Raw genomic sequence first — 144,179 nt, forward strand, 5'->3', positions numbered from 1 at the left:
GAGGTCGGGGTGGAACGGTTTTGTCCCAGGAAGCAAATGGGGAGGAACATCCAGTCCTATATCTGAGTAAGAAACTCTCATCCTCTGAGAAAAACTATGGAATTACAGAAAAAGAGTGCTTGGCCATCCAATGGGCAATCGACACCCTGAGGTACTACCTGTTAGGCCAGAAGTTCAGGTTACTATCAGATCATGCACCCCTGAGATGGATTAGAGAAAGGAAAGGTAAGAATGCCTGGGTGACTAGATGGTTTCTAGGGCTACATGACTTCACCTTTCATGGGCAGCACAGGCCAGGGAAACTTCACGGTAATGCAGATGTCTATCTAGACACTCCTGTTTAGTGAGTGAAGGTGCCAAAACCCTTGGTAAAGTACTGGAAGGAAGTCATGTGTCACTCAGGATGTTTACCTCAGTGATATGGACCCGGAAAAATGCTCCAGCACATTAAGCGCTATGAGCAGTTAATCGGCTATGTTTTGGGCTAGGATGACTGAACGGCTGTAGAGTGGGTGGAAGGCTGTTCACCATATCTCCACCACATGGTGGGGCCCAGAGGATAAATACACAGTCTTCTGGCATTAGTGTTGGGTGTTTCTGGAGCTTCAGAACTGTGTGTGCAGATGAAGGAAAGTTGGACCTTTTTTTCACATGTTTGTTTCTTGAGTGGGCGATCCCCCACAGCAACCCGGCTGTGTCATTTGTTTTGTTTTTTCTGTTACTGCTTATATTTTGCTAACCCTGCCCTGGTTTATGCTGTACCTAAATAAACCAAGTGAGCTGATCTACCATAATAAAGCTCCAGGACGATTATAATCAGAGGCTCGGTAAGACAGTTCTTTATTGATCACTATCAGTTGCATCACTTTCTACACATCGATGTTTCGCCTTCGGACACACTTTGCACTTTGATGTTAGTTTTCTCATTTCTTCCACTTCTGTTACATTATTCCATGATTTCCTCCAGTGGCCGCCACATTATGTGCAGAGCGCGATGAGCGCAGAGCAGAGGAGGGCAATGATCAGCGCGGAGCTTGTGGTCACTCTCGGTGCCACAGAGGTGTTTACCGTCCTCTTGGTGTAGATATACGGCTGAGCCTGGAATAAAGAGGAGAGTATCAGCGACAAACGCAGCAGAGGATGCATATGGCGGCAAAGTCTGGTGCAGCGCTATCAATTCTTCCATGTAAATAACTGCTCACATCAGCTACATGATAGCCACACCATAATCTGCTGCCACAGGTTAGAGCCCAACACTAAAATACTTTATATAATGGAGTACAGCAGCAGCTGACTGGATGAACTACAAGTACCAGGAGGAAAAATATTAACTACAGTACAGCCACCATCACGTTACCTGGGAAGGACATAGCAGCTCCACGTCTTCAGAGAACGTCCGCAGACGAGACTTGTTTCCTTCTGTCTGAAGCTGCAAAAATGGAGAAAAGTGAAAATGTCGTCAGAGATGATGAGAGACTGATATCAGGGGCCTGTACCTTTAAGGCCAGATTTCCACTTTCATCACATAACTGGGTGTGGCCTAAAGCAAATAAAGAGTCCAGTGAGCATGTATCAAATGGTCAGCCCCCTAGTTGCCGGTTATCTCCATACCCCATTATCTCCACTGCCCTCCGATGAATGTAGGATTACAGCTCCCAGCATGACTGCACCTGTGCATGCTGCCAAGGCTTGGACCCTTGGTACGTGCAGGACATGACGGCAGCACAGTGCATTTACCATATTGTTCCACAGTCCTTTCGCCATCGGTTAACGACGCGATACCCACGGAAGAGTCATCCGTAACCTACTCTTCTTTTGACAGGGCTGTCGAGCTCGTGCGCGCAGCTGGCCCCGGTGCCCTGCTGGCGAAATCCGACATAGAGTCAGCCTTCCGCCTTTTGCCCGTTCACCCGGAAGGTCATGAACAAATGTTTTCATTTATTAGGTTGTGAGGTGGACAGGCTATTTTACTTCGATATGTGCCTACCAATGGGCTTCTCCATTTCCTGTCATTACTTCGAGCTTTTCAGCACCTTCCTAGACTGGGTTTTACGATACGAAACCGCTAGCAACTCAACGATTCACTACCTCGACGATTTTTTGTTCGTCGGTCCCGGGGACTCCAGACTCTGCTCCTTCCTTCTCCAAAAGTTTAAGTTTTTAGCCGGAAAATTCGGAGTACCACTCTCACCGGATAAAACAGTCGGCCCCTGTAACGTTTTGCCTTTTCTCGGTATTGAAATAGACACCAATGCAATGGTGTTTCGATTACCAGCTGATAAACTGCAAAAAACTCTGCAAATGGTTAAAAATTGCTACGAAGTAAAAAAAGTCACCCTGCAGCAGATGCAGTCCCTGCTAGGATTGCTCAACTTTGCCTGTCGCATAATGCCAGCGGGCAGAGCCTTTTCACGCCGACTATCACTGGCAACCAAGGGCATAGCCCATCCGAGCCACAGAATTAGGCTAAACCGCTCCCTGAAGGCAGACTTGCTGGTCTGGAAAACATTCCTGGAGTCCTACAATGGGCATACATGCGTTATGGCGCAGGAGACGCCAAGCAACGATTTAGGCCTAGTTGTCGGTGGAAATATTACAGATGGTTTTGCGGCAATCTACAAAGACCAGTGGTGCAAAGGCCAATGGCCTAAACTATGGACCACGGCCGCATGGGGCCGTGACCCATCACTGGTGGAAATTCTGGCAATAGTAACATCAGTCGAGCTATGGGGTGCCCAATTGGAAAATACGAACATCAGATTTACAACAAAACAGCTGAGAACAGCAAAAGCCCTAAACAGCATGTCCTCTTCTTCTCAGCCAGCACTCGCGCTGTTGCGCCGCCTAGCACTATTATGCCTGAAGCACAACATCTGGTGCCGGGCCAGATTTACTGCGACTGTAGATGACAAAATTGTTAACTCTTTGTTATCTTCCGATGCGCCTTTTGGGTAGGAAAGGTGATGTATTAGCCGATATTTTCCTGGCTCTTTTTTGGGAACAATACCTAAAGGCGAGATTCTGAGATTCTGAAATGGCAAGGATCTAAAAGGTCCCGCCATCCTGCCCAGTTCAACTTCTTTTTGGATTTTCTGCTGTAGAATATCGGGGAATTCGCGTGCCGATTTTAAATTATTTGCAGTAGTTGGCTGGGTTTGAAAGGGATATAAAAACCATGTTTAAAACCGAAATATAGTTGTTCCGCCGCTTCTTTATTGGGGTAAAGGCTTAGCCATGGGCCCATTGTGGTTACGTTCACCGGGGTTAAACCTCGCAGGTGCTCTATTTGACTGGCGGGTACATCTGGCCGCAGGGTGTCCACCTCCGCAGGAGGAGCATTCGTGTCTATATTTACAGGACCCTTGGAAACGGCAGTATCCATCGTTAAACAGTAAGCAGGCCCCGGGTCCGCGTACGACCACTGTATTCTGGCCTGCTGCTGTTGAGTGATAAGTGGTCGCTGCCGAAAAGGGGGGCTGTTTTTGGGACAACATCAGTCGTAACCAAACGTCCGTCGCTTTTACCCCCCAGCCCAAATCCGGTTGCATGGCCAGCCGCCTGCGGAACTCGTCGTACCGTTTCCACGCCGACCCGCTGTGACACTTATATGAATTATATATTAGATCTTGCCAAACTCAGGACGGTTGAACCAATTTTGGCTTCCCGAATTTGGAAGTCAACTGGAGAGGCATCAGAGGGCTTCGGTGGCGTCAGATCTTCCCGGAGTTGGTCGACATCGCTAAGAAGGCCAAGGGGCCGGTGGTTCTGGTGCTACATGCCGGAGGCAATGATTTGGGCAAGCGGAAAGGGGCCGAGTTGTACACAGTAATGTCAACAGACATCGATCGGTTTGTTTGTTTATTACCAGATATGGTGGTGGTGTGGTCCGAGATAATACCTCGAGCGGTCTGGCACGGAGCTAAGGACGTAAAAGCCATCGAAAACGCAAGAAAAAGGATTAACACGAAGATGTCGAAGTTTGTGAGAGAAAAGTACGGCATTGTGGTTCGACACCAAGAGTTAGAAGGGAACAATTTTGCTTTGCTGAGACCGGATGGCATCCACCTCACGGACATCGGGCTCGACATATTTTTGGAGGGTTTGCGGGATGGTGTTGAACAGGCTCTAATGATGTTGTGTGGGGGTCGGAGTCTTGTGTAGGTCATACACATGATCCTCCGTGGCGGTAGGTAGAGGGGGGCAAAGGTTCGTAACCTCTCATCGGCTTGCTGGCCCAGCAGTCGTCGGCTGGGGCCTTCAGCAATGAGTGCGTCGCGATGTGTAATTGCCCTTCTCTACTTTGCAAATAATAAACTGTGACCGACCTGTTCAACCCATCCAGGATTGTTGGTGTCTTTTATTACGGAGTGGTGGGACGGGGGAAGGCACTGGTTACGACACACGGGTCTCTGCAGTCTGGTAGGCACGGTACTGTATAAGGTGCATGCCTCTGACTGCAGAGCCCCTAAGGGATAGCTAGAGGGGAAATCAGTGCAGTGCCCAATTCCCCCCTCCCACTACCTCCCCAGGTGAGGTCATGATTGGGACGCCCAGCGGACCAACCGGGGAGAAGAGGTGAGTCAGGCCACACCCTCAGGGGTTAAATTCTAGTGACTGGGCCAGGTTCTCCCTCTTTCCCCCCGGCTGACCCTTGGAAGCTTTTGGGCTATATAGGAGAATAAGTGAGTCTCTGAATTTAGAAATGACAGGCTTTGTAGCAAATTCAGTTGTTATCTTGATAGTGTTTAAGAAGTTTATGAGGTTATACTCTGTTAGGATATATGATGCGCAACTGCGCCGATATTTAGGTATTTTGTAATTTAAGCCCCCGGCGAACTGTCTGAGGTTTAGATTGGCACAGAGATATATAGAGGATAATGAGATTGATCATGAACCTTCATGACCCCATTTGTTATTAGGGGACTGCTATATATTCAAGCTAATTAAGGCTGTACTGGGTTATACAAGTGCCATATGTCTAACAGTGTGGTAACAGCACCTATACTTTTGTAACATCAATATCCAATAATTTGTATGTCCAACAGTGTGATAGTAGCATCTATACATGAGTAACATTAACATCCATTTATCTGGTCATTAGGGTGTTTGAGATAACGTTAGTGCAGAAGACAGAGTATATATGGCACGCAGGGGGATTGGCGCATGCGTGTAAGCCCACGCCTGCGCGATGACCCCTTTAGCTAGTGGGTTCACTGCGCAGCCTGATTGTCACACAGGATGGCATCCCGAACGGGCATCTATATTTCAGTGATGATTGCGCCTGCGCGAATCGCTGAGCGTAGCACAGGATGGTTCCCGGAATGGATATCTACATTGCAGGAATTCTGCACGTGCGTAAATCCTCGTGCCTGCGCAGATGCAATATAGGGTGCGCCTGCTAGTGATGTAGATCATATGAAGACTGGGCATGCGCAAATCTTTGCATCTGCGCACTAGCAATACTGGGAGCGCTCTATTGCAAGGTATATCACGTGACGCGCCAGGGATGCTGGGTGATAACCGGAAGCATGTGGGGCTGGAACGCACGCCAGCTAATCACGTGATACCAATAAGTAAGGAATAGTCCATAAAACGCACAGACTCTAGCACTTGTCTGTAAGCACTATGTGGATAGGGGACTGGCCCGGTGGTGCTGCGGACTATATTGCTTAAATACGCCAAATCTGACAAAGCTAAGTAACCCTTTGTTATCTATTTCACTCCTGATGAACCTCTTAGAATTGGAAGAGGGGAAACGTGTTGAGTTATGAAGGGATGCATTTGGATGACATCGAGTAATATGATTTGATGTTTTGATATATCCGAAAAAAAGGGGGTGTACCTGTGCAATACCCATTGATGGCATTAACTGTTATACTGACATTTGTCATTGGTTTTGGAGTGGACATAGAGTCCTGACTGAGATATTGATTTTCTGATTTTTTTCATCTGCCCTGATGAACACATTCATCTAAAAAATCATGTGGTATATTATCTGATGGTTGTATGAAGTATGACTGATTATCACAGCAAGGGATCCTCCTATTGATAAAAGTACCCTATGGATATATACTTTTTGACACTTTAAAGCACTATAGCACCTTTACCCATTTTTCTGGGCCTCATCTGTCTAATAAGGGTCAGATTAGAGGACAGTCGTCGTGGAGCAGGGGCGCCATTTGCGTACTACAATAGGGTGCCAACCCCTGCTGACAGGAAGGAACAGACAGTCATTAGTATAGGTCTGCCAACTTACCTATGTTGACTTAAGACACTCTCAGTGGGGCACTGTATGTATGATTTATGTTCTCTATTCCCCATCCCAGCAGGGCCCAGTAAGGGTAGCAGGGAGAGTCGACCAGGAGCGGGGGCGTCAATGCGCAGGTGATAGGGTGCCAACCTCCGCTGATAGGTAGGGAGCGTATAGTGTATTGCAGGGCCTGGCACCACCCTGGCCTTTCCTATAGTATGCTGTTGTTGTGGTGATGGTTTAAGTAGTGAACATATGTGGTCGTTTTATAAATTGGATTAATAAAAGTTAATTTTTATCTTTGGAATTTTGGGGATTCTTCTGTGAATTTACAACTGAGGGGTCAGTGTCTTTCTTTCCACAAGTTCAAATTCACCTCTGTGCATGAATCCCGGAAGGAGATCTCATCGCCCTGTCCTCCTCACCTGGTTCACGGCAGGTTCAATGTCCTGCAGAAATGGCTGCAGCACCACCGCAAAGTCCTTCTTCCCATCGTATCTTCCTGACGTCTGTACGCGCTGCTGCAACTGCTCCTGGAGGTGGAGGAGACAAGATGGTGAACAACAAGGACCAGAGATCAATGAACCAGACAATGGTCCGAATACAGGACGGGGCGATACTGAGCTGGAGGAAGGACCCATAGAACGGCCGCATATCTATACGACCTGGAGATAAGAGGACAAGAGGCCGTGTCGCTAATAATATGGGCCTGAGCGCATGTCTAGAAGGATCGGTCTCTGATGTGATCTATGGGAAGGATACAATGCAGGACCCCCCACCAGGAGCTGAGCACACGTCTAGAAGGATCAGTCACCGCTATGATCTATGGGAAGTATATGACGCAGGGCCCCCCACCAGGAGCTGAGCACACGTCTAGAAGGATCGGTCACCGCTATGATCTATGGGAAGTATATGACGCAGAGCCCCCCACCAGGAGCTGAGCACACGCCTAGAAGGATCGGTCACCGCTATGATCTATGGGAAGGATACAATGCAGGATCCCCCACCAGGAGCTGAGCACACGCCTAGAAGGATCGGTCTCTGCTGTGATCTATGGGAAGGATACAATGCAGGATCCCCCACCAGGAGCTGAGCACACGCCTAGAAGGATCGGTCACCGCTATGATCTATGGGGAGTATATGACGCAGGACCCCACCAGGAGCTGAGCACACGTCTAGAAGGATCGGTCACCGCTATGATCTATGGGAAGTATATGACGCAGGGCCCCCCACCAGGAGCTGAGCACACGTCTAGAAGGATCGGTCACAGCTATGATCTATGGGAAGTATATGACGCAGGGCCCCCCACCAGGAGCTGAGCACACGCCTAGAAGGATCGGTCACCGCTATAATCTATGGGAAGTATATGACGCAGGGCCCCCCACCAGGAGCTGAGCACACACCTAGAAGGATCGGTCACCGCTATGATCTATGGGAAGTATATGACGCAGGGCCCCCCACCAGGAGCTGAGCACACGCCTATAAGGATCGGTCACCGCTATGATCTATGGGAAGTATATGACGCAGGGCCCCCCACCAGGAGCTGAGCACACGTCTAGAAGGATCGGTCTCTGCTGTGATCTATGGGAAGGATACAATGCAGAATCCCCCACCAGGAGCTGAGCACACGTCTAGAAGGATCGGTCACCGCTATGATCTATGGGAAGTATATGACGCTGGACCCCCCACCAGGAGCTGAGTACACGTCTAGTTGGATTGGTCACCGCTGTGTTCTATTGGAAGGGTGCGCATGTCCGGATGAGGAGCTGACTGAGCGGTCGTAGGCAGCGCTAGCCCCATGCTCACAAAGATGACCAGCGGCTCAAAGCAGCATATTACGGGCAGGAAACCTGCAAAAAACGCCAACCGCCGCCTCAGACACACTGGTCGTCGATGGGGCGCATTACCAAAACCAGGGGAGCTGCGCCAGGCAGGATCGCAGTCTTTGTACCGGTACCTGGGAAAAATCAAGATGGCTGCCGCAGCACTAACCATTTGGCCGCCGGCACTGTGGAGTGCTCTGGGGGGTCTGATCTCCTGACACTGGGTCAGACTTCCCCCTCGAGAGGCCATGACTGCTGCAGAAGTGGTCGCTTGTGACTGTGGACGATGAGACCAGCTCCCCACTAAAGAAACCGCCCACCCTGATGAAGGAGTGGACATGAACAAGAAAGAAGAATACAAGACTATCTTTTACAATGGTCTGCGGAGGCAGGAGGAGAATTTTTGTTTCCCCAATACCCTCCCACTTGTATACTGGATAGTGGAGCATATCCAGGAGGGACAAGGGTCACTTAGAACCCAACTCTATTTTTGAAACGGTTACAGTTTTTCACAAATCTAAGATTTGGTTTTTGTTATTCCCCCATTTTTGTCTAGTGGTGACATACAGATTTTATCTGTAATTTGTATATGGTTCTTCACATCCCCAGCATTAATGTAAAAGGGCAGAATAGTCCGTTCAAAAAATCCCTTCTATGGAAAGAGGCCCAATCCCTAAAAGCCGACGTATTATGCGTTCAGGAAACCCACCTAAATAGCACTGACGCCCACAGACTGCAGAATAGAAACTTCCCAAATGTATTTCACTCCCATGCAATTGACAAAAAAAAAAAGAGTAATAATTGCAATAAATACACAGTCACCTTCCAGCTAATCACCAGCATGGCGGATGATGAGGGCAGATACGTCATCCTAGTCTGCAGCATAAATAACAAGACCTACACAATTGTCTCTATTTACGCCCATAATTCCAAGCAGGTTCTATTTCTTAAAGACACCCTGGCAAGGTTAAAAAAGGCGCCCTTTTAGTCTGTGGGGACTTTAATTTCGCCCCTTGCTCCAACATTGACAAATCGGTACACCCTCGAAAGAAAATACCCAATCACTCTCTCAGACCCTCCTAGCGGAAGAACTCTGATGTCTGGCGGGTTCTGCAGCCTCCTACTCACACTCACATAGAGGCTACTCCAGAACTGATCTAATGGTCACAGATAAATGGTTATTACAGGATATCCAGACGGCCTCGATAGGGAACATCACCTGGTTGGATCACCCAACCATCTCATGCCAAATTACAGAGTGGTACAACTACCCGACATATTCTCCATGGAGAGTAAATAATAATTTAATCACATCCCATAAATTAGGCCCCAATTACAGGAGGTACTAATAGAATATTTCACAACTAATAACACATGATGTCTCCTCAACAACAGTACGGTGCGCTCACAAGGCCTACATCCGGGGTAAATTATTCCAAATAGCGTCCCAAAATAAAAAAGCCGGATTACTCACCGGTAATACTCTTTTAGTGAGTCCACGACAGCACCCCACTGGAGAGAGGGATCCGCCCCGCAGGAACAGGAAACCTACCGAGAAATAAAAGGGGGCTGTCCGCCTCTCCTCCTCAGTTTTGATTTCAGAGTACCCGGAGGACCGCCAGTATTAGGCAAATATCATTTATTCCATTTTCAAACTTATTTGCTCATATAGGATTAAAATAATTTTACTCAATAGTAAATATAGGGATGGATGTAAGAGGGTGCTGTCGTGGACTCACTAAAAGAGTATTACCGGTGAGTAATCTGGCTTTTTCCCTTTCGCCACGACAGCACCCCACTGGAGATCTTACAGAGACCATCACCTAGGGGGGGACCACCGTGCTGAGGACAGTCCTGCCAAAGTCTAGGTCAGAAGTTGACGATAGATCAAGCCTATAGTGATTATAGAATGTAGAGGGATTTGACCAAGTTGCCGCCTTACATATAGTCTCAATTGGGACCTCTCCCCTTTCTGCCCAGGAGGATGCCATAGCTCTGGTAGAGTGCGCTGTTATGCCTTCCGGAGGGTTTTCTTTACTCGCGGAATAGGCCAGTCTGATAGAGTCTCTGATCCACCGGGATAACGTGCTTTTTGTTATTCCATGACCCTTCTTGTGACCCTGGAAGGAAATAAACAGAGCCCTACACTGTCGCCAGCTACAGGTTCTTTCAATGTACTTTAACACTACTCTTTTAACATCTAGAGTGTGGTACTTTTGTTCTTCAGGAGTGGAAGGATTACTGAAGAAAGTGGGCAAGATTATTTCCTGAGACCTATGGAATGTCTTAGCTACTTTGGGAAGGTAGGAAGGGTCTGGTTTAAGGACCAACTTATCCTGAAAAGTTAGCAGGAAAGGTGGATCTATAGAGAGTGCTTGGATGTCACTGATTCTCCTGGCTGAAGTCAGTGCTACCAAGAGGGCCGTTTTTAGCCATAGGATCTTGATTGGTATTGAATCTATTGGTTCGAATGGAGAGTCTGTTAGGGCTTGTAAAACTAAGTTTAGATCCCAGGGAGGAACTCTAGGTATAATAACTGGATTTATCCGTTCACAGGCTGTAATAAATCGGGATACCCATCTATTCCCCGCAATGTTATGGCCATAGAGAGCTCCTAGTGCTGAAACATGAACTTTTAAGGTGTTTGCAGTTAAACCTAGTTCTCTCCCTTTTTGAAGAAATTCCAGGATAGACTGTATCGGAATTTCTGACGTGTTTGAAGATGTATGGAATTGTAGGAATTTCTTCCATATTTTTGTGTAAATTTTTGTAGTGGAAGGTTTTCTACTCTGGAGGAGTGCGTTTATCAATCCCTCAGAGAACCCCCTTGATTTTAGCATCTGTCTCTCAAATTCCAGGCTGTGAGATGTAGACTGTCCACTTGAGGGTGGAAAAACGGACCCTGGAAGAGAAGATTGGGTGTTGAGGGGAGGACCCAAGGATCTGAGACCGACATGGTTTGCAGCCACGAGAACCAAGGCCTCTTCGGCCAGAATGGAGCTATTAGTATCACCCTCGCTCCTTCGATTCTGATTTTGCGAATGACTTTGGGTAATAGTATGATCGGCGGAAAAGCATATGCTAGACTGAACTGCCAAGGGGCTTGGAGAGCGTCCAGAATGTCCGGATGATCCGCTAGAGATAGGGAGGCAAATTTCCGGACTTTTTTGTTTTTCCTTGTGGCGAAGAGATCTACTTGAGGTTGACCCCATAGGGATACTATATCTTGAAAAATCTGCTGGTTTAGGCACCACTCTCCTTGTTTCAAGGTGTGTCGACTTAAGAAGTCTGCCTGCTGGTTGTTTTCCCCGCTTATGTGCAGTGCAGTAAGGGATGTTAGGTGACTTTCTGCTAGATTCAGGATTTCTGTAGCAGAAGACATCAGAGTCTCTGATCGCGTGCCTCCTTGCCTGTTTAGATACGCCACTGTGGTGGTGTTGTCGGAAAGGATTCTGACGTCTTTCCCTCGTAGCTGTGGGAGAAAATGGCATAAGGCGTATTTTACTGCATTTAATTCTTTAACATTAGAGGAGTAGCAGCTTTCCTCCATGTTCCATAACCCTTGGCAAACATCATTCCCCATATGAGCGCCCCATCCATGAGGACTGGTGTCCGTGGTTATGGTATGAGATGGCGTTATCCATGGAACACCACTCATTAAATGGTCTGAATTCAGCCACCACGTTAAGGAAGTTAAAACTTCCTGAGATAAGGTTATTTTCACATTTAGGTGACCAGATAACCGTCTATCTTCTTGTAAAATCTGGTGTTGCAGTGTACGGGTATGATGTTGAGCCCATTTTACTGCAGGTATACAAGAGATAAGGGATCCTAGTAAGGACATAGCTTGTCTTAGGGATATACGTGGATTGTTTATCGCAACTAGGACTTTGCGTTTGACCAGTAGTATTTTTAACTGAGGCAGGAGACACTTTTGAGATACGGAGTCTAGATGGAACCCCAAGAACGCCTGACAGGATAGCGGAGTGAGTCTGGATTTGTTGGTATTGATTATCCAGCCTAGATCCTGTAGAGAGGAAATTGCATGAGCCAAACGATCAGCACATTGAGTAACTGAATTTCCAATGACCAAAAAGTCATCCAGATAGGGAACAATTAAGGTTTCTTTTTGGCGAAGGTAGGCCATCACCTCTAGCATTATCTTGGTGAAGATCCTCGGTGCTATTGAAAGGCCGAAGGGCATGGCTGTATATTGGAAATGATGAATCTCGCCGTTGATTGTCACTGCTACTCTGAGGTACTTTTGGTATCTGTCATGGATAGGGAGATGATAATAAGCATCTTTCAAATCAATGCCCCCCATCATACAGTTTGGAAAGAGGAGTTTTATAGTGGATCTAATGGATTCCATCTTAAATGTATGGTTTTTAACAAATGAATTGAGTTTTTTAAGGTTTATGATGGTCCTGAAAGAACCGTCGGGTTTAGAAATCAGGAATAAGGGAGAGTAGAATCCTCTGCCTTCCTGTCCCTCGGGGACTTGGACTAAAACCCGCTTTGATAATAGGGTTTGAATTTCTAGCTCTAGAGCCTGCCGTTGTGCGGGCGAGCTGAGGGATGTTATAATATATGACTCGTGGGGAACACAAGAGAATTGTAGTTTAATTCCATCTCGGATGATGTTTAAAACCCACGAGCTAGATGTTACTTTTTCCCATTGGGTGGCGAAAAATTTCAGTCTGCCCCCTACTGGTATATCCTCAGAATTTATTGTCTTTTGGGGGGTTGGGTCTTCTAAACATGGTACCTCTTTGCCTGTCCTCTTTAGCAGTCCATGTTGTAGACCTATCCGTTTGCCTCCTTTTACCAAACGGTCTCCTCTTAAAGGCTCTCCTGTAAAAGGGAATAGAGGAATCAGGAAAAGCTTTCTTCCTGTCCTTTGCCTTCTTGAGTATCTCATCTAAGGTTTTACCAAAGAGGTACTCACCCTCGCATGGGATTGCGCATATTTTAGATTTAGACTGCGCGTCCCCTTTCCAACTTTTCATCCAAAGTGCGCGTCTTGCATTGTTCACAAGACCTGCGGATCTCGCTGCTAACCGAAGAGAGTCGGCAGATGCGTCCGCCATAAAAGCTGCTGCTCCACGTATTAAGGGGATGGCCGCTCGTAGTTTCTCTCTTGAAACTTTATTTTCGATCTGCTGGTCCAACTGATCAATCCAAATGATCATTGACTGGGCAGCGCAGGTGCTGGCTACTGCAGGTTTAAAAATTCCTGTAGCCGCTTCCCAAGATCGTTTAAGGGATGATTCAGCTTTACGATCTAATGGATCGACCAGAAGTCCCGCATCCTCCACAGGCAGAGTGGATTGCTTGGAGGTAGAAGCTACGGCTGCATCGACCTTAGGAACTTTGGTCCATGTAAGGAGCTCCTCATCACTAAACGGATATTTACGTTTAGACGCGGAGGGCAAAAAGCTTCTTTGATCCTGCTTCTCCCACTCTCTTTTAATTAATGCTTTCACCGCTGGTATAACCGGAAAACATCTCCTCTTTCTCTCTGCCAAACCCGCAAACATAATTTCCTGCGTGGTTTGCGCACCCTTTACCTCCTCACACCCCATGGTATTGCGGATTGACTTTACCAAGTTGTCCAAACTGTCTAAGGGGAAACATGAACGCCCCTCAATTTCTGATGAGGAAGATGATGATGATAGGGAGGCTTCTGACAGTACAGTCTGGTCACTTTCGGAGTCTGACATAAGTGTTGGTGTTTTGGACTTAGCTTTACGCGGTTTTTCCTGGGTCATATTTTTTAGCTCCTCCCTAATAATGGCCCGTAAGTCCGTAACGGACACTGTCGCTCCCTGAGTTGTTTCCTTAAAACAGTCCTTGCACAGTTTTTTGGGGTATGAGTCCGGAAGGGGCTGGCTACACAAGGCACATTCCTTATGCTTGGACTTTTGTCGTTTTTTAGACTGGGCGTAATAAGTAGCGAGAGAGAGAGAAAAGAGAGAGAAATAGGGAGACAACATCAGCTTAATAGGCAGAGTTTTAACACTCACCCAGTGAAGCGAATATTACCAGATCAGAAGGCCGAGATCCTGTTCTGGAACCGTCACTCTTACGAGCGGACTCCGAGGATCCTTTGGTGTGATCTTTGGTGGGGGGCACTGGATCTCCAGCTGTGCGGTCCATGGCACCTGGGGATGACATCTCTGCATCGCCGCATTATTGTTTCTGGGCGTTTTAAATAGTGCGCCCTTTTTTCTTTTTTTCTTTCTCTCCCCGCTGCGCAATGCGCATGCGCGGATCGTCGCTGGCTCCCCCGCCCAAGATCCGGCCTAGGCGCCCCGGAAGTGACTCCTTCAGTTCCGGGGTAGCCAGTATTGCGGCAGTCGGCGCATGCGCGGCCCGGGGTTCAACGCCGGACCACAATGGAGATTATCTTACCCGGCTCCTGCCCGCACCGCACGCAGGAGAAGACGCCGGGCGGCCCTCCCCGGACCCGGCCGTCTGCTCGATCCACCAGCCGAGGAGGGAGCCGTCTAACGGAACTCCCCCGACGCCGCTTCTGAGCTGCAGCCCCTGCCGTTCTCACGGACACCGCACAGGCGGCATGCTAGCCCAGGTATGTCCATGTAGTCGTCCTGTCATTCCCGCAGGAACAGGAAACCTAAACTGAGGAGGAGAGGCGGACCGCCCCCTTTTATTTCTCGGTAGGTTTCCTGTTCCTGCGGGGCGGATCCCTCTCTCCAGGGGGGTGCTGTCGTGGCGAAAAAGCGAGATTACGCCAAATAGAGGAAATCAAAACAGACGCACTACAACAAATGCACAAACATAGCCCCACAAACATAATTCTCCAAAAAATTACAGAAACTTAGGTATGAATTATACCATCTGCTTCAACACAAATACAAGCACAATCTATGGAAAAGCAAAGCCAAACATTACTGGCAGGGAAACAAAGCAGGCAAAATATTAGCCAACAAAATCAAAGCCAAAATGACCAAACAAAGGTTATCCCACATACAGAACGATCCAAAGAATATGGTGGGTGCGGAAAGTATTCAGACCCCTTTACATTTTTCACTCTGTTTCATTGCAGCCATCTGGTAAATTCTAAAAAGTTCATTTTTTCTCATTAATATACACTCTGCACCCCATCATGACTGAAAAAAACAAATGTAGAAATGTTTGCAAATTAATAAAGAAAAACTGAAATATCAGATGGTCATAAGTATTCAGACCCTTTTGCTCAGTATCGAGTAGAAGCACCCTTTTGAGCTAGTACAGCCATGAGTCTTCTTGGGAAAGATGCAACAAATTTATCACACCTGGATTTGGGGATCCTCGGCCATTCTTCCTTGGAGATCCTCTCCAGTTCCGTCAAGTTGGATGGTGAACGTTGGTGGCCAGCCATTTTCAGGTCTCTCCAGAGATGCTCAATTGGGTTTAGGTCAGGACTCTGGCTGGGCCAGTCAAGAATGGTCACAGAGTTCTTCTGAAGCCACTCCTTTGTTATTTTACTCCCATAGCATGACACAGCCACCACGTTTCACTGTTGGGATTGTATTGGGCAGGTGATGAGCAATGCCTGGTTTTCTCCACACATACCGCTTAGAATTATCACCAAAAGGTGTCTTTGTCTCATCAGACCAGAGAATCTTATTTCTCATAGTCTGGGAGTCCTTCATGTGTTTTTTTTAGCAAACTATGTAGGCTTTCATATGTCTTGCCCTGAGGAGAGGCTTCCGTTGGGCCACTCTGCCATAAAGGACAGACTGGTGGAGGGTTACATTGATAGGTGACTTTGTGGAACTATCTCCCATCTCCCTACTGCATCTCTGGAGCTCAGCCACAATGATCTTGGGGTTCTTCTTTACCTCTCTCACCAATGCTCTTCTCCCACGATTGCTCCTTTTGGCTGGGCGGCCAGGTCTAGGAAGACTTCTGGTGGTCCCAAACTTCTTCCATTTAAGGATTATGGAGGCCACTGTGCTCTTAGGAACCTTGAGTACTGCAGAAATTCTGATGTAACCTTGGCCAGATCTGTGCCTTGCCACAATTCTGTCTCTGAGCTCCTTGGCCAGTTCCTTTGACCTCATGATTCTCATTTGGTCTGACATGCACTGTGAGCTGTGAGGTCTTATATAGACAGGTGTGTGCCTTTCCAAATCAAGTCCCATAAGTTTAATAAAACACAGCTGGACTCCAATGAAGGAGTAGAACAATGTCAAGGAGGATCACAAGGAAATGGACAGCATGTGTCTGAGCAAAGGGTTGGAATATTTATGACCATGTGATAATTCAGTTTTTCTCTTAATAAATTTACAAAAATTCTACATTTCTGATTTTTTTGTCAGTCAAGATGGGGTGCAGAGTGTACATTAATGAGAAAAAAATGAACTTTTTTGAATTTACCAAATGGCTGCAATGAAACAAATAGTGAAAAATTTAAAGGGGTCTGAATACTTTCCATACCCACTGTATATAGCCCTAACAAAATTGCCAATGTCTTCTCAAACTACTAATAATCCCTCTACAACCTACAGGAAAATACCACAATACCACAACCCACCCCCCAAAGGATCTAAGAAATAACCCAGCCTTAGTGCATAAAGATCAAGTGGGTTTTGTTAAATCTAGACAGACCTTGGATGGCACGAGGAGGAAGATTGATATCATCCATATAACCGGGGGGAGGCGGACCCCCTCTATGCTTCTCTCCTTGGATGCTGAAAAGGCATTTAATCGGGTGTATTGGGGGTTTCTGTTTGAAGTACTCTCCAGATTTGGATTTGGCGTTAACATACTCCAAGCAATCGTCCCTCTAATATCTCACCACTGAGGTCTCTGACATCATAGGACAGCCATATTATACAACCCAATAAAAGGAGGACTGTGCTGCCCCACAGTGGTGAGATACTATAGAGCAGCCATTTTAAACATCTCAAAAAAAGGAGGGCTGTGCTGCCCCTCAGTGGTGGGATACTATAGAGCAGCCATAATATACATTCCAATAAAAGAAGGAGGGATGGGCTGCCCTCAGTGATGGGATACTATAGAGCAGCCATATTATCCATCCCTATAAAAGGAGGACTGGGCTGCCCCTCAGTGGTGAGATACTAAAGTGTAGCGATATTATCCATCCCTATAAAAGAAGGAGGGATGGGCTGCCCCTCAGTAGTGGGATACTATAGAGCAGCCGTATTACACACCTCAATAAGAGAAGGAGGACTGTGCTGCCCCTCAGTGGTGAGATAGTATAGATAGTATAAAAAAAAAAAAAAAGCATTTGCACTACTAAAGCAGGATGGCACCATTGAAGCTCTAAAAAACTATAGGGAGAAAAATACTTCATCTAAAAAACTAATTAAAGCTGCCAAAAAGGAAACAGAGAAGCACATTGCTAAGGAGAGTAAAACTAATCCCAAACTGTTCTTCAACTATATCAATAGTAAAAGAATAAAAACTGAAAATGTAGGCCCCTTAAAAAATAGTGAGGAAAGAATGGTTGTGGATGACGAGGAAAAAGCTAACATATTAAACACCTTCTTCTCCACAGTATTCACGGAGGAAAATGAAATGCTAGGTGAAATCCCAAGAAACAATGAAAACCCTATATTAAGGGTCACCAATCTAACCCAAGAAGAGGTGCGAAACCGGCTAAATAAGATTAAAATAGATAAATCTCCGGGTCCGGATGGCATACACCCACGAGTACTAAGAACTAAGTAATGTAATAGATAAACCATTATTTCTTATTTTTAGGGACTCTATAGCGACGGGGTCTGTTCCGCAGGACTGGCGCATAGCAAATGTGGTGCCAATATTCAAAAAGGGCTCTAAAAGTGAACCTGGAAATTATAGGCCAGTAAGTCTAGCCTCTATTGTTGGTAAAATATTTGAAGGGTTTCTGAGGGATGTTATTCTGGATTATCTCAATGAGAATAACTGTTTAACTCCATATCAGCATGGGTTTATGAGAAATCGCTCCTGTCAAACCAATCTAATCAGTTTTTATGAAGAGGTAAGCTATAGGCTGGACCACGGTGAGTCATTGGACGTGGTATATCTCGATTTTTCCAAAGCGTTTGATACCGTGCCGCACAAGAGGTTGGTACACAAAATGGGAATGCTTGGTCTGGGGGAAAATGTGTGTAAATGGGTTAGTAACTGGCTTAGTGATAGAAAGCAGAGGGTGGTTATAAATGGTATAGTCTCTAACTGGGTCGCTGTGACCAGTGGGGTACCGCAGGGGTCAGTATTGGGACCTGTTCTCTTCAACATATTCATTAATGATCTGGTAGAAGGTTTACACAGTAAAATATCGATATTTGCAGATGATACAAAACTATGTAAAGCAGTTAATACAAGAGAAGATAATATTCTGCTACAGATGGATCTGGATAAGTTGGAAACTTGGGCTGAAAGGTGGCAGATGAGGTTTAACAATGATAAATGTAAGGTTATACACATGGGAAGAAGGAATCAATATCACCATTACACACTGAACGGGAAACCACTGGGTAAATCTGACAGGGAGAAGGACTTGGGGATCCTAGTTAATGATAAACTTACCTGGAGCAGCCAGTGCCAGGCAGCAGCTGCCAAGGCAAACAGGATCATGGGGTGCATTAAGAGAGGTCTGGATACAGATGATGAGAGCATTATACTGCCTCTGTACAAATCCCTAGTTAGACCGCACATGGAGTACTGTGTCCAGTTTTGGGCACCGGTGCTCAGGAAGGATATAATGGAACTAGAGAGAGTACAAAGGAGGGCAACAAAATTAATAAAGGGGATGGGAGAACTACAATACCCAGATAGATTAGCGAAATTAGGATTATTTAGTCTAGAAAAAAGACGACTGAGGGGCGATCTAATAACCATGTATAAGTATATAAGGGGACAATACAAATATCTCGCTGAGGATCTGTTTATACCAAGGAAAGTGACGGGCACAAGAGGGCATTCTTTGCGTCTGGAGGAGAGAAGGTTTTTCCACCAACATAGAAGAGGATTCTTTACTGTTAGGGCAGTGAGAATCTGGAATTGCTTGCCTGAGGAGGTGGTGATGGCGAACTCAGTCGAGGGGTTCAAGAGAGGCCTGGATGTCTTCCTGGAGCAGAACAATATTGTATCATACAATTATTAGGTTCTGTAGAAGGACGTAGATCTGGGGATTTATTATGATGGAATATAGGCTGAACTGGATGGACAAATGTCTTTTTTCGGCCTTACTAACTATGTTACTATGTTAGCCATATTCAAGATTCAAGGAAGCTTTATTGGCAGGACCAAATACACATCAGTTTTGCCAAAGCAAGTGTATAAAGGCAATAGGGATAGGGACTGTGGGGATGTTGGGTAGGAGCTGTAGGGAAGGTGGATGGGGGCAGATCCATTGTGGGGGCTATAGTCCATGGCATCATAGTTCTCTTTCTAGCAGTCTATGACATTCGCTCACATACCGCGCTGCTATCTCCACTGCTCTCTCTTCTTCTCCCAGCAGGATATATGTTCTCTCTTCCTCCTTCATGGTGATGAAGTCTGGGAAGAGATGTGAGAGTCTCCTGAAGTGAGTGTCCCTCACTGCTGAGTATTTGGAGCAGTGTATTAGGAAGTGGGTTTCGTCCTCTATGGCCTCCTGGTCACAGTGTTGGCACAGTCTTTCCTCCCTGGGCTTGTAGCTCTGCCTGTGTCGGCCACATTCGATGGCCAGACTGTGGGCACTGAGTCTATATCGGCTCAGGATCTTGAGATCTCTGGGGTCCGGGAGTTTCTCCAGATATGGCGCCAGTCTGTAGTCTCTCTGTAGGCTCCGGTACATGGTCAGTTTCTGTGAGCTGATGATATCATTCTTCCAGTCACTGACATACCTCTCCTGACCTTCGTCTGCCATCTTCCTGATTCCGGCTTTTGTCAGGTTGTTGTGATTGGTGTTCTGGTCCGGTTGGGTTTGGCTGGGCTGTTCCGAGGGTTCTGGTTTTTCTGTTTCACCTACATGTATCAGGGCTTTATGGTGATGGGAGCTTGGATTGCTCCTATGCAGGTGAGCCCGGAATGACAGCGCCCTCTTTAGAACGGTTAGGTGTAGAGGGAATCTGCACAGCTCGGCCCGACAAGCACTGTTGGAGGTGCTCCGATGGACCTGGAGAAGGTGCTTGCAGAATTCCAGGTGGAATATTTCTGTTGGACTGGAATCCCACTTTGACCAGTCTGGGTAGGTGTGAGGACCCCAGACTTCGCTGCCATACAGGAGGATTGGGGCGATGATGGAGTCGAAGATTTTTAGCCAGACCCTCACTGGTGGCTTCAGATGGTAGAGTTTCCTTCGGATGGCATAGAAGGTTTTGCAGGCCTTGTCTTTCAGGGTCTCTATGGCTTGTTTGAAGCTCCCTGACCGGTGAATCACTAGGCCCAGGTAGGTATATTTGTCTGTTCCTGTGAGGTCGCAGTTGTTGAGGATAAATGATGGGTGCTGGTCTGATCTTCTCTTTCTCCTCTGGAACACCATGGTGTTGGTTTTCTTTAGGTTGACCGGTAGAGCCCAGGTGGAGCTGAAGTTCTCTAGGATTTTCAGGTTGTCCTGGAGGCCTTTCTCGGTTGGTGACAGCAGCAGCAGGTCATCTGCATATAGCAGGAATTTCACCTGAGCGTCGTGGAGGGTGAGACCTGGTGCTGAGGAGGATTCCAGGGTGGTAGCCAGCTCGTTGATGTAGATGTTGAAGAGCGTTGGACTTAGGCTGCAGCCTTGTCTGACTCCGCGGCTCTGCTGGAAATAAGCAGTTCTTTTGCCGTTCACACTCACGCTGCAGCGGTTCTCGGTGTAGGAGCTTTTGATGACATCGTAGGTCTTTCCTCCTATTCCACTCTCCAGCAGTTTCAGGAATAAGCCCGGGTGCCACACTGAATCAAAGGCCTTTTTAAAGTCCACAAAGCAGGCGTATATCTTCCCATTCTTTGTATTGTAGACGTGTCTCTGAATGAGGCTGTGCAGAGTATAGATGTTGTCAGTGGTGCAGTGGTTCGGCATGAACCCTGCTTGGCTCTTGCTGAGGACGTTGTGCTCGGTGAGGAAGGTGAGGATCCTCTTGTTCAGGATACTGCTGAACAGTTTTCCCAGGTTGCTGCTGACGCATATGCCTCTGTAGTTGGCTGGGTCATACCTGTCCCCACTCTTGTGGATGGGTGTGATGAGGCCTTGGTTCCAGGTACGAGGGAAGTAGCCGGCACTCAGTACAATATTGAAGAATTTAACCATTGCAGCCTGTATTTCTGGTGGGCTGTACTTCAGCATTTCTGGTAGGATTCCATCCAGGCCACCGGCTTTTCTACCTCTTATGGAGGAGAGTCTCTTGGTTACTTCCTGTAGTGTTATAGGTGTATCCACCGGGTTTTGGAAGTTTTTGATCCTCCATTGCTTTTAGTTTTGCCATTATGTTTTCCTGTTCTTGGCTTAGTCCTTCCTTTGGAATGTCCTTATAGAGGTCTCTGAAGTATTGGAGCCAGAGGTTGCCATTTTGGATATGGTTGTTGTTTTTCTTGTCTTTGGTGCCCATGTGATTCCATAGTTCCCAGAAGGAGTTGTCTTGGAGGGCGTCTTGGAGTTGGTTAAGCTTGGTAGAGATGTAACTCTGCTTCTTCCTCCTGAGGATGGTTTTGTACTGCTTTTGTATGGAGTCATAGGCTTCCCTCAGACCCAGGTGGTTGGGGTCTCTGTTTCTTGTTGGAGGCTGTTCTCAGGGTCTTCCGTACAGCTTTACATTCTCTGTCAAACCAGCCATTGACCTGTGTTTCTTTTGGTCTCTTGTAGTCGACTTTTTTAAGGTCGGACAGTCTGGCCATTGCGTAGAATATATTGTTGAGGTCCTTTGCTGCTTGGCTCACTCCCTCTGGGTTTGGCATGTACTCGAGGTTGTAGAAGTGGTGGAGCATCCGACATTTTGGGCCATTTATAGGATGGAGGCCGGGTGAAGAGGCCGCTCTGCTGTGGCTTCTGAGTGAATGGTTTCTCTGTAGATTTCATGTACAGAAGAAGTTGGCTGTGGTCTGACAGGTGCGTTTGTGGGGTGACTATGAAGGCGCTGACATCTGCCAGGTTCAGGTCTGTAATGGCGTAATCAACTACACTCCTCCCTACATGGGAGTTTAGTGTATACCTTCCTAGGGAGTCACCCTTGCTTCGTCCATTAAGGATATGAAGTCCTAAACTTTTACATACGTTCAGGAGCTTTCTGCCACTTTTGTTGACTGTACTGTCATAGCTGTTTCTCTCAGTGTATTGGGATATTATCCATCCCAATAAAAGGAGGACTCTGCTGCCCCTCAGTGGTGGGATACTAAAAGGGCAGCCATATTATCAATCCCTATAAAAGAAGGAGGACTCTGCTGCCACTCAGTGATGGGATACTATAGAGCAGCCATATTATCCATCCCAGTAAAAGGAGGACTGTGCTGCCCCTCAGTGGTGAGATACTATAGAACAGCCATATTATACAGCCCAATAAAAGGAGGGATGGGCTGCCCCTCAGTGGTGGGAAACTATAGAGCAGCCATATTATACAGCCCAATAAAAGTAGGACTGTGCTGCCCCTCAGTGGTGAGATACTATAGAGCAGCCATATTATACATCCCAATAAAAGGAGGAGGACTGGGCTGCCCCTCATTGGTGGGATACTATAGAGCAGCCATATTATACATCCCAATATAAGGAGGACTGTGCTGCCCCTCAGTGGTGGGATTCTATAGAGCAGCCATATTACACACCCCAATAAAAGGAGGACTGTGCTGCCCCTCAGTGGTGAGATACTATAGAGCAGCCATTTTATACATCCCAATAAAAGGAGGACTCTGCTGCCACTCAGTGATGAGATACTATAGAGCAGCAATATTATCCATCCCTATAAAAGAAGGAGGACTGGGCTGCCCCTCAGTGGTGGGATAATATAGAGCAGCCATTTTATACATCCCAATAAAAGAAGGAGGACTGGGCTGCACGTCAGTGGTGGGATACTATAGGGCAGCCATATTATCCATCCCAATAAAAGAACGTGGACTGTGCTGCCCCTCAGTGGTGGGATACTATAGAGCAGCCATATTATCCATCCCAATAAAAGGAGGACTGTGCTGCCCCTCAGTGGTGGGATACTATAGGGCAGCCATATTATCCATCCCAATAAAAGAACGTGGACTGTGCTGCCCCTCAGTGGTGGGATACTATAGAGCAGCCATATTATCCATCCCAATAAAAGGAGGACTGTGCTGCCCCTCAGTGGTGAGATACTATAGAGCAGCCATATTATACAGCCCGATAAAAGGAGGACTGGGCTGCCCCTTACTGGTGAGATACAACAGAGCAGCCAAATTTTCCATCCGAATAAAAGGACTGTGCTGCCCCTCAGTGGTGAGATACTATAGGGCAGCCATATTATCCATCCCAATAAAAGGAGGACTGTGCTGCCCCTCAGTGGTGGGATACTATAGAGCAGCCATATTATACATCCCAATAAAAGGAGGACTGTGCTGCCCCTCAGTGGTGGGATACTATAGGGCAGCCATATTATATATCTCAATAAAAGGAGGACTAGGCTGCTCCTCAATGGTGAAATATTATAGAGCAGCCATATTATACATCCCAATAAAAGGAGGACTCTGCTGCCCCTCAGTGGTGAGATACTATAGTGCAGCCATATTTTCCATCCCAATAAAAGGAGGGATGGGCTGCGCCTCAGTGGTGGGATACTATAGGGCAGCCATATTATATATCTCAATAAAAGGAGGACTGTGCTGCCCCTCAGTGGTGAGATACTATAGAGCAGCTATATTATCCATCCCTATAAAAGAAGGACTGTGCTGCCCCCCAGTGGTGGGATTCTATAGAGCAGCCATATTATCCATCCCAATAAAAGAAGGAGGGCTGGGCTGCCCCTCAGTGGTGGGATACTATAGAGCAGCCATATTATACATCCCAATAACAGGAGGACTGTGCTGCCCCTCAGTGGTGGGATACTATAGAGCAGCCATATTATACATCCCAATAACAGGAGGACTCTGCTGCCCCTCAGTGGTGAGATACTATAGAGCAGCCATATTATACATCCCAATAAGAGGACTGTGCTGCCCCGCAGTGGTGGGATACTGTAGAGCTGCCATATTATACATCCCAATAACAGGAGGAGGACTCTGCTGCCCCTCAGTGGTGAGATACTATAGAGCAGCCATATTATACATCCCAATAACAGGAGGAGGACTGGGCTGCCCCTCAGTGGTGAGATACTATAGAGCAGCCATATTATACATCCCAATAAGAGGACTGTGCTGCCCCGCAGTGGTGGGATACTGTAGAGCTGCCATATTATACATCCCAATAACAGGAGGAGGACTCTGCTGCCCCTCAGTGGTGAGATACTATAGAGCAGCCATATTATACATCCCAATAACAGGAGGAGGACTGGGCTGCCCCTCAGTGGTGGGATACTATAGAGCAGCCATATTATACATCCCAATAACAGGAGGACTGTGCTGCTCCTCAGTGGTGGGATACTATAGAGCAGCCATATTATACATCCCAATAACAGGAGGAGGACTGTGCTGCTCCTCGGTGGTGGGATACTATAGAGCAGCCATATTATACATCCCAATAACAGGAGGAGGACTGTGCTGCTCCTCAGTGGTGGGATACTATAGAGCAGCCATATTATACATCCCAATAACAGGAAGAGGACTGTGCTGCTCCTCAGTGGTGGGATACTATAGAGCAGCCATATTATACATCCCAATAACAGGAGGAGGACTGTGCTGCTCCTCAGTGGTGAGATACTATAGAGCAGCCATATTATACAGCCCAATAACAGGAGGAGGACTGTGCTGCTCCTCAGTGGTGGGATACTATAGAGCAGCCATATTATACATCCCAATAAAAGGAGGACTGTGCTGCCCCTCAGTGGTGAGATACTATAGAGCAGCCATATTATGCATCCCAATAAAAGGAGGACTGTGCTGCCCCTCAGTGGTGAGATACTATAGAGCAGCCATATTATACATCCCAATAAAAGGAGGACTGTGCTGCCCCTCAGTGGTGAGATACTATAGAGCAGCCATATTATACATCCCAATAAAAGGAGGACTGTGCTGCCCCTCAGTGGTGAGATACTATAGAGCAGCCATATTATACATCCCAATAAAAGGAGGACTGTGCTGCCCCTCAGTGGTGAGATACTATAGAGCAGCCATATTATACATCCCAATAAAAGGAGGACTGTGCTGCAACGTTAAGGAAGACAGGCATTGGATAGAAATCGAGAAACATCTCAAAGTCCCCCAATGCTGCATCGCTTTGATATTCAGATATCATTACCGGGCCTAACCCTGGCGATGATAGGAAAGAGTGTCTGCCACCAACGGTGGAAGCAGCGCTGGGAGTGTGGAGCATACTGATCAATAAAGTGCACACTATCAAATTGGTGGTCTCTAAAGCCCCCATAGAGAATTTTGAGCAGTGTATTCCGGACCTCCAGATCCAAAACTGGAAATCCCTGGGAGTCCTACTGTTTGGGGACATGTACAAGGAAGTAATACTGTCCTCTTTCTCTATGATCTGAGAGATACCACCTTCCACATAAAGATAATTATAAATATTTCCAAATAAGACATTTCCTACAGGGCAAAAAAGAAACAATATTCTCACAACCTTCCAAACTATATACAATGCTCCTCACCCCAGTGCGGCAGATAAAGCGCTATCCATAAGCTACAACCATATTCTGGAGGAGACATTCCCCTCTTTGGACACGTAGCTCCCAATGAAAATTAGGAAATAGCAGGCGCTTCTGGCCATTGACCTGGATTTAATCCCGCACAAGTTCCGGACAGTGATTGCATGCATCCTCATAGCTACTAGAATTAAGATCGCAGGATATTGGAAAAACTCCAAATGTCCGTCATTAACTGAAATTGTGGCATTGGTAAATGACAATTGTTTATCAGAGAACATAATTGCTTCATCCACCAATAATGAAACATTATATCTCAGGAAATGGGATAGCTGGCTATCATTCAGACTAAGCACTGTGGTCAGAGATGTAGTAAGGCTATTAATGGTAATATACAGGTATAATAATCTGATGTCATCACCCCTTCCCTTCTCTTTCCCACAATATTTAATTAGGCTTTTAATTAATATTATGTTTAGCTGATAAATGATTGTACATCATTGCAATAGATTTCTCAATGATTGAAGGCTATATTGTTGTAAAGTATGACTTTATAAAACAATAAAAAGTTAATGGTTAGAAAAAAAAGGATATATGGGAAGGATACGACGCAGGACCCCCACCTGGAGCTGAGCCCACATCTATAAGGATCTGTCACCGCTGTGATCTATGGGAAGGATACGACACAGGACCCCCACCTGGAGCTGAGCCCACGTCTATAAGGATCGGTCACCGCTGTGATCTAAGGGAATAATAATCTTTATTTTTAATAATCTTTATTTTTATATAGCGCTAACATATTCCGCAGCGCTTTACATTTTGCACACATTATCATCACTGTCCCCGTTGGGGCTCACAATCTAAATTCCCTATCAGTATGTCTTTGGAATGTGGGAGGAAACCGGAGTACCCGGAGGAAACCCACGCAAACACGGAGAGAACATACAAACTCTTTGCAAATGTTGTCCTTGATGGGGTGCTAACCACTGCGCCACCTTGCTGCCCGTGCTGGGAAGGATACGACACAGGACCCCTCACCTGGAGGTGAGTACACTTCTATAAGGATCGTCACCGCTGTGATCTATGGGAAGGATACGACGCAGGACCCCCACCTGGAGGTGAGTACACGTCGATAAGGATCGGTCACCGCTGTCATCTATGGGAAGGATACGACACAGGACCCCCACCTGGAGGTGAGTACACTTCTATAAGGATCGTCACCGCTGTGATCTATGGGAAGGATACGACGCAGGACCCCCACCTGGAGGTGAGTACACTTCTATAAGGATCGGTCACTGCTGTGATCTATGGGAAGTATATGACACAGGACCCCCACCTGGAGGTGAGTACACGTCGATAAGGATCGGTCACCGCTGTCATCTATGGGAAGGATACGACACAGGACCCCCCCACCTGGAGGTGAGTACACTTCTATAAGGATCGGTCACCGCTGTCATCTATGGGAAGTATATGACACAGGACCCCTCACCTGGAGGTGAGCACACGTCTATAAGGATCGGTCACCGCTGTGATCTATGGGAACGAAAAGACGCAGGACCCCCCCCCCCCCTGGAGGTGAGTACACTTCTATAAGGATCGGTCACCGCTGTGATCTATGGGAAGTATATGACACAGGACTCCCACCTGGAGGTGAGCACACGTCTATAAGGATCGGTCACCGCTGTGATCTATGGGAAGTATATGACACAGGACTCCCACCTGGAGGTGAGCACACGTCTATAAGGATCGGTAACCGCTATGATCTATAGGAAGGATAAGACGCAGGACTGCCCACCTGGAGGGGAGTACACTTCTATAAGGATCGGTTACAGCTATGATCTATGGGAAGTATATGACACAGGACCCCTCACCTGGAGGTGAGCACACGTCTATAAGGATCGGTCACCGCTGTCATCTATGGTAAGTATATGACACAGGACCACTCACCTGGAGGTGAGCACACGACTATAAGGATCGTCACCGCTGTGATCTATGGGAAGGATACAACGCAGGACCCCCACCTGGAGGGGAGTACACGCCTATAAGGATCGGTCACGGCTGTGATCTATGGGAAGTATATGACACAGGACCCCCACCTGGAGGCGAGTACAATTCTATAAGGATCGGTCACCGCTGTGATCTATGGGAAGTATATGACACGGGACCCCCACCTGGAGGTGAGTACAATTCTACAAGGATCGGTCACTGCTGTGATCTATGGGAAGTATATGACACAGGACCCCCACCTGGAGGTGAGCACACGTCTGTAAGGATCGTCACCGCTGTGATCTATGGGAACGAAAAGATGCAGGACCCCCCACATGGAGGGGAGTACACTTCTATAAGGATCGGTAACCGCTATGATCTATAGGAAGGATAAGACGCAGGACTGCCCACCTGGAGGGGAGTACACTTCTATAAGGATTGGTTACAGCTATGATCTATGGGAAGGATACGACACAGGACCCCTCACCTGGAGGTGAGCACACGTCTATAAGGATCGGTCACCGCTGTCATCTATGGTAAGTATATGACACAGGACCCCTCACCTGGAGGTGAGCACACGACTATAAGGATCGTCACCGCTGTGATCTATGGGAAGGATACAACGCAGGACCCCCACCTGGAGGTGAGTACACTTCTATAAGGATCGGTCACCGCTGTGATCTATGGGAAGGATACAACGCAGGACCCCCACCTGGAGGTGAGTACACTTCTATAAGGATCGGTCACTGCTGTGATCTATGGGAAGTGTATGACACAGGACCCCCACCTGGAGGTGAGTACACGCCTATAAGGATCGGTCACTGCTGTGATCTATGGGAAGTATATGACACAGGACCCCCCACCTGGAGGTGAGCACACGTCTATAAGGATCGGTCACCGCTGTGATCTATGGGAACGAAAAGATGCAGGACCCCCCACCTGGAGGTGAGTACACTACTATAAGGATCGGTCACCGCTGTGATCTATGGGAAGTATATGACACAGGACCTCCACCTGGAGGTGAGTACAATTCTACAAGGATCGGTCACTGCTGTGATCTATGGGAAGTATATGACACAGGACCCCCACCTGGAGGTGAGCACAATTCTACAAGGATCGGTCACTGCTGTGATCTATGGGAAGTATATGACACAGGACCCCCACCTGGAGGTGAGTACAATTCTACAAGGATCGGTCACTGCTGTGATCTATGGGAAGTATATGACACAGGACCCCCACCTGGAGGTGAGCACACGTCTATAAGGATCGGTCACCGCTGTGATCTATGGGAACGAAAAGATGCAGGACCCCCCACCTGGAGGTGAGTACACTACTATAAGGATCGGTCACCGCTGTGATCTATGGGAAGTATATGACACAGGACCTCCACCTGGAGGTGAGTACAATTCTACAAGGATCGGTCACTGCTGTGATCTATGGGAAGTATATGACACAGGACCCCCACCTGGAGGTGAGTACAATTCTACAAGGATCGGTCACTGCTGTGATCTATGGGAAGTATATGACACAGGACCCCCACCTGGAGGTGAGCACACGTCTATAAGGATTGGTCACCGCTGTGATCTATGGGAACGAAAAGATGCAGGACCCCCCACCTGGAGGTGAGTACACTACTATAAGGATCGGTCACCGCTGTGATCTATGGGAACGAAAAGATGCAGGACCCCCCACCTGGAGGTGAGTACACTACTATAAGGATCGGTCACCGCTGTGATCTATGGGAAGTATATGACACAGGACCTCCACCTGGAGGTGAGTACAATTCTACAAGGATCGGTCACTGCTGTGATCTATGGGAAGTATATGACACAGGACCCCCACCTGGAGGTGAGTACAATTCTACAAGGATCGGTCACCGCTGTGATCTATGGGAAGTATATGACACAGGACCCCCACCTGGAGGTGAGTACAATTCTACAAGGATCGGTCACTGCTGTGATCTATAGGAAGGATAAGACGCAGGACTCCCCACCTGGAGATGAGTACACTTCTATAAGGATCGGTCACTGCTATGATCTATAGGAAGGATAAGACGCAGGACTCCCCACCTGGAGGTGAGTACACTTCTATAAGGATCGGTAACCGCTATGATCTATAGGAAGGATAAGACGCAGGACTCCCCACCTGGAGGTGAGTACACTTCTATAAGGATCAGTTACAGCTATGATCTATGGGAACGAAAAGACGCAGGACCCCCCACCTGGAGGTGAGCACACGTCTATAAGGATCGGTCACCGCTGTGACCAGTGGCGTATCTAAGGGGGGCAGCTGGGGCATGTGCCCCGGGCGCAGTCGGCAGGGAGGCGCAGTCGGGCCGCCTAAAGCGGCGGTCTGCAGTGTCTCCCCTGGCGGCTGCATTCTGCCGCCCCCCGCACTTGGAGTCAGCTGTTCTCTGTGCTGACTGTCAAGCTGACAGCCGGCACAGAGAAGCTGCAGCGTGCCGGCTCCCAGTGTTCAATTGTGCTGCATCGGAGATGCGAGTACAATTGAAGCTCTGACTGCCGAGTCAGAGCGACGCCAGCTGCGTGGATCAGGTCATGTGATCACGCTGCTGACGTCACTCGCTCGCGCTGCAGTGCAGAGGCACTGAGACGCAGATTGGTGGTAAGTGCTCCAGTGGAGCTGAAGACACCAAAGGTGCAGGGGGGATTTAATGTGAGTGGGAATGGGGGGGATTTATTATTGGTTGGGGGACATTTAATGAGTGTAGATGGGGGGATTTATTGTGGGGGGGGAGAATTGGAGTGGAGATGGGTGATTGAATGTGTGTGGGGGGAGATTTGTCATGGGGATGGGGGATTTAATGTGTGGGGTGATATTTGGAGTGAGGAATGGGGGATTTAATGTGTGGGGGAGATTTGAGGACACAAAATGAAGAGCAAAGGGGGAGATGGGGGGCATGTATGAGGAAACAATACCGGGGAATGGGGGGCATATATGAGGAAACAGTATGGGGGATGGGTGCAGACAGTTTGGGGAGCAAACGGGGAAATGTATGCAGACACAGTATGAGTAACATAGTAACATAGTTAGTAAGGCCGAAAAAAGACATTTGTCCATCCAGTTCAGCCTATATTCCATCATAATAAATCCCCAGATCTACGTCCTTCTACAGAACCTAATAATTGTATGATACAATATTGTTCTGCTCCAGGAAGACATCTAGGCCTCTCTTGAACCCCTCGACTGAGTTCGCCATCATCACCTCCTCAGGCAAGCAATTCCAGATTCTTACCGCCCTAACAGTAAAGAATCCTCATCTATGTTGGTGGAAAAACCTTCTCTCCTCCAGACGCAAAGAATGCCCCCTTGTGCCCGTCACCTTCTTTGGTATAAACAGATCCTCAGCGAGATATTTGTATTGTCCCCTTATATACTTATACATGGTTATTAGATCGCCCCTCAGTTTTCTTTTTTCTAGACTAAATAATCCTAATTTCGCTAATCTCTCTGGGTATTGTAGTTCTCCCATCCCCTTTATTAATTTTGTTGCCCTCCTTTGTACTCTCTCTAGTTCCATTATATCCTTCCTGAGCACCGGTGCCCAAAACTGGACACAGTACTCCATGTGCGGTCTAACTAGGGATTTGTACAGAGGCAGTATAATGCTCTCATCATGTGTATCCAGACCTCAGTAGCGATGTGAAAAACGTATGTGGACAGAGTACGGGGAGTGAGGGTGTTGGGATGTGTGCATGCGTAGCATGGGGGGACAGTGTAAGCAGAAACCACATAGAAAAAAGACATGTTGTAAAGGAGATCAACAGGACTAAATGGTAAGCGAAAATATCAAAAAGTTTTTATTGCACAACATGATAAGCAAACAACACCGTTAAAAACAATTAAAAACTACCCGTGATAACAGGAATGCAAAACATATCCCACAGACTAAAGTGTAGTAATATCGATTGGCACCGGAGAGGTAAAGGACACAATTATTGGCAACAGGACATCTACATAATAATAATAATAATAAATCAGTTTGTACCAGATTGCTTATACATATATACAATGAAATGACAATATGGAATGCCTGTGCAAGCTAATGCCTACCAAACATAATGCATGAAAGAAGTGGAGGATATGGACCACATACAGGTCTATGCACTCTCTAACGTAAGACTCCTACCATAAATATAATGAGGACATATCTGCCCGACTACCATGCCGCCATGGTGACCACTGCATTTTGAGTAAAATAACCCAAGCAGGAAAGTGCAAAGAAGGCAGTCTAAATCACAGGAGTATCACGCACATGCATACCAACAGAGTGCATTACGCTCAAAGCCTATTCAGAGCAATGACAAATAAGTCATAAGGTCCAGTCCGTCCTGTCAGTCAGGGTGCCTAAGACAGTCCGTGGGGCTATGTATTTCTTATGTTATATACGCATGGGGGGACAGTGTAAGGGCACAGCCAGGAGGGGACAGTATACCAAGGAGGGGGAGTGTGATGAGAGTACAGTATAAATACTAAACACTATAGGGGGGACACAGTGTGAGAGGACAGTGTGAAAATGGGGGCCGGTATGGAAAGGAGAGGTCAGTGTGAAGAGCATGTACCATAAGAGGGACCATGTGGGGGTCATATTTTGTGCAGACAATATAGTGAGGGGCAATTATTCATTCAGGAGCATTATAATGACACATATCTTTAAGGGCATCATGTGGAGATTTTCTGCAAAAGAGCGGAGAAGATGGAGGTCTGCAGAGATGGCTGTGGATGAGAAAACTCATCATGGGGTCTGGACAAGATGAAGAAAAGGAGAACGACTCCAGAGTCAACGCCATCTATAAGGTACCTGGATGTAAATGTTATTTGTGATACTGACTAACTCACATGTTTTTATTTATGTTAGGAGCATTAAAGGGGATGTCCAGGTTTGTGATGAGTCTGCAGTCATTCTTTGTGACTACAGACCTCTGAGTTCTCACAGTGCACACTGCACACTGTCAGGATTCTCTCATGCTGGCGAATTACATACATGTGGTCACATGCTGACTAGACGTGTGTGGCCTCCATCAATGAAAATGAACTGAGTGAGGCTGGGCACGTCTAGTCGGAATGTGGTCAGAAGTATACAAATCACATGCTTGTGCTGACATGACTGTCCACCGGCAAGGGAGAATCCTAAAAGTGTGCAGTGCATGAGTTGTGAGATTTCAGAAGCTGCGATGTCAGGATTCAGCTCTGCAGGTTCCAGTAGGCGTCACATGGACACGTCACTCATATATGACTTTCATACTTATGGTCCTGTGACAACGAGCTTCTCTTCTGCTTCTCTCAGTTTTTCACTGAATATTGAGAGCATTAGGGAGAGCGGCTCGTCGGTACATGACTAAGTGTGCAAATCACATACGTTCTGGGTGGGGGGGGGGAGGGGGGGGAGCAAACAATTCTTGCCCCGGGTGCCAGAAACCCTAGATACACCTCTGGCTGTGATCTATGGGAAGGACAAGACGCAGGACCCCCCACCTGGAGCTGAGCCCACGTCTATAAGGATCGGTCACCGCTGTGATCTATGGGAAGTATACGACTCAGGACCCATCACCTGGAATTGCCGGTTCACCTTCAGGAGCTCCAGCAGCTCTGGGGAATCATCTTTCGGTTGCACCACACAAGGGCAGAAGAACCTGGAGAAGAAAGCAGCAAACAGAGCATGAGGGACAATGGAGAGTGACACAGACTACAACTCCCATCATCAGCACAGACAGAATACGATGCTCTGAGGAAACCTGCTCTAGCATCAGGGAACTAAAAGTCTCAGCATGGTCGGGGGATGGGGGGGGTTTTCAGTCAATGATCCTGCCCTATAGACCAGGTATAATGAATTAGGGGAGTAATCACCTCTGCAGAACGCAGCCCAGACGCGGATCCTTCACCTGCCGCAAGCGATCAATGCGGAACAGCTGCACCACATTCACGATGCATCTAGGCAACTGAGAAGACACAGATGAGATAACGCATCAATAGTGTATCCAAGCTGCAAGATGTATCACACAGGATAGGATTAGATACACGGCTCAGCAGACAGTATCACACAGGATAGGATTAGATACACAGCTCAGCAGACAGTATCACACAGGATAGGATTAGATACACGGCTCAGCACACAGTATCACACAGGATAGGATTAGATACACGGCTCAGCACACAGTATCACACAGGATAGGATTAGATACACGGCTCAGCAGACAGCATCACACAGGATAGGATTAGATACACGGCTCAGCAGACAGTATCACACAGGATAGGATTAGATACACTGTTCAGCAGACAGTATCACACAGGATAGGATTAGATACACTGTTCAGCAGACAGTATCACACAGGATAGGATTAGATACACAGCTCAGCAGACAGTATCACACAGGATAGGATTAGATACACAGCTCAGCAGACAGTATCATACAGGATAGGTTTAGATACACTGTTCAGCAGACAGTATTACACAGGATAGGATTAGATACACGGCTCAGCAGACAGTATCACACAGGATAGGATTAGATACATGGCTCAGCAGACAGTATCACACAGGATAGGATTAGATACACAGCTCAGCAGACAGTACCACACAGGATAGGTTTAGATACACTGTTCAGCAGACAGTACCACACAGGATAGGATTAGATACACGGCTCAGCAGACAGTATCACACAGGATAGGATTAGATACACAGCTCAGCAGACAGTATCACACAGGATAGGTTTAGATACACTGTTCAGCAGACAGTATCACACAGGATAGGTTTAGATACACTGTTCAGCAGACAGTACCACACATGTTAGGATTAGATAAAGCGCGGTAGCGGGCGTGCTGAGTGACCCGCAGACTTTGCACCTCCGCCTGCAGCAGATCCAGGGATTCGCTCATGTATTGGATGAAACTTTCTGCAGAGAACAGCACCTGGAGAGAACGGAGGACAGGACATTACTAACTGTGCACCATGCAAATAGTGATCACACCAGGATCCAGCACATCAGATCTCTGCCGTCAGCAGAACCCATCCTGACTTTGGTCACAATAGACGAGGAACAGCCATCGATATCAGACAACAGTCTACGGAGTATGGCGGCATCATCTGCAGGGGATCCTGGAGGAGCGAGAGGAGGAGGACAGGGGAGCCTGGAGGAGCAAGAGGAGGAGGACAGGGGAGCCTGGAGGAGCGAGAGGAGGAGGACAGGGGAGCCTGGAGGAGCGAGAGGAGGAGGACAGGGGAGCCTGGAGGAGGGAGAGGAGGACAGGGGAGCCTGGAGGAGCAAGAGGAGGACAGGGGAGCCTGGAGGAGGGAGAGGAGGACAGGGGAGCCTGGAGGAGGGAGAGGAGGACAGGGGAGCCTGGAGGAGCAAGAGGAGGACAGGGGAGCCTGGAGGAGGGAGAGGAGGACTGGGGAGCCTGGAGGAGCGAGAGGAGGAGGACAGGGGAGCCTGGAGGAGCGAGAGGAGGACAGGGGAGCCTGGAGGAGGGAGAGGAGGACAGGGGAGCCTGGAGGAGCAAGAGGAGGACTGGGGAGCCTGGAGGAGGGAGAGGAGGACTGGGGAGCCTGGAGGAGCGAGAGGAGGAGGACAGGGGAGCCTGGAGGAGCGAGAGGAGGAGGACAGGGGAGCCTGGAGGAGGGAGAGGAGGACAGGGGAGCCTGGAGGAGCGAGAGGAGGAGGACAGGGGAGCCTGGAGGAGCGAGAGGAGGACAGGGGAGCCTGGAGGAGGGAGAGGAGGACTGGGGAGCCTGGAGGAGCGAGAGGAGGAGGACAGAGGAGCCTGGAGGAGCGAGAGGAGGAGGACAGGGGAGCCTGGAGGAGGGAGAGGAGGACAGGGGAGCCTGGAGGAGCGAGAGGAGGACAGGGGAGCCTGGAGGAGCGAGAGGAGGAGGACAGGGGAGCCTGGAGGAGCGAGAGGAGGAGGACAGGGGAGCCTGGAGGAGCGAGAGGAGGAGGACAGGGGAGCCTGGAGGAGGGAGAGGAGGAGGACAGAGGAGCCTGGAGGAGGGAGAGGACAGGGGAGCCTGGAGGAGGACGACAGGGGAGCCTGGAGGAGCGAGAGGAGGAGGACAGAGGAGCCTGGAGGATGGGGACAGAGGCGCCTGGAGGAGGGGGACAGAGGCGCCTGGAGGAGGGGGACAGAGGCGCCAGGAAGATTGGGACAGAGGAGCCTGGAGAGTGACAGAAGAGACTGGAGGAGGGGGACTGAGGAATCTGCCAGCAGCTCTCTCAGAGAATACGGGTATGTACACATGTTGCGGATTTGTCTGTGGAATTTTCTGTGCAGATTCTGCATTTCTTGGCAGAAAACGCAGGTCGGAATCTGTGCGTTTTTTGTGCAGATTTTGTGTGTTTTTTTTGCGGATTGTGTGTGGATTTCATGCGTTTTTTACCCCTGCAGATTTCTTTCATGGAATGGGTGCAGAAACGCTGCAGATCCGTAAAAAGAAGTGACATGCTCTTTTTTCAATCCGCTACATTTTCCGTGCGGATATTTCCGCACCATTAGCACAGCATTTTTTTTTCCATTGATTTATATTGTACTGTAAATCACTTGCGGATCTGCAGCGTTTCTACACAGAAATCTGCCATGTGTGCACATACCCTACAGGTGCGCACTTGGTGGTGCTGAACATTCCTGTGTACAGAGGGGTTGGGGGCAGGCGTAAGGCCGAACAATTGTTTTGCTGAACTACTTAATGTGTATGAGGGACCATTAGTCATCATCACACAGCTGAGGTTTTGTTACAATTAGTGCAGGCAATTTTCTGTGAGTCAACTGGACCAGCACAAATCTCTCTACTGTTCTGAAGGGTTGTTACAAAATGTCCTATCACTTATCACTTTTGGACTCAATATTTCCATTCAGTGTTTCCTTGCACAAGCCCATCAGCTGTGTGAGCAGGACTAAGCCAGGACAGGATATCACCAAGTACTAACAGCAAACAGAGATCTTGATTATGGTTAAAAGCGTGAAATGTGCAGAACTTATCACGATACGGTGACAGGGATCCAGAAGGTGATGATCTGTGAGGAAGGAGCACAGAGCGGTGGGTGGTGAGGGGTTAATCCGCTGCGCACCTTGTCATTGCAGTAGTCGCACAGATCGTTAGAGCCGATGAATATGGTGACTATTTTCCAGTCTTCCTGGAAGTTGATTTGCTGGGAAGACACAGTGAGAGGTTGTGAGCAGCGCCCCGTCCTGTCCCTGGCAGAATCGCTGGAGGAGACAGACGTACCGGCAGAATCTGCAGGGTGGCGATCAGACGCCGCACCTGTTCTGGGAGCAAACTAAAAGAAAGCAGAAGATAAAACTACTGACACAGCTGAGGGTTTGTTACAATGTGTCCAGGCCCAGCAGCAGAACAGTTTATTATTACGGATCACACTGAAGTTTACAGATGATTGTGTACACCGATACAAAGTAACAAAGCTTGAGGTGTGAAAAGTAACAGGTCAGATATTTAGTCACTGGGTATAAACAGAACTAATTATAACCGAGAACAGGAAGACCCGCAGCTGCCCACCATGACAGAAATTCCCAGAAGATACCTTCACCCACCCCTCGAGGAATACAGTGCCCCCTCCTGTCAGGATGCGGCTCCCCCCTAGGTCCTCACAGTACACGGTGCCCCCTCCTGCCCCTCGCGGTGTGCAGCACCCCTTTCACTTTGTATACGTCCCCCTCAAGCTCCTCTCTATATATATATATATATATGGCCCCTTTCTGCTCCTCGCGGTGCCCCCTCCTCTCTTTATACGGCCCCCCTGCTCTTCGTGGTACCCCCTCCTCTCTATATATGGCCCCCCTGCTCCTCATGGTACCCCCTCCTCTCTATATATATGCCCCCCCTGCTCCTTGCCGTACCCCCTCCTCTCTATATATGGCCCCCTCCTGTTCCTCGCGGTAGCTCCTCCTCTCTATATATGGCTCCCTCCTGTTCCTCGCGGTAGCTCCTCCTATCTATATATGGCCCCCTCCTGCTCCTTGTGGTACCCCCTCCTCTCTATATATGGCTCTCTCCTGCTCCTCGTGGTAGCTCCTCCTCTCTATATATGGCCCCCTCCTGCTCCTCGTGGTAGCTCCTCCTCTCTATATATGGCCCCCTCCTGCTCCTTGCAGTAGCACCTCCTCTCTATGTATGGCTCCCTCCTGCTCCTCGTGGTACTCCCTCCTCTCTATGTATGGCTCCCTCCTGCTCCTCTTGGTACTCCCTCCTCTCTATGTATGGCTCCCTCCTGCTCCTCGTGGTACTCCCTCCTCTCTATATATGGCCCCCTCCTGCTCCTCGTGGTATCCCATCCGCTCTATATATGGCCCCCTGCTGCTCCTTGCAGTAGCACCTCCTCTCTATGTATGGCTCCCTCCTGCTCCTCCCTCCTCTCTATGTATGGCCCCCTCCTGCTCCTCGTGGTACTCCCTCCTCTCTATGTATGGCCCCCTCCTGCTCCTCGTGGTACTCCCTCCTCTCTATGTATGGCTCCCTCCTGCTCCTCGTGGTACTCCCTCCTCTCTATGTATGGCCCCCTCCTGCTCCTCGTGGTATCCCATCCGCTCTATATATGGCTCCCTCCTGCTCCTCTTGGTACCCCCTCCTGCTCCTTGTGGTACACAGTGCCCCCTCCACTTCGTATATGCCCCCATCCTGCTCCTAGCAGTACCCCTTCCCCTCTATTTATGGCCCCCTTCTTGTTCCTCACGGTACGTGGCACCTCCCTCCAGCCCCACATGGTATTTAGCACCCTCTAATATGCGGCGCCCTTCCTGCTCCTTGCAGTGCACAGCGCCCCCTACTCTCCATACACGATGTACCCTCCTGCAACTCACGGTATGTGGCACCCCCTCCTCCCAAATCTACAGCCTCCCGCGGTATGCGGCCTCTCCTCCTGCACTTACAGGGTGTTGGCTCCGGTCACAGCGAGGTTCAGTCCCGCGTCCTCCAGGGCGGCCGGTCTGTAGCTCACGGTGCTCCTTTTCCCATATCCCACAAGATGGGGGTTAAAAATTTTGAGAATATCTAGAAAATAAAGAAACCGTCATGAGGATGATTGGGAGCCACTGAACAAAGCTGGTAAAGCTCGAGGGAACGCAGCGGAAGAACGCGGTGAATGTACTCACTGGGCAGCGTTATGGTGTCGGACAGGTTGCTGTAGCCCCCGATACTGCAGGAGAGACATCAGTTACTATGATGACACGCCACCTGACATCTTACACCATGGTCCCCCCCTCTTATTGTACTATAGGGGGGCACAGGGAGCAGCCACCCCCAGGTCCTGAGAACTGAAGGACCCTCTGCTACATAACAGCATTACACCCGGCCCCGATCTGGCATCAGGGGACAGGAGCTCCACCAGCGGCATATGGCACCCGGCCTCATCTTACCTCCAGGACAGTTGGCGAAACTCCGTTGGGAGGTCTAATATGTTTGTCGCATTTGCACCAATTGCTGCCTGTAACAAAAGAGAGATCAGGAAAGTTCCGGACGGAAGACCCCATATACCCCGTACAGTCATACTGTCAAGGAGTCACCCAGGGCCGCCACAATCTTCACGTCTCCCGGTCTCACGCGGTCAGCTGCGGAGAAAGAACCAGACATCATTTTCCACGGAGGATCCCTGGGCGCCTCGAGACGATGCAGGCTACTCCCACCTCAGTATATGGGGGTCTCACTAACCTGTGGTGGGGGGTTTAGGGGAGGGCGAGGTGGCTGGACAATTAAACCCTCTGCCGTCATGGCTCCAATATGTGGATTTCTCAGGAAATTCCTGCAAATTGTAAGAAAAAGGAGAAATTGCTGACGGCCGGATTCTGGCGACAAATTACTGCATCTAAAAGGGCCAGAAGGACGGAAAAGTGGAGGGAGAAGTCGTCACCAATACAGGCGATGAACAGATCACGGGATCATTACCTGCAGCCCGAACTCAGACACTTGATGCTTCATTCCGTCCATGTAACTCGCCATCCAGTCCAAACCTGCAGAGCATGGACAACCAGGTCACAGGGCTGGGTGCAATAATCTGCAGAATACATCCCTATGTCAGGAAGTGGAGGAGCAATGTTCTGCAGATCTGTAGAGGTCAGTGGTGTAATAATCTGCAGGATATATCAATATGTATCTGTCAGGAGGTGGAGGAGCGATGCTCTGCGGATCTGTAGAGGTCAGTGGTGTAATAATCTGCAGGATATATCACTATGTATCAGTCAGGAGGTGGAGGAGCAATCTTCTGAAGATCTATAGAGGTCAGTGGTGTAATCTGCAGGTTATATCACTATGTCAGGAGGTGGAGGAGCGATGTTCTGCAGATCGGTAGAGGTCAGTGGTGGAATAATCTTCAGGATATATCACTATGTATCTGTCAGGAGGTGGAGGAGCGATGTTCTGCAGATCTGTAGAGGTCAGTGGTGTAATAATCTGCAGGATATATCACTATGTATCAGTCAGGAGGTGGAGGAGCAATCTTCTGAAGATCTATAGAGGTCAGTGGTGTAATAATCTGCAGGATAGATCACCATGTATCTGGAGGAGCGATGTTCTGCAGATCTGTAGAGGTCAGTGGTGTAATAATCTGCAGGATATATCACTATACATCTGTCAGGAGGTGGAGGAGCAATGTTCTGCAGATCTATAGACGTCAGTGGTGTAATAATCTGCAGGATAGATCACCATGTATCTGGAGGTGCAATGCTCTGCAGATCTGTAGAGGTCAGTGGTGCAATAATCTGCAGGATACATCACTATGTATCAGTCAGGATATGGAGGAACGATGTTCTTCAGATCTGTAGAGGTCAGTGGTGCAATAATCTGCAGAAAACATCCCTATGATCTGTCAGGAGGTGGAAGAGCGATGTTCTGCAGACACTTACCACACACGTGGTGCAGGTACACGCAGCAGACGATCACCTGTGTCGCCCTCATCTTCTTCCTTACCTGGCAAGTGCAGTTCTGGGCGGCAGGTGATGGCCGCTCATTCGCTATATATATATATATATATATATATATATATATATATATATATATATATATATATATATATATATATATATATATATATATATATATATATATATATATATATATATATATATATATATCAGGACCAGGAACCAATACTGCGGCATCAGCACAACCCACATAACTGCAGGACAGAAAACTCCAGGAGGGGGCACAGCACACAATGGAAGCCCCTCAAACCCCACCAGAAGCCCCAGAGTCCTGCAGCGTCCATGCACACGGCTGTATCACCGGTCTGTAGCCAGGCGGTCACACACCTCCCCGTCCGCCCAAAACATGGCGGCGTGGATCAGACGACACATAAGAAAGCATTACTTCTAATGCAGCTACGCACACCGACACTGCACAGCGCCCGGTAAGGCTTCATTCACATGTCTGTCTTTCCAGTGCGTGGCATACGTTCTTTTTTTCAGATCTCACATGTACTCATAACCTAGGGGGCTGTTCACATGTCTGCTGCTTACCGGCATCACGGATGACAACGGCCAATACCAGTCTATAGGGTTACAGCCCCTGCACATGGTAGAAGAGGCCCCGACATATCAAAGCATCGCATGACCTCAAAATCTCCGGACGGTGGAGGGTCCCGGGAGGGAGGACAGACTGGTCGGGTAAACCAGTCAGGGTGTACAATACATGCATTGCAGAAAACTGCTCAGTGTAAACTGGCTCTTGCCCCGGGATGACTCTCTTATCAGCACCTTTTCCTGGATGGAAAACACAAAACACCCATGTTCCTTTTTTTGATTTTATTACTTAAATAAAACTCACAAGCCAAAGTGAACGATGACACCGTGAACTACAGACCACCGCTCATCCCACTGGAGAGTTCAATATATTCATCTGGGAGGGCGGCAGTTACAGAGAATCCTCCAGCTGCTCCTCATGGCAGAGGACATGGAGGATAGACAAGTCCTTGATGCATTACAACACAGGAGGCAGAGGAACGTGGTGTTCATCATTCCCGGAGCCGCTCACTGCTGCGATCATACGGCGGCACTGACCCGCAATATGTCGGGAGCCCATAGGGAGCAGCAGTCGGAGCCCCTCACTATACAGACTATGGGGTACCACCATAATGACCCTCAGCTAGTGCTGCCTGGCACAATGCGGATCTCAGGACTGGGAGTAAAAAACTCTGGGGGTGTTGGGCACCGAGTCTAAGGCAAAAGGGGAGTTTTTGCTCCACTGCATCCCAAAAAAACGAAGGGAAGAAAAAGGGGCGATGTGAATTCTTAGTGCACAATCTAGAAAAATAATTATTTAGAAATGGTGGTTGATGAATACAGAGAGGTCCGCCATATAGAGGGGTGCAGCGTACACAGGGTTCCGCCACTACCCATAGTCAGATAAACAGCCTGCGAGCAGATCGGGACACCTTGGTGAGCGGACCCTCCAGTAGTGGCGTCAGCGGGACGCCGGGGGAGCAGTGGCTGAACAGTCACCAGCTGCAGATATTGGGGGGGCTTTATAAAAGCTCAGGTTTTGGCCCAATAATAAAAATAATCTCTCAGCACAGTCCGGTGATGATCCGACGAGTCCTGCAGACAGAGTCAGTAATAAATAGTGGAATTCCTCTCAGACTATCATTCGTTGAGTGAAACATTTGTACACAGCGAAGAAGACGGGGAGAACGGCAATAATCCTTGCCTGGTGTCACTCGGAGTGGCCACGTGGTGGCACGTGTCCTGAGTGGACGCTGGAGTCCGCAGCTCTCCTGGAAGCCATGGTGTGTCTTTCTTCGCAGGCTGAGGTGATGTCACTGAGGCGGCGGCTGCTCCTGCACTTCCTGTGGCGGCTGCTCTTGTTGTGGAGGGTCCTGTGGCGCTGCTCTTGGGGCTGGTGTCGGAGGTCTCGGAATGACCTGGGGTTGCCTTTGCCGATAAGCAATGACCGTCCCGAGCAGCAGTGCTATGATGGTCATGAGGTAGAGGTCCCACTCAGGTCCCAGCAGCTGATCCATGTCCAACTGCGACATCATCTCCTTCACCTGATCGGGGGAGGCGACAGACAAATGATCACAAGAAGAGTCCACAGGACCCGATGCTGAGCTATGGGGGAAAACCACCCCGGGGCGAGGGTCTGACACCTCAGAGACAAACGTGTCAGCAAATCAGGTGTGGGGCTGCATACAGTGAGCGCACACAGCCAGTGTTCTGACAGCTGGGCAGCATACAGTGAGCGCACACAGGCGGTATTCTGAAAGCAGGGCAGCATACAGTGAGCGCACACAGGCGGAATTCTGAAAGCAGGGCAGCATACAGTGAGCGCACACAGGCGGTATTCTGAAAGCAGGGCAGCATACAGTGAGCGCACACAGGCGGAATTCTGAAAGCAGGGCAGCATACAGTGAGCGCACACAGGCGGTATTCTGAAAGCAGGGCAGCATACAGTGAGCGCACACAGGCGGTATTCTGAAAGCAGGGCAGCATACAGTGAGCGCACACAGGCGGAATTCTGAAAGCAAAGCAGCATACAGTGAGCGCACACAGGCGGAATTCTGAAAGCAGGGCAGCATACAGTGAGCGCACACAGGCGGTATTCTGAAAGCAGGGCAGCATACAGTGAGCGCACACAGGCGGTATTCTGAAAGCAGGGCAGCATACAGTGAGCGCACACAGGCGGAATTCTGAAAGCAAAGCAGCATACAGTGAGCGCACACAGGCGGTATTCTGAAAGCAGGGCAGCATACAGTGAGTGCACACAGGCGGTATTCTGAAAGCAGGGCAGCATACAGTGAGCGCACACAGGCGGTATTCTGAAAGCAGGGCAGCATACAGTGAGCGCACACAGGCGGAATTCTGAAAGCAAAGCAGCATACAGTGAGCGCACACAGGCGGTATTCTGAAAGCAGGGCAGCATGCAGTGAGCGCACACAGGCGGTATTCTGAAAGCAGGGCAGCATGCAGTGAGCGCACAGGCGGTATTCTGAAAGCAGGGCAGCATACAGTGAGTGCACACAGGCGGTATTCTGAAAGCAGGGCAGCATACAGTGAGTGCACACAGGCGGTATTCTGAAAGCAGCGCAGCATACAGTGAGCGCACACAAGCAATATTCTTAAAGCAGGGCAGCATACAGTGAGTGCAGCATACAGTGAGCGCACACAAGCAATATTCTGAAAGCAGGGAACCATGCAGTGAGCGCACACAAGCAATATTCTAAAAGCAGGGCAGCATACAGTGAGCGCACACAGGCGGTATTCTGAAAGCAGGGCAGCATACAGTGAGCGCACACAGGCAGTATTCTGAAAGCGGGGAACCATACAGTGAGCGCACACAAGTGATATTCTTAAAGCAGGGCAGCATACAGTGAGTGCAGCATACAGCGAGCGCACACAAGCAATATTCTGAAAGCAGGGCAGCATACAGTGAGCACACACAGGCCGTATTCTGAAAGCAGGGAACCATACAGTGAGCGCACACAGGCGGTATTCTAAATGCATCTCAGCACGGGTCTCTGCCGGTATCAGACTTTGCAGGGAATGAAACCAGACGCTGGTTACGGCACATCCCCGGCGGGTATTTTACCCCATGTATTGGGGGAGACACAGGTTGTAATAAAGCATCCAAACCATACAAAGACCTTACATACAGCAGAAGATTTCAGCAGGTGAGCCGCTGTGAACAGGGGGAGGTCAGAATGGATCGGAGCCGTTCATCACTGCTACATATACAGAATATGACACCACATATTATTCGCTCTGCACTTACATTCAGCTCCTGCAGGAACTGCAGCGAATACAGCAAGCCAAGCTTACAAAGTGCGAGGAAGACCGGGACCTGGGCATCGGCACTGGCCTCAGCCGCCATGTCATAAAATCGCTTAGCGAGGTGGATGTCCTGTGCAAGAGACGAACACACGAGACTGAAGAAAACATAAATCCTACAGATCACATAATCTACACCAGGGACACCTAATCAAACATTACCGATCCAGAACTGCACTCACTTTTCTGCTGTGCAGTCACTGTATACATACATTACTGATCCTGAGTTACCTCCTGCATTATACCCCAGAGCTGCACGCACTATTCTGCTGGTGCAGTCACTGTATATATATATTACATTACTGATCATGTACTGATCCTGAGTTACATCCTGTAATGTCCTGGATTGTTAAGGTACTGTCACACTAGACGATATCGCTAGCGATCCGTGACGTTGCAGCGTCCTCGCTAGCGATATCGTCCAGTGTGACAGGCAGCAGCGATCAGGCCCCTGCTGTGCTGTCGCTGGTCGGGGAAGAAAGTCCAGAACTTTATTTGGTCGCTGGACTCCCCGCAGACATCGCTGAATCGGCGTGTGTGACACCGATCCAGCGATGTCTTCACTGGTAACCAGGGTAAACATCGGGTAACTAAGCGCAGGGCCGCGCTTAGTAACCCGATGTTTACCCTGGTTACCATCCTAAAAGTAAAAAAAACAAACAGTACATACTTACCTACAGCCGTCTGTCCTCCAGCGCTGTGCTCTGCACTCCTCCTGTACTGTCTGTGTGAGCACAGCGGCCGGAAAGCAGAGCGGTGACGTCACCGCTCTGCTTTCCGGCCACTGTGCTCACACAGACAGTACAGGAGGAGTGCAGAGCACAGCGCTGGAGGACAGACGGCTGTAGGTAAGTATGTACTGTTTGTTTTTTTTACTTTTAGGATGGTAACCAGGGTAAACATCGGGTTACTAAGCGCGGCCCTGCGCTTAGTTACCCGATGTTTACCCTGGTTACCGGCATCGTTGGTCGCTGGAGAGCTGTCTGTGTGACAGCTCTCCAGCGACCAAACAGCGACGCTGCAGCGATCCGGATCGTTGTCGGTATCGCTGCAGCGTCGCTAAGTGTGACGGTACCTTTAGAGTTGGAAGGGACCTCCAGGGTCATCGTGTCCAACCCCCTGCTCAGATGTCTGTCCAGCCTCTGTTTGAAGACTTCCATTGAAAGAGAACTCACCAGCTCTCGTGGCCGCCTGTTTTCAATAAGAATAGTAGGAGATACTTTTTCAAATGCTTTGCTGAAGTCGAAATACACTATATCTACCGCATTTCCCTGATCCACCCAGTCAGTGATTCCATCATATAAGGAAATTAGATTAGTCTGGCATGACTTGCTGGCTACAAATCCATGCTGGCTCTGGTTAATTACTGTATTCTTATCCAAGTACTTACATTCATCCTGTTTAATAATTTGTTCACCGATATTTCCTGGTATAGAAGTAAGGTTACCTGGCCTGTCATTTCCTGGTTCCATCTCATTTCCATTATTGAAGGATGGGGACAACATTTGCCCTTCTCCAATCTTATGGGACTTCTCTTGTTCTCCAGGATTTTTCAAAGATTCTGGCTAGTGGTTCTGGAATTTCCTCTGCTAACTCTTTCAGTACCCTGGGGTGTAATTCATCTGGACACTCATATACATTAGTTAAGTGTTCCCTCTTCATCTCTCTGTTTATAGATAGTGAGGGTTCTTTTATTCCTTCGATGGCACCGTGACAATCAGTTGATGTTACAAGTGCTTTCTTAAGAGTTAATTCAAGATTAGTAATGTAATGCAAGTACACAGCGACTGCACCAGCAGAATAGTGAGCACAGCTCTGAAGTATAATACAGGATGTACTCTGGACCAGTACAGGATACCGTATATACTTGAATATAAGACGAGGCACCTAATTTTACCACTAAAAAAAATGGCAAAACTTATTGACTCGAGTCAATAAGCCGCGTATGCATGCCCCCCTCATCCCCATCCTGGTCTGCATGGCCCCCTCATCCCCATCCTGGTGTGCATGGCCCCCTCATCTCCATCCTGGTCTGCATGGTCCCCTCATCCCCATCCTGGTCTGCATGGCTCTTCATCCCCATCCTTGCCTGGACGGCTCTTCATCCCCATCCTTGCCTGGACGGCTCTTCATCCCCATCCTTGCCTGCATGGCTCTTCATCCCCATCCTTGCCTGCATGGCTCTTCATCCCCATCCTGGCCTGCAAGGCTCTTCATCCCCATCCTGGCCTGCAAGGCTCTTCATCCCCATCCTGGCCTGCAAGGCTCTTCATCCCCATCCTGGCCTGAATGGAAAAAAAAGGAAAAAAAAAAACATCCTACTTACCTTCCCTGTGCTCCCTCGCAGCATCTTGTTCTGATGCCAGCAGCTGATTTATGTTTGTAAGTAGCACATGCCAGTGACACTATGCACTGCTTACAAGCAGAGGAAAGCTGCCAGAATACTAACTGCTCCCCACGCCGAAACTATATGCGTGAAAAGCAGTGAGTATTCATTGCTATTTAGTAGTGTGCAGTTGCAGCAGCTGGCTTCCTGCAGCAGACGGGCGATCACGTGTGCCCGCTACTTAAGGGAATGAATATTCACTGCCCTCCACGCCAATGGGAGTGGAAAGAAATGAATATTAATTTCTCTTAAGTAGAGGGCACAGGTGATCGCCCGGTCACTGCAGGAAGTTGGCTGCTGCGACTACTGTGTCGGATATTACAGATTGTCTTTTCAGAGAGGAAGAGGACTATTTGCATATTTCCCAGAAGAGCATTGCGGCTTTAAGTCTCCTCATCTCGGCATGCTTAGCATGTCCATCTCCGTAAGGATAAACTATACTTCTTGGCTATTACAGAGAAATGAATATTCACTGCCAGTGTATCTACACAGTGAGTGCACCAGCAGAATAGCGAGTGCAGCTCTGGAGTATAATACAGAAGGTAACTCAGGATCAGTACAGGATCAGTAATGTATGTACACAGTGAGTGCACCAGCAGAATAGTGAGTGCAGCTCTGGAGTATAATACAGAAGGTAACTCAGGATCAGTACAGGATCAGTAATGTAATGTATGTACACAATGACTGCACAAGCCGAATACTGAGTGCAGCTTTGGAGTATAATACAGGAGGTAATTTGAGATCAGTACCTTTTTTGCAGAGTGAACATGATCTCAGCACTCACTTGTTTGATGCCCAGGCCTTTTTCATGCATGTAACCCAGATTAAACATGGCTTGTGCGCTGTGCTGCTGCTCGGATGCCAGGCGGTAATGGATAAAAGCCGTTTCGTAATCTATCTCGGTTCCGTAGCCATAGAAATGGTAATCGCCAAGCTTCAGCCGAGCCATAGTGTAACCTAAAGACATTGGGAGGAAAACAGGACATAGCAGTACTTAATGCCATCATGACCCCATAGAACTGCTATGATTCACATATACAGGTCTCCCCAAGAACGTGGCCGATGTGGGAGTTGCAGCTGCTGTCTGCAGTTATCAGCACATTATGGCTGAGGCTGTAGGGATCCTTCTCCATAATACAAGTCACACATGGCCAAAGACTAAAATGGAGCGGAGGCTGCCGCCTGGATTTTCTAGGCGACACCATAAGAGTACCAACCTTGTGCAGCTGCCCGGTTCCAGTGCAGGAGCGCTCTCGGGTAAGTCTCATTCTCACCAAATAGATTGGCTTCTTCTGGAAAAGGGATAACAATATAAGCTCAGAAAATATGCAGAGTATGGTCCCTCTAGGAGACACACGCCGACGGTGGGCGGCACACGCCGGAGGGGGGGTCCTTAATTTCACCACTATTTACTGCAGACCGATGACTAATTGGGAATCTTGTACTCTCTTCATCCTCATAAAGCGGTATTAAGCATTACATAAATGGAGGCAGCAGCATGTCCGATTAACCCTCTCACTGCCCCCCCTCATGGGCAGTCACTCACTTTGGTCGAGGATGAAGGCAGCGTTACTTTGAGCCACCTCGTATCCCTGCTCGGCCAGTAACAAATACTGGACCACAGCGGCGTTGGAGTTTCCGCTCTTGTAGCCGTTGTACGCAGTCATCAGCCTCTCGGACCATCGACCACGTTCACACACGTTCTTAAAGAGCTGGAAAAGAGATATTGTTCTTCTGAAGGTTCACGCTCAGAGCTCGCTGCACATTTTACATTATGCAGCAATTAGGGGTTCACTTACTTCCACTGCAGTCTGGCAGGATCGCAGCACTCCGGTGCCGGTGGCATGCATCTGAGCCAGGTTGTAGAAAGCCAAGATGTGCCCGCCCTGAGATGCCAGGTTGAAATACTTCAGGGCCTGTTTGTAGTCTTTCTTCACTCCAACACCACCTGCAAGAAGATGGCGGACTTAAGTAATCTGTGCCACCACCTGCCATATGTTGTGCCGCTGCCCGTTTCTGCCATCACCTCCCGTATGTTGTGCCGCTGCCCGTCTCTGCCATCACCTCCGGTATGTTGTGCCACTGCCCATCTCTGCCATCACCTCCCATATGTTGTGCTACTTCCCGTCTCAGCCAGCACCTCCCTTATGTTGTGCCGCTGCCAGTCTCAGCCAGCATCTCCCGTATGTTGTGCTTCTTCCCGTCTCAGCCAGCACCTCCCTTATGTTGTGCCGCTGTCCAGCAGATGTCAGACAAAAAACGCCATCTGACCGTAAATCACTGGATTGTATATATCTGGAGAGCTCACAGGTCGAGTGTGGGTGAATGGCGTAGGAGGAGCTGATCCTGCGCCATACATCGCGGGCACTGTCTGGGTTATACCACCATCACCTACGTCTGACACCAGAGACTGGTCCAGTCACTGCCGATAATCACTTACACACTGCGCTCAATCTCTGACATACAGTTTCTCTGCTCCGGCGCTCCACGATACAAGTCTTAGATTTACTAGTTTTATGCAAAGTTTGTTGAAGCGGCAGCGACCAATAAAGGGGTTAATAGATGTCAGAAACCTGCGCCACAGCGGCTGCACCTGCACTTACTGTAGTACATGGACCCGAGCTGCAGCTGCCCGTCCACCCAGCCCTGCTCCGCTGCTTTCTGGAAATACTTCAGAGCCAGATCGTAATTCTACAAAAGGAGGCAGAAGGTGAGGGGCCAGAGCAGAGGCAGACCACCACATAATGTGCGTGCACTCACCACAGGAACGCCCCTGCCATACAAATAAGCCATCCCCAAACCGCTTTGTCCAACCGGGTTCCCCTGGTAGCGGAAAATAAGAAAGAATTAGATTGTGTAAGTTATCCTCACACCTCCACCTGGTGGCCGCAGGCAACCCTGCCACACCGCCACCTCCGCCTGGTGGCCGCAGGCAACACTGTCACACCTCCACCTGGTGGCCGCAGGCAACCCTGCCACACCGCCACCTCCGCCTGGTGGCCGCAGGCAACACTGTCACACCGCCACCTGGTGGCCGCAGGCAACACTGTCACACCGCCACCTGGTGGCCGCAGGCAACCCTGTCACACCGCCACCTGGTGGCCGCAGGCAACCCTGCCACACCGCCACCTGGTGGCCGCAGGCAACACTGCCACACCGCCACCTGGTGGCCGCAGGCAACACTGCCACACCGCCACCTGGTGGCCGCAGGCAACACTGCCACACCGCCACCTGGTGGCCGCAGGCAACACTGTCACACCGCCACCTGGTGGCCGCAGGCAACACTGTCACACCGCCACCTGGTGGCCGCAGGCAACACTGTCACACCGCCACCTGGTGGCCGCAGGCAACACTGTCACACCGCCACCTGGTGGCCGCAAGCAACACTGTCACACCCCCACCTGGTGGCCGCAAGCAACACTGTCACACCTCTACCTGGTGGCAGCAGGCAACACTGTCACACCTCCACCTCTACTTGGTGGCCGCAGGCAATCATGTCACACTGCCACCTCCACCACCTGGTGGCCTCAGGCAACACTGGTGGCCGCAGGCAACCCTGTCACACCGCCACCTCCACCTGGTGGCTGCAGGCAACACTGTCACACCGCCACCTGGTGGCCGCAGGCAAAACTGTCACACCGCCACCTGGTGGTCGCAGGCAACCCTGTCACACCGCCACCTCCACCTGGTGGCCGCAGGCAACACTGTCACACCTCCACCTGGTGGCCGCAGGCAACCCTGTCACACCGCCACCTCCACCTGGTGGCCGCAGGCAACACTGTCACACCTCCACCTGGTGGCCGCAGGCAAGCCTGTCACACCGCCACATCCACCTGGTGGCCGCAGGAAACATTGTCACACTGCCACCTCCACCTGGTGGTCGCAGGCAACACTGTCACACCTCCACCTGGTGGCCGCAGGCAAGCCTGTCACACCGCCTCCTCCAGCTGGTGGCCTCAGGCAACACACTCACACCTCCACTTGGTGGCCGCAGGCAACACACTCACACCTCCACCTGGTGGCTGCAGGCAACATTGTCACACCGCCACCTCCACCTGGTGGCCGCAGGGAATACTGTCACACCGCCACATGGTGGCCGCAGGCAACACTGTCACACCTCCACCTGGTGGCCGCAGCCAACCCTGTCACACCGCCACCTCCACCTGGTGGCCGAAGGCAACACCGCCACATCCACCTGGTGGCCGCAAGCAACCCTGTCACACCGCCACATCCACCTGGTGGCCGCAAGCAACCCTGTCACACCGCCACATCCACCTGGTGGCCGCAGGCAACCCTGTCACACCGCCACATCCACCTGGTGGCCGCAGGCAACCCTGTCACACCGCCACATCCACCTGGTGGCCGCAGGCAACCCTGTCACACCGCCACATCCACCTGGTGGCCGCAGGTAACATTCATCACCAGACCCTGCACTGGCTCAGACACAAAATCATCTGCACAGTGCAGGACGCCGCAGTCTGAAATATAAGATGGCAACGAGCCCTATAAACGTGCTGCCATCATACAGACGATGCAGTCTCCCCGCACACACCTCAGATGTAAGGGAGCAGAGGCCAATACACGCACCATGTCCGCCGCTTTCTTGAAGTATTGCAGGGCAGTTTCATTGCTCTGCCGCACTGTGTCGCTGCCCTCCGAATACATCTGTAAGATAAAGTGAAGCCCTGCATGAGATCCACTATACACCAAGATGGCGACCCCCTCCGTATACAGCACTATATACGCCAGGACAGAAGCTCCCTCGTATACAGCACTATATGACAGAGGCTCCCGTGTATACAGCACCATATGCACCGGGACGGAGGCTCCCCCTGTATGCAGCACCATATACACCAGGACAGAGGCTCCCATTGTATACAGTACCATATACACCAGGACGGAGGCTCCCATTGTATACAGTACCATATACACCAGGACAGAGGCTCCCATTGTATACAGTACCATATACACCAGGACGGAGGCTCCCATTGTATACAGTACCATATACACCAGGACGGAGGCTCCCATTGTATACAGTACCATATACACCAGGACAGAGGCTCCCATTGTATACAGTACCATATACACCAGGACGGAGGCTCCCATTGTATACAGTACCATATACACCAGGACGGAGGCTCCCATTGTATACAGTACCATATACAACAGGACGGAGGCTCCCCCCGTATACAGCAAAATATACATCAGGACGGAGGCTCCCCCCATATACAGCACTATATACACAACAGCAGGGGTGTCAAACTGCATTCCTCACGGGCCTCAAACCATGCGTGTTTTCAAGATTTCCTTAGCATTGCACAAGGTGCTGGAATCATTCTCTGCAGGTGATTAAATTATCACCTGTGCAATGCAAGTAAATCCTGAAAACAATACCTGTTTGCAGCCCTCGAGGAATGCAGTTTGACACCCCTGCACAACAGGACAGAGGCTCCCCCCATATACACCAGGACGGAGGCTCCCCTGTATACAGCACCATACACACCAGGACAGAGGCTTCCCCCTTAGGCTACTTTCACACTAGCGTCGGTACGGGGCCGTCGCCATGCGTCTGCCTAACGTACCGACGCACGTTGTGAAAGAAATGAACAACGGGGGCAGCGGATGCAGTTTTTCAACGCAACCGCTGCCCCATTGTAATGTCCGGGGAGGAAGGGGCGGAGTTTCGGCCGCGCATGCGCGGTCGAAAATGGCGGACTCAACGCACAAAAAAAGTTACATGTAACTTTTTTTGTGCCGACAGTCCGCCAAAACACGACGCATCCATCGCACGACGGATGCGACGTGTGGCCATACGTTGCAATGCGTCGCTAATGCAAGTCTATGGAGAAAAAAAACGCATCCTGCGGGTACATTTGCAGGATGCGTTTTTTTCCAAAACGAAGCATTGCGACGTACAGCGAACAACGCTAGTGTGAAAGTAGCCTTACAGAGCCATATATACACACAACGGGACAAAAGGCTCTCCTGTATACATCACCATGTACACCAGGACAGAGGCTATCCTGTATACAGCATATACAAGCCAGGACGGAGGCCCCCACGTATACAGCACCATATACACAAGGACGAAGGCTCCCCTGTATACAGCACTACAGTGGGGGAAATAAGTATTTGATCCCTTACTGATTTTGTAAGTTTGCCCACTGACAAAGACATAAACAGTCTATAATTATATAAGGATAGGTTAATTTTAAGTTTGAGATATAGAATATCAAAAATAAAATCAAGAAAAATCACAATGTATAAATTTTATCAATTTATTTGCATTTTGCAGTGAGAAATAAGCATGTGATCCCCATCAACCATTAAGGCTATGTGCACACGTTGTGGATTTGGCTGCGGAGCCACAGCGGATTTGGCCCTGTGGATCCGCAGTTTTCCATGCGGTGTACAGTACCATGTAAACCTATGGAAAACAAAATGAGCAGTACACATGCTGCGGAAAATTCCGTGCAGAAAAGCTGCGGTTTATCTTCTGCAACATGTCAATTCTTTGTGCGGATTCCGCAGCGGTTTACACCTATTCCATAATAGGAATCTGCAGGTGTAAAAACGCAGGTGAAATCCGCACGGCATTTTACCTGCAGATTTTTTAGATTCTGCGTGGAGAAACCCGCACTTAATAATGCTCTAAAGGAAGCTGGGACCACAGTGACCAAGAAAACCATTGCTAAAACATTACGCCGTAAAGGTTTAAAATCCTGCAGTGCCCGCAAGGTCCCCCTGCTCAAAGCGGCACATGTACAGACCCGTCTGAAGTTTGCCAGTGAACACCTGAATAATTCTGTGAGTGATTGGGAGAAGGTGCTGTAGTCAGATGAAACATAAAATTAAGGTCTTTAGCATTAACTCAACTAGCTGTGTTTGGAGGAACAGAAATGTTGCCTATGACCCAAAGAACACTGTCCCTACTGTGAAGCATGGAGGTGTAAACATTATGTTTTGGGGGTGTTTTTCTGGTAAGGGCACAGGACTACTTCACCGCATCAATGGGAGAATGGATGGAGCCATGTACCGTAAAATCCTGAGTGACAACCTCCTCCCCTCTGCCAAGACATTAAAAATGGGTCATGGCTGGGTCTTCCAGCAAGACAATGACCCAAAACATACAGCCAAGGCAACAAAGAAGTGGCTCAAAAAGAAGCACATTAAGGTCATGGAGTCGCCAAGCCAGTCTCCAGACCTTTATCCCATAGAAAACTTATGGAGGGAGTTGAAGCTTCAAGTTACCAAGTGAAAGCCTCAAAATCTTAATGATCTGCAAATAGGAGTGGACCAAAATTCCTTCGGACATATGCGCAAACCTCATCATCATCTGCAAAAACCGTCTGACTGCTGTGCTTGCCAACAAGGGTTTTGCCACCAAGTATTAAGTCTTGTTTGCCAGAGGGATCAAATACTTATTTCTCACTGCAAAATGAGAATACATTCATATATTTTATACAATGCAATTTTCTGGATTTTTTATATTCTCTCTCTTAATGTTAAAATTAACCTACTCTTAAAATTATAGACTGATCATGCCTTTGTCAGTGGACAAACTTACAAAATCAGCAAGGGCTCAAATCCTTATTTCCCCCACTGTAGATTCACCAGGACAGAGGCTCCCCCTGTATACAGCACCACATACACCAGTCCGGAGGCGCCCCCCATATACACAGGGACAGAGGCTACCCCCCCATATGCCTTACAATATACCCCAGGGTATAGAAGCTCCCCCCATATACAGCACCATATACACCAGTATGAGTATTCTCGTGACGTAGAAGGACCTCACCTTTCCCAGGAAAGCCATGGCGTGCGAGTTCCCAGCGTTGGCCGCTTGATTGAAGTATTCAAATGCTCTCTATGTAAGAATGAAAAGAAAATCATTGCAGGGTGGTCCAGGGGGGCACGGTCGTCTGTGTAATGCCGTCATTACCTGTGCGGGTGGGAGGTCACATGACCTTAAGTGTGCAAATCGCATATAAGCAGTCACATGGCAACCCCCACACGGGGCAGACAGAGGGTTCCTGAGCTGGCAGCCAGGAGTCACACAGAGAATAAAGATTTTTTTTTTAAATTCAGCCCAATTCCTTTAACCCCTTCACCACCTTGGGAGTTTCCGTTTTTTGCTCCACTTCTTCCCAGAGCCATAACTTTATTTTCCCGTCAATATGACCATGTGAGGGTTTGATTTTTGCAGGACAAGATGTATTTTTTAACTAAACTATTGGTTTCACCATATCGTGAACTTGAAAACAGGAAAAAATCCAAGTGCGGTGAAATTGCAAAAAAAAAAAAAAAAAAAAAATGATATTCCACAAGTTTTTTTTTTTTAACCATGTTTACCAAATGCTAAATATGACATGCCATTATGATTCTCCAGCTGATTTCGAGTTCGTAGGCACCAAACGTGTATGTTGTATTTTATTTAACCCATTAGTGACAAAGCCAATTTTGTACTTAATGACCGGGCCAATTTTTACAGTTTGGCGCAGTGTCACTTTATGAGGTTATAACTCTGGAACACTTTAGCGGATCCCGCTGATTCTGAGATTGTTTTTTGTGACATATTGTACTTCATGTTAGTGGTAACATTTCTTCGATATTACTTGCGCTTATTTATGGAAAAAAAAAGGAAATATGTCGAAATTTTTGAAATGTTCAAACTTTGAATTTTTATGCCCTTAAATCAGAGAAATAGGTCACAAAAAATACGTAATAACATTTCCCACATGTCTACTTTACTTCACATCAGCACAATTTAGCAAAAATTATTTTTTTTGTTCGGAAGTTATAGGGGTTAAAAGTTGACCAGCGATTTCTCATTTTTCCAACAAACTTGACAAAACCATTTTTTTTTTTTTTTTTTTTAAGGAACCACCTCACATTTGAAGTGAGTGGGGGGGGGGGGGGGCTTTCACAAGGGTATCAGGAGAAAATAGACCACAAAATTTGTTGTGCTATTTCTCCTGAGTACGCCAATACCCCATATGTGGGGAAAAGCCACTGTTTGGTGCACGGCAGAGCTCAGAAGGGAGGGAACACAAAATTGGCTGGAATCAATGGTGGCGCCATGTCACCTTTGGAGACCCCCTGAAGTACCTAAACAGTGGAAACCCCTCCCAATTCTAACCACATCCCTAAGGCTGCGTCACACTATCAGTATTTGGTCAGTATTTTACATCAGTATTTCTCAGCCAAAACCAGGAGTGGTGCATATGTTTCTATTATACTTTTCCTCTATTTGTTCCACTCCTGGTTTTGGCTTACAAATACTGATGTAAAATACTGACCAAATACTGCTAGTGTGACGGCAGCCTAACCCCAATACACCCTAACCCTAATCCCAACCATAACCATAACTTTAGCCCAACTCACTTTAGCCCCAACCCTAACCTTAATGGAAATATATATTTTTTTATTTAATTATTTTTACCTAATTAAGGGGGTGATAAAGGGGGAGGGGTGTTTATTTACTATTTTTTTATTTTGATCACTGTGATAGACCCTATCACAGTGATCAAAATGAACAAATAGGAAAAATTTCCTATTGTTGCTGGCAGATCTCAGTGGGCACACTACGCCCGCCATTTTCTCCCAGAAGAAACCGGCGGCGGCCTGAGGGACATCACGGGGGGTATGCATGGACTCTGGAGGTACTGGGAACCTGGGGGTTTTTTACGATCAAGTCCGCTAAACATCATCTCCTGTTTCGAGGGCTGTGATTTAGGTTCCTCTATACCCATGGTGCCTCTGACTGATTTGACGACTTTGTCGATTCTATCCAAGGGTAGACAGAATCGTCCTGACTCCTCATCTGATGAAGAGGAGAGAGGACTGGAGAGATAGGAATTCTCCTCTCTTTCTTCCTCTGAAGAATTAGAGTCCAAGAGAGTCCTATGCTTTGAGCCTTCCGCTTGGGATAGGGACCGTAGTGATTCCCTTACTTCCAGCCGGATCATTTCCCTCAGATTTGCCGGAGTTACGGACTCTTCTGCTACCTAGGGGAGGACAATATAGGAGATAACTAATATCTGACCTAAAGTCACTACCACCAACCCGCTCCTGTAGACCTCACCGTCTGCTGTATACAGGGGGCACATAATTTTTTTGAACAAGAGTCAGGTAGAGGGACTCCACAGAGGGCACATTCCTTATGTTTAGACTTCCCCGTACTCTTCTTCCCCTGGAATGATAAAGTATAAAGGGGCCCGCGTCACAGAGTGAACTTTCACGTAGATCACTTACCCGTGCGCCAAAGTACAATACCGGAATCCGAGGGGTCTCTTTAGTCGAAGCTCTGGATCCTTGTTCGGAAGAGCTCTTACGACTGGGCTGGTCGCCTCTATCCTTCTGTTTGGGCTTCTGACGTACCTCGTCTGGCAGCTGCTGCTGCTCACCACCACTCTCCATGACGAAATGCGACCAAAAGCAGGGATCTGACATCTCCACCTGCATAAATACCCCTTGGATCCGGTCAGCAGATGGGCCAGCGCTGTCCCTATTGGCCCAGGATACAGCAGAGGGCAGGAGATCTTGCGGTCAAAAACCGGCACACAGACGCGATGGGCGCCGCCATATTGGAACGACTGCGCATGCGCAGACGTCCGGCGACCCGGAAGCGGCCGCTAACTCCGCCCCCCCACGTCACTGCACCCGGAAATGCTCCAGCACGCGCTGAGAGCTGTGCAGGACGCCGGGGAATGGAGCGCAGCGCTCCGGGAGCTCACCCACACGCCTGAGCCCGGCACCCGCAGCCCCACCATACCGCTGCACCACCAATGGGAATACTTACCTGCGCTGACGCTGACGGAGGCAGGAAATCCTCCGGACTCCGCTCCCTGCTGCGAACGCCACTGCCGTGAAGTCCAGCAAGGACCACCGTGGCGTCTCCAGGGATCTCCGCACCGGCCGAGGTAGGAGACCCCCCCGCTACCGTAATCGGCCGGCCTGGGCCTTCTGTCTGTAGGCACCCGTCCCCTCAGGAACAGGAAACCAACTGAGGCAAGGGAGAGGTACCGCCCTTTTGTATCTGTAGGTTTCCTGTTCCTAATGGGCGGATCTCCTCTCTCGTCGTGCTGTCATGGGAGTCCGAGTAAACAAAGCTTTATTATCATACCGCCGAACAAAGAGTGGAATAACACACGATCAAAAAGATGGATATAAATAACCATGGTACCGCTGAAAACGTCATCTTGTCCTGCAAAAAACGAGCCACCATACAGCATCATCAGCGAAAAAATAAAAAAAAAGTTATAGTCCTCAGAATAAAGCGATGCAAAAATAATTATTTTTGATATAAAAAACAGTTTAAATCGTATAAAAGCGCCAAAACATTAAAAAAAAAAAAAAATGATATAAATGAGGTATCGCTGAAATCGTACTGACCCGAAGAACAAAACTGCTTAATCAATTTTACCAAACGTGGAACAGTATACACGCCCCCCCAAAAGCAAATTCACGATAGCTGGTTTTTGGTCATTCTGCCTCACAAAAATCGGAATAAAAAGCGATCAAAAAATGTCACGTTCCCGAAAATGTTACCAATAAAAACGTCAACATGTCCCGCAAAAAAGAAGACCTCACATGACTCTGTGGACCAAAATATGGAAAAATTATAGCTCTCAAAATGTGGAGATGCAAAAACTATTTTTTGCAATAAACAGCGTCTTTTAGTGTGTGACAGCTGCCAATCATAAAAATCCGCTAAAACACCCGCTATAAATAGTAAATCAAACCCCCCTTTATCACCCCCTTAGTTAGGGAAAAATAATAAAATTTTAAAATAGTATTTATTTCCATTTTCCCGTTAGGGTTGGGGCTACAGTTAGCGTTTGGATTAGGGTTAGGGGTGTGTCAGGGTTAGGGGTGTGGTTAGGGTTATGGTTGGGATTAGGGTTAGGGTTGTGTTTGGGTTTCAGTTAGAATTGGGGGGTTTCCACTGTTTAACGCGACATGGCGTCCAATCTCAATTCCAGCCAATTCTGCGTTGAAAAAGTGAAACAGTGCTCCTTCCCTTCCGAGCTCTCCCGTGCGCCTAAACAGGGGTTTACCCCCACATATGGGGTATCAGCGCACTCAGGACAAATTAGACAACAACTTTTAGGGTCCAATTTCTCCGTTACCCTTGGGAAAATACAAAACTGGGAGCTAAAAATTAATTTTTGTGGAAAAAAAAAAAGATTTTTTTATTTTCACGGCTCTGCGTTATAACCTGTAGTGAAACACTTGGGGGGTTCTATGTTCTCACAACACATCTAGCTAAGTTCCTTAGGGGGTCTACTTTCCAAAACGGTGTCATTTGTGGGGGGTTTCAATGTTTAGGCACATCAGGGGCTCTCCAAACGCAACATGGCGTCCCATCTCAATTCCTGTCAATTTTGCATTGAAAAGTCAAACGGCGCTCCTTCCCTTCCGAGCTCTGCCGTGCGCCCAAACAGTGGTTTACCCCCACATATGGGGTATCAGCGTACTCAGGACAAATTGTACAACAACTTTTGGGGTCCAATTTCTGCTGTTACCCTCAGTAAAATAAAACATATTGGAGCTGAAGTAAATTTTTTGTGAAAAAAAGTTAAATGTTCATTTTTTTTGTTAAACATTCCAAAAATTCCTGTGAAACACCTGAAGGGTTAATAAACTTCTTGAATGTGGTTTTGAGCACCTTGAGGGGTGCAGTTTTTAGAATGGTGTCACGCTTGGGTATTTTCTATCATATAGACCCCTCAAAGTGACTTCAAATGTGATGTGGTCCCAAAAAAAAATGGTGTTGTAAAAATGAGAAATTTCTGGTCAACTTTTAACCCTTATAACTCCCTAACAAAAAAAAAAATGTTGGTTCCAAAATTGTGCTGATGTAAAGTAGACATGTGGGAAATGTTACTTTTGTGTGACATATCGCTGTGATTTAAGGGCATAAAAATTCAAAGTTTCACCAAATTTCCATTTTTTTTTTCGCAAATAAACTCAGGTAATATCAAATAAATTGTACCACTATCATGAAGTACAATATGTCACGAGAAAACAATGTCAGAATCATCAAGATCCGTTGAAACATTCCAGAGTTATAACCTCATAGAGGGACAGTGGTCAGAATTTTAAAAAATGGCCTGGTCATTAACGTGCAAACCACCCTTGGGGGTTAAGGGGTTAACCGTGTTTAATAGTCTCTTTAGGAGACTTGAAGCTGCAATCTTCTGGAGCACTCATTGCACACATTCTTCACTGCTGAAGATTTGTGTGTCTCAATAAAGGATTGGAATTTTTAAGAATGGTGAGTGCTTTTCATGTTTTTTCTATATTGGGACTTCTGATTGCTTGTCCTATGCATAGGGCTACAGCTCTGCTATATGTAGCAGAAAAGCTTATCTGTCATGAACGCCGGTCACGGGGCGGCCCTCATAGCATATCAGTAATGACAAGTACGGAGGGGTCTCCTGCAGAACCTCGGTTAGCATGCCAACCCATCGGTGCCCCACGATAATGTGACAGGGAAATCGATGGGTGGGATTTGTGACGGACTTCCAAAATGCCGCAGATTGATAGTGGCATTCAACATGTGAACACCTGCGGCTGTTAGAGGCACATGGTGGCAGATCAGATGAGCTGTTATGTGGGGAAAAGATGTGGCCTCAAAAAGAGGGAGACCAATGTCGTATCCGTAAGTCATAGGTCGTAGAGGGGTTAACATTATCACCAGGAATAAAAGATGTCGGTAGAAAACCTCCATCTATGACCAGGATGTTATCTCTGTCCCGGGGCAATAGGAGCAGTCATGTGCGGATGGCTCCATTCACACCAAGCAATAAACGCTGAGATGTAAATGTAAATATAAGATCCGAGCAATGGTGAGGGTGCGTCCCGGTAATAGGGGGACAGGGCTGCACCCCAATGTCAAAGGAAGCCAAGGACAGGGTCAGGGCAGGTACCCCGATGTGAGAGGAAGCCGAGGGCGGGGACAGTGCTGTGTCCCCCGATGTCAGAGGAAGCTGAGAGCGGGGATAGGGCCCCGTTAACAGTGGAAGGCGAGGGCGGGGACAAGGCTGTGCAACAATGTCAGTGGAAGGCAAGAGAAGGGACAGGGCTCCGCCCCAATGTCAGAGGAAGCCGAAGGCGGGGAAAGGGCTGCGCCCCAATGTGAGAGGAAGCCGAGGGTGGGGACAGGGCCGGCGCCCCAATGTGAGAGGAAGCCAAGGGCGGATACAGCGCTGTGTCCCCCGATGTCAGAGGAAGCCGAGGGCGGGGACAGGGCAGAGACCCTGATGTGAGAGGAAGTCGAGGGCGGGGACAGGGCTGTGTCCCCCGATGTCAGAGGAAGCTGAGAGCGGCTAGGGCCCCGTTGTCAGTGGTAGGCGAGGGTGGGGACAGGGCTGCGCCCCAATGTCAGGGGAAGGTGAAGGGACAGAGCTGGGTCCCAATTTTCAGGGAGAAGGATAAGGCTGAACCCACAGTTTATTCCTCGGGCCCGCCCACGTCAGACCCTGCAGGGAAGTGTGGATGTTGCCCTGCAGAACATGTCTCGGCAGGAAGGCTTCTAGGAAGGAGCAGGGGCTCCTTGCCCAGGTAGGATGACCCTGGAGACAGAGATGACGGACATACCTGATGGTTCTGCTCCACTCCTCGTCCACCGTGCAGGTGAAGTTGTCCCAGTCCCACCTGTGAAGAGAAGATCTACATTAAATACAGCCGCACCCAACATTCGGGAGTCCCAGGACACCACGCAGGATGTACGGCACTAAATCACGTTTTACACCCCATGCTGTACTGCACAGCTGCAGTCAGAAAGCAGAGGTGAAAGTTCCCAGCATTCCTCCAAAAGTCAGTGACTGAGCAAAACCAAAAAACTGCAATTCCTCCATTACACAAGAGCGTCTGTCCACAAGACTGCAGACAACCAGCAGTACTGTAAAAGCAGCTCCGGAGAATAACACAGCATGTAACGAATCACTGACAATGACACTTCTGCAGGAATAAGGCTCTGTTCACAACATGCTAATGGACTCCATATAATGTACGTCAGGACGTGTATATAGCGACTGATCAGCAGTCAGGACACTTTGCTCTCACTTCATTCCTGCTGATCCCCAGTTTCCAGTTTTATTTTCTATAAATCCATGTGGTGAAATATGTGTATATATGTGCAGTGACCTTATGTATAGGTATTGTGTGACTAGGAACATCTGTCCTGAAGGCTGCAGGTTCGCACCCAGGTGTTAATATGTATTTTCCTGGGACAAGTAGAATTCTGTCTCCAATCTCACCAGGGGGTCCTGCTGGAAGCCAAGAAGAAAGGTAACATTTGACACCTCCTAGCTCTTGGAAGAGCGATGTTAATTACGGCCTGATAGTATTTCTGTGAGAGCTTTTAAACAAAGGATCTCAAGAGAAAATAATATATTCATGGGGATGGGGGGGGGGGCAACCGTGGTCCAATCAAAAAACAAGCAATTATGATATTAACCTGAGGGGCTGGACTAGAAACCTGACCTCCAGACCAAAGCTACAAATTAGGGCTGTACACAGAGAATCGTGTTCACATAATGGGGGTGGCCGAGCTGGTGTGATCCTATCTACATTCATCCTACCCTCAGGGTGCTGAAAGCAGACTACCAAATTAGATGATTTCTATAAGTTTTCTCCTGTTATTTTATACTGTGTTGCATAAGTTTAATGTCTTTTTATTATCATATTTTTATACCTTTTCTTACTGTAAGCACTGAACCTTTTTGTATTAAAGTATAAAACTTTAACGAGTTGAACCTTGAATGCGCTAAAAGAATCCACAGCCTAAGGTGTGTGAGCCTTATGAGTGGTAGACATTATTATTACTAACATTTCCGGGACTCATCGCCCATGTAGTCTGTGAGTTGTGGCAGCGTGTATGAGCGGGTGAGGCCTGTGTCAGTGTGTGATTTATGCTCCCATTACAGCATAGGACAGAGGTTGAATGCTGGACTGAGAGTGGGGAGATAGATTAACCCTTGCAGGCACAACCCCAAGTCACATGCTGAGAGCGGGCACGTGACGAACTAGTTACACCACGGAGAAGGGATCCGTGACAATCCACCTTACGGTTCTCAGGATATGGGGCCTTAATTTATCGCTGATTATGTTCTTAACAATGGGGCGGGGCTCACTGGATTCTTCCAGGGTGTGTCCTTAGGCTGCTCTGCATATTTACGCAGTGAGCCACACGCCTTTGTCAGCCCATAATAATCAGTACTGAATAAAAAGGCCCACATCTTCATAACAGTATGGCCGATGTATAAAGGAGAAAAAAAAAAGGCAGAAAACTCAGGTAAGACATGGGAATAAAAGAATAGAATTCTGATGCTTCTCACCTGGTGACACAATGTAAAAAAAAAAAACTGGGAAAATACATAAATCCAGTTAGTATAAACACTGCTTGTAGTGCACCGCTATTTCTACACCGCTAACATCTACATGCCTGGTGGAGCACAAACATGCCTCCCCCACATGAGACAGGTTCTGTCCACGTTTCCCCTGTGTAGCCCTAAAGACCCCAATATCAGGAGGGCACTCGCGTCAGGGGGCTGACCTGAGCTTGGACATCCCCTTTCTCAGCCAGGAACTGGTAATACTGGATCAGGTCCTCCTCCAGCATGCCACTGGCCATCCCAGGGTTCTCCAGCTCATCAGGCAGGCGAATCCTCTGGACGACGGTCCCTCCGGTCAGCGAGATGTCACTGGCCACTGCAGAGAGAAGGTACAAGCACATGATGACAGCGATTTCTGCTTTCTCATCAGTTGTGGATCATTATATTATGGGCAGTGTGAAATACGATGGCTGGATGTGATGTACACACGACACTTATAGAATCCCTCCGATCCTCCCGGCATCGTCACTGAGGGGAGCAGGCGCATGCATAACGGGATATTCTGCGGAGCAGGCACAACACTGTGAACATATTACCGTGATTGGCGACCAGCCGGTAATGAGTCAGGGCCGATTCACAGCTCTGCAGAACACCAATCCCAGCCCAGTAGCGATAACCCTGCAACAGATAGAGAGTGAGTCAGGTCCTGCAATTAGTGTGCAGTACTGCAGCTTCTGGCAGGTTTATAGGGTCATTACAGCAATAAATGTCCACAGGCCACATCCTGTAATCTCCATGCTGCAGTCATGTGTTTTCAATAGGCGCAGCACTAGATGCGCTGGGTCCTGTGGTTCTACAGGAGGCATCATAGTAGGATCTCCTGCGATGTAAAGCATCAGCCTGAACTCACCAGAACCATGTGGGCAATCAGATTCCCTCCTAACGCTCCAAAGGTGTAATAGACTAGAGCCTGAAACAAAAGTCACAATGACGTCAGCCTGCGATCAAACAGTAACCGGCCAACACAAGGGAGATATGCTGGTACCTTGGCCTGACTGGAGTTCACACCAAGTCCGGAAGCATAGAGAAAGCCCAGCGCCTAAACAAAGAGGAAGACATTACTCCGGGGTCAGAAATCACTTCAGCCAGCCTGGGGAGAAAGACTGAAAACTCTGGGGACAAGGACTGAGCTCCCTGGGCTGTATGTCAGCTAAAGCTGGCACCAGGACAGCAGCAGTAAAGTGCAGACTCGCCCTCCTGGGTCTGACGCCAGCTCCCCGCCACTACTGTATTGGAACAATGCAGCCAATACACAAAAAACAAAATGGTGGCAATGATCCGGCACTGAATCCAGGGAGGGCAAGTACTGAATGATTTAATCACATCAATGATCAATAGATGCCAAGTACATTTAAGTGGAAATCCCTTTAATCCCAGGATGCAGTGTCTTACTGTCTGCCCTCTGGGGGACCCCTGCTCAGTCAGTTTCTCCAGAAGGGCCTTGGCTGAGATGATATCCTGCTTCAAGGGATCCCCAAATAACAGCGCATAGGCCACCTTCTCCATGGCTTTACTGTGATTCACTTCGGAGGCCCTCAAAAAGTACTGGAACGCCCTGCAGAAGGGAGGCTAGAGTGAGGCCATAGACAGCAGCCATGCACAGTTAATCACACAGGTGCACAGGACTCACTCTCTCCGCTGCGACCTCTTGGTGCTCTCATTCAGTATTTTCATCCCCTGCTGGTAGAGATCATCCGCCTCCTGCATCTGCCGTCTATGCGTAGCTTGTTCCTCTGCTAAAAAAAAAAAAAAAAAAAAAAAAAAAAAAAAGCAAGCAGATAAGTGATGTGAAGCATAAAGGACGGAATGTAAGGAAAGAAGAAAGCAGCCATACTCTGCAGTTGCCGGAGGGCTCATGGGTTAGTCCGGCCACACTGTACAAGCGTTAATCCCATGCCACCTCCTCATCTCCAGGGCGCACTTACTTTCGCAGAAGCCCCATTTTAAGTCGCGCTTGTAGTCGTAGGTGGTGGCGCACCATAGCCTTCCGTCTTCCCGTCCGTCTGACGTGCACTCATCGTATTTCTTCTCCATGAAGAGGAAGGGGAAGTGGCACGGCTCACCCTCCGACGTCCCTCCGATGGCGGTAATCACTGATGGGAGAGGGGGAGAATAGTGACGGTGCCGGCAGTGCAGGAAGCGGGTGCCGGCAGCTATCTACTCGATCTGGGCTGTAAAATATCACTGCAGCACCAAGAGAAGGTGCAAATAAGCCACAATGGCCGCTCGCTGGTGCAATGAAGCAAAGTCTATTGTGGAGACCCCACTATGTGCAAGAGATCTTGTGATGTAGAATCTCCTCATAAGGTATGTGCACACATCAGGATTTCTTACAGAAATTTTCCTGACAAAAAACGGACATTTCTGCCAGAAATCCGCAGTGTTTTTTTTTTTTTGCGTTTTTCCATGCGTTTTTTTACGCGTTTTTGGTGCGTTTTTCCCAAATGCATAGAATAGCAGGAAAAATGCAGAAAATCTGCAAAATTAATGAACATGCTGCTTTTTTTTTTTACCGCGATGCGTTTTTTTTGTGGAAAAAACGCATCATGTGCACAAACATTGCAGAATGCATATGTCTGCAGTTTCTAATGTGGTTTTATCGTATTTTTATCGGGGAAAAAAACTCGAAAAAACCTGAACGTGTGCACATACCCTCATAATGCAGAATATCTGATAACCCGGCACTATTCCTACAGGTGTACTGGTACACGGAGGGTGAATGCCTGCACTCCGGGGTCTCCATTCTGCAGCTGATCTCTATGACTACATACAACGCTCGATAGATTTTAGTCACTTCTTGTTTACAGGATTCTGCGTCGTGGACCAATCAGCTCGAGGGGAAGTGGTGACACTGCTGACACCTGCCAGGGCCCGGGACGAGGCACACAACCGCCGACAGATGGAGGGTTCACATAGACATCTGGATGATGAAACTTCAGACACAAGTTACAGCCCTGAACCTGGCGACTGCTGACAAGGCACCAGGAGACATCATACACGTACGGCCCCAGGTCCGCCCATCCAGCCTCGAGAGTGGGATCAACCATGAGCTGCACGTCAGCAGATCCTCTCAATATAACAGCAAAGACAGACCCCTTCCCATCACAACCAATGTACAGTAAGAGAAGGGGGCTGGTTCTGGTATTCGTGCAAGCAGCAGCTATCCCCCTATACATACAGCTCAGGAGTTGCTGCACTGTTAGATCCCACCCTGATGTGAACCATGGCAGTCAGGAGGATTAACCCTAACCAGAAACTAACTCCAATTTTTACAACTGGACGAATCCTTTAAGGAAAAAACACCAGCAAAAATGTAGAGATCACCAATGACATACCGCGCTGCGGTATGGATCTGAACTGTAAAGGATGCATCCGTCTATGTTATCTGGTCCCTCTGCTACCAAAAGCTATTTTTTTTTTATTTGTTTGTTTACAAAAGAGAAAAACGCCGATCTCTATAGATAAAAAAACAAAACTATAAAAAGGACAGAAGAACAGCTGCCGGTCACAAGAGCAGCAGGGCTAGGATCATCTGTAGGATGGAAATTCCACCAGTCTCTTCTGGTCGGTGTCACCGTACTCCTCCGAGTCAAAGATCAACTGACTGTCTATACAAGGTCTGCTCCACCGTGTCCTGCGGTAAATGCGCCATAAAGGGCGACCAGCGCCAAACTCACACCGAGCTCCTATCCCCCAATAACCACAGGCCGAGCGCCCTTCCCCCCATAACCACAGACCGAGCCGCCCCCCCATAACCACAGACCGAGCCCCCCCCATAACCACAGACCGAGCCCCCCCCATAAACACAGACCGAGCCGCCCCCCCCCATAATCACAGACCGAGCCGCCCCCCCCATAATCACAGACCGAGCCGCCCCCCCCCCATAATCACAGACCGAGCCGCCCCCCCCCCCCATAATCACAGGACGAGCCGCCCCCCCATAACCACAGGACGAGCCGCCCCCCCATAACCACAGGACGAGCCGCCCCCCCATAACCACAGGACGAGCTGCCCCCCCATAACCACAGGATGAGCCGCCCCCCCCCCCAATAGCCATAGGCCGAGCCGCCCCCCCCCCCCCCTTCCCAACAGCCATAGGCCGAGCCGCCCGCCAATAATCACAGGCCAAGCCTCAGAGCTGCCCCCCAATAATCACAGGCCGAGCCCCAGAGCTGCCCCCCCAATAATCACAGGCCAAGCCCCCGCTGTTTCACTCACTTCTGCTTGGAGGCTGCATCAGGGGCTCAGATCATAGAGAGATGTAACAAGACCACTGGCCCAGCGTTGTGTCCGTTGCTCTTGCCTCACATTTCAGTTTGGTTTTGGGGAGATGCTGTGAGACAGATGACCCCTAGTAACCCTTCCTTCTAGCCCTCTGGGAAGTACCTGATTTTTGGGCATCTGCTTTGCCCACCTCGCTCTTCTCCTCCTGTTCTGGCCAGGAGCTAGCGTCCGCAGCGGCTGATCCCCCCTCCAGGCTGTCTGTGTTGTCCAGGAAGGTGACCGTCTGTGTGCTCGTCTCGGCCTCGTCCTGTGGGTCTCCCTGGTCTGGAATGTGGGGTGCAGGGGTCTGGGGATCCTCTTGGCTGTCCTGTGGGATCTCATTCTCCGTCCACCATGCTGACCTCTCAGCATCCGACTCCTCGTACAGCGCCTGATCACCGGTGGGGTAGTGTGGCTCCAAGATCTCCTGGTAATGAGGGGCCACAGTCAGGACAGCAGCTGTATCTCCGGACAGACGTCAGGGTGTAAAGGAGAAGACCGGCTGTCACCGCCCCAGACCTCCCCCGCACCCCTAACTGTCCCATCACACATACAAAACACAACCCCGAGAAAACTCACCGAGGTCTCGTCATCCTCCCCGTCATCATCTGCAAGAGGAAACAAGACCATCACCAGCCACTCCTGAAGCCCCTCATCTATCATTGAGGGGGGTCTCTCCTGTCAGGCTGGAGGTCTCTCCCATCAATCGGGGGATGCCTCCCCTGTCAGTCAGGGGGTATCTCCTAACAGTCGAGGGGGGGTGTAACTCTTATCAGTCAGGGGTGAGTCACTTCTACAAGTCGGGGGGTGGTGGGGGTCCTCGCCTGTCAGTCGGGGGTCTCTATTGTCAGTGTGGGGGGGTCTCGCCAGTCAGTTGAGGGCGGGGGGGGGGGGGGGGAAGTGATCAGTCGGGGGGTCTCCTACAAGTCGGAGGGTCTCTCCTGTCAGTCTGGAGGTCTCCCAGGTTTTCTCTCACTCACCGGCCGTAGTCCGCGATATCCCGTAGCCGAGCAAGACCGTTATGACCCAGCAGTAGAGACCCAGGAGCAGCAGAGCCCGTACACTCCAGCCCCCCATTATTCCGCGGACCTGTTCCCGCTGTGGACCTGACTGACAGTCCCGGGCTCCTGCCGCGGCCTAAACCAGAAGCCAGAACCACCCGAACAGAGAAACCAACCAATCAGCAGCCGAAGCTCTTCCACCTGGACCAATGAGGATGCGGCCGCTGCAGGTAAGCCAATCAGATGAACCGGGAAGGACGTCAGGTCTGGAGATTCGTCATCAGCGCTCGGCTACATGGCCCTCTGTGACTGGCTGATAACCTCGATAGTAAACAAACTACAATTCCCGGCAGCCTCTGCTGTCTTTGCAGTACGCAAAGCTCATGGGACATGTAGTCTTCAAGAATGAATTAACTGCATTCAGGAAAAGGCAAAGTGCAGTCAGTAACAGTGAAGAGTAGTCCCCAGGCGGCGGCTGCAGAGTGAAGTACTGAGGGGTCTCTACTGAAGAGGAAGAATAATGTGCAGCACATACTGAAGGGTTGCTTGAAGAATGAAACCTGATCTTCAATTGGTTGATTTGGTAAAATGAAACCTAAGCTGTGATTGGTTTCTGTTGATTGATTGCTTTGGTCAAATGTCAGCTGAGTTTTGATAGGTCGATATTGGCAATAAAAATTAGACTATGATTGATTGCTGTGGGCAATAACGAGCATACACTGTCAGTCGTTGTCCCATAAGTCGTAGAGTTAAAGTAATCACTGCACTCGTATAGTTAAAGTTGCATACATCAAAAAGTTTTATTTGACTTGAATCAGTAGTAAAAAGTGCTTGGCGAATAACGTTTCGGCCAGCCCGTGGCCTTGATCACAAAATCGCTGTAACAAGCAAAAAGACAAACAAAATATCACAAACAGATAAGTGTACATATACATATTTACATAAATGAATACATGTCAAAGAAAATGACAGCCATGGTAGGACATATATACCCAAATAAAGAACATATACTGCATCCGGTAAGTGAAGCTCAGAAGGACTGGAGATCAAAGAGAGTGGTTCCAAGAAAAAAATGTATATACGGTATGTGATATTGAACCAAATAAGGCGAGGGAACATACCCCAATGGAAATCTGTTGTTTAAAGTAAGGATACTGTATGACTGATGAGTCAGATAGAGGGACGCAGTTGTGTAGCCTGAAAGGAATAATGTACAGTAAGATTGCAATAAAAACTGTATATATACAACTGTATATCTGGACTGTGCTCAGTGGAATATTACCCAGCGATCCCAGGGGAGAGGTGTCATGTGGGAATGCTGCAGCCTGCTAGAGCCAAGAGAAAGACCACATTTATTATCACATTTATTATCAAAGGGGGGGGCAAAAAATGGTGCCCTAGGTCAATATGTACTTAGTTATATAGGCCATGGGAGTGGGCTATGTGCCATATACATACTGCGAACATACTAACCAAACTGATATGGTATAAACGCTTGCCTGTGCACTATAACCGTAGTTCCAGCCGGAAAGGAAACAATTGCTGAAATAGAACAATCAACTGAACATGGACAAAACAGAATTCATCATCTTTCCCCCATCTCACTCTACCCCTCCACCAGACCTATCCATCAATGTCAATGGCTGCTCACTATCCCCAGTCCCACACGCCCGGTGCCTCGGGGTGATCCTCGACTCTGCCCTCTCTTTCAAGCCACATATCCAAGCCCTTGCCTCCTCCTGTCGTCTCAAACTCAAAAATATTTCCCGGATCCGTGCTTTCCTTGACCGCAACACTGCAAAAACGCTAGTGCATGCCCTTATCATCTCCCGCCTCGACTACTGCAACCTCCTACTCTCTGGACTCCCCTCTAGCACTCTGGCACCACTCCAATCCATCCTACACTCTGCTGCCCGACTAATCCACCTGTCCCCCCGCTATTCCCCAGCCTCTCCCCTGTGTCAAGCCCTTCACTGGCTTCCTATCGCCCAGAGACTCCAGTTCAAAACCCTCACACTGACATACAAAGCCATCCACAACCTGTCTCCTCCATACATCTGTGACATGGTCTCCCGGTACCTACCTACACGCGACCTCCGATCCTCCCAAGATCTCCTTCTCTACTCCCCTCTCATCTCTTCTTCCCATAACCGCATCCAAGACTTCTCCCGTGCTTCCCCCATACTCTGGAACTCTCTACCCCAACACATCAGACTTGCGCCTACCATAGAAACCTTCAAAAAGAACCTGAAGACTCATCTCTTCCGACAAGCCTACAGCCTGCAGTGATCCTCAACCTACTGAACAGCCGTACAGCCAGCTCTTCCCTCTCCTAGTGTATCCTCACCCACCCCCTGCAGACTGTGAGCCCTCGCGGGCAGGGTCCTCCCTCCTTATGTACTCGTGTGCCTTGTTATCTGCTCATGTTTAATGTATTTGTCTATATTTGCCCCGTATTCACATGTAAAGCGCCATGGAATAAATGGCGCTATAAAAATGTATAATAATAATAATAATAATAATAATAAAATAGAAGTTAGATATACATGAGAGCAAGACGGGGGAATCATGAGTTACTAGATTGTGGATGCATAAAAAGCTTATAGGATACCTGTCATGTACAGTATATAGAATCAGGAGTACAGATCAGGCTGTGTAATTCCTGTTTCTTCTGGAATATCCCAGGGGGAGCAAGGGAAGATAGTGCTGTGGGCAAGAGGATAATATATGGCTGAGACCCAGGACAAGGAATTAGTTAATAGATTTAAAGTTGCGGTCTCATGGAGCCTCTTAAAGTACCTGTCTCGCATATGGAATCAGGGGCACAGGTTAGATTGTATGATCCCTGTATGGTTTGGTATATCACAGATGAAGCCAGGGGTAATATCACTGTTGGCAAGAGGATAACAAAATGCTCAAAACCCAAGTGAGGTATTGGTTTACTTATCTGTAGGTTGTGCTGGGGTCTCACATCTGTTTATCCTCGTTTCCTGTATGTGGAGCAAGCGTTGGTGGCCAAGTGGAGGGCGCCGACACAAACCTGTGTCAAGGCAGTGGGTAGGCTAATCATGGTGCTGGCTACAGGGTTTATGTAACTCCCCGGCCGGTCAAGTGACCTTATATGCAGGGGGACGCCGGCGCATGCGCAGGAAGTACTATTTGTGTCACTAAGCGCTGAAATCTCAGCGCCTGCGCACTACGCACTGGACTGAGCACTTGCACAATATCTAAGGTTGCCAGCGCTTGCGCAGTATGATGTCAGATGCTACTGGTGTTGCTAAGCGCTGTAATTGTAAGGAGGTGAAACACCAGAAGAGTCCGGTGCGGTTACCTTCTCGGCTCTGTGCCTGCAACCATTGAGCTGTGCTGCAGTTTCCCCAGGGGTCCTAATCACCACACACAGCGCAGATTAATCCCATAAAAAATTACCTTTATTAATATACATTAAAAACACTAAATTGAAACAGGTACAAAAGGACACAGGTATGGATAATACAGCACTAAGTGGCAGTACATAAAGCAGAGGGCCCAAGGTACCACCCACAGCCGAAGCACACCATACTCAAATGTTATAGGATATCAATCCATAAATATGGGCAGAAGATATACAAAAAACTAGTACTATGACCCTGATATCCACGCCCCCTGAGGAAGGAGCTGGTCTGTGGCTCCGAAACGCGCGTTGGGGTGGGCTCTGGGTCCCCCACTGCTGAGCATACCAGGTAATGTGTGTTATTTTGCCTTGCTACACATTTTTTTGCCTATTGGATATCAGGGTCATAGTACTAGTTTTTTGTATATCTTCTGCCCATATTTATGGATTGATATCCTATAACATTTGAGTATGGTGTGCTTCGGCTGTGGGTGGTATCTTGGGCCCTCTGCTTTATGTACTGCCACTTAGTGCTGTATTATCCATACCTGTGTCCTTTTGTACCTGTTTCAATTTAGTGTTTTTAATGTATATTAATAAAGGTAATTTTTTATGGGATTAACCCCTCTGTGACCTTAGACGTACTATCCCGTCGAGGTGCCCTGGGCTTATCTGACCCTGGACGGGATAGTACGTCATAGCCGATCAGCCGCGCTCACGGGGGGAGCGCGGCCGATCGCGGCCGGGTGTCAGCTGCTTATCGCAGCTGACATCCGGCACTATGTGCCAGGAGCGGTCACGGACCGCCCCCGGCACATTAACCCCTGGCACACCGCGATCAAAGATGATCGCGATGTGCCGGCGGTGCAGGGAAGCACCGCGCAGGGAGGGGGCTCCCTGCGGGCTTCCCTGAGACCCCCGGAGCAACGCGATGTGATCGCGTTGCTGCGAGGGTCTCACCTCCCTCCCTGCTCCCTCCAGCCCCGGATCCAAGATGGCCGCGGATCCGGGTCCTGCAGGGAGGGAGGTGGCTTCACAGAGCCTGCTCAGAGCAGGCACTGTGAAGGCTGCAGCGCTGCATGTCAGATCAGTGATCTGACAGAGTGCTGTGCAAACTGTCAGATCACTGATCTGTGATGTCCCCCCCTGGGACAAAGTAAAAAAGTAAAAAAAAAAATTTCCAAATGTGTAAAAAAAATAAAAAAAAATATTCCAAAATAATGAAAAAAAAAATAAAAATATTATTCCCATAAATACATTTCTTCATCTAAATAAAAAAAAACCCAATAAAAGTACACATATTTAGTATCGCCGCGTCCGTAACGACCCGACCTATAAAACTGTCCCACTAGTTAACCCCTTCAGTAAACACCGTAAGAAAAAAAAAAAAAAAACGAGGCAAAAAACAACGCTTTATTATCATACCGCCGAACAAAAAGTGGAATAACACGCGATCAAAAGGACAGATATAAATAACCATGGTACCGCTGAAAGCGTCATATTGTCCCGCAAAAAACGAGCCGCCATACAGCATCATCAGCAAAAAAATAAAAAAGTTATAGTCCTGAGAATAAAGCGATGCAAAAATAATTATTTTTTCTGTAAAATAGTTTTTATCGTATAAAAGCGCCAAACCATAAAAAAATGATATAAATGAGGTATCGCTGTAATTGTACTGACCCGAAGAATAAAACTGATTTATCAATTTTACCAAACGCGGAACGGTATAAACGCCTCCCCCAATAGAAATTCATGAATAGCTGGTTTTTGGTCATTCTTCCTCACAAAAATCGGAATAAAAAGCGATAAAAAAATGTCACGTGCCCGAAAATGTTTTCAATAAAAACGTCAACTCGTCCCGCAAAAAACAAGACCTCACATGACTCTGTGGACCAAAATATGGAAAAATTATAGCTCTCAAAATGTGGTATTGCAAAAAATATTTTTTGCAATAAAAAGGGTCTTTCATTGTGTGACGGCTGCCAATCATAAAAATCCGCTAAAAAACTCGCTATAAAAGTAAATCAAACCCCCCTTCATCACCCCCTTAGTTAGGGAAAAATAAAAAAAAATGTATTTATTTCCATTTTCCCATTAGGGCTAGGGTTAGGGCTAGGGCTAGGGTTAGGGCTAGGGTTAGGGCTAGGGCTAGGGTTAGGGCTAGGGTTAGGGTTAGGGCTAGGGTTAGGGCTAGGGCTAGGGTTAGGGCTAGGGTTAGGGTTAGGGCTAGGGTTAGGGCTAGGGTTAGGGCTAGGGTTAGGGCTAGGGCTAGGGTTAGGGCTAGGGTTAGGGCTAGGGTTAGGGCTAGGGCTAGGGTTAGGGCTACAGTTAGGGTTGGGGCTAAAGTTAGGGTTAGGGTTTAGATTACATTTACAGTTGGGAATAGGGTTGGGATTAGGGTTAGGGGTGTGTCAGGGTTAGAGGTGTGGTTAGGGTTACCGTTGGAATTAGGGTTAGGGGTGTGTTTAGATTAGGGTTTCAGTTATAATTGGGGGGTTTCCACTGTTTCGGCACATCAGGGGCTCTCCAAACACGACATGGCGTCCGATCTCAATTCCAGCCAATTCTGTGTTGAAAAAGTAAAACAGTGCTCCTTCCCTTCCGAGCTCTCCTGTGTGCCCAAACAGGGGTTTACCCTCACATATGGGGTATCAGCGTACTCAGGACAAATTGGACAACAACTTTTGTGGACCAATTTCTCCTGTTACCCTTGGGAAAATACAAAACTGGGGGCTAAAAAATAATTTTTGTGGGAAAACAAAAAGATTTTTTATTTTCACGGCTCTGCGTTATAAACTGTAGTGAAACACTTGGGGGTTCAAAGTTCTCACAACACATCTAGATAAGTTCATTGAGGGGTCTAGTTTCCAATATGGGGTCACTTGTGGGGGGTTTCTACTGTTTAGGTACATTAGGGGCTCTGCAAACGCAATGTGACGCCTGCAGACCAATCCATCTAAGTCTGCATTCCAAATGATGCTTCTTCCCTTCCGAGCCCTCCCATGCGCCCAAACGGTGGTTCCCCCCCACATATCGGGTATCAGCGTACTCAGGACAAATTGGACAGCAACATTTAGGGTCCAATTTCTCCTGCTAACCTTGGAAAAATACAAAACTGGGGGCTAAAATATAATTTTTGTGGAAAAAAATATATTTTTTATTTGCACGGCTCTGCGTTATAAACTGTAGTGAAATACTTGGGGGTTCAAAGCTCTCACAACACATCAAGATGAGTTCCTTAGGGGGTCTACTTTCCAAAATGGTGTCACTTGTGGGGGGTTTCTACTGTTTAGGTATATTAGGGGCTCTGCAAACGCAATGTGACGCCTGCAGACCATTCCATCTAAGTCTGCATTCCAAATGGCGCTCCTTCCCTTCCGAGCCCTCCCATGCGCCCAAACGGTGGTTCCCCCCCACATATGGGGTATCAGCGTACTCAGGACAAATTGGACAACAACTTTTGGGGTCCAATTTCTCCTGTTACCCTAGGAAAAATACAAAACTGGGGGCTAAAAAATAATTTTTGTGGGAAAAAAATTTTGTTTTATTTTTATGGCTCTGCATTATAAACTTCTGTGAAGCCCTTGGTGGGTCAAAGTGCTCACCACACATCCAGATAAGTTCCTTAGGGGGTCTACTTTCCAAAATGGTGTCACTTGTGGGGGGTTTCAATGTTTAGGCACATCAGTGGCTCTCCAAACGCAACATGGCGTCCCATCTCAATTCCTGTCAATTTTGCATTGAAAAGTCAAACGGCGCTCCTTCCCTTCCGAGCTCTCCCATGCGCCCAAACAGTGGTTTACTGCCACATATGGGGTATCAGCGTACTCAGGACAAATTGGACAACAACTTTTGAGGTCCAATTTCTTCTCTTACCCTTGGAAAAATAAAAAATTGGGGGCAAAAATATAATTTTTGTGAAAAAATATGATTTTTTATTTTTACGGTTCTGCATTATAAACTTCTGTGAAGCACTTGGTGGGTCAAAGTGCTCACCACACCTCTAGATAAGTTCCTTAGGGGGTCTACTTTCCAAAATGGTGTCACTTGTGGGGGGTTTCAATGTTTAGGCACATCAGTGGCTCTCCAAACGCAACATGGCGTCCCATCTCAATTTCTGTCAATTTTGCATTGAAAAGTCAAACGGCGCTCCTTCCCTTCCGAGTTCTCCCATGCGCCCAAACAGTGGTTTACTGCCACATATGGGGTATCAGCGTACTCAGGACAAATTGGACAACAACTTTTGGGGTCCATTTTCTCCTGTTACCCTTGGTAAAATAAAACAAATTGGAGCTGAAGTAAATTTTTTGTGTAAAAAAGTTAAATGTTCATTTTTATTTAAACATTCCAAAAATTCCTATTAAACACCTGAAGGGTTAATAAACTTCTTGAATGTGGTTTTGAGCACCTTGAGGGATGCAGTTTTTAGAATGGTGTCACACTTGGGCATTTTCTATCATATAGACCCCTCAAAATGACTTCAAATGAGACGTGGTCCCTAAAAAAAAATGGTGTTGTAAAAATGAGAAATTGCTGGTCAACTTTTAACCCTTATAACTCCCTAACAAAAAAAAAAATTGGTTCCAAAATTATGCTGATGTAAAGGAGACATGTGGGAAATGTTACTTATTAAGTATTTTGTGTGACATATCTCTGTGATTTAATTGCATAAAAATTCAAAGTTTGAAAATTGCGAAATTTTCAAAATTTTCGCCAAATTTCCGTTTTTTTCACAAATAAACGCAGGTACTATCAAAGAAATTTTACCACTATCATGAAGTACAATATGTCACGAGAAAACAATGTCAGAATCACCAGGATCCGTTGAAGCGTTTCGGAGTTATAACCTCATAAAGGGATAGTGGTCAGAATTGTAAAAATTGGCCTGGTCATTGACGTGCAAACCACCCTTGGGGGTAAAGGGGTTAATCTGCGCTGTGTGTGGTGATTAGGATAACTGTTATGTTTGCAGCTGTCCCTTTATGGTCCTTGGCATACATACATGGGGTGTCTTATTTTGCTTCTATTCATGTTTCCATATAATAGACTATAATTTTTCCCTGTATGTACAGTGCAAGTTACAACTTTATTGTCTGAGTTTCCCCAGGGGGCACACTTAGAGACTGGGACAGGAAGGAAGCGGGCAGAGAGCGGGAAAGGCACGCGCGCAAGGCACAGAGCAGCGTGAGCAGCAGTCAGAGCAGGGTGCAGCTGCGCTCCGGGAGAGAGAAATCTCCCGGCCTGAGGACAAATACAGGGAGACTGCCCAGAAAGACTGCATCTTGTGAGTACTTGAAAGCGGACTCTGCTGTGACTGGAGAGGGGCGCTTTGAGACCCGTGTAGAGACATTGGCCCGTGCAGAGACTTCTACCCCCTGGTCTCCGTGGTATCCGTACAGAGACTGTGATTCCTGGTACAGAGACTTAACAGTGCAGAGCCCCTGATTCCTGGTACAGAGACTTAACAGTGCAGAGCCCCTGATTCTTGGCTGTGCTGTAAAAGCTAAAGGCTCAGAGCCAGTGCATACCACATTAAAGGGACACTGTCATCTGGATTTGGAGGGAACAATCTTCAGCCATGGAGGCGGGGTTTTTGGGTTTTTGATTCACCCTTTCCTTACCCGCTGGCTGCATGCTGGCTGCAATATTGGATTGAAGTTCATTCTCTGTCCTCCATAGTACACGCCCGCGCAAGGCAATCTTGCGCCTTGCGCAGGTGTGTACTACGGAGGACAGAGATTGAACTTCAATCCAATATTGCAGCCAGCATGCAGCCAGCGGGTAAGGAAAGGGTGAATCAAAAACCCCGCCTCCATGGCTGAAGATTGTTCCCTCCAAATCCAGGTGACAGTGTCCCTTTAACTCCCGAAACCCCAGGCAGCAGGCTCCTAGAGACTACTCAGCCCATGGACAACAGAGGGACGACAAGTGCCGCTGTTTCTCGGCGCCTACGTTGGAGAAGGCAACCCTTCAAGCAAGTCCTCATCAGACTGATAAGTGTTCTTTTCTCAAGAAATCTTGCTTACTCCTGTTACATCGTTTGACTCCCATATTTTTGCACTGTTTTATTGCTAGTTATTTTCCATTGCTTCCTCCCTGCGAGGAGAACCTGATTCCTGTTATTAAACCCCTCAATTGTTGGTCTGTCTGTTCCGTGGTGACATACTCAGTACCTGCATACTATTACATAATCTCAGTGCCTGCGCACTACGCGCTGGACTGGCCGCTTGTGCAATATATAAGGTTGCCAGCACTTGCGTGTGTTGTCAGGTACTAAGTTGTAGGCGCCTGCGCACTGTACCCTGAGGCCGGCGCTTGCGTGGTGTGTGTGATTAAGGCTACGTTCACATTTGCGTTGTTGTGTGCTGCGTCGGCGATGCAACGCACAACGCACGCAAAAACGCATGCAAAACGCTGCGTTTTGTGACGCATGCGTTCATTTTTATAGCGCAAAAAAATGCAACAAGCAGCGTCCTCTGCGCCCTGACGCTTGCGCCCAAAAAACGCATGCGTCACAAAACGCAACAAAACACATGTCCATGCGACCCCATGTTAAATATAGGGGCGCATGCGTCGCCGCGGTTGCGCCCAACGCACCGCAAATGTGAACGTAGCCTAACAGCGCTAACGTGCTGTGTGGCCAGTAGTATGTTTATATGGGGGAGGAGCCCAACTATCTCTGGCTATTGTATACGAGTGCAAGATTCAGGACAGAGCATTTGTGTGTTAAAGCGCTGCTGTATGTATTCATTTGAGACAGGTAAATACCCCGCATCAGATGTAATGTCTCATTGGGAAGATGCAATAAGAATAACAATATACAGATGATTTATACAATCCTGTAATGATACACAAATATATTGATGGTAGGAGTCCAAACTAATAAACAAAAGAAATGAAATAATGGAAAAAAGGAAATGAATGAAAATAAAGTCCAAGGGAGAAATAAAGTAAACAAATGAAAAGAAAGTGGGGGAAAATGATAAAAATAAAAAATAAGAAAATATATATAAAAAAGGGGAAACAAACTTGAACTGAAAAAATGAAAAAACATTATTTTAAAAGAAAAAAATATAAAATATACTGGGGAAATTATAATGGAAAATTGAAAAAACTATACAACCTGAAAAAATGAAACTTATGTAGGAACTAATGGGGTATGCGTCTTACCGGCTCGAATATGCAAGTTTCAGAAGTTGTTTGTGCAAGAGGTCATTGAATCTACATGGAAGATAAAATTAGGTAAGCCAGTCTATCTCACAGTTTAAGCCACACGGATGTAGGGTATCGAGAGTGTATATCCAGAATGTCTCGCGTTGTTTTAATAGTTTCACATGGTTAACTCCTCGTCTGGGATGAGAGACTTTTTCTATGACCTGAAACCTTAGTTGTGCTACATTGTGGTTGGCTTTGAAGATTTCTTTTCGTAGTGCGCAGGCGCTGAGATTACAGCTCTTAGCAACACCAGTAGCATCTGACATCATACTGCGCAAGCGCTGGCAACCTTAGATATTGCGCAAGTGCTCAGTCCAGTGCGTAGAGATTTCAGCGCTTAGTGACACAAATAGTACTTCCTGCGCATGCGCCGTTGTCCCCCTGCATATCCGGTCACATGACCGGCCGGGGAGTTACATAAACCCTGTAGCCAGCACCATGATTAGCCTACCCACTGCCTTGACACAGGTTTGTGTCGGCGCCCTCCACTTGGCCACCAACGCTTGTTCCACGTACAGGAAACGAGGATAAACAGATGTGAGACCCCAGCACAACCTACAGATAAGTAAACCAATACCTCACTTGGGTTTTGAGCATTTTGTTATCCTCTTGCCAACAGTGATATTACCCCTGGCTTCATCTGTGATATACCAAACCATACAGGGATCATACAATTTAACCTGTGCCCCTGATTCCATATGCGAGACAGGTACTTTAAGAGGCTCCATGAGACCGCAACTTTAAATCTATTAACTAATTCCTTGTCCTGGGTCTCAGCCATATATTATCCTCTTGCCCACAGCACTATCTTCCCTTGCTCCCCCTGGGATATTCCAGAAGAAACAGGAATTACACAGCCTGATCTGTACTCCTGATTCTATATACTGTACATGACAGGTATCCTATAAGCTTTTTATGCATCCACAATCTAGTAACTCATGATTCCCCCGTCTTGCTCTCATGTATATCTAACTTCTATTTCAGCAATTGTTTCCTTTCCGGCTGGAACTACGGTTATAGTGCACAGGCAAGCGTTTATACCATATCAGTTTGGTTAGTATGTTCGCAGTATGTCTATGGCACATAGCCCACTCCCATGGCCTATATAACTAAGTACATATTGACCTAGGGCACCATTTTTTGCCCCCCCTTTGATAATAAATGTGATAATAAATGTGGTCTTTCTCTTGGCTCTAGCAGGCTGCAGCATTCCCACATGACACCTCTCCCCTGGGATCGCTGGGTAATATTCCACTGAGCACAGTCCAGATATACAGTTGTATATATACAGTTTTTATTGCAATCTTACTGTACATTATTCCTTTCAGGCTACACAACTGCGTCCCTCTATCTGACTCATCAGTCATACAGTATCCTTACTTTAAACAACAGATTTCCATTGGGGTATGTTCCCTCGCCTTATTTGGTTCAATATCACATACCGTATATACATTTTTTTCTTGGAACCACTCTCTTTGATCTCCAGTCCTTCTGAGCTTCACTTACCGGATGCAGTATATGTTCTTTATTTGGGTATACATGTCCTACCATGGCTGTCATTTTCTTTGACATGTATTCATTTATGTAAATATGTATATGTACACTTATCTGTTTGTGATATTTTGTTTGTCTTTTTGCTTGTTACAGCGATTTTGTGATCAAGGCCACGGGCTGGCCAAAACGTTATTCGCCAAGCACTTTTTACTACTGATTCAAGTCAAATAAAACTTTTTGATGTATGCAACTTTAACTATACTCATAGAAGAGTGAGGACATGAAGAGTCTCCTCCATTTTAAATACACGAGAAACTACCAGAATGATTCTCTGGGCGCTGGTAACCAGTGCAGGCCAAGCGGACAGAGAACAACATCAGAACAACCCGCCATCTGCTGACCAGTGCAGGCCTGGAGGACAGAGGACACTACCAGAAGAATCCGCCATCTGCTGACCAGTGCAGGCCGGAAGGACAGAGGACATAGCACCAGAACAACCCGCCATCTGCTGACCAGTGCAGGCCGGAAGGACAGAGGACATAGCACCAGAACAACCCGCCATCTGCTGAGGAGTGCAGGCCGGGGGGACAGAGGACATAGCACCAGAACAACCTGCCATCTGCTGACCAGTGCAGGCCGGGAGGACAGAGGACATAGCACCAGAACAACCCGCCATCTGCTGACCAGTGCAGGCCGGGAGGACAGAGGACATAGCACCAGAACAACCCGCCATCTGCTGACTAGTGCAGGCCAGGAGGACAGAGGACATAGCACCAGAACAACCCGCCATCTGCTGACCAGTGCAGGCCGGGAGGACAGAGGACATAGCACCAGAACAACCCGCCATCTGCTGACCAGTGTAGGCCGGGAGGACAGAGGACAACACCAGAACAACCCGCCATCTGCTGACCAGTGCAGGCCGAGAGGACATAGCACCAGAACAACCCACCAGAACAACCCGCCATCTCCTGACCAGTGCAGGCCGGGCGGACAGAGGACAACACCAGAACAACCCGTCATTTGCTGACCAGTGCAGGCCGGGCAGACAGAGGACAACACCAGAACAACCCGCCATCTGCTGACCAGTGCAGGCCTGGAGGACAACACCAGAACAACCCGCCATTTGCTAACCAGTGCAGGCCGGGAGAACAGAGGACACTACCAGAAGAAACCGAGATCTGCTGACCAGTGCAGGCCGGGAGGACAGAGGACAGCACCAGAACAACCCGCCATCTGCAAACCAGTGCAGGCCGGAAGGTCAGGGGACAGCACCAGAACAACCCGCCATCTGCTGACCAGTGCAGGGCGGGAGGACAGAGGACAGCACCAGAACAACCTGCCATCTGCTGACCATTGCAGGCCGTGAAGACAGAGGTCAACACCAGAACAACCCGCCATCTGCTGACCAGTGCAGGCCGGGAGGACAGAGGACAGCACCAGAACAACCCGCCATCTGCTGACCAGTGCAGGCCGGGAGGACAGAGGACAACACCAGAACAACCCACCATCTGCTGACCAGTGCAGGCCGGGAGGACAGAGGACATAGAAACAGAAGAACCTGCCATCTGCTGGCCAGTGCAGGCCGGGAGGACAGAGGACAACACCAGAACAACCCGCCATCTGCTGACCAGTGCAGGCCGGGCGGACAGAGGACAACACCAGAACAACCCGCCATCTGCTGACCAGTGCAGGCCGGGAGGACAGAGGACATAGCACCAGAACAACCCGCCATCTGCTGACCAGTGCAGGCCGGGAGGACAGAGGATAGCACCAGAACAACCCGCCATCTGCTGACCAGTGCAGGCCGTGCAGACAGAGGACAACACCAGAACAACCCGCCATCTACTGACCAATGCAGGCCTGGAGGACAGCACCAGAACAACCCGCCATCTGCTAACCAGTTCAGGCTGGGAGGATAGAGGATACCATCAGAAGAAACCGCCATCTGCTGACCAGTGCAAGCTGGGAGGACAGAGGACAGCACCAGAACAACCCGCCATCTGCTAACCAGTGCAGGCCGGGAGGACAGCACCAGAACAACCCGCCATCTGCTGACCAGTGCAGGCCGGGAGGACAGAGGACATAGCACCAGAACAACCCGCCATCTGCTGACCAGTGCAGGCCGGGAGGACAGAGGACATAGCACCAGAACAACCCGCCATCTGCTGACTAGTGCAGGCCGGGAGGACAGAGGACATAGCACCAAAACAACCCGCCATCTGCTGACCAGTGCAGGCCGGGAGGACAGAGGACATAGCACCAGAACAACCCGCCATCTGCTGACCAGTGCAGGCCGGGAGGACAGAGGACAACACCAGAACAACCCGCCATCTGCTGACCAGTGCAGGCCGAGAGGACAGAGGACATATTACCAGAACAACCCACCATCTGGTTACCAGTGCAGGCCGGGCGGACAGAAGACAGCAGCAGAACAACCCGTGATCTGCTGACCAGTGCAGGCCAGGAGGACAGCAACAGAACAACCCGCCGTCTGCTGACCAGTGCAGGTCGGGCGGACAGTGGACAACACCAGAACAACCCGCCATCTGCTGACCAGTGCAGGCTGAGCAGAAAGAGGACGTAGCACCAGAACAACCCACAATCTGTTGATCAGTGCAGACCGGGCGGACAGAAGATAGCACCAGAACTACCCGCCGTGTGCTGACCAGGGCATGCCGGGCGGACAGAGGACATAGCACCAGACCAACCCGCTGTTGCTGATCAGTACAGGCCAGCGGATAAAGGACATCACCAGAACAATCCGCCATCTGCTGACCAATGCAGGCCGAGTGGACAGAGGACATAGCACCAGAACAACCCACCATCTGGTTACCAGTGCAGGCCGGGCGGACAGAAGACAGCAGCAGAACAACCTGTGATCTGCTGACCAGTGCAGGCCGGGAGGACAGCAACAGAACAACCCGCCGTCTGCTGACCAGTGCAGGTCGGGCGGACAGTGGACAACACCAGAACAACCCGCCATCTGCTGACCAGTGCAGGCTGAGCAGAAAGCGGACGTAGCACCAGAACAACCCACGATCTGTTGATCAGTGCAGACCGGGCGGACAGAAGATAGCACCAGAACTACCCGCCGTCTGCTGACCAGGGCATGCCGGGCGGACAGAGGACATAGCACCAGACCAACCCGCTGTTGCTGATCAGTACAGGCCAGCGGATAAAGGACATCACCAGAACAATCCGCCATCTGCTGACCAATGCAGGCCGAGTGGACAGAGAACTGCACCAGAACAATCCGCTGTCTGCTGACCAGTGCAGGTCGGGCGGACAGAGGACAGCACCATAACAACCCACTGTCTGCTGGCCAGTGCAAGCCGAGCAGAGAACATAGCACCAGAACAATCCACCGTTTGCTGACCAGTGATCTGATGGTGCCAATATGGCAGCCACTCCGCTCCCTGAGCATCACTGCTGCCAATTCTACAGCTTCTACAGTCTGCCGCACCTGGGGGGTCATGTGAATCTTCCATGTCTGATTTTAGAAATCTGATTCTACATTGTCTCTTCATAAGTCCTGTATACGCAGAACGAGGCAGTGATGGCGCTCTCATCCAGTGTGAGAGGAACGCAGAATGTTCACCACCAATATGTGCAATCGGCGAGTCTTCCCCTGGCCGTGATAATGGAGAGACACCGACAAGGCACCAGGAGAGGGAAGATAGGAGTCATAATTAGTGATGAGCGAGTGTACTCGTTGCTCAGGTTTTCCTGAGCACACTTGGGTGATCTCCGAGTATTTGTTAGTGTTCAGAGATTAAGTTTTCATCCCCGCAGTTGAATGATTTACAGCTATTAGCCAGCTTGATTACATGTGGGGATTCCCCAGCAACCAGGCAACCCCCACATGTACTCAGCCTGGCTAATAGCTGTAAATCATTCAACTGCGGGGATGAAGACTTAATCTCCAAACACTAACAAATATTCGGAGATCACCCGAGCGTACTCGCTCATCACCAGTCATAATCTCTCCCATCAGCACAAGCTCACTGATGAATTCTCAGTCACCTCATTCTGTAGCCAGGACAGGCTGTAGACTGTAAACACTGCAAACATTTTCATGAAACCAATTTAAGAAGAAGAGAACAGTGTCCCCGATGGTGTCCACATCACCCAACTCCCTGCACATTGGGTAGTTATGAGGCTGTAAGGAGATGGACATATTGCCCAGCGTTCCCCTGTGTTGCCCAAATCTGATATGCGATAATACTATGCATTGTGTGTTGCCCGACAGTAGGGAAAGTAAGAGTTAATGTTTGGCAACAGCCCAGAGTGGGTGAGTGGGGGGAAGTTAAGCTGAATGGACTTCGGAGTTTTCTGTCAGAAAGAGCCCAATGTGCATAGAAAGCAGACCTACAGTCGGATGTGAGCAGTGTCGCATGAAGTGGGTGTCCCTAACGAGAGAGGAGACAGAAGATAGTGAGATCCTAGCGGAGAGCAAGAGGGAGAGTGACTGAAAGAAAAGAGTGATCGATCAGAGACAGGTCCAGGGTCAGGACGCATAGCAGTACGATCCAGAGTTTAAAACTCACAGAGGTAACGGGCCAAGACGGGACAGAACATAAGGTGAAGAGAGTGCTCCTGGCGAGAGCTCCAGAGACTGGCAGTTCCCTAGAGAGGAGAGAAGAAGCAGAACTGCGGGTTGAGAGTAGGACTCTTACTACTGACTTGGGCTGTGGTACTGAGCGGGGTTATGGTACTTAGCGGGGCTATGGTATTGAGCGGGGCTGTTACTGAGCAAAGCTGTGGTACTAAGCGGGGCCTGTGATACCGAGAGGAGCCTGTGGTACTGAGCTGGGCAGTGATACTGATCGAGGCTGTGGTACTGAACGGGGCTGTGGTACTGAGGGGAGCTGCGGTACTGTGCGGGGCTGTGGTACTGTGCAGAGCTATGGTACTGAGGTGGGGTGTGGTACTGAGCGGGGCTGTGACACTGAGCTGGGCCGTCCCACTGAGCTGGGCCGTGGTACTGAGGTGGGCCGTGGTACTGAGCAGGGCTTTAAGTCCAGAGGCTTCACATTGATGAAATTCTCTAAAGTGCCGTGGCAATGTTTTGAGGGTGGCTGTGTCCGTGCATGTAGCTGCCGCCTATCCGGGGGATTGATTTATTGAACATCAATATTAGGTGGGGGAAATCTTAGTAAACGTCTAGCCCAGGCAGAGATCAGATGGATCTGGACACTGCAGACCATCCATCCCGGTGGGTTAAGCGAAAATATTTCATTTGCGCCTTTTCTGTGATCTGATTCTGCTGAGCACCAGGGTGACGCACTTATGTGGTTTGTACATGTTGTTTTTAATGTTTTTACTTATTGTTTTATATCATAATTATAGATATACGTATCATTGTCTGAAAATTATGGCCGGGTGATGGAGTTGTGTTCTGTGACAACTATCAACATCATTGACTATTCATTCTCCTATCAACATTTGGGCCTGTACAAGAATTTCTATAGCTGGACTATGGTTGTCTATAGATTGAGAGTGATATATATATATATATATATATATATATATATATATATATATATATATATATATATATTTTATATTAGGGATTTGTTTGTTATAATTATTACTATATCTTGTGATTTTTGCCACTATTGTATTTGTACCTAAGGGTGGGTCTTATTGTTAGATATGAAATAGTAATACTAATTATTGTATGTATTTTATGTGTCTTTGTTGTAATAATATGATTGTTTTGCAGAGTTTGAATAGGTTTATACCCATTTTTCTATGTGTAACACAGCCGCATTGGTGGGCAGTGGTTTGCCCTCACTTATGGCCATTTCCAATATGGCCGCGGCTTTGCCGCGCATGCGCGCTGCCCGCGTTCTGCCGGGTCTGGCGTCTCCTTGGCTACCTGATGGAGGATTACGTGGGGCCCCACGTGTTTCCTGCCTCGGCTGGCGATGGAAGCGCCGGACGCGGCGGATTCAGCGGTCGGCGTGCAGCGTGAGTATGGGTACTTCCGGCATGTTGGTATAAAGAGCGACATGTGCCACCATCTTCTTACGCCCCCTGAGGAAGGAGCTTTGCGCTCCGAAACGCGCGTCGGGGTGGACTCTGGACTCCTCACTGTGACACCATCAGGTAGTTATGATGCATACTCAGGCGATTTGGCCATGATTGGTGCGGTGGTATTATGATGTAATATATGGGGATATTGATCCTGGTATTTATATGGCCATAGGTCTTTTATATGGTATACTATGAATACTGTTGCAGTGATGGGGTCCTGTAGTCCTTGGGCAACTTGTACTGCCACATAGTGCTTCATTTGTTTCCTTTTGTTGTCCATTCATCTGTTCTTTATTGTTTTGTTTTATTGAATATTTAATAAATTTGTACATTTTTATGGGATTATTTGACTCCATTTTTGTGGGTGTAGATGGACACATGCTTCCCCCTGGGCTGCGGCTGTGAGATTTCAGCTCTGGAAAGCGCCTACTGTCTGCTTCCACCTCCGGGGTCTTCGATCACTAATTTCCCTCCATCCTGGTTCTTGTCATCCGCAGCGGCGCCATTACCTCCGTCCTTTAATGTCCCGGCCCTGCGCAATCACATCAAAGGCTCCTGGAGGCTTGCGCAGCGGGAATGTGGTAATGGAGCCGGATACTTCACTTTGTTCTCCAGCAGAAATCTGTACATGTGAAAACCTGAGATGTTTCCGAGCTGAAGCCGCACCATCCCCACGGAGTCACTGACACGACCGGAACATCGGGGGTTAAGGGGCAACTCCACCGAGGGGCACCATCACCTGCAACGTCCCAACAACTGCCCCCATCATCCATGAATAATGCTCTTCTGTCTTCTCCATATACAAATGAATCCTGACATCCAGCTTTGTAAAGTGCTGATACCTTTTGCTTCAATCCTCCTTATATTCCGAGATCTCTGCTTGTTGTCAGTGAACAGAACCAGATTTTCTGGACTTTCTCAGTGCTAGGAGCTGCTGCGATTTCAGGTATCAAAACTGAAGACCACAAACTGCCAAAGCTCCACTAAGAGCCACAGAGATCTCTGCCGCCGCGCCAGGTCCGTCTTCCTAGAAACAGAGACTGGGGAAAAGAAAACAGAGCGGTCTTGTGAGGAGCGCTAAGGCAGATATTAGATCCAGGCAATATAAGTTAAAAGGCACAAACTATTAGGCTATGTGCACACGTTGCAGATTTAGATGCAGATCCGCAGCGTTTTTGGCTGCACGGATTCACATCAAATCCGCAGTGTAGTGCACAGCCAATGTTAGTCTATGGGAAATGGAGATCTGTTGTGCACATGCTGCGGAAAAATCCACACAGAAATGCGTTTTTTAAATTCTTTTTGCGGATCTGCAGCGTTTCTGCACCCATTGACTTCCATTGAGTCAAGCACATCCGCAGCAAAACAACAGGTGTAAAAAAGATCTGCAGATTTGCTGCCGATGTGCCTGCGAGAAACGCTGCAGATAGGGAGGAGGGAAGTGTGTGTGGGCGGAGCTATGTGCGTGTATGTGTTTGCCGGTGTCTGCTTGAATCTGTGTGTACGGGGCACTGTGTGTGTGTCTGTGTGTGGGCAGGCATCATCTGATGGGACTACTAATCCCATCCGGCTATGCCTGCTACAGTGACACCACTAGCCAATAATAGGAAAGTAGTCCCATCATCCAGGTAATGTGTTGAATGTAAAAAAAAAAACACATACAGTACACATATAATACATTCTTACCATATACACCTATGCCCGAAGCCATCGATCATCTGCAAATAAAATTAAAATAATAAACAATATACTCCCTGTGTCCGACGTAATCCAATTAATAATGAGTGTCCCACAACGATCTCCCGTGGAGAGCTGTCACATCAGCAGATGCGACCGCTCTCCAGGGGCTCTAGTAATACAATGACGGAGATAATCCTCCGCACTGTATCACTTCGCCGCCGAGAGGTCATCTGAGTTCACCTGTCACTTGCGACACTACAGCGTGAGAATTTCCTCATGGCTGTAGTGCCGTAAAATGAACTCCGATGATACACTGCGGGAGGGTTATCTCTGGTCAGTGTGTCATTGGAGGCCCTATAGAGTGGTCACATCTACTGATGTGACCACTTTATAGGGAAGATCGTCGTGGGACACTCGTTATTAAAGAGGGACTAAATCGAAACGGAGTATTTGTGTTTGTTTGTGTCACAATAATGTAAAAATACCAATACCATGGTCTGAGGGATTTTTTCAGACGGTGCCATGGTTCCAGACACTCTGCCCAGAAAGCTCTCCTTTTCTGTCTTGGCCTGCAGGCAACTCCCTCCCTCTTGAATATAGCTGTAACTTGAAACTCCTGTGTGGGACTCTGTCCCCCCCTACCTTTCCAATGCAGGAGTGTGTAGAAATCCTTTGTCTGAAAACCATGTGCTCTCCTGCTCATGTACCACCTTAATAGTAAGTCATCACTTGACCCCAATTAGTGACAGAGATATGCAAGTTATATATTTGGTATGTGCGTCAGCCGGGCCATCACACAGTGCGTTTTCTAGGCGCAGCGGATACGGAGAAACGGATTGCTGCTTAACAGGGGCTCATAACCACGTTGTGTTTGGGCTCAAATTAACGCCCAGCTCATGACCTTCTGTCTCTTCCCCATTATCACGTAGAATGTAAGCCGCAAGGACAGGGTCCTCTCCACTCTGTACCAGTCTGTCATTGTAAATTTGTTTACTGTATTTACTGTATTTTTTGGACTTTATACACTTATACACAGCGGGTCCGTGCTCCCGAAGATTGGTTTCTGCATTACAGGTGAGCTGGTTTATATTCCTTCTTACAAAGTAATGCAGCTTTTCTGGTGACTAATTATCTTAGATGCAGTACCCTGACTGCGGAGTGTGGGGTTGAGGCACTAGTACGTCCAGCATGAGCACCGGTAAGGATTATTAAATGCACTCTGCACTTTGTACTTTTTGAGCACTGGCAGTGATTGCTAAATGCACTTTGTACCTCTGGAAATGTTTACAAGGGCTCATATACATTTATTTAGCATATATTTATTATTACTGGTATTTTACCTTTAGGATAACTTATTAGCATCTATTATGCCCCTATTTCTTTCCTCATAGCTGCTCATGCATATATCATTAATTTAATAAGAAGCAAGGGTATGATTATTGTTATAGATTCTAATATGGTGGATATTGATTCACCCTACTTATAAATTGCCCCTGTATATTGCTTCTGGTATTTGATTTATGTGCCTCCTCCAATTTTTATTGGAATTTCTTTGTGTTTAGTTTTGTTCAGTGTCTTATAACAATAAAATATTTGTTTTTTATATGATTTGTGTTTTTGAATATTTTTCAAATAGTTCTTTTTGGTTCAAGTTTGTGTATCTACTTGAAATCCATATTATTATTGGGGTAAATTCCACTCCATGGTTTTTGGTTTGTAGTACCCTGACTGACCTAAGGGTAAGGGGGCACCAGAGAGCTGCAAGTTCCAAACCGAAAGTGGGATATAGATAACTCCCCTTCAGAAAGAACCAGGGGCAACCAAACAACCCCGGTTCGTGACAAATTGGTGGCAGTGCAGTGGGATAATAGAGCATTAGTGATCGTATTTGAGCAATTATTCATCTCACTAAAAACTTGCACAGTTCTTTGGAGGACTTGGCATAAAAAAGTTTTGGAGAACGAGCTCAGTGTTTACTAGCCCTGAGACAATAGTGTGTACTTGCAATTACCCCCTACCCTTCTCTTCGTTTTTCTATCCTATCTTTTATTTGGCAATGATGGCTGCAAAAGGAGAAGCCTGGTACACCCAGCAGAAGGACACTCTTGTTGGAGTATGCAGGTACCACGGCCTGGACCCCCATAGCAGAACCAAGACTCAATTGGTCACGGAACTGGTGCAATTTGAAGCGGACCAAGCCTGGTCTCAGAGCCCAGTGGCCGCAGAAGCCAGCACAAGCGAAAATGGTGCTGCAGCAGAGGTCCAACCAAAGAATGCTGGCCCTACTTGCAAACAGGGCGGATTGAACCCCAACCTGCTGGCGGCCTTGGAACAACTCCCGCCGATTACTGTGATGCACGTCTACAGCTGGTCCATCAATACCAGAAGAGAGCTGAGCGGGAAGCGGAGCGGGAGTACCAGCTGAAGTTAGCCCGACTCCAGGTGCCGAGGTCGCCCCAGTCCAGCGGTGAGCCCAACAGCGCTCAGACCCCTAAACCCCAGCCAGAGCACTTTCCTGTGATGGAAAAGGATGGGGACTAGGACACTTTTTTGAGGGCCTTTGAGAAGGCCTGCAGTCAGTATCGGATGCCAAATGATGAATGGGCCCGATACCTGACCCCAGGGCTAAAAGGCAAAGCTCTGGAGGTGATTGCTGCTCTCCCACCAGACCAAGATGAAGACTATGAGGCCATCAAGCAGGCCCTGATAATAAAGTACCAGCTTACACCTGAGGTTTACCATAGAAAGTTCCGGAACCTTCAACGTGGCCCACACAACAGTTATAGCCATGTGCATAGACTCAGGACCCACTTTGACCAGTGGACCCAAGGACTCTCAGTGACCACCTTTGCACAGCTGCGGGACCTGATGATCAAAGACCAGTTCTTACATCTTTGCCCAGCTGAGGTGCAACAGTTCGTGATAGACAGAGAACCCAAAGATGTGACTAAAGCAGCGCAGCTTGCCAATGCCTATGAGGCCAACCTTTAATCGGAAGTCCAGAAGCCAGTCACCGCCAGCTGGAGAGGGGATAAGCCTGCAACCAACGCCAGTACCCCTGCCAGCGAACTCACCAGAGGCCCTGTCCCTGTTGCCAACAGCACCAGACCTACCACCGACCTTCGCCAGTGTTTTTCCTGCAAACGGACTGGTCATATCAGTGCCAACTGTCCGGAGAAGCAGAGGAACTTCCCAGCCAAGGCCCCAGGGCCTAATGCAGCAGTTCTTTTGGTGGGTGGGGCGGATGGGAGGGTGCATGACAACGTGCAGCACGTCACTGTGGGGGGCCATGTCGCTCAATGCCTCAAGGACACCGGGGCTGAACGAACCCTCATCTGAACCAAACTGGGGGCCCCTGAAGAGGTTATTCCTGGGAAAACCCTGACTGTCACCAGGATTGGGGGCATCAGCTGTCCCCTGCCAATGGCCCTGGAGTATATAGATTGGAGTGCCGAGAGCAGGGTGAAGGAAGTGGGGCTGTCCGATAACTTGCCCACTGATGTGTTATTGGGGACTGATTTGGGGAGGATGGTTGCATACTATGTCCCTGACTCCCCTCCCCGATCGAATGCTGATGATAGCGATGGGAAACTGCATGTGTTACCTGACAATGCTTTACCGATTAATGATGTACCTGCTAATCATTTTTCTGAAAATGCCGAGGATAATACTGATGATGCTGCTGATGAAAATGTTCATGTGTTACCTGCTAACCATTTATTTCTAAGAATGATGTGTTCACAGGTGAAGGAGTGCTCAGCCATGACACTCCGCAGGGTGGGATGGCTGAGGAACCCCTAATAGGAACAAGCAATGGTGCTAAATGGAAATGGGGAGATGCATGGGAACTGTGAGGAAGGTGATGACGTGCAACTGACTAGTGCCACAGAGGAAGATAGCTGCCCCATAAGGCTACGTTCACATTTGCGTTGTGCGGGGCTGCGTCGGCGACGTACCGCACAACGCAAACCAAAACGCACGCTAAAATGCAGCGTTTTGCGACGCATGAGTCCTTTTTTGCCGAATTTTGGACGCAAAAAAAAATGCAACTTGCTGCGTCCTCTGCGCCCTACGCTTGCGGCAAAAAACCGCATGCGTCGCAAAATGCAGCACAACGCATGTCCATTGTCCCCCCATGTTAAATATAGGGGCGCATGACGCATGCGTCGCTGCGGCTGCGCCCGTCGCAGCCGCGCAAAACGCTAATGTGAACGTAGCCTTAGTAGCACTTCTCCTGAAATGTTGAGGGTGGATGGGGAAGTAGTACCCATAGCAGCACCAGCTGATGGGTCTGTGGAAATCCCCAGGGAGACAGCCTACGTAGCTGCTGTCACCCACAGTCAGAGTGCCCAGAACGCAGATAACGTTCTGCCTTCTGGACCCTCCTCAGTAACAGGCGTGACTGAACCATAGATGGACCCAGAGCAGGTCTCAGAGGGTACCCTGTGGGGAAGGGACCCTGACATCGCTTCTGGCTGCCCCTAGCCGGGAGTTCCAGGCTGTTCTGCACTCAGATGCGAGCCTGGAGAATTTGAGACACCTTGCCGAGACGCCCACCTCCGTGACTAATAAGGAGAAGGTGTTCTGGGAACGAGGGAGGTTGTACTGGGAGACAGTACCCAGAAAATCCCAAAAGGAGTGGTTGAGAGAAAGACAGCTGGTCGTCCCTCACCAATTCAGGGGTGAGTTGTTGCGGATTGCTGATGAGATCCCTCTCGCTGGACACTTGGGGGATCAGCAAAACTAAGGCCCGGCTGTCTCAACACTTCTTTTGGCCCAAGATGGAGACAGATGTGACAAACTACTGCCGCACCTGTATTACCTGTCAAAGAGTGGGGAGGGCGGGGCCTGCTCTTAAGACTCCCCTGATCCCTTTGCCAGTGATAGAGGAGCCTTTCCAGAGGATTGCAGTGGACATTGTGGGCCCGCTGGCCGTCCCCAGCAGCTCTGGAAAGCAATACGTCCTCACTGTGGTAGTGTCACGAGGCAGAAATAGGAAAACAGGAGATGAGGAATCTGGGCCCCTAAACTGCCCCTCAGGCTAGGGGAAGCCCTGTCTTTCCTTAACTTGGGGGTACCCTTGAAGGCAGGGAGGCCCAAGTCACCGACCTGTCCCTGTCTCCAGTTAAACCCTGTACTAAACCCCCAACCCCCACCCCAGGGGGTGAACAGTGTAAACAGCACCACAAAGCAAATAAACAGGAATAAACAATATGAGAGTGAAGGGAACAGGATACCAAAAGGTGAATGCACAAACTACAAAGTAACAAAACTCAGAACTTAGCTTGTGCACGCCGCTGCAGACTCCACAACACAGATAGTACAGCAACTGAGCTCCAAACACCAGACTTGGCTGACACCAGGGAGCTGCTACTGCTAGGTTGGTCTCCTGAAAGGAACTGTATAACCAACAGTCAGCTGAAGCACCAGGTGACCTTATAAAGGATGGTGGGAGTGGTCACAAACATCAGCTGACCCAGCAGCAATGCAATAACACCAGCGGCCACCTGGGGGAAAAAACTGCATTAACCCCCAATGACCAGAAAAGGAAAAAAGGTTTAAATCTGAGGGAAACATGGATCGTGACAGGTAGACTACGCTACCCGGTACACAGAGGCAGTAGCTCTGTCCTCAGCTAGGGCAGATAAGGTGGCGGATGCACTGTTGGCCATCTTTTCACGGGTAGGATTTCCCAGGGAGATGCTTATCGATCAAGGGAACCAATTCATGTCTCGCCTAATTGAGGCTCTCTGTAAGAGAATGCAGGTGAAGCGTCTTGTATCGAGTGCGTATCACCCACAGGCCAATGGCTTGAGTGCTTCAACAGTACCCTTAAACAGATGCTACGCATGCTAGTTGAGACCCAAGGACGCAACTGGGAGTGGTACCTTCCAAACCTGCTATTCCCTTACCAAGAGATTCCAGAGGTCTCGACTGGGTTCTTTCCCTTGAAGCTCCTGTATGGCAGACGAGTCCGCGGACCCCTCGGGTTAGTAAGAGAATCCTGGGAAGAGGAGCCAAACCCTTCTGAAGTGTTCATAGTGGAGTATGTCATGCGCTTCCGTGACAAAATGCAGACCTTGACTCAGTTGGTGCATGACAACATGACGCAGGCTTAGGCTGATCAGAAGCACTGGTACAACCAGAACACTCGGGAGTAGACCTACCAGGTAGGTCATAAGGTGTGGGTCCTGGTCCCCGTACCAAAGGATAAGCTTCAGGCAGCCTGGGAAGGCCCGTACATCGTCCACCAACAGCTCAACTTAGTCACCTACGTGGTTCATGCTTGACCACGCTTGGGGAAGGCGAAAGGCCTTTCACATCAATATGATGAAGGCTCATCATGAACATGAAGCCTACGTCCTACCGGTCTGCAGCCTGCACGAAGACGGGGAGGAAGACCCCCTCCTGGACATGCTGGCTCAAGCCAAGGCTGGTGGGTCCACGAAGGACGTGGAGGTAAGCGCCTTGCTAACCGAACCCCAGTGATTGCAGTTGCAGACCATGCTGGAACCCTTCCGGGCCGGGTTCTCCAACTGACCTGGAAGGACTGAGTAAGCAGTCCAAGAGGTGGACACCGGGAATCATGCCCCACTACGGCGAACACCCTATCGGATCTCCGACGAGGTGCAGCAGGTTATGCGCCAGGAGATTGATGAGATGTTACAGCTGGGGGTGATTCAACGGTCAAAGAGTGCGTGGGCCTCACCTGTAGTTTTCGTGCCAAAGAAATATCGGACCACCTGTTTCTGTGTGGACTACAGGAGGCTCAACGCCATCACAGCCTCTGACATGCACCCAATGCCGCGCATCGAGGAGCTGTTTGAGCGGTTAGCTGGCGCAGAATATCTGGCCATAATGGATCTGAGTTGAGGATACTGGCAGATTCCCCTGAGGCGCAGGAAAAGTCCACCTTTATCACTCCCTTCGGACTGTACAAGTCCACGGTCATTGCCTTCGGCATAAAGAATGCGCCTGCCACTTTCCAGCTGATGGTTAACTACCTGCTTCAGGGACTGGAGAAGTACGCAGTGGCGTACTTGGATGACATTGACATCTTCAGTTCCTCCTGGGATGAACACCTGCATCATCTACAGGAGGTTCTCAGGCGAATTCACCAAGCCGGTCTGACCATCAAGCCGGGAAAGTGCCAGATGGGCATGAGTGAGGTCCACTACCTGGGGCACCAGGTAGGCGGGAACTCCATGAGGCCAGAGCCTGGGTAAGTGGACGCGATCACGTCCTGGCCCACCCCCAGGACCTAGAAGCAGGTAACATAGTAACATAGTAACATAGTTAGTAAGGCCAAAAAAAGACATTTGTCCATCCAGTTCAGCCTATATTCCATCATAATAAATCCCCAGATCTACGTCCTTCTACAGAACCTAATAATTGTATGATACAATATTGTTCTGCTCCAGAAAGACATCCAGGCCTCTCTTGAACCCCTCGACTGAGTTCGCCATCACCACCTCCTCAGGCAAGCAATTCCAGATTCTCACTGCCCTAACAGTAAAGAATCCTCTTCTATGTTGGTGGAAAAACCTTCTCTCCTCCAGACGCAAAGAATGCCCCCTTGTGCCCGTCACCTTCCTTGGTATAAACAGATCTTCAGCGAGATATTTGTATTGTCCCCTTATATACTTATACATGGTTATTAGATCGCCCCTCAGTCGTCTTTTTTCTAGACTAAATAATCCTAATTTCGCTAATCTATCTGGGTATTGTAGTTCTCCCATCCCCTTTATTAATTTTGTTGCCCTCCTTTGTACTCTCTCTAGTTCCATTATATCCTTCCTGAGCACCGGTGCCCAAAACTGGACACAGTACTCCATGTGCGGTCTAACTAGGGATTTGTACAGAGGCAGTATAATGCTCTCATCATGTGTATCCAGACCTCTTTTAATGCACCCCATGATCCTGTTTGCCTTGGCAGCTGCTGCCTGGCACTGGCTGCTCCAGGTAAGTTTATCATTAACTAGGATCCCCAAGTCCTTCTCCCTGTCAGATTTACCCAGTGGTTTCCCATTCAGTGTGTAATGGTGACATTGATTCCTTCTTCCCATGTGTATAACCTTACATTTATCATTGTTAAACCTCATCTGCCACCTTTCAGCCCAAGTTTCCAACTTATCCAGATCCATCTGTAGCAGAATACTATCTTCTCTTGTATTAACTGCTTTACATAGTTTTGTATCATCTGCAAATATCGATATTTTACTGTGTAAACCTTCTACCAGATCATTAATGAATATGTTGAAGAGAACAGGTCCCAATACCGACCCCTGCGGTACCCCACTGGTCACAGCGACCCATTTAGAGACTATACCATTTATAACCACCCTCTGCTTTCTATCACTAAGCCAGTTACTAACCCATTTACACACATTTTCCCCCAGACCAAGCATTCTCATTTTGTGTACCAACCTCTTGTGCGGCACGGTATCAAACGCTTTGGAAAAATCGAGATATACCACGTCCAATGACTCACCGTTGTCCAGCCTATAGCTTACCTCTTCATAAAAACTGATTAGATTGGTGATGTCATTCCTGGGCACATCAGGGTACTATAAGCACTTTGTACAAAGCTATAGTAGCCTGGCAAAACTCTTGACGGACTTCACCACGAAGAAGCTACCCCAAATAGTCGACTGGACTGACGGCCGTGAGGGGGCCTTCCAGGCTTTGAAAACAGCCCTGTGCAACGCTCGTGTGTTAAAAGCAGTCGACAGCAGTCGACTGTTCCTGGGTTTGGCCTCGGTGCTGTGCTCAGCCAGTTCGACTCGGGGAGCCAAGAGCACCCCGTGTTGTACCTGAGCCGGAAGCTTCTGCCGATGGAAGTGGCCTATTCTACCATGGAGGAGTGCCTGGCCATGGTCTGGGCCCTGCAACGTTTGCAGCCCTTACCTGTATGGTCGCACCTTCACTGTCGTGACTGACCACAGCCCTCTGCGCTGGCTACAAGCCATGTGTGGAACCAATGGTAGGTTGCTACCCTGGAGCCTTGCCCTCCAGCAGTACGACTTTACAGTCAAACACAAAATGGGCAGGGCGCATGGCAAAGTAGGACTGCATTTCATAGGTTCGCCCACTCAGTGATGTCACGACCAAGGGGTACAAGACCCTGAGAGGTCAGTTTCCACTAGCCTTTGACCAGGAAGCTAGCTGAGAGTCGCTCTGTAATGCATCTTGATGTATCACCCCTCCCCCGAGCCACATGGTCTGCCATGAGCTGAAATGATATAAGGAACTGTAAGTGTTTTTTTCTTCTGTTAATCCCTTTTTATTTGTAATCGTCTGTACATACCTAATCGTCTCATTTTATAATATCTTTTTACCCTTCTGTAAACACTGCCTACCTTTTTTGGAGTAATATATAAAATTACTAGTCTTGTCTCTCCTTGCTCTATAATGAACTGTCACGTCCACTGAGGTGAATTATGCTACTAATCTGGGTGGGCTCCCGACCCGTTATTAATTAAGAAATTGGAGCTCGTGGCAGCGGATTTGTCCGCTTTGTAGCGACCGGTGGCATTGATTGTTGTTCCCGCCTGAGTGGGAGTAGTTATATCGCCCTCGCTGCAGTGTGCCCATTAGCCAGTACAAAGTAAGGCAGCCTTTCTGGTGACTAATTATACTAGGCGCAGTACCCTGACTGACCTGAGGGTAAGGGGGGGTGTCAAAGAGCTGCAAGTTCCAAACCGGAACTTGGAAGTGGGATATAGATAACTCCCCTTCAGAAAGAACCAGGGGCAACCAAAAAACCCCGCTTCGTGACAAATTGGTGTGAGTGATGGGGATGGTAAAGGTATCCTCCCCGTGAACCGTGACAGTTTCTTTTTTTATATTTTTTGCAGGTGATCGATGGCTTCGATTGAATTAGGCGTGGAATAAAAATTGTAAAAATATGTGTAGTGTTTTATTTCATTAAAATACTTTTTTTCTGGTTGTGTCTTTGTTAACCCATTAATAACTATAGGATTAATAATGGAGAGGCGTCTTATTGACACCTCTCCATTATTAACCAGGCTTAATGTCACCTTACAATCAAAGGTGACAGTAACCTCTTATTACCCCATATGCCACCGCTACAAGGCAGTGGGAAGAGAGAGGCTAAGTGCCAGAATTGGCGCATTGTACAGATGGGACAGCTGGGTTTCTAGGCTATGAATATCAGCCCGCAGCTGTCTGCGTAGCCTTTCTGGCTATAAATTATAGGGGGACCCCACGTAAAAAATTTTTTGGGGTTCCCCCTATTTAAAAAAAAAAAATTAAATTAAGGATATTGAGTGCAGATTGTGTGTGTGTGTGTGTGTCTTTATTTATGTACCATTTTATCTATCTAGCTATCTATCTCGCTAGCTTGAGAAAGGATTTTGGAAGCCAAAACGTTGCACCACGCCATGTGGGCCCAATAAAGTCGGCGTCCTGCCTTGGTCGTTACAGTGTATCAGTGCAGACAATCCTCTGTGAGCTGCACACATCTGCGTCGTGTCCTGGTTGTTACAGTGTATCAGTGCAGACAATCCTCTCTGAGCTGCACACATCTGTGTCCTGTCCTGATTGTTACAGTGTATCACTGCAGACAATCCTCTGTGATCTGCGTGTCTCCGTTCCGGATTGTTAGGTCAGTGTGTGTTGTCGCCTGTGGCACCCGGTACCTCTCCTGGCTGCAGTCAGGTGACATTGGACAGGACATGTGGATCTTTCGTGGAGGAAATGGAGGTACAGCCAGTGGCCATTACTACCTCATTACTTGAGCAATGAATCGGAGTGATCCCTCCATAAAGCCGGGAATGCCAGTAATTAACCTACATGCAATTAAGCGCTAGCAGTCTTAATGGCACGACGATAAATCAGGACTTTATACCTGAGGCAGAGACATGGGAGAAGGGAATATGCTGAAGCATATGGGATTAATAGTCATTATAGGAGGGAGAGGTTGGACCCCTGGAAAGGAGTGAGGTGGAACGGGGAACACTGGACAGGAACAAGGAGCAGCGGGGTGCACCAGACAGGAGTGAGGGGGGAACGAAATGCACCAGACAGGAGTGAGGGGGAATGGGGAGCACCGGACAGGAGCGAGGGGGAGCGGGGAACACCGACAGGAGCGAGGGGGAACGGGGAGCACCGGACAGGAGCGAGGCGGAATGAGTAGCACCGGGCATTAGCAAAGAGGAACGGGGAGAACCGAACGGGAACGAGGGGGAACGGGGAGCACCAGGCGAGAGCGAGGCAGGAAGGAAGAAGAACGGAAACTACTGTATGGGTGGGAAAATGAGGACCAGCTTACAAGAGGAATTGGAAATGGAACCAAACAGCAGAAAGAATAAGCTCAAGGGGGGACTGGAGAGCCCAGAAAAGAGCGAGGCAGAGAGGGAACTACCAGACGGATGGAGAATGATGACCTGCAGAGCATGATCTCCTTATTATTCAGTGAAGTTTCTGCGCCTTATACTTCATTGGTCAGAGAGCTGATATAAAGATAGCAAAAAACTGACTGGCACTTCCAAATCAGAAAACTGGTGTGTACAGGTGCGTACTAGGAGCAGGCATCTCTATGTATGTAACACCCCAGGGTCCTGGTTGTTACAGTGGCATTGCTTTCCTCACGGGGAGAGTGATGTCATGCATGGAAGCGAAGGAAGATCTCTTTCACAGGTAAACACAATGCACACAACATGTTCACACTCCAGGCCAGAAGGGGGAGCTCTGAACCTGGATTAAGGGGGAACTTCCCTAATATAGATTCTGGCTTGGAGGGAAAGTCAGACAGTGCGTGCCAGACAGCAGACTGGAGCAGTCTGAGGCAGAGAGACGTGTTTGGGGCCATGCAGCCAGAGTTACTGCAGCTCCATCATTGCGAGATACCGAAGGAAGAACAGTGTTAGTGAGTGTGCAGGAGAGTGGAGCACAGGAGACAGATACCAGAGGAGAACAGCAGCGTTTGGGCTACCTCCCTGGCTAAGCGCAGATTCCGGGAGCCGGAAGACCGAGGTTGTGTTGAACTCTAAGGGCTCCTTTCCACTTGCAAGATAAACGTTCGTGTCTCGCATGTGAAAACCAAGCTGTGGCGCCGACACTTGGGAGCGGAGAGTGCGGCTGCATAGCATTACATGGAGCCGCACGCTCCGCTCCCAAGTGCCAGCGCCAGATGTTGTGAATTCTGTGGTCAAGCTCCCTCCTGTGGTCATGAGTGGTACTTCGGCTGGTTCTGTCTATGAGCTTCCTCTGGTGGATGGGAGTTGGGCTGCGGCTTCTGAGTTTCCTTTCTCAGGTGACGAGGTTAAGTCGTTAGGTGCTGCTCTATTTAACTCCACCTAGTTCTTTGTTCCTGGCCTCCAGTCAATGTTCCAGTATTGGTCTTGCTCTCTCCTGGATCGTTCTTGTGGCCTGTCTGCCCTGCATAAGCTAAGTTCTGCTTGTGTTACATTTGTTTGCTATTTTTTCTGTCCAGCTTGCTATATTGGTTTTTCTTGCTTGCTGGAAGCTCTGAGACGCAGAGGGAGCACCTCCGTACCGTTAGTCGGTGCGGAGGGTCTTTTTGCCCCCTCTGCGTGGTTGTTTGTAGGTTTTTGTGCTGACCACAAAGCTATCTTTCCTATCCTCGGTCTATTCAGTAAGTCGGGCCTCACTTTGCTAAAATCTATTTCATCTCTGTGTTTGCATTTTCATCTTAACTCACAGTCATTATATGTGGGGGGCTGCCTTTTCCTTTGGGGACTTTCTCTGAGGCAAGGAAGGCTTATTTTTCTATCTTCAGGCTAGCTAGTTTCTCAGGCTGTGCCGAGGTGCCTAGGTTTTGTCAGGAGCGCTCCACGGCTACCTTTAGTGTGGTATGATAGGATTAGGGATTGCGGTCAGCAGAGTTCCCACGTCTCAGAGCTTGTCCTATGTTATTTGTAACTATCAGGTCACTTGTGTGCTCTTAACAACCAGGTCTATTGTGTTTCTGAATCACCAGTTCATAACAGTACTGGAGGCCCAAAGTACTAATGCTTCTCAAAAGAGGGAAAAGAGAAGTTCTGAGACCATTTTTTTCTCTTTGCACTGTGTTATGTCTTTCTTTTCCCCTAGACATTTGGGTGGTTCAGGACACAGGTGTAGTGATGGACATTAAGGGTCTGTCTTCTTGTGTGGATAATCTCACTGCAAGAGTACAAAAAATTCACGACATTATGGTTCAGAAATCTATGTTAGAACCTAGAATTCCTATTCCTGAGTTATTTTCTGGAGATAGAGCGAAGTTTCTGAATTTCAAAAATAATTGCAAACTGTTTCTGGCTTTGAAACCCCGTTCCTCTGGTGACCCAGTACAACAAGTTAAGATCATTATTTCTTTATTACGTGGCGACCCTCAAGACTGGGCATTTTCCCTTGCGCCAGGAGATCCTGTATTATGTAATATTGATGCGTTTTTTCTGGCGCTCGGATTGCTGTATGATGAACCTAATTCAGTGGATCAGGCAGAGAAAAATTTGCTGGCTCTGTGTCAGGGTCAGGATGAGGTAGAGATATATTGTCAGAAGTTTAGGAAGTGGTCTGTGCTCACTCAATGGAATGAATGTGCGCTGGCAGCTATTTTCAGAAAAGGTCTCTCTGAAGCCCTTAAGGATGTCATGGTGGGATTTCCTATGCCTGCTGGTCTGAATGAGTCTATGTCTTTGGCCATTCAGATCGGTCGACGCTTGCGTGAGCGTAAAACTGTGCACCATTTGGCGGTATTATCTGAGCATGGACCTGAGCCTATGCAGTGCGATAGGACTTTGACCAGAGCTGAACGGCAAGAACACAGACGTCAGAATGGGCTGTGTTTTTACTGTGGTGATTCCACTCATGCTATCTCCGATTGTCCTAAGCGCACTAAGCGGTTCGCTAGGTCTGCCACCATTGGTACGGTACAGTCGAAATTTCTTTTGTCCGTTACTTTGATCTGCTCTTTGTCATCCTATTCTGTCATGGCATTTGTGGATTCAGGCGCTGCCCTGAATTTGATGGACTTGGAGTATGCTAGGCGCTGTGGGTTTTTCTTGGAGCCCTTGCAGTATCCTATTCCAGTGAGAGGAATTGATGCTACGCCTTTGGCCAAGAATAAGCCTCAGTATTGGACCCAGCTGACCATGTGCATGGCTCTTGCGCATCAGGAGGATATTTGCTTTTTGGTGTTGCATAATCTGCATGATGTGGTCGTGTTGGGGTTGCCATGGCTACAAGTCCATAACCCAGTATTGGATTGGAAATCAATGTCTGTGTCCAGCTGGGGTTGTCAGGGGGTACATGGTGATGTTCCATTTCTGTCTATTTCATCATCCACCCCTTCTGAGGTCCCAGAGTTCTTGTCGGATTACCGGGATGTATTTGATGAGCCCAAGTCCAGTGCCCTACCTCCGCATAGGGATTGTGATTGTGCTATCAATTTGATTCCTGGTAGTAAGTTTCCTAAAGGTCGACTGTTTAATTTGTCTGTGCCTGAGCACGCCGCTATGTGGAGTTAAGTAAAGGAATCCTTGGAGAAGGGTCATATTCGCCCGTCATCGTCGCCATTGGGAGCAGGGTTCTTTTTTGTGGCCAAGAAGGATGGTTCGCTGAGACCTTGTATTGATTACCGCCTTCTAAATAAAATCACGGTCAAATTTCAGTACCCCTTGCCGCTGCTGTCTGATTTGTTTGCTCGGATTAAGGGGGCTAGTTGGTTCACCAAGATAGATCTTCGTGGTGCGTATAATCTTGTGCGTATTAAACAGGGCGATGAATGGAAAACAGCATTTAATACGCCCGAGGGCCATTTTGAGTAACTGGTTATGCCATTCGGGCTTTCTAATGCTCCATCAGTGTTTCAGTCCTTTATGCATGACATCTTCTGAGAGTACCTGGATAAATTCCTGATTGTATACTTGGATGATATTTTGGTCTTCTCGGATGATTGGGAGTCTCACGTGAAGCAGGTCAGAATGGTGTTCCAGGTCCTGCGTGCAAATTCTTTGTTTGTGAAGGGGTCAAAGTGTCTCTTTGGTGTTCAGAAGGTTTCATTTTTGGGTTTCATTTTTTCCCCTTCTACTATCGAGATGGACCCTGTTAAAGTTCAGGCCATTTATGATTGGACTCAGCCGACATCTCTGAAGAGTCTGCAAAAGTTCCTGGGTTTTGCTAATTTTTATCGTCGCTTCATCAATAATTTTTCTAGTATTGCTAAACCGTTGACTGATTTAACCAAGAAGGGTGCTGATGTGGTCAATTGGTCTTCTGCTGCTGTGGAAGCTTTTCAAGAGTTGAAGCGTCGTTTTTCTTCTGCCCCTGTGTTGTGCCAACCAGATGTTTCGCTCCCGTTCCAGGTCGAGGTTGATGCTTCTGAGATTGGAGCAGGGGCTGTTTTGTCGCAAAGAAGTTCTGATGGCTCGGTGATGAAACCATGCGCCTTCTTTTCCAGGAAGTTTTCGCCTGCTGAGCGTAATTATGATGTTGGCAATCGAGAGTTGCTGGCCATGAAGTGGGCATTCGAGGAGTGGCGTCATTGGCTTGAAGGAGCTAAGCATCGCGTGGTGGTCTTGACTGATCACAAGAACTTGACTTATCTCGAGTCTGCCAAACGGTTGAATCCTAGACAGGCTCGTTGGTCGCTGTTTTTCTCCCGTTTTGACTTTGTGGTTTCGTACCTTCCGGGCTCTAAAAATGTGAAGGCAGATGCCCTGTCTAGGAGTTTTGTGCCCGACTCTCCGGGTTTGTCTGAGCCGGCGGGTATTCTCAAAGAGGGGGTAATTTTGTCTGCCATCTCCCCTGATTTGCGGCGGGTGCTGCAAAAATTTCAGGCTAATAGACCTGACCGTTGCCCAGCGGAGAAACTGTTTGTCCCTGACAAATGGACGAGTAGAGTTATCTCTGAGGTTCATTGTTCGGTGTTGGCTGGTCATCCTGGAATCTTTGGTACCAGAGATTTGGTGGCTAGATCCTTTTGGTGGCCGTCTCTGTCGCGGGATGTGCATTCGTTTGTGCAGTCCTGTGGGATTTGTGCTCGGGCTAAGCCCTGCTGTTCTCGTGCCAGTGGGTTGCTTTTGCCCTTGCCAGTCCCGAAGAGGCCCTGGACACATATCTCTATGGATTTTATTTCGGATCTCCCCGTCTCTCAAAAAATGTCGGTCATTTGGGTTGTTTGTTATCGCTTCTCTAAGATGGTCCATTTGGTACCCTTGTCTAAATTGCCTTCCTCCTCTGATTTGGTGCCATTGTTCTTCCAGCATGTGGTTCGTTTACATGGCATTCCGGAAAACATCGTTTCTGACAGAGGTTCCCAGTTTGTTTCGAGGTTTTGGCGAGCCTTTTGTGCTAGGATGGGCATTGATTTGTCTTTTTCCTCGGCTTTCCATCCTCAGACAAATGGCAAGACTGAACGAACCAATCAGACCTTGGAAACATATCTGAGATGTTTTGTTTCTGCCGATCAGGATGATTGGGTGTCCTTTTTGCCTTTGGCTGAGTTCGCCCTTAATAATCGGGCCAGCTCGGCTACTTTGGTTTCGCCGTTTTTCTGCAATTCTGGTTTCCATCCTCGTTTCTCTTCAGGGAAGGTTGAGTCTTCTGACTGTCCTGGTGTGGATACTGTGGTGGATAGGTTGCAGCAGATTTGGACTCATGTGGTGGACAATTTGACATTGTCTCAGGAGAAGGCTCAACGTTTCGCTAACCGCAGGCGCTGTGTGGGTCCCCGACTTCGTGTTGGGGACTTGGTTTGGTTGTCATCTCGTTATATTCCATGAAAGTTTCCTCTCCTAAGTTTAAGCCTCGTTTCATTGGTCCGTATAGGATTTCTGAGGTTCTTAATCCTGTGTCTTTTCGTTTGACCCTTCCAGCTTCTTTTTCCATCCATAACGTATTCCATAGGTCATTGTTGCGGAGATACGTGACACCTGTGGTTCCATCCGTTGATCCTCCTGCCCCGGTGTTGGTTGAGGGGGAGTTGGAGTATATAGTGGAGAAGATTTTGGATTCTCATATTTCGAGACGGAAACTTCAGTACCTGGTTAAGTGGAAGGGTTATGGTCAGGAAGATAATTCCTGGGTCTTTGCCTCTGATGTTCATGCCGCCGATCTGGTTCGTGCCTTTCATTTGGCTCATCCTGGTCGGCCTGGGGGCTCTGGTGAGGGTTCGGTGACCCCTCCTCAAGGGGGGGTACTGTTGTGAATTCTGTGGTCAAGCTCCCTCCTGTGGTCATGAGTGGTACTTCGGCTGGTTCTGTCTATGAGCTTCCTCTGGTGGATGTGAGTGGGGCTGCGGCTTCTGAGTTTCCTTTCTCAGGTGACGAGGTTAAGTCGTTAGGTGCTGCTCTATTTAACTCCACCTAGTTCTTTGTTCCTGGCCTCCAGTCAATGTTCCAGTATTGGTCTTGCTCTCTCCTGGATCGTTCTTGTGGCCTGTCTGAACTGCATAAGCTAAGTTCTGCTTGTGTTACATTTGTTTGCTATTTTTTCTGTCCAGCTTGCTATATTGGTTTTTCTTGCTTGCTGGAAGCTCTGAGACGCAGAGGGAGCACCTCCGTACCGTTAGTCGGTGCGGAGGGTCTTTTTGCCCCCTCTGCGTGGTTGTTTGTAGGTTTTTGTGCTGACCGCAAAGCTATCTTTCCTATCCTCGGTCTATTCAGTAAGTCGGGCCTCACTTTGCTAAAATCTATTTAATCTCTGTGTTTGCATTTTCATATTAACTCACAGTCATTATATGTGGGGGGCTGCCTTTTCCTTTGGGGAATTTCTCTGAGGCAAGGTAGGCTTATTTTTCTATCTTCAGGCTAGCTAGTTTCTCAGGCTGTGCCGAGGCGCCTAGGTTTTGTCAGGAGCGCTCAACGGCTACCTTTAGTGTGGTATGATAGGATTAGGGATTGCGGTCAGCAGAGTTCCCACGTCTCAGAGCTTGTCCTATGTTATTTGTAACTATCAGGTCACTTGTGTGCTCTTAACAACCAGGTTTATTGTGTTTCTGAATCACCAGTTCATAACAGCCAGAGCTTGGTTTTCACATGCGAGACACGGACGTTTATCTCGCAAGTGGAAAGGAGCCCTAAGAGGCATAGCAGAAACCGGCAGGACAGCTGAATTACATATCACCTGTCTGGCACATAGAGCCCGGGTCGTGATAGAGACCCGATAAAAAGGTTCAAGCCACCTGTCATTTGGGTTTGTGTTCTAACCTTCATGGAGGACAGAGAGAACTGTGAGGACCTTGCCATAAGCCATAGGCAGTAAAGGACTACAACATCACCACGCTAATAGGAAGGCTTCTAACTCCACTGGTAAAGGGGTCTCTGAATTTGCTTCCAAGCCGGCCGGACCCTGCCTGTACCTATGATCTGGTGCCCTGGACTGCGGTTGCCTGAAGCCTTCAGTAAACCAGGTAAAGAGACTACAAACCTGTGTCCTCCGTTCTTTACTGCACGACTCACCATCCTCATCTATACACCGGGAGCACTGGGGACCAACTTCACCTGTGGGAAGTTATACTATCTAGCTGCCATAACATCACCCCAGAGGACCCCTTTAAGCAGCATCAGTCCCCACTGACCGAACACCACAGGTGGCGTCACGAACACAAACTTTATTACAAATCCCCTTAAAAGACCTTTCCCTTTTAATTGGGAGCCCAGAGCCACGGACCGGGTCGCAGCCACCGTGACATCCCCTTTGATTGTGACCGGACCCGGTACCGAGTACTCCATGGCCCTGGCGGGCGACTCAACTTTGGCGTCATGAACAGGATTTCGTGCCTTGGCATCGCCAGGTACTGTGTGCCAGAGACTGTGACAATCAGCCTGTAAGCCGCCATTGCCATGCCGCATCGAGCGTGAAGGAAGGAGGCGTACCTTCGTGGGTGGAGCCGGCAAAAGAGCACGAAGAGGAAATGGGTGCCGCGCTGCCAGAGGAGCTGCAATTGAGGACACCATGCAAGGGAAGCCACAAGTGAGGATGCCGGGAAAGCCCTGGAAGGAAGACCGGAAGGAGCTTCTTGCCGCACACAGGAGGGATCGCTGCAGACTACGGTGCCAAGACGTCAGCCATGCAAGGTTAGCAAGGGGAAAGGGACATGTCCGACCCCAGAGGAGAACTGGCAGTGGACGCAGCCGCAGGCCCCATGATGCCCCCAGGCCCCGCGGCGGTCACAGCCGCAGGCCCTATGATGCCCCCAGGCCCCGCAGTGGACGCAGCCGCAGGTCCCATAGTAACATAGTTATTAAAGTTGAACCCATAGGCTAACCTAACATGCCCTAACATGTTGATCCAGAGGAAGGCAAAAAAAAACCATGTGGCAAATAGTAAGCTCCACTTTGGGGAAAAAAATTCCTTCCCGACTCCACATACGGCAATCAGACTAGTTCCCTGGATCAATGCCCTATCAAGGAATCTAGTATACATACCCTGCAACATTATACTTTTCCAAAAATGTATCCAGTCCCCTCTTAAATTTAAGTAATGAATCACTCATTACAACATCATACAGCAGAGAGTTCTATAGTCTCACTGCTCTTACAGTAAAGAATCCGCATCTGTTATTATGCTTAAACCTTCTTTCCTCCAGACATAGAGGATGCCCCCTTGTCCCTGTCTCAGGTCTATGATTAAAAAGATCATCACAAAGGTCTTTGTACTGTCCCCTCATATATTTATACGTTGTAATAAGATCACCCCTTAGTCTTCGTTTTTCCAAACTAAATAGCCCCAAGTGTAATAACCTATCTTGGTATTGCAGACCCCCCAGTCCTCTAATAACCTTGGTTGCTCTTCTCTGCACCCGCTCTAGTTCAGCTATGTCTTTCTTATACACCGGAGACCAGAACTGTGCACAGTATTCTAAGTGTGGTCGAACTAGTGACTTGTATAGAGGTAAAATTATGTTCTCCTCATGTGCATCTATGCCTCTTTTAATGCATCCCATTATTTTATTTGCCTTTGTAGCAGCTGCCTGACACTGGCCACTGAACATGAGTTTGTCATACACCCATTCACCCAGGTCTTTTTCATTGACGGTTTTGCCCAGAGTTTTAGAATTAAGCGCATAGTTATACATCTTATTACTTCTACCCAAGTGCATGACCTTACATTTATCCCCATTAAAGCTCATTTGCCATTTATCAGCCCAAGCTTCTAGTTTACATAAATCATCCTGTAATATAAAATTGTCCTCCTCTGTAAACCCTGCAGAGTTTAGTGTCATCTGCAAATATTGAAATTCTGCTCTGAATGCCCCCTACAAGGTCATTAATAAATATGTTAAAATGAAGAGGGCCCAATACTGACCCTTGTGGTACCCCACTGCTAACCGCTACCCAGTCCGAGTGTGCTCCATTAATAACCACCCTTTGTTTCCTATCCCTGAGCCAGCTCTTAACACTTACACATATTTTCCCCTATCCCCATTATTCTCATTTTATGTATCAACTTTTTGTGTGGCACCGTATCAAAATGCCGCCAGCTACCCTGACCGGCTCAGAGCAGAAAACAAGTTCTGGCACTCCGGAGGCAGAGGTAAGGGGCATAACCCTGACGAACCCGACGGCAGAAGACCCGACAGATATTCCCGACTCACCTCCACCGCAATACACACCCGACCAGGGTTTTGAGGCCGTCGGTGAGATGCCACCTTATGCCGAAGGTAGCCCGACCGCCGGCTCTGCAGCAATTCATGGGCCCGATGACACCCTGCTAGGCCCCTTTCCAATCCCACCAACTCTGAAGCCCAGAGGGGTACATTACTGGCTACCCCGGGACAACAGCGTCCTGGGTCAGATGACAGCCCCACTTATCCCAACTTGTGGACCCCAGGTTAGCTCCCCAGAACCCATGGTATTCACAGAGGGACCCGCAGAGGAGGACATGATTGCGCTCCAAGGGGAGATCCCCATGATTACCTGGCGGGAGCACTGCAGGTGTCGGGAGGAGCAGAAGAGACAGCAATTCCCGGCCCGGCGGGCATAAGAGAAAATAGAGAATTTATTATTATTATTTATTGTTATAGCGCCATTTATTCCATGGCGCTTTACATGTGAGGAGGGGTATACATAATAAAAACAAGTACAATAATCTTAAACAATACAAGTCATAACTGGTACAGGAGGAGTGAGGACCTGCCCGCGAAGGCTCACAATCTACAAGGGATGGGTGAGGATACAGTAGGCGAGGATAGAGCTGGTCATGCAGCGGTTTGGTCGATCGGTGGTTACTGCAGGTTGTAGGCTTGTCGGAAGAGGTGGGTCTTCTTTTTGAAGGTTTCGATGGTAGGCGAGAGTCTGATGTGTTGTGGTAGAGGGTTCCAGAGTAGGGGTGATACGCGAGAGAAATCTTGTATACGATTGTGGGAGAGGAGATAAGAGGGGAGTAGAGTAGGAGATCTTGTGAGGATCGGAGGTTGCGTGTAGGCAAGTATCGGGAGACGAGGTCACAGATGTATGGAGGAGACAGGTTGTGGATGGCTTTGTACGTCATGGTTAGGGTTTTGTAGTGGAGTCTCTGGGCAATGGGGAGCCAGTGAAGGGTTTGACAGAGGGGAGAGGCCGGGGAATAGCGGGGGGACAGGTGGATTAGTCGGGCAGCAGAGTTTAGAATAGATTGGAGGGGTGCGAGAGTGTTAGAGGGGAGGCCACAGAGCAGGAGGTTGCAGTAGTCAAGGCGAGAGATGATGAGGGCATGGACTAGGGTTTTTGCAGATTCATGGTTGAGGAATGAACGGATTCGTGAAATATTTTTGAGTTGAAGTCGGCAGGAAGTGGAAAGGGCTTGGATATGTGGTTTGAAGGAGAGATCAGCGTCAAGGATTACCCCGAGGCAGCGAGCTTGTGGGACTGGGGAGAGTGGGCAGCCATTTACTGTAATGGATAGGTTCGTTGGGGGGATCGCGTGAGATGGGGGAAAGATGATGAATTCTGTTTTGTCCATGTTAAGTTTCAGAAATCTAGCGGAGAAGAAGGATGAAATAGTGGACAGACATTGAGGGATTCTGGTTAGAAGGGAGGTGATATCTGGTCCAGAGATGTAGATCTGTGTGTCGTCAGCATAGAGGTGATACTGAAAGCCATGAGATTCTATGAGCTGTCCCAGGCCAAAAGTGTAAATGGAGACGAGCAGGGGCCCAAGAACTGAACCTTGTGGGACTCCGACAGAAAGAGGGCGAGGTGAGGAGGTGGTGTGTGAGTGGGAGACGCTGAATGTCCGGTCTGTTAGGTATGATGAGATCCAGGATAGGGCCAAGTCTGTGATGCCAAGGGATGAGAGGGTCTGTAATAATAGGGAATGGTCCACTGTGTCAAAGGCAGCCGACAGGTCGAGGAGGAGGAGGACAGAGTAGTGTCGCTTGCTCTTGGCGGTTAAGAGGTCATTGGTGACTTTAGTTAGGGCAGTTTCAGTGGAATGGTGTGACCAGAAGCCAGATTGTAGGCGGTCAAAGAGGGAGCAAGAAGAGAGATGGGAGGACAGTTCAAGGTAAACGTGTTGTTCCAGTAGTTTGGAGGCATAGGGGAGAAGTGATATAGGGCGATAGCTAGATACAGAGGATGGGTCAAGAGAAGGCTTTTTGAGGATAGGTGTGATGGAGGCATGTTTAAAGCTTGAGGGGAAAACACCAGTTGTTAGTGATAGGTTGAAGAGATGGGTTAGTGTTGTGAATTCTGTTGTCGAACTCCCTCCTGTGGTCGTGAGTGGTACTTCGGTGAGTTCTGTCTATGGGCTCCCTCTGGTGGCTATGAGTGAAGCTGCTGCTTCTGAGGTTCCTTACACAGGTGACGTGGGTTGTCCTTTGGTTGGCTGCTCTATTTAACTCCTCTCAGATCGTTACTCCAGGCCAGCTGTACTGTTCTGACCTGGTGGTTACTGTTCTGACCTGGTGGTTAGGAGCACCCGGAATGACCTGATAGTTAAACCTCATACAGGACGAGCTCTGGGATGTGGGAGCTCTGCTGACCGCAAGCCCTAATCCTATCACACACACTAAAAATAGCCGTGGAGCGCTCCTGACCAGACCTAGGCGCCTCGTCACAGCTTAAGAACTATCTAGCCCTACTCACGGTGCGGAGGTCTTTTTTGCACACTCTGCGTGGTCTTTTGTAGGTTTTTGTGCTGATCCTAAGAACTATCTAGCCCTACTCACGGTGCGGAGGTCTTTTTTGCACACTCTGCGTGGTCTTTTGTAGGTTTTTGTGCTGATCGCAAAGTTACCTTTCCTATCCTCTGTCTATTTAGTAAGTCTGGCCTCCCTTTGCTGAAACCTGTTTCATCTCTGCGTTTGTGACTTTCATCTTTACTCACAGTCAATATATGTGGGGGGCTTCCTTTACCTTTGGGGAGTTTCTCTGAGGCAAGGTAGGCTTTATTTTCTATCTCTAGGGCTAGATAGTTCTTAGGCTGTGACGAGGCGCCTAGGTCTGGTCAGGAGCGCACCACGGATATTTTTAGTGTGTGTGATAGGATTAGGGCTTGCGGTCAGCAGAGCTCCCACATCCCAGAGCTCGTCCTGTATGAGGTTTAACTATCAGGTCATTCCGGGTGCTCCTAACCACCAGGTCAGAACAGTACAGCTGGCCTGGAGTAACGATCTGAGAGGAGTTAAATAGAGCAGCCAACCAAAGGACAACCCACGTCACCTGTGTAAGGAACCTCAGAAGCAGCAGCTTCACTCATAGCCACCAGAGGGAGCCCATAGACAGAATTCGCCGAAGTACCACTCACGACCACAGGAGGGAGTTCGACAACAGAATTCACAACAGGTTAGGGTTGGGATGAAGACTGTGGTGAGGTTTGGGATGAGGTGGGATGGGAGCGGGTCAAGTGCACAGGTGGTGAGATGCGATCTTGAGAGTAGAGTGGAGAGTTGATCTTCTGTAATGGTGGAGAAGTTGGTTTTGGAGGTGGAGGGCTGGGAAATTGGGAGGAAGGGCTCTGGGGGTTGTTGACCAAAACTGTCTCTGATGCTATCAATCTTCTGCTTGAAAAATGAGGCAAAGTCTTCAGCGGAGATAAGTGGGGAGAGAGGAGGTGCTGGGGGACGGAGGAGAGAATTGAAGGTGTTGAATAACTGTTTAGGGTTGTGAGACAGAGGATATGAGAGATGAGAAGTAGGTTTGTTTAGCTGTGGCGATTGTGGTCTTGAAAGTAGTGAGGGACTGTTTGAATGTGATGAAGTGCTCGTTAGAGTGGGATCTTTTCCATCTGCGCTCAGCAGCCCTGGAAGCTCGCCTCAGTTCTTTGGTCAGGCTGGTATGCCAGGGCTGTCTGTTGATTTTGCGAGCTTTGGTATGTGTAAGTGGGGCAGCAGATTCCAAAGCTACAGCTATTGTGGTGTTATATAGAGCGGCAGCGTCATCCGCATTGTGTATGGAACTTATGTCTGAGAGAGGGAGGAGGGATTCAGAGAATGAATGTAGGTCAAGATGTTTAAGATTTCTGCGAGGGTGTGAAAGTTTGTGGGGTGGGGATTGTAGACATGGAGTGGAGAGAGATGAGAATGTGAGAAGGTTAGGGTCAGAGAGTGGAAGAGGTGAGTTAGAGAGGTTAGATAGAGAGCAGAGGCGGGTGAAGATGAGGTCCAGGGTGTGACCATCTTTGTGAGTGGCTGCAGAAGACCATTGAGTGAGGCCGAAGGAGGAAGTGAGAGTTAGAAGTTTAGTGGCAGCTGAGAGGGAAGTGTCAATGGGTATGTTGAAGTCGCCCATGATGATAGTGGGGATGTCCGCAGAAAGGAAATGAAGTAGCCAGGTGGTGAAGTGGTCAAAGAAGGTGGTGGCTGGCCCTGGGGGGCGGTAAATGACAGCCAGTTGGAGGTTGGTGGGGGAGTAGATGCGCACAGAGTGCACCTCAAAGGAAGGGAGGGTAACAGAGGGTGGTAGTGGGATTGGGGTGAAGGAGCAGTTATCTGACAGGAGAAAGCCAACTCCTCCGCCATGTTTGCTGCTGGGGCGGGGTGTGTGGGAAAGGTGGAAGCCACCGTAAGAGAGTGCAGCAGGGGAGGCTGTGTCAGAAGGGGTGAGACAGGTTTCGGTGATGGCGAGGAAGGAAAGTTTGGTAGTAACAAAAAGATCATGGATGTAGGAAAGCTTGTTGCAGACAGAGCGAGCATTCCACAGAGCTCCTGTTAGTGGGACTGGGGAGGTGGGGGCTGGGCGAATGGGTATAAGGTTAGAGAGGTTACGGAAGTTTGTGATAGAGCGTGGATGGGAGGTAGAAATGATTGTGGGAATATGGTGAGGAGGACCAGGATTTGGAGAGATATCACCAGCAGTGAGAAGGAGCAGAGAAAGTGTTAGCAGTTGGGAGCAGGAGAGGGCATGAGGGGGCTTTCTGTGCTTGGAGACAGAAGATTGTATGTTAAGGATCAGTTCTGAGGAGGAGGTGAGGTGGATGGGGAGGATTGAAGAAGAGATGAACAGTTCCTTACTTGGTGTGGGGATTGGGGGAGGTAGCAGAAGGTGAAGGATTATAGGGGTGAAAGTGAAAACAAACAGAAACATTGTTTACAGTGACTGGCTTGTTACCTTCAGTTCCCTTCAGGTTCAATTCAGGTTTTAATTCTACTGTAATCCACACTTTTAAGGACACACTTCTAAGGGATCACACAGCAGACTAAAGTCATTGCAGACTTTTGCTATGCAATATATGGAAAACTAAGTGCGTTCAGGTGTGAAGCAGAGAGGAGTGGTCTCTGCTCATCTTGGTCAGAGAATTAAGAGTGGACCAGATGCATACAATCAGGCCTGAGTAAACAATGTCATAAATAACACTAGGGTAGAGCTGGGGTTAGCTGAAAAGCATACCGTGTGGAAGCTAGGAGCACAGGGAAATCTATGTGCAAAGCTGGGTGATGTACTATGTGCACTTCATAGACAGACAAAGCAGGAGAGCAGGCTGGAGAGCTGGGTGGATAAACATACCTGTTGGAAGAATAGAGATGCTTGTTAGAGTGCGATAGTGACAGGTAGCAGGGCACAGTCTGCATACATCTTTAAGGTTTTAATTCTACTGTAATCCACACTTTTAAGGACACACTTCTAAGGGATCACACAGCAGACAGATAGAGAATTTATGAATGTTAAAGTGACTGTGAATAGTTAAAAGTTAACCTGGCAAGGTTTCTGCATTAAAAGTTTGTTTATTTTTATATATCGCCCCATATAACATATATATATATATATATATATGTTTGTTTTGCATTTTCTCTCCCTCTAATGTGATCGCACATCAGAGGGGAGAGAAATAGGGTCCCCCGAGCCCCCCACGGTACCTATGTCCCCGCAGACGCTGTCCTCCGGTCACCGCCCCAGAGCCCCCCTTCTTCTTCTCGGCTGGAAGAAAATGGCGGGCGCATGCGAAGTGCGCCCGCCAATATCTGCCAGAGAACACCCGGCAGCCAGTGAGAATTTTCTCATTGGCTTATGGGTTTTGATTACTGTAATATGTCCCATCACAGTGATCAAAACCCCTAATGTTTGATAAACATGGCGCACTTGGGCTGTACCTCTCTCTTCTCTACTTGTAGTTGTTCTAGGAGAGAAGAGAGAGAGACTACAGTTGAAGTGCTGCCCTGTCAGTGACAAAGAAAACCTTTTTTCTATATAATTTTTTTTTTCTAATAATTTTTTAAAATAATTGGTTAGGGTTAGGGTTACGCATATTAGTGTTAGGGTTACGCATATTAGGGTTAGGGTTACGCATATTAGGGTTAGGGTTATGCATATTAGGGTTACACATATTAGGGTTACGCATATTAGGGTTAGAGTTACACATATTAGGGTTAGGGTTACACATTAGGGTTAGGGTTACACATATTAGGGTTAGCAGAGGAAATAAATAAAATGGCCCACAGAACTTTCAGCGCGGAGCAAGCTTACAGCCTGCTTTGCTCCGGCAGTGAAACAGAATCTGCCTCTGAAGCTGAGCAGCTTTCAGACAGTGATGACAACTCTTCCTCCATGGGATCCCCCAGCCCGATGGTAGCGGAGTCGGTCGTCACTGCTGAAGCTTCAGAAGCAGGACCAAGTACCGCAGTCCCCCCACCGCTGTGGTATAATGACACCTCATTTTCCCCTCAAATCCCCCTTTTTCTGCAGTCCCTGGAATAAGAGTAGATGTCGCCAATTTTACCCCCATTGATTTTTTCAAAATTTTCATTAGCCCCGAAGTCCTGCAATTAATCATCCACAAAACAAACCTATATGCCCAACAATTATTTCCCAAAAACCCACTGCCTTTCATTCCCGTTCCTGGATCTCCACAAATGTCCCCGAAATAAAAAAGTTCTTAGGCCTCACCCTGAATATGGGTTTAGTAAAAAACCCACACTCTGCTCTTACTGGGCAACAAAAGCTGTCCACAGCACCCCTGTATTTGCAGCCACCATGTCCCGAGTCCATTACGAAACCCTGATGAGATTCCTCCACTTCAGTGACAATTCCCAAGCCCCCCCAAGAACTGACCCCAACTACGATCGGCTAAATAAATTGAGACCCCTAATTTCCCTCCTAAAAACTTCATTTCTAAATTCCTATACCCCAGAGCAAAATGTGGCAGTCGACGAGTCCTTGATGAGCTACAAGGGCCGTCTGTCATTCCGCCAATTTACTCCCTCCAAGAGAGCCAAATAAAATTATACAAAACTTGCGAGAGCTCATCAGGGTACACGTCCACCTTCCTAATTTTTGTAGGTAGGGACCGCCAAATAAACCCCCCAAACTGCCCCCAGACAATTGGTATCCCAGGCCAAATTGTCTGGGAGCTAATGACACCCTTTCTCCATCAAGTGTACCACGTGTATACTGACAACTACTACATGAGTATCCCCCTATATAAATCCCTCCATGCTACAAATACAGGGGCCTGTTGGACAGTCAGGAAAAACAGAGTGGGGTTTCCGTCACAGTTGGTGTCCAGACGTTTGGAGAGGGGGGCCTCATTCTCACTCGCAAGTGACCAACTTCTTGCACTGAAGTGGAAAGACAGGAAGGACATCTACATGCTTACCACACTGCATGCGGACACTACTGTGACGGTCAGAGAGAGGGGTGCCACCAGGGACAAGGAAAAACCAGTCTGCGTCACAGACTATAACAAATATATGGGTGGCATAGACTTGTCAGACCAGGTTATGCAGCCATACCTGGTCAAGAGGAAGACCAGGGCCTAGTACAAAAAGGTGGCAATGTACCTTATTCAAACTGCCACATATAAGAGCTTTGTCCTGTATAAAAAGTCTCAAGGACCACTTACGTTCCTGCACTTTCAGGAAAAAAAATTGTAGAGAGCCTCATATTTGAGTCAATGGCACCGGGGGAAGCCTTCGTCTCTGAGGATTCCCGGAGACTTGCAGAACGCCATTTTCCTCACACTGTCACTCCCACCCAAAGGTATCCTCAAAAAAGATGCCGAGTTTGCAGAAACTCTCCCCGTTTTGAGACCTACCACACCACCTACAATTATTAGATTGTTTGTTTTTTTTTAATAATTTTAATTTTCTGCTTAGTGGCCCCAGTAGAACAATTGATATAGAGTATTTTAATTAGTAGATCTCATTTTACCCCATTTCACAATTAATTCCAGAACTTGATCAATCCCATACCAAACTACTATCCCAACAAATTCTCATCCATGTACCCACGTCTGTACGCTCTAGAGTGTGGACCCCACAAATGTTCTTGCAAAGTAAGGTCATCTGAAAATTCCAGGACTCGATCAATCCCATACCAAACTACTATCCCAACAAATTCTCATCCACGTACCCACGTCAATACGTGTTAGAATGTGGACCCCGCAAATGATCTTGAATAGTCACATCATCTGAAAATGAATTCTAGGACTTGATTACTCACAAACATTTTTGACCATTTATCTAACTTTGACTGTTTTTACGACTGTCTTGCTACACAAAACTTTGGCTTCCATTTATATTACTTATATTTATGTTGATGATACGGGCATGATCATTTATTGTAGGATTTCTAAAAATGAGGAAATTCCGTACTTATAAACTATGGGCTTTACTTTATGGTTCTTGCCGAACCTCTTGTACCAGACAATACTTTCTATAGAGAACTGGTTTTTTAGTGCATATAGAGGTTCTGACCTTGGCGGGTGGGAGCTTGCTATGGTGTACCACGTCTATTGGCACATTCGTCTCTCATATAGGGATTGATGGAGCTAAAAGGACGTTGTATGACCATTCTCTGAAAGTGTCTGCCATTCTAGCCCTGCTGGTGTTCTTTCATCTTAGGAACAAACTCAGCTTTGCCACATAGTTGGCTGCATTTTCCGCCACATTTTGCCCTTCTTTCCAGTACAGTTTATTCTTCCTGCTACAATATACGCAAATGCGGGACAACTGTTTTGTTAGCAAAACCAATTTTATAATCAGCCAATGTGTTTTTAGAAGCATGCCTCCCTCTGTGAGTAATAATTAGTGGAAGGATTTTCTTGTTTGCTCAATGTCTCAATTTCTGTTATGCTGTAATGTCTATTGTCTGTACAAGTCCCCTCTATAATTTGTAAAGCGCTGCGGAATATGTTGGCGCTATATAAATAAAATAATTATTATTATTATATTATGTCTCTAGAAGCTTTGAATGGGTCCTGGATCTTCAATTTCACCCTAAAGACCAAATGGTGTGCCATCTATTATAGACACTGCTTTGTCACCACTCACCAGTATTCATATTGATGCCATATTGGATATATTTCTGAACACTTAAAAACCAGTGAAATAAAATCTGAGGTTTGTTCCTCAGAACTTACAAAAAAAGAATCATAAAAGAGACAGTGAAAAAATGGCAAATTGTAAATTTTCAAGCTTGTGTTGCATCAACTGCATAAAAAATGGTGGCATCAAACTACTCACTACCTCCCTAGATAAATAGATTAGAAGGTACAATTTATATAAAAAGACATTTATGGGGGATTTCTGTTGCTCTTGAACCATACAGGCTCTGCCAGTATAACAATCTATTTCAAATAAAGCCAAATTTGTCACATTGTGCCCCTTTCTGTCCGAGCCCTGCCATTTGTCCAAACAGAACTTTTTGACTACATATGGGATATCACTGCGCTCATAGTAAAGTGGGTAACCAATTGTGGGCTCCAACTTTTTTGGTGTTATTTCTGAAAAAAAGTTAGAAATTCAGGTCTAAAACAAGATTTTTGTGAAAAAAATGAATTTTTCCAATATGACGACCTAATGTTATCAAACTCTGTGTCATACATGTGGGTTCAAATTGCTCAATATACCCCTGATTAAAATCTTTGAGGGGTGTAGTTTCCAAAATGGGGTCAGTTGTGGGGGGTTTCTGCTGTTAGGCACATCTACAAACCCGAAATGGCATCCGCTCTCACAATTAAGAGATTAAAAAGTCAAACGGCGCTCCTTGCCTTCCGCGCTCTGCAGTGCGCCAAAACAGAGGTGTACCCCCACATATGGGGTATCAACATACTCAGGACAAATTGCACAACAACTTTTGGGGTCCAATTTCTCTTGCTACTGTCAAGGTGAAAATATATTTTCTTTATACTCTTTTGTACTTTATGTATTCTTATGCTGTGAAACAATAAGTTTTTCCCCTTTATGCTTGCTAATGCAAATGTAATTGTATTTCAGATGGCTGCCAGTATTCACCTTTGCCCTAGATTTGCTCTGCTGAAGAAGCAAGTTACACATTCCAGAAGGACAAGTATCATTTCTCTTGAATGACTGGTGAAGGAAGGGTATTGTCGTGATAACCCTGACAATTTGGCGCAACCAACGTGGGGCGTGGTGTTGTGGATTCTGTTTTTGGGCTCCCTCTGGTGGTTACAGATGGTACTGGGTGACTTGTGTTCTCTGCGGTCTCTGGTGTCCACCTGTTCTATCAGGATATGGGAGTTTCCTATTTAACCTGGCTTTCTTGTCATTTCCTCGCCGGCTATCAATGTAATCAGTGTGTCTTGTTTCCTCTGCTTCCCGCTTCTGTAATCTTCAGGACAAGCTAAGTTTTTGATTTTCCTGTTCCACGTTTTGCTTAATTTTTGTCTTAGTCCAGCTTGCAGATATGTGATTCCTTTTTGCTGGTTGCTCTAGTGGGCTGATATTACTCCTCATGTTCCATGAGTTGGCACATGAGTTCAAGTAATTTCAGGATGGTTTTTTGTAGGGTTTTTCGCTGACCGCGCAGTTCACTTTTGTATCCTCTGCTATCTAGCTTTAGCGGGCCTCATTTTGCTGAATCTGTTTTCATAACTACGTATGTGCTTTCCTCTCATTTCACCGTCATTACATGTGGGGGGCTGCTATTTCTGTGGGGTGTTTCTCTGGAGGCAAGAGAGGTCTGTGTTTCTTCTAATAGGGAAAGTTAGTCCTTCGGCTGGCGCGAGACGTCTAGGAATCATCGTAGGCACGTTCCCCGGCTACAGCTAGTTGTGTGTTTAGGTTCAGGATCGCGGTCAGCTCAGTTTCCATCACCCTAGAGCTTGTTTTGTTTTTTGTGCTTGTCCTTTTGTGATCCCCTGCCATTGGGATCATGACAGTATAGCCGGCCAGAAAAAAATTGGTCATCGTTTTGGCTGAAGTAGGAGGAAAAGTAGTCTGAGGAAGTTTTTTTTTTTTTTTTTCTCCCCTCCTCAGTGTTTGCTGCCTAGCCTTAATTGCAGCCTGGCTGCGTCTTACCTCCTCTTAATCCTTGAATGGCTCTGACCTCAGCTGTTTATCATGGACGTCCAGAGTTTGGCTTCCAGCCTGAATAATCTTGCTGCTAAGGTTCAAAATATACAAGATTTTGTTGTACATGCTCCTATGTCTGAACCTAGAATTCCTATCCCAGAGTTTTTTTCTGGAGATCGATCTAGTTTTCTGAATTTTAGGAACAATTGCAAGTTGTTTCTTTCTTTGAAATCTCGTTCCTCTGGAGACCCTGCTCAGCAAGTCAAGATTGTTATATCTTTCCTGCGGGGTGACCCTCAGAATTGGGCATTTGCATTAGCACCAGGGGATCCTGCGTTGCTCAATGTGGATGCGTTTTTTCTGGCATTGGGTTTGCTCTATGAGGAACCTAACCTAGAGATTCAGGCTGAAAAAGCTTTATTGGCTCTCTCTCAGGGGCAAGATGAAGCAGAAATATATTGTCAGAAATTTCGGAAATGGTCGGTGCTTACTCAGTGGAATGAGTGCGCCCTGGCTGCAAGATTCAGAGATGGCCTTTCTGAGGCCATTAAAGATGTTATGGTGGGGTTCCCTGCGCCTACAGGTCTGAATGAGTCTATGACTATGGCTATTCAGATTGATCGGCGTTTACGGGAGCGCAAACCTGTGCACCATTTGGCGGTGTCTTCTGAACAGGCACCTGAGACAATGCAATGTGATAGAATTCAGTCCAGAAGTGAACGGCAAAACTATAGGCGGAAAAATGGGTTGTGTTTTTATTGTGGTGATTCAGCTCATGTTATATCAGCATGCTCTAAACGCACAAAAAAGGTTGATAAGTCTGTTGCTATTAGTACTTTACAGTCTAAGTTCATTCTGTCAGTGACTCTGATTTGTTCATTATCAGCCATTTCCGTCGATGCCTATGTGGATTCAGGCGCTGCCCTGAGTCTTATGGATTGGTCATTTGCCAACCGCTGTGGGTTTAGTCTGGAGCCTCTGGAAGTCCCTATTCCTTTGAAAGGAATTGACTCTACACCTTTGGCTATGAATAAACCTCAGTACTGGACACAAGTGACCATGCGTATGACTCCCGTTCATCAGGAGGTGATTCGCTTCCTGGTACTGTATAATTTACATGATGTCTTAGTGCTTGGTCTGCCATGGTTACAAACTCATAACCCAGTCTTGGACTGGAAAATGATGTCTGTGTTAAGCTGGGGATGTCAGGGGGTTCATGATGATGCACCTCCGATTTCTATCGCTTCATCTACTCCTTCTGAGGTTCCTGTATTTTTGTCTGATTATCGGGATGTTTTTGAGGAGCCTAAGCTCAATTCGCTTCCTCCTCACAGGGATTGCGATTGTGCTATAGATTTGATTCCTGGCAGTAAATTTTCTAAAGGTCGTTTGTTCAATCTGTCAGTGCCAGAGCATACTGCTATGCGGAATTATGTTAAGGAGTCCTTGGAAAAGGGACATATCCGTCCATCTTCGTCCCCTTTGGGAGCAGGTTTTTTTTTCGTGGCCAAAAAAGATGGTTCCTTGAGGCCTTGTATAGATTACCGTCTTTTGAATAAGATTACAGTCAAATATCAGTATCCTTTGCCATTGTTGACTGATTTGTTCGCTCGCATTAAGGGGGCTAAATGGTTCACTAAGATTGATCTTCGGGGTGCGTATAATCTTGTGCGGATAAAGCAGGGTGATGAGTGGAAAACCGCATTTAATACGCCTGAGGGCCATTTTGAGTATTTGGTGATGCCTTTTGGACTTTCTAATGCTCCTTCTGTCTTCCAGTCCTTTATGCACGATATTTTCCGTGAATATCTGGATAAATTTATGATTGTGTATTTGGATGATGTTTTGGTTTTTTCGGATGACTGGGAGTCCCATGTTCAGCAGGTCAGGAAGGTGTTTCAGGTCCTGCGGGCCAATTCTTTGTTTGTAAAAGGTTCAAAGTGTCTCTTTGGAGTCCAGAAGATTTCTTTTTTGGGGTATATTTTTTCCCCTTCTACTATTGAGATGGATCCCGTCAAGGTTCAGGCTATTTGTGACTGGACGCAGCCTACATCTCTTAAGAGTCTACAGAAGTTCTTGGGCTTTGCTAATTTTTATCGTCGTTTCATAACTAATTTTTCTAGTGTTGTTAAGCCTTTGACAGATTTGACTAAGAAGGGTGCTGATGTTGCTGATTGGTCTCCTGCGGCTGTGGAGGCCTTTCAGGAACTTAAGCGCCGGTTTTCTTCTGCTCCTGTGTTGCGTCAGCCAGATGTTTCGCTTCCTTTTCAGGTTGAGGTTGATGCTTCCGAGATTGGAGCGGGGGCGGTTTTGTCACAGAGAAGCTCCAATTGCTCAGTGATGAAGCCATGTGCGTTCTTTTCTAGAAAGTTTTCGCCCACTGAGCGGAATTATGATGTTGGTAATCGGGAGCTTTTGGCCATGAAGTGGGCATTTGAGGAGTGGCGTCATTGGCTTGAGGGTGCTAGACATCGTGTGGTGGTCTTGACTGATCACAAAAATCTGATTTACCTTGAGTCTGCCAAGCGTCTGAATCCTAGACAGGCTCGTTGGTCACTGTTTTTCTCCCGTTTCGATTTTGTGGTTTCATACCTGCCAGGATCAAAGAATGTGAAGGCGGATGCTCTTTCTAGGAGTTTTGTGCCTGACTCCCCTGGAAATTCTGAGCCCACTGGTATCCTTAGGGATGGGGTGATTTTGTCGGCTGTCTCCCCAGACTTGCGACGTGCTTTGCAGGAGTTTCAGGCGGATAAACCTGATCGTTGTCCGCCTGAAAGACTGTTTGTTCCGGATAATTGGACCAGTAGAGTCATCTCCGAGGTCCATTCTTCTGCGTTGGCAGGTCATCCTGGAATATTTGGTACTAGAGACTTGGTGGCCAGGTCTTTTTGGTGGACTTCCTTGTCGAGGGATGTGCGTTCTTTTGTGCAGTCTTGTGAAGTTTGCGCTCGGGCTAAGCCTTGCTGTTCTCGGGCCAGTGGATTGTTGTCACCTTTGCCTATCCCGAAGAGGCCTTGGACGCACATTTCCATGGACTTTATTTCGGATCTCCCTGTCTCTCAAAAAATGTCCGTCATCTGGGTTGTGTGTGACCGCTTTTCTAAGATGGTTCATCTGGTACCCTTGCCTAAGTTACCTTCCTCCTCTGAGTTGGTCCCTCTGGTTTTTCAGAACGTGGTTCGTTTGCATGGGATTCCGGAGAACATCGTTTCTGACAGGGGATCCCAGTTTGTGTCTAGATTTTGGCGGACGTTCTGTGCTAAGATGGGCATTGATTTGTCCTTTTCGTCTGCATTCCATCCTCAGACGAATGGCCAGACGGAACGAACTAATCAGACCTTGGAAACTTATTTAAGGTGTTTTGTTTCTGCTGATCAAGATGACTGGGTTACCTTTTTGCCGCTTGCCGAATTTGCCCTTAATAATCGGGCTAGTTCTGCTACCTTGGTTTCTCCTTTCTTTTGTAATTCGGGGTTTCATCCTCGTTTTTCCTCTGGTCAGGTGGAGCCTTCTGATTGTCCTGGAGTGGACATGGTGGTGGATAGGTTGCATCAGATTTGGAGTCATGTGGTGGACAATTTGAAGTTGTCCCAGGAGAGGGCTCAGCAGTTTGCTAATCGCCGTCGCCGCGTGGGTCCTCGACTTCGTGTTGGGGACTTGGTGTGGTTGTCTTCTCGTTTTGTTCCTATGAAGGTCTCTTCTCCTAAGTTCAAGCCTCGGTTCATCGGTCCCTATAGGATCTTGGAAATTCTTAACCCTGTGTCGTTTCGTTTGGATCTCCCGGCATCGTTTGCTATTCATAATGTGTTCCATCGGTCGTTGTTGCGGAAGTATGAGGTACCTTTTGTTCCTTCGCTTGAGCCTCCTGCTCCGGTGCTGGTGGAGGGAGAATTGGAGTATGTTGTGGAGAAGATCTTGGATTCTCGTGTTTCCAGACGGAAACTCCAATATTTGGTCAAGTGGAAGGGTTATGGTCAGGAGGATAATTCTTGGGTGGTTGCCTCTGATGTTCATGCTGCTGATTTGGTCCGTGCATTTCATAGGGCTCATCCTGGTCGCCCTGGTGGTTCTCGTGAGGGTTCGGTGACCCCTCCTCAAGGGGGGGGTACTGTTGTGAATTCTGTTTTTGGGCTCCCTCTGGTGGTTACAGATGGTACTGGGTGACTTGTGTTCTCTGCGGTCTCTGGTGTCCACCTGTTCTATCAGGATATGGGAGTTTCCTATTTAACCTGGCTTTCTTGTCATTTCCTCGCCGGCTATCAATGTAATCAGTGTGTCTTGTTTCCTCTGCTTCCCGCTTCTGTAATCTTCAGGACAAGCTAAGTTTTTGATTTTCCTGTTCCACGTTTTGCTTAATTTTTGTCTTAGTCCAGCTTGCAGATATGTGATTCCTTTTTGCTGGTTGCTCAAGTGGGCTGATATTACTCCTCATGTTCCATGAGTTGGCACATGAGTTCAAGTAATTTCAGGATGGTTTTTTGTAGGGTTTTTCGCTGACCGCGCAGTTCACTTTTGTATCCTCTGCTATCTAGCTTTAGCGGGCCTCATTTTGCTGAATCTGTTTTCATAACTACGTATGTGCTTTCCTCTCATTTCACCGTCATTACATGTGGGGGGCTGCTATTTCTGTGGGGTGTTTCTCTGGAGGCAAGAGAGGTCTGTGTTTCTTCTAATAGGGAAAGTTAGTCCTTCGGCTGGCGCGAGACGTCTAGGAATCATCGTAGGCACGTTCCCCGGCTACAGCTAGTTGTGTGTTTAGGTTCAGGATCGCGGTCAGCTCAGTTTCCATCACTCTAGAGCTTGTTTTGTTTTTTTGTGCTTGTCCTTTTGTGATCCCCTGCCATTGGGATCATGACAGCGTGGCCCGCGATCCGAGACCCCCTGGACCCATGCCTGGACGTCCGTGGACGACACCCGTAGTGGCTGACCTCGAGGACTGATCACCCTCTAAACACGGTAAGTGGAGATCACATACTATGTATGTGTCACACTTGCTAGTGTTTCAGCCATTATTGGTTAGTCTGTGGTCTCCTTGGGTCCGAGGAGTGACCGGTCGAGTGGTGAGACCGAGCGCGATCCCGTGCCACGCTTCGAACCAGCAACTGAGAGACGTCGCATTCTGCGACACCACACCTCCTCCACCGGTCATTGTACTCCATTCAACCACCCTACCCGTGACTATTGTCTAGTAGTGATAGAGTGAAAGATTGAAGAAGTTGTGGATTGGGGGCGGCTGAGAGAAAGGGATAGGAGACGCAGCCTCTGTGATATTGTACACATTGGTAATTAAGACGTCCCAAGTGGGGGGACCACCAGAATCACATTGGTAATTAAGACGTCCCAAGTGGGGGGACCACCAGAATCACATTGGTAATTAAGACGTCCCAAGTGGGGGGACCACCAGAATCACATTGGTAATTAAGACGTCCCAAGTGGGGGGACCACCAGAATCACATTGGTAATTAAGACGTCCCAAGTGGGGGGACCACCAGAATCACATTGGTAATTAAGACGTCCCAAGTGGGGGGACCACCAGAATCTCAGTGGAGGGGTCTCACTAGGAGACCGCCTCCCAACGTTTAGAATATCGTGACAGGGCAGACTGTAATCACTGGTGTTCAGGTTAGGGAAAAATATCGAGCGCGAGGCTCTTTATTCATAGCACGTTGAACGAGAAGCTCCGTGTTAAGGACCCAGTGTTGTTGTCGCTGTCAGCGGCCTGCTGCAGAAGGGCATAGTATTCTGTGAGTCATGTTGCGTCTCTTATAGCAGAAGAAGTCCGTGCCCCACGAGTTAAGTGAGGATGCTGTGGAAGTCAAGACAATAGTAGAGTCACGGGAGGGCAAGAAGGCAGTCAAGAATGTTGAGAGGTTGTACAAGCATGTAGGATTGCCCTCTTCAGGGAGATTGCAGCTGTCTACATGGCACAATCTCATAGAGAACATAAGGGGCATGTTGAAAGAGAAAGGATTGTTAGAACAAGCGCAAGCTCATCTGCGAGTTGCGCGAGGTTTAAAGAACGAGGAATGGAAAAAGGTTGATGGAGAGGAAAGATGAAAGGATGCAGAGCCCGTGTTTGGTTATAAAATACCTCAATCATTAGTTTTTCTAGGGTGTTCTGGCATATGAGTTGTGTGAAGGTTTTGTAGAAATTAATTAAGTCTGAGAACTGCTGTATTCCATTACTCTGTGTGGTTTTCCGAGACACCCGATGGGAGGGGTCAAACCGCTGCGCTGTGCCTTTCTTCTTTTGTGTTGAGGAATGCTGTGATGTTCTTATCTGTTCCGTGTTTCTGGTATGGAGGGGGTCGAGTCGCTGCGTCCTCTCCTTGTGTAGTAAGAATTATTGTAAGTTTAAAGTAAAATATGGTGTTTTGTTTTAGATTGTTACGTTGAAAAAAAAAAAAAAAGGGGAAAATTGTCTATTGCTATGACAAAAAAAAAAAACTGGATGTTTTGTGGTGTAAGAAGGAACTGAGAAAGTGACTGAGATTAATGTGTTAAAAAGACAAATAATTAAAAATAATAATCTGAAACAGGGGGGCTCCCTGTTGGGTAATATGATCCCTCCCCAGGAAATTAAGTCTCTTCTCCCGACTGTAAGCTCCAATATATCCTGGGTTGCCAAAACTTAGTGCGCCCCCACCCTATGATCTTGCCGGGTGGATTTGTGATGTATGCAGAGTTACTAATTCTCAGTGGAGAGACGTCTGTTACAGTTGTGAAGCAAGAAGATCCGGAGTTGTAGCCCCCACCTTTCCCTTGGTAAACGCTGACAGCTTATCAGCCAGAAACATCCCCCATGGCCTTCTATAGACAAATAGCAGCGAATCGAGAGATTTATTTCACTCCGGACGATGCATTAAAAGTAGTACAAAGTTTCCAGAAGAACTTAACCCATTCTGTATCAGCAGTGAGATTAGAGGTTAGATCAGCAGCTGCGCCCTCTAGCCCCCGCAGTACAAGGACACAGCTTGTTCCTTATCAGTGGCCCAGGCTCCAGCCCACCTCCCCTACACAAAACCAGTCTCATATTCCAATATCCATTTTAACCCTGTGTCTGGAAATCTCTCTCGCCATGTTAATTCTCAGACCAAGACAAGATAGATGGACTTGTAAATATTGCGGTCAGACAAACCCAGACTGGAGAAATACTTGTATAATCTGTGCTGCAACCCAACCTAAGTGAATTACGCTGAATCCTGTCCAGACAAGATCACATGTAGTGACATAAGAAGCTGACACAGGATTGTGGTTAGTGGGTAGTGGGGACATTAACTTTTGGGAGTAAGCTGGCAGTAATCCTTTTGGGAAGGAGCTGTAGACCAGCATGTCATGTCACCCCCAACCGGTCATCATGTCACCCCCACCACCAGAGAACCAACCATATCAGGTAGTGTAAGACAGATACAGGAGTATTATCCCTGGAAGCCCTCTGACTAGCTAGCTATGCTAAAATAATTGGCTGACCCTGAGAACAAACCTTTCCCATTTTACAGACAAAGATAATATGATGGACATATAAGTGCACCTGAGCAGACCTAGAGAGTTGGTGAGCCAAGATGATGGTCAGATGGTCCTTACGTTATATAACCCCTATGCAGATGAGCATAATGAGATGTGTATCTTATACGCCCTTTCCCGATCAGTTTGCAGAGAAAAAAAATATATATATATGGGCGAGTGTCGTTAACCCTGGCAGTTAGAATATCCCTATGTCACGCTGCTTCAGTATGTGGGTAATCTTTTGTTGTGTGCACAGACAGAGCAGGAAGCCATTGTTGCCACTGTTAGTTTTCGCAAGTATCTGGCAGATCTGAACTGTCGGGTTTCGGCCTCGAAACTTCGGTTCTGCCTTGGTCAAGTGATATTTTTGGGTCACTGTCTCCTTCAGGGTGCCAGACACCTCACAGAAGAAAGAAAAAGAGCCGTCAGCTACAAAAGATGTGACTGAACTCCAACGTTTCCTTGGACTATGCACTTATTGTTGTCAGTGGATACCGGACGCATCTCGCATAATGCAACCTCTCTACAAGGCCCTGAAAGACTGTTCAAGATATGCTGATGATTTTGGCAGATTCCACACAGGATACGCTGTTACTACGGAAGATACTGTAGTGCACAGAGCTGCACTCTCTCCCTCCCTGTCAGGACAAGAAGCAGAACGTCAGGCTCTGTCTACTGCATGTGTTCTGGCCAAAGACAGGCAGGCTAATATATACACGGACTCACAGTATGCATTTGGTATTGCTCATGATTTCGGAGCCCTATGAGCCAATCGAGGATTTGTTACTACTGCCAGGACTCAGTGAAGAATGCTGAAGCTGTTAAAGCCCTCATGGACTCAATCAAATTACCTACTCAGGTGGCCATTATCAAAGTTAAGGAGCACGGTCCTAGGAACAGTCCACAGACTGGTGGTAACGCCTTTGCGGATATGCAAGCAAAAGCCGCTGCTCTTCTACCCGTTGAACTGACCATACCAGCTATGGTGACCACACGCTCTCAGCGTAAACAGTTACAAGAAACACTGACTCTACAGGAACCTGATGATCTATGCCAGACTGAGGTTTTCTGCCGGACCCCGCGAGACCGCTTAATGACGATGCAGAGAATGTCTCCAAAGGAAGAAGTGAAGCAGTGGAAAGCTGATGGAGCACGTATGGACAATGGTCGCTGGAAAAAGGACCAACTTGTGTGTCTCCCTAAGCGGATGTACCCTGCTATTGCCACGTGGGCACATGGGCCCACACACCAAGGAAAGACCAGGCCCTTGACCTGGTACAAAAATTCTACTGGGCTCCAGGTATTTCTACAGTCCTGACAGCACTCAACCGTGCATGTAACATCTGTCAGACCGGCAATCCCGGTCAACTTCAACGTGTACCCCCGAAGTATCTTGCTAAGCCCGACTATCCTTTCCAAAGGCTCCAGGTGGACCACATCACGTTGCCTAAGTCTGGAAGGTATGAATATTGTCTGGTGGTTGTCGACATGTTCTCCAGAAGTATTCCCCGTTACCAACGTGACTGCAAAGATCACAGCAAAGAAACTGGTGATGGAAGTTATATGCAGATATGGTGTTCCAGAAGTTGTCGAAAGTGACCAAGGCCCGGCCTTTTCTTGTCATGTGTATCGTATCAGGAGGTTCTGACAATGCTTGGATCCACTGTAGCCCTCCATACTCCGTACCATCCACAATCTAGTAGGAAAATTAAGAGGCTGAACGACACTCTGAAGGGACAATTGACCAAAATGATGCAGGAGACTACGGCTCCATGGCCAGGGCTCTTATATATTCGTACTACCCCTATTGCAAAATATGGCCTGTCCACATATGAGATATTGTTTGGTGCTAGGTTCTCAGTTGCAAATTTTCAGTCTCAGTAGTTGTCAGAAGAAACTTACCGTGCTGTTCAATATGTTATTCAACTTAGTAAAAATGTTGCTAACACCCATGTTTTAGTTTCTTCTTCCCTTCCAGATTCAGCAGAAACCGATATTGGTCACAATTTGAAGCCTGGTGGTTTTATGGTCGTGAAAAGCTATGTCAGAAAACACGGACTAGAACCCTTGTATGATGGTCCCTACCAGGTCCTCCTCATTACTCCTATGTCAGTAAAGCTGGAAGGAAGGCCGACATGGATCCACGTATCGCACTGCAAGCTGGTCAAACAGACTAGTAGCAAATAAGGGGACATAATGTTTTAGTTTTTTGTATTTCCATATAATAATTTTGGTAACCGCATGGGATAGTCTAAATTCCCCAATATCCTTGAATAATAAGTTTGTACAATATCATGAAAGATTAGTAGTACAGATGGGTATAGCCAATAAAATTGTCAGTTATACAAATGTGGGATAAATTGGTTAGGGCCACAGATTATCCAGATGATCAAATTTGGGATATATTGGATATACTTAATACTACTGTCTGTGTGATGAATCTGTTGAAGGGTTTAAAGCCCACTGATTGCTCAGATTATGTCCCACTAATTCATGAAGAACCCACACTAAAGGTCCCAGGGGGGATAACCGTGTTAGCTGATAATTATACCTGCTATAATTCCCATGACACTACAGGTACACCAGTAGGGGTCTTCGAGACAGGTTTCTGCAAAGAGAACAGTTCCCTAGATACTGACTTGCTAGCTAATCATACACAGTATATGTACGATATTTATTGGTTATGTGGAGATGGTAAGCTCCGTCCTAGGTTGCCTAATGCCTGGACAGGTCAATGCACCCTTGTTAAACTAGCCATGCAGTTCAAGATTTTACCTTGGGATCCAGAGACACCTGATGAATATACCAGAAAGAGGAGAAGTCTCGATCAGCTCCACAAAAGTTATGAAGAAAATCCATTGGTATATGTCGATGGCATTGGAGTGCCAAGGGGGGTGCCTGACCAATATAAAGCCCAGAACCAGATCTATGCTAGCTTTGCTTCTTTAATCCACAAGTGCAGATTAACAAAAATGTTGATTGGATCAATTACATATATTATAGTGAACAAAGTTTTGCCAGTTTTATCTGTGATGCTTTCCAGGGTATAGTTGAGGAATTGGGCCCTAATACTAGAATGACCCTCCAAAACCGATTATAATAATAATCTTTATTTTTATATAGCGCTAACATATTCCGCAGCGCTTTACAGTTTTGCACACATTATCATCACTGTCCCCGATGGGGCTCACAATCTAGAATCCCTATCAGTATGTCTTTGTAATGTGGGAGGAAACCGGAGTGCCCGGAGGAAACCCACGCAAACACGGAGAGAACATACAAACTCTTTGCAGATGTTGTCCTGGGTGGGATTAGAACCCAGGACCCCAGCGCTGCAAGGCTGCTGTGCTAACCACTGCGCCACCGTGCCGCCGATTAGCCCTTGATATGATCTTAGCTGAGAAAGGAGGAGTCTGTGGGATGGTGGGAGAGGAATGTTGTACCTATATCCCTCAGAACTCTGGGGTAAATGGAAAGACCATGATAGCCCTTAAAAAGATAAATGGGTTAGCAGCAGAATTAAAACTAATGCTGGAGTACACACATCTTTCTTTTCCAGTTGGGTGGGCTCAAAGGATTCCTTTGACAAGCTTGTCTAGTACTGATTGCTCTCCTTGTAGTTGGATCGATAATTCTCTGTTGTGTTATTCCCCTGTATAAAAAGATTATCACTGAGGCAACTCCGACTGGCACCTTCCTCAACCAAGAAGTAGACCCACCAGAGTACGATGGTACTGATCCAGGGGAGATCCCCAAGTACGTCCCCCTCAAGAAGTTAGACAATACCCCCTACTCTCAGATGATGCTAAGAGAGTTAGTTTAGGGACAGCGGGAGAACTCCATGTGAAGCTAGTGAAGGGTTCAGCTGCCTGGAGGCCTCTCGCAAGGGGAGAGCTTCTGAGGTGTCTGGATGAAGAAATCCACCTCCCCTTTCCCCATCACATGGACAGTCTCGAAGGATCTTTCTTTTTAGGGAAAAACTTAGTGTTTAGGGGGGATTGTCAAGGTGAAAATATATTTTCTTTATACTCTTTTGTACTTTATGTATTCTTATGCTGTGAAACAATAAGTTTTTCCCCTTTATGCTTGCTAATGCAAATGTAATTGTATTTAAGATGGCTGCCAGTATTCACCTTTGCCCTAGATTTGCTCTGCTGAAGAAGCAAGTTACACATTCCAGAAGGACAAGTATCATTTCTATTGAAATGATACTTAAAGCGACGTGGAGAAAGGAAGATTCATCAGATGATGCCAGAGCCAACCAGAAAGACTGAATACTAGATACATTGCTTAAATCCTGCCTATCCCCGCCCTCTGCACACCTTCCCCCAATAGATCATATAATGTTGTGTATTAGAAAATAAAGTCAGTTGCTGTGACGTTGCTACACTATGTAGACACACGAGCATGCAATGAGTTTGAACCAGCCTTTGTCTGACTCATTCTTATCCGGTACCAATGCTTTTATTCTGATTTGGAATGACTGGTGAAGGAAGGGTATTGTCGTGACGACCCCGACACTACCCTTGGAAAAATAAAAAATTGGGGGCGAAAAAATCATTTTTGTGAAAAAAATATGATTTGTAATATTTTTGGCTCTATGTTATAAACTTGTGTGAAGCACTTGGGGGTTCAAAGTGTTGACCACACACCTAGATAAGTTCCTTAGGGGGTCTAGTTTCCAAAATGGTGTCAATTGTGGGAGGTTCCCACTGTTTAGGCACATCAGGGGCTCTCCAAACGTGACATGACATCCGATCTCAATTCCAGCCAATTCTGCGTTGAAAAAGTCAAATGGCGCTCCTTCCCTTCTGAGCTCTACTGTGCACCCAAACAGTGGTTCACCCCCACATACAGGGTATTCACATACTCAGGACAAATTGCACAACAACGTTTGGGGTCCAATTTCTCTTGCTACCCTTGGGAAAATAAAAATTTGTGGGCGAAAAGATCATTTTTGTGAAAACAATATGATTTTTAATTTTTTCGGCTCTACGTTATAAACTTGTGTGAAGCACTTGGGGGTTCAAAGTGTTGACCACAGAGCTACATAAGTTCCTTAGGGGGTCTAGTTTCAAAAATGGTGTCACTTGTGGGGGGTTTCCACTGTTAAGGCACATCAGGGGCTCACCAAACGCGACATGGTGTCCAATCGCAATTCCAAGGAATTCTGTGTAGAAAAAGTCAAATGGCGCTCCTACCTTTCTGAACTCTGCTGTGCACCCAAACAGTGGTTCACCCCCACATATGGGGTATCGACATACTCCTGACAAATTGCACAACAATTTTAGTGGTTCATTTTCACCTTTTACACTTGTAAAAATAAAAAAAATTCGTTCTGAAGTAAAATAAAAATATTTGTGAAAAAAAGTTAAATGTTAATTTTTTCCTTCCACATTGCTTCAGTTCCTGTGCAGCAACTGAAGGGTTAATAAAGTTCTTGAATGTGGTTTTGCGCACCTTGAGGGGTGCAGTTTTAAGAATGGCATCACTTTTAGGTATTTTCTGCCATATAGACCCTAAAAATGACTTCAAATGTGAGGTGGTCCCTAAACAAAATGGTTTTGTAAATTCTGTGGTAAAAATAAGAAATTGCTGGTCAAATTTTAACCCTTATAACTCCCTAATAAAAAAAAATTGTTTCTAAAATTGTGCTGATGTAAAGTATACATATGGGAAATGTTATTTATTGACCATTTCGTGTGACATATCTCTCCGATGTAAGGCATAAAAATTCAAAGTTTGAAAATTGCAAAATTTTCAACATTTTCGCCATATTTCTGTTTTTTAATAAATAAACGCATCAATATCGAAGAAATGTTACTACTAACATAAAGTACAATTTGTCACGAAAAAACAATCTCAGAATCAGCGGGATCCGTTGAAGCGTTCCCGAGTTATAACCTCATAAAGGGACAGTAATCAGAATGATAAAAATTGGCTCGGTCATTAAGTACCAAATTGGCTCTGTCACTAAGGGGTTAATAAAAGTGATAGTGTTTAATATTGCCAGAAAAGATACCCTGTAAGGGAAATAGATAGTGTTATATGCAGAAGAAAGTATAGCAAGGGGTAGCCAATGGAAATAAGGCTAATGCTCGTTTTTGCACTTTTGAATAGGAAAATGTTGAATTGTTGCACTTTTATTATCTAGATAGTGTTGAGAATTGTAGTGAAAATGATAATGAAGGTTTTGCACTTTGAATAAAGAAAGCCTTAAAGTAGTATACCTGTAAGGGTAGTTTCTGTTTTATAGTAAAGTTTTCTATTTTTGAAGGTTATTTATATTTTTGTAAATATATTCCAGCAACGTTAAAAGTATTAATTCCTCCGATAAAGGGAACCCATAGTCTAACTTGTTTTACGTGTTTAACTTGTTTCTATGCATACCAAAAATATTTTGCATGTCTTTTATTCTAACCTGTAACTGCTGTTTTCTTTTCCCAGTTTGGGAGTACTGGATTTAATGGGGGGGGAGTGTAACACCCCAGGGTCCTGGTTGTTACAGTGGCATTGCTTTCCTCACGGGGAGAGTGATGTCATGCTTGGAAGCGAAGGAATATCTCTTTCACCAGGTAAACACAATGCACACAACATGTTCACACTCCAGGCCAGAAAGGGGAGCTCTGAACCTGGATTAAGGGGGACCTTCCCTAATATAGATTCTGGCTTGGAAGGAAAGTCAGACAGTGCATGCTAGACAGCAGACTGGAGGAGTCTGAGGCAGAGAGACGTGTTTGGGGCCGTACAGCCAGAGTTGCTGCAGCTCCAGGATTGAGAGATACTGAAGGAAGAACAGTGTTAGTGTGCATGCAGGAGAGTGGAGCACAGGAGAGAGATACCAGGGGAGAATAGCAGCATTTGGGCTACCTCCCTGGCCAAGTGCAGATTCCGGTAACCAGAAGAACGAGGTTGTGTCGGACTCTAAGAGGCACAGCAGAAACCAGCAGGACGACTGGATTACATATCACCTGTCTGCCCTAATACCCAGGAGTCACAGTGGCACATAGAGCCCGGGTCGTGATAGAGACCCTATAAAAAGGCTTGAGTCACCTGTCATACGGGTTTGTGTCCTAACCTCCATGCAGGACAGAGAGAACTGTGATGACTTTGCCAGAAGCCAAAGGCAGTAAGGGACTACAACATCACCACGCTAATAGGAAGACTTCTAACTCCACCTGGTAAAGGGGACTCTGAATTTGCTTCCAAGCCGGCCGGACCCTGCCTGTACCTGTGATCTGGTGCCCTGGACTGCGGTTGCCTGAAGCCTTCAGTAAACCAAGTAAAGAGACTGCAGACCTATGTTCTCTGTTCTTTACTGCACCACTCACCATCATCTATACACCGGGAGCCATGGGGACCAACTTCACCTGTGGGAAGTTATACCATCTAGCTGCCATAGCATCACCCCAGAGGACCCCTTTAAGCAGCATCTGACTGAACACCACAGGTGGCATCACGAACACAAACTTTATTACAAATCCCCTTAAAAGACCTTTCCCTTTTAATTGGGCGCCCAGAGCCACGGACCGGGTCGCAGCCACCGTGACATCCCCTTTAATTGCGACCGGACCCGGGACCGAGTACCCCATGGCCCTGGCGGGTGACTCATATATAACAAGCAAATAATGTTGCACTTTGTAGTGCTTCAGCCTTAGGCCGACATCACACTATCGTAGAATACAGGTGAGTGCTATGCATGAAAACATCGCATAGCACTCGGACCAGTGTTAATCTATGGGGCAGCTCCCATCAGCGTTTATTTTCTCAGGTGTATTCAGCCTGTGTGTAAAATCGCAGCATGCTGCAATTGTCACCGAGACTCCAATGCAAGTCTATGTGTGCGAGAAAAAAATCGCACAATACACGGACCATGCGAGTGCTGTCCAATTTTTACGCACTGGTGTCCTTTGAAAAGCCAGAAATTCATGTGCTGCGTACAGTAAAATCACACTGATAGGTTAGAACAGAATAGATAGAATAGGTATATACACATATAATACATAGATATATAGATGTCAGGGACACACACGTATATATGTATATATATTACATAGATACATAGATAGAATAAAAGTCGTCAATTCATCTGCCGTGTTCTGTAAAATCACTGCAGGAGCCGACAGGATAAAAGACAGATTACATACAGTAAATACATATAGAATAGGTAGATATATAGATGTCAGTGACAAATACAATTAGTACAGTGTTATACCGATGCCTCTACGTTGTGCCAGTCATTACACTGGCTACCCACCAACTCCAGAATCCAGTACAAACTTATTACTCTCACCCACAAAGCGCTCCCTGGTCTCAGCCTACCAACCTACCCGTGCCATCCATTCTGCTAATGACCTGAGGTTAGCATCCTCAATAATCAGAACCTCCCACTCTCATCTCCATGACTTTTTAAGTGCTGCGCCAATTCTTTGGAATGCACTACCCGGGTTAATATGATTAATCCCCAATTCCCACAGTTTTAAGCGTGCCCTAAAAATGCATTTCTTCAGACTGGCCTACTGCCTCAACGCATTAACCTAACTATCCCTGTGTTGCCCATTCAAAATTTTTACCATAACCAGGTTCCTCGTATCATGTTCTCACATGCTTTATGCATTTAATAGCCCTCTGTGTCTGTACTGTTACATACTTAGGCCGATAACCGGTTCATGCAACATTACATGAACACCCGATTCTTACATTATGGCTGGTCCAAACAACAAAAGCAATTGTTACCATCCACCTTTCGTGTCTCCCCTTTTTCCTCATAGATTGTAAGCTTGGAAACAGGGCCCTCATTCCTCTTGGTATCTGTTTTGATCTATATGTTTATTGTTATGCTATAATGTCTATTGTCTGTACGAGTCCCCTCTAAAATGTAAAGTTCTGTGGAATATGTTGGTGCTATAGAAAAAAACTTATTATTACAGTGTGTGTAGTGTACTGTTTAATTAATAAAAGATTATTATTCGGAAAAAAATGGCATGGCTGCCGCGCAATTTTCGTAACCAGCAGAGAGAAAGCCGATGGGAAGGGGTAATACCCATGGAGCTTCCCAGGCTATTAATATCAACTTAAAGTTGTATAATTAGCCTTTACGGGCTATTAAAATGGCAGACCCTAAAAAAATGACGTAGGGTCTCACTATAATTAATAACTATCAAAGGCTATGCAGACAGCTGTGGGCTGATATTAATAGCCTAGGTAGGGGCCATGGATACTGCCCCCCCAGGCTAAAAACATCACGTCTCAGCCATCCCAGAAAAGGCACATCTCTAAGAAGCGCCAATTCTGGCACTTAGCTTCGCTCTTCCCACTTGCCCTGTAGTGGTGGCAAGTGGGGTGATAGTTGGAGGGGTTGATGTCACCCTTGTTTTGTCAGGTGACAATAAGCCCAGAGGTTAGTAATGCAGAGGTGTCAATAAGACGCCCTCATTACTAACCCCATAGTCACATTGTAAGAAAACACAGACACCCAGAAAAAAGTCCCTTAGTTTAAAGAATGACACAGACTCCTTTAATATTCTTAATTAAACCAAACTTACGACCTTGTTATAACCCCGCTGCCCTCGTCATCTGCAAAAGAGGTAAAAAAAACAACAACAGTATTCTTCACCTTTCCGCAGAGATTCTTTTAATCCATTTGTCCCACAACAGGTCTAGCTCTATTACACCTAGATGGCAGGCTGCATGACGCATCCATACAACCTGTCATCCAGCCGACACTGAGCACCGTGAAGTGAATTCATTGGTTGTGAACTTGCAGGTCCTGTCTGATGGCACCACAAGCAGGAGAACTTTCTCACGCTCGCGGTGCCCTCAGACAGGGAATAGCAGTTCACATGGAGACACTGAGCACACGGTGCTCAGTGTCTGCTGGATGGCAGGCTGTATGGACTCATCATGCAACCATGCAGCCTGCCATCTAGATGTAGTAGAGCTGGACCCGTCGTGGGACAAATGGATTAAAAGCAATCATACTGCATTCAGATGTAAATTGGATGCTAGTTGTGAAAAATCGGATTGTACTCGCATGACACTCGCATTACACTCGTGCGACTCTCGACAGGGAGACTCGGACCGATTTTTCATATGTTTAGTGTGACTCCGGCCTTAGAGAGGTATTCACACTAGACACATAGGTTCACAGCACAGCAGACCGCCTTGTCTTTGGCTTCCAGGCATGCATGAATTGGCCAAATTATGTGCTAACTGTCCTTATTTTTTCTTATTATCTAGAGCAGTAATGCTATTCATATTACATATTTACATGCTTTAGCACTACAGAGTGCAACATTATTTGCTTGTTATATAGAGAGATGGCTACTCCTAGTTCGCACCTGTACACACCAGTTTTCTGATTTGGAAGTACCAGTCAGTTTTTGGTTATTTATTCCTCACCTCATTGGTCACAGTCAGAGCTGCACTCACAATTCCGTTGATGTCTGTGCCTTCTACAATACAATCCAACAGAATTATCAATGCAGCTCTGAATGTGACCGGAGCATAAAGCCTGCTGTAAGTCAGAAATAGCCAGCGCAGAGGTGACTTGTAAACTGCGGCTGCCCAGGCTGTGACTAAAGCTGCATTCACATTGTCAGAATCGTGGCCGAGCTTAATGAGCCACGTGTAACCATGATCTCACAGCATAAACAGACGATCACCTAATGGTGCGAAATGCAGAGCAAAAAATCCTTGTCCTCAGTAGTGTATTGCGCAGCGTGTGCTGCCGAGCATGGGCCTGTGTGCTGCCAAGCGATCTATTCTGATCTGCTACCGATCATTCGGTGCACATCCATTGCCGCGGTCTGTCCATGTAATCAGGCTGTTAAACATCAGTGAGTGTTGACTGATCATTGCTCGATTGGTTTCGCCTGTCAGTGTGAATGGACCCCGAGGATCAGTACAAGATGGCGCAGCAGACTGACAGATGACCAGACATTATGCAGAGATTTACCCCATAAATGGCCCATCTAGCCTCGAAACCTCCGTACCGGACACTTTGGGCCCGATTCATCATTTGCATTTGTTCCTTTTTTTCTTCCATTCATTGTCATTTTTTCAGGCAAATTCTTAAAAATGACGGCAGTGGGTTTATGAATATTGTGCAAAAGAAAATAAAGCTTTTTATTTTTGTCTTTCTTTTCAGTAAGCTCAAAGCTCAATACTTCATACACAGAAAATCACTCTGGGGCAGTCGGGTGGCCCGAGTACATCAGCCGCAAATATCTGGAAAACAAAACCTCGGCGCACAACGACTGACATTACAAAACACATAAAACAGATTTTTTAAAAATTAGCAAATCAAAGATGAATTAAATGGAAGTGCAAGACCGGCGAAAAACAGGAAAAAGTGGAACAAATAAAGTCGAAAATGCAGCAATGAGCCCTTGTTTCTCCTCCGCCATTATCTATGTATAGGTTGCGGGATCTGCTGCAATCTGCAGCCTCCTCATCTCCGACAATCACAACCCGCGTTACTTGTGAAAGCAGCGTAATCCTCCACGCAAACAGCGTGGTACAATGTGTCAGGAACGGCTGCTTCTCCTCATTTTCTCTGACAAAACTCCAAAAATAACAAATGAGGAAATTTCCACGTGAATTCAGAATGCCGTAGTTATAACATCAATGCAAGTGGGTGCACTTAATGGCCCGATAGATTTTATAACTGGCAAAGTTCAGTACTCATCAGATACATGTCAGATTCTCCTTATTCTGCTCTGATGGCGGTTGTAGCTCCTACATTCTATCTCCTCTGTGAGATAGTAGTGCAGTAGTCAGATGTTACCATCAGGGGGCAGCAGAGCTCCACACTAGCCATTGGCCAGATCCCCTTTTTACAATTGTATTTTTTTATTTCTGATTGTGAATTTTTCTATTCACCTAGGAAAGGGTCTCAGTCAGTGGACGACCTGAATATGGGGGGGTCCTCTCTCATAGAGGATCGGCCCAGAGGCTTCAGTTGGTCATTGACGTGACCAACAGTGGAGTGACCAGGAATGTCACCAGGAGTGAACAGTGGAGTCACCTGGAATGGATTCTGCCAGGGGCTCGGTATACATTGGCATTAGCTGCAAGAAGGATTTCAAGGCTCTGATCTCTTTTATGAGGAAATTTATAAACTACTTCTACAATCTATTACTCCCTGTCAGGGTCAGACTGTAGGGTCCACCCTACAGCTATATGCAGATACCTGTTAGCTGTTATCCCTGTTATAGGGGAGCATCGACTGTAAAACAGAAGCGGCTCCTGCACATCTACTGTGCGTACACTATATAACTGGGATGTACAATTATGGTAATTTGCATTAAAGGTGTTCTTTAGTTAAAAGAAGTTATCATTATTAGTGATGAGCGAATATACTCGTTACTCAAGATTTCCCGAGCACGCTCGGGTGTCCTCCGAGTATTTTTTAGTGCTCGGAGATTTAGTTTTCATCGCCTCAGCTGGATGATTTACAGCTACTAGCCTGCTTGATTACATGTGGGGATTTCCTAGCAACCAGGCAACCCCCACATGTACTTAGCCTGGCTAATAGCTGTAAATCATTCAGCTGAGGCGATGAAAACTAAATCTCCGAGCACTAAAAAATACTCAGAGGACACCCGAGTGTGCTCGGGAAATCTCGAGTAATGAGTATATTCGCTCATCACTAATCATTATACCACATACAAGGGGCAAATACCGCCACACCATTATTGGACTACATATTCCACCACATAGTTACGAAATAATACCACATACAAGGGACAAATACTGCCACACCATGACCAGACTACATATCGCTACCACATAGTGACTGCATACTACAATACTGATCATTAATAAAAACCACAATGCTAACAACACTGTTATTAACACCAGTGACATTATACACAGGAGCTCTGTATACAGTGTATATGGTACAGGTAATACAGTGATCACCAGTAACAATATACACAGCAGCTCTGTATATAATGCAACCGAAAAAGGGAAAAAAAAAGACCTTAGAGCAATTGAAAATTAATAAATAATCGCTTTATTACATAATATACAGAAATATATACAAAGAATAAGAATTAGAATGGGTACAATTAGCAGGGATAGTGACACCTGAGTGCCACGTCCGGTGAGGTTGATATATAGTGCAAACAACAATAAGGTGTCCCAATAAACCGGTACTCAGCAACTCACAAAACCCTTTCAGATATTAATGATGTTAATAATCAAAGAGGCCAAGCAACAAAATAATATAGGAATGGCAAAAAATGAAACTGGAAAGAGGCTCTAAAAAGTGCAAGTGCATGAGATAGTATTATAAACGAATAAGTGCAAAACCAGTCAGCACAATAAAACGTTATAGAAAGCCATAGTCAAATTGCTAAAATGCCTGTGAAAGAAATCCATTGCTGTAGAACGCCCCTTTAATAAGAAAGGTACATAAATATAATGCAGATAGGGAAGGACAAGCTCTATACTCAATAAATGAAAGCAAAACCAATCTGAAGACCGAACGTGGATGAAAGACCCCAACGCACGTTTCGCTTTAGTGCTTCTGTGTACAGATAATACAATGATCACCGGTGACATACACAGGAGCTCTGTATTTACCCTCATTGTGCAGGTAATACAGTGATCACCAGTGACATTATACACAGGAGCTCTGTATATAGTGTCAGTGTACAGGTAATACAGGGATCACCAGTGACATTATACACAGGAGCTCTGTATATAGTGTATAATGTACAGGTAATACTGTGATCACCAGTGGCATTATACACAGGAGCTCTGTATATAGTGTCAGTGTACAGATAATACTGTGATCACCAGTGGCATTATACACAGGAGCTCTGTATATAGTGTATAATGTACAGGTAATACAGTGATCACCTGTGACATTACACACAGAAGCTCTGCATATAGTGTCAGCATACAGGTAAGGCTGGTTTCACATTTGCGTTCTTTGCCGCTGCGTTTTTGCGCAAAAAAACGCATGCGTTTTTTTCCTATACTTAACATTAAAAACGCATGCTTTTTTTGCATGCGTTTTGCCGTGTTTTGACAATGCATGCGTCTTTTCTATGCATGCGTTTTGTTGCAGAAATGCAACATGTAGTAATTACTAGCGGTGTCTTTTTGCCGCAAAAAAAGCATGCGTTTTTTTTGCGGCAAAAAAACGTATTGCTGTCTATGTAAACGCATGCGTTTTTAAGCACATGCGTTTGCATGTGTTTTAATAGAAAAACACAAGAAAACACACTGATAAGCCAACCCCCAACCCTAACCCTAACCCTAACCCAAACAATAACCCTAAGGGATCCTAACCCTAACCCTAACCCAAACCCTAAGGGATCCTAACCCTTACCCTAACCCAAACCCTAAGGGATCCTAATCCAAACGCTAAGGGATCCTAACCCTAACCCAAACCCTAGGGATCCTAACCCTAACCCTTAGGGTTAGGGTTAGGGTTAGTGTTGTGAATTCTGCTGTCAAGCTCCCTCCTGTGGTCGTGAATGGTACTTCGGCGAGTTCCGTCTATGGGCTCCCTCTGGTGGCTATGAGTGAAGCTGCGGCTTCTGAGGTTCCTTACACAGGTGACGTGGTTTATCCTTTGGTTGGCTGTTCTATTTAACTCCTCTCAGATCGTTACTCTAGGCCAGCTGTCAATGTTTTTGCATTCGTTCAGTTCGCTCCTGGATCTCTCTGGTGACCTGTCTTCTCCTGCAGAAGCTAAGTTCCTTATAGTCTTATTTTGTTCTCTGTTTTCTTGTCCAGCTGGTTTTCATGATTTTGTCTTGCTAGCTGGAAGCTCTGGGATGCAGAGTGGCCCCTCCGCACCGTGAGTCGGTGCGGAGGTCTTTTTTTGCACACTCTGCGTGGTCTTTGTAGGTTTTTGTGCTGATCGCAAAGTTACCTTTCCTATCCTCTGTCTATTTAGTTAGTCTGGCCTCCCTTTGCTGAACCTGTTTCATTTCTGCGTTTGTGACTTTCATCAATACTCACAGTCAATATATGTGGGGGGCTTCCTTTACCTTTGGGGAATTTCTCTGAGGCAAGGTAGGCTTTATTTTCCTTCTCTAGGGCTAGATAGCCCTTAGGCTGTGACGAGGCGCCTAGGTCTGGTCAGGAGCGCTCCACGGCTATTTCTAGTGTGTGTGATAGGATTAGGGCTTGCGGTCAGCAGAGTTCCCACATCCCAGAGTTCGTCCTGTATGTGGTTTAACTATCAGGTCATTCCGGGTGCTCCTAACCCCCAGGTCATAACAGTACAGCTGGCCCGTAAGTATTAATGCATCTCAATAGAGGGATAAGAGAACTTCTGAGACCATTTTTTTTTCTTTGCACTGTGTTTTGTCTTTCTTATCCCCTAGACCTTTGGGTGGTTCAGGACACAGGTGTAGTTATGGACATTCAAGGCTTGTCCTCTTGTGTGGATCATCTCACTGCAAGAGTACAAAACATTCAAGATTTTGTGGTTCAGAATCCTATGTTAGAGCCTAGAATTCCTATTCCTGACTTATTTTCTGGGGATAGATCTAGGTTCTTGAATTTCAAAAATAATTGTAAACTGTTTCTAGCTTTGAAACCCCGCTCCTCTAGTGACCCCGCTCAACAAGTAAAAATCATTATTTCTTTGTTACGTGGTGACCCTCAAGACTGGGCATTTTCCCTTGCGCCAGGAGATCCGGCATTGCGTGATGTTGATGCGTTTTTTCTGGCGCTTGGATTGCTTTATGATGAACCAAATTCAGTGGATCAGGCAGAGAAAATCTTGCTGGCTTTATGTCAGGGTCAGGATGAAGCGGAGGTGTACTGTCAGAGGTTTAGAAAGTGGTCAGTGCTTACTCAGTGGAATGAATGTGCCCTGGCGGCAATTTTCAGAAAGGGTCTTTCTGAAGCCCTTAAGGATGTCATGGTGGTATTTCCCACACCTGCTGGTCTGAATGAGTCTATGTCTTTGGCCATTCAGATCGATCGGCGCATGCGTGAGCGCAAAGCTGTGCACCATCTGGCGGTGTTCTCTGAGCATAGGCCAGAGCCTATGCAGTGTGATAGGACTTTGACCAGAGCTGAACGGCAAGAACACAGACGTCGGAATAGACTGTGTTTTTACTGTGGTGAATCCACTCATGCTATCTCCGATTGTCCTAAGCGCACTAAGCGGTTCGCTAGGTCTGCCACCATTGGTACGGTACAGTCTAAATTTCTTTTGTCCGTTACTCTGATTTGCTCTCTGTCGTCCTTTGCTGTAATGGCATTTGTGGATTCAGGCGCTGCCCTGAATTTGATGGACTTGGAGTTTGCCAGGCGCTGTGGTTTTTTCTTGGAGCCCTTGCAGTATCCTATTCTATTGAGAGGAATTGATGCTACGCCTTTGGCCAAGAATAAGCCTCAGTACTGGACTCAATTGACCATGTGCATGGCTCCTGCACATCAGGAGGATATTCGCTTTTTGGTCTTGCATAATCTGCATGATGTGGTCGTTTTGGGGTTGCCATGGCTACAGGTCCATAATCCAGTGTTGGATTGGAAATCTATGTCGGTGTCCAGCTGGGGTTGTCAGGGGGTACATGATGATGTTCCATTGCTGTCAATTTCGCCTTCCACTCCTTCTGAAGTCCCTGAGTTTTTATCAGATTACCAGGATGTATTTGAAGAGCCCAAATCCGGTGCCCTACCTCC

General features: G+C 47.6%; 2 protein-coding genes across 5 annotated transcripts; both read right to left on the minus strand.

The window, feature by feature from the left end:
* Nucleotides 1–816: 816 nt before the first annotated feature.
* LOC138647392 (phospholipase B1, membrane-associated-like) lies at nucleotides 817–41,456 on the minus strand. Of its 2 annotated transcripts, XM_069736371.1 has the most exons (15): nucleotides 41,216–41,456; nucleotides 39,648–39,712; nucleotides 39,414–39,504; nucleotides 39,255–39,313; nucleotides 39,122–39,189; nucleotides 38,858–38,901; nucleotides 38,636–38,756; nucleotides 36,978–37,029; nucleotides 36,820–36,900; nucleotides 34,601–34,666; nucleotides 33,609–33,700; nucleotides 33,313–33,394; nucleotides 6,676–6,783; nucleotides 1,358–1,429; nucleotides 817–1,098 (listed from the first exon to the last, which is right to left on the minus strand). In XM_069736371.1, the coding sequence occupies exons 2-15, from the start codon at nucleotides 39,699–39,701 to the stop codon at nucleotides 979–981; spliced, it is 1,110 nt and encodes a 369-aa protein (XP_069592472.1). In that variant the 5' UTR covers nucleotides 39,702–39,712; nucleotides 41,216–41,456; the 3' UTR covers nucleotides 817–978. The 2 variants fall into 2 exon arrangements, with proteins under 2 accessions (XP_069592472.1, XP_069592465.1); XM_069736364.1 differs by lacking the exon at nucleotides 41,216–41,456 and having other exon boundaries at nucleotides 39,648–40,715.
* A 29-nt stretch (nucleotides 41,457–41,485) lies between these two features.
* SEL1L (SEL1L adaptor subunit of SYVN1 ubiquitin ligase) lies at nucleotides 41,486–68,739 on the minus strand. 3 transcript variants are annotated; one of them, XM_069736341.1, is made up of 21 exons: nucleotides 68,551–68,739; nucleotides 68,150–68,178; nucleotides 67,694–67,997; nucleotides 65,233–65,400; nucleotides 64,938–65,040; nucleotides 64,700–64,862; nucleotides 64,293–64,346; nucleotides 64,158–64,217; nucleotides 63,844–63,925; nucleotides 63,469–63,623; nucleotides 61,509–61,565; nucleotides 54,703–54,771; nucleotides 51,492–51,569; nucleotides 49,665–49,727; nucleotides 49,508–49,595; nucleotides 48,704–48,852; nucleotides 48,451–48,616; nucleotides 48,122–48,196; nucleotides 47,689–47,861; nucleotides 44,463–44,591; nucleotides 41,486–42,741 (listed from the first exon to the last, which is right to left on the minus strand). In XM_069736341.1, exons 1-21 carry the CDS (start codon nucleotides 68,645–68,647, stop codon nucleotides 42,511–42,513), a joined length of 2,493 nt encoding a protein of 830 aa, XP_069592442.1. In that variant the 5' UTR covers nucleotides 68,648–68,739; the 3' UTR covers nucleotides 41,486–42,510. The 3 variants fall into 3 exon arrangements, with proteins under 3 accessions (XP_069592442.1, XP_069592450.1, XP_069592434.1); XM_069736349.1 differs by having other exon boundaries at nucleotides 48,122–48,193; nucleotides 64,938–65,043; XM_069736333.1 differs by having other exon boundaries at nucleotides 64,938–65,043.
* Between the last annotated feature and the right edge of the window lie 75,440 nt (nucleotides 68,740–144,179).

Source organism: Ranitomeya imitator, chromosome 1 (genome assembly GCF_032444005.1).
Source record: "Ranitomeya imitator isolate aRanImi1 chromosome 1, aRanImi1.pri, whole genome shotgun sequence".
Classification (NCBI taxonomy): Eukaryota; Metazoa; Chordata; class Amphibia; order Anura; family Dendrobatidae; genus Ranitomeya; species Ranitomeya imitator.

Excerpts from the sequence above, each read along its gene's own strand:
- LOC138647392 (XM_069736371.1), bottom strand. The coding sequence starts at position 39,701 with ATGGCGAGTTACATGGACGGAATGAAGCATCAAGTGTCTGAGTTCGGG. Across the intron at positions 37,030-38,635 it reads GTGACCGGAGCCAACACCCT|TTTGCTCCCAGAACAGGTGC; the intron begins GTAAGTGCAGGA and ends GCTTTCTTTTAG. Across the intron at positions 33,395-33,608 it reads CTGGGCTGCGTTCTGCAGAG|GTTCTTCTGCCCTTGTGTGG; the intron begins GTGATTACTCCC and ends TTTCTTCTCCAG.
- SEL1L (XM_069736333.1), bottom strand. The coding sequence starts at position 68,647 with ATGGGGGGCTGGAGTGTACGGGCTCTGCTGCTCCTGGGTCTCTACTGC. Across the intron at positions 65,044-65,232 it reads AAAATGGGGCTTCTGCGAAA|CAGAGGAACAAGCTACGCAT; the intron begins GTAAGTGCGCCC and ends TTTTTTTTTTAG. Across the intron at positions 48,197-48,450 it reads TGCCTTCATCCTCGACCAAA|AAGAAGCCAATCTATTTGGT; the intron begins GTGAGTGACTGC and ends TCCCTTTTCCAG.